The sequence below is a fragment of the Canis aureus genome, chromosome 38 (genome assembly GCF_053574225.1).
Source record: "Canis aureus isolate CA01 chromosome 38, VMU_Caureus_v.1.0, whole genome shotgun sequence".
In the NCBI taxonomy this organism is placed as follows: Eukaryota; Metazoa; Chordata; class Mammalia; order Carnivora; family Canidae; genus Canis; species Canis aureus.
In genome coordinates this window covers 329,243-440,786 of record NC_135648.1, presented here as the reverse complement: position 1 = coordinate 440,786, position 111,544 = coordinate 329,243, and the positions used below count along the sequence as shown (strand labels likewise).

The following is a 111,544-nucleotide window of genomic DNA, read 5'->3' as shown; positions in this document are numbered from 1 at the left end:
TTATCCAGATACATAACTTCAGAATTTTTCCAAAAAAAAATGAGTTTGGGCCCACAAAGTTTTTCCGCTTATGGTTTTTTATTTATTTATTTATTTATTTATTTATTTATTTATTTATTTATTTATTTTTAGGGTTTTTTTTTTTTTTTTTTGCTTGTGTTTTAAATGTCCCAGGCCGTCTAGGAACAGGGGTGCGCTCAAGGTGGGGAGCCCCCAGGGTCAAGACACCAGGCACAAGCCCCAGGGCTGTGCTGCACAAAGGCCAGGTGGAAGGGTCCAGCTTAGCAAAGGTGGACGTGTGTCCGCTGATAGACGTGAGGGGAAAGCCCCTCACCCCGTGAGCCAGAAGGAGGAAGATGTGGGACTCATTCCTGGATAATCCTGACTTTCCCAGGGAAATAGAAAAGACGGTCAGGTGCAGGGTGAAAAGCCAAGGGACTAAATGTAGAAGAGCCTTCTAGGGACGGTGCAGCAGGATCACAGAAGCCCTGGGGGAAGCCAGCCTGAATTGGAAACCGCAGCCGGAGGGCCCAGCCTCCCCGCGCAGCACCCCACGGCAGCGGCCGCACTGAGCCAACGGGGCAGGGGGCGCAGAAGCCGTGGGGAGACCGTCGGGGCAGGGAGCCTGAGGAGTGGACAGTCGCACGGGAGGGTCCCCGTGGCCTCCGCAGAACAGAGGCCCATCCCGGGAGGTGGCGCTTGGAAGCCGGGGCTGTGCACGCACAGCAAACGGTACATCCCTCAAAAGCCTGTGCCCCGTCACGCCTGCCCTGCTTGGTTTATCACCGGGTCGCCTCCTAACCCCAGCATGGCCTGGCAGGGAAGCTCTGGGAGGGGAAGCCACGGCCTCACCGCGAAGCCCATCGACTCTGTGCCAGACTTAAGAGCAAGGGTCAGGTGAGGGACAGCCTCGGAGAGCGCGCTAAGGCCTCCATATGGTCACAGACGCACCACGGGCATCCACCCGAGTCCAGTTAGGAAGCAGAAACCACAGCATGAGCAAAACAGACGGGGGTTAGTAGAATCGGTAAACGTGAGAAGACGGTAACTAAGATAAAAAGAAGACCCTTCGGAAAACTGCAGGGCAGGGGAAGAATGTGCAAGGAGGCACGGCTGGAAAGGTGACCCTGCCCCTCCAGGGCTAGAGCGCAGGCGTCGTCGGAGCAGGTGGAGGCCGAGAGGGCCACACGCGGCCTGCAGTCGGTGCGCACGCTGGAGCAGTTCTGCAGACACGGCAGGGGCACGAGCATAGGCCGGGCAAGGCCCTGCAGGTGGAGTGGGCTCCCGGACGGACCGACGGACAACGTGCCAGTGATCCTTGGGGGCGCCGGTGTCGTGCAGACAGGGCATGGGAAGGTTATGGCCCGGCTGAGGGCACAGGGCCGTGTCCAGGTGCTCTGGGCAGGTGGCAGGGCCCGGCAGGGTGGGCACCTGCGCACCCACTGTGCGCTCCCAGCCCGGGGGGGCGGAGGGGCCTGGCAAGGTGGGCACCCGTACACCCACTGAGTGCTCCAGGTGGGAGGATGGCCTGGCAGGGCGGGCATCCGTGTACCTACTGTGCGTTCCAGGTGAGAGGGGCCTGGCAGGGTGGGCACCCACTCTCAGACCCACTGCGCTGGCCGGGACCTGGGGCAGCCCCTCCCTCCCTCGGGCAGGGCCCCCCCACCCCCACCGATCTCAGAAGGGACTGGAACGTGCGGCCTGAGTGTGCACCGGCCACCGGGAGGGTCCACAGCCTCCACCGCGGGAGGAGGATGAGCCAACTGGGCGCCTGGGTCAGGTGGTATCAGGGACGGTAACAGGGCGAGGGGGGGTGGTCCTTGTTTTTGTTTAAAGATTTTATTTATTCACGAGAGACAGAGGCCGAGACGCAGGCAGACGGAGAAGCAGGCTCCATGCAGGGAGCCCGATGTGGGACTCGATCCCAGGGCCCCGGGGTCACGCCCTGGGCTGAAGGCAGGCGCCGGCCCACGGGGCCCCCAGGCGCCCCCAGGTCCCTGCTGTGAAGGCGTTACACACCACACGCTGGTCCGCATTTGCTCCCCACCCCCGGGAGGTCACCTGTCGTCTCCCGCCGGGTGCTGTGCCCAGATGCCAGGAAGGGGTGGCTTATACCCCGTTCTGCAGGCTGGGGGTCCAAGGCCGGGCGCCTGAGTCAGGATCCTGCTTCCACTTGACACAGGAGGACCCTGCGGCCAAGGCCCTTGCTGGTTCGCCTCCAGCCTCCCCTTCCAGGAAGCCCCCGCCCCCCCAACTAAGCCCAGGCCCGGGGCCCCACTAGCCGTCGGAGGAATCCGTGGCACCGCGTTCCCCAAAGCCAAGGCGCCGCGTCTGAATGTCAGAACCCCCCAAAGGCCTGTTCAGACACACGTTCCGGGGGCCCCGCTCCCGTCCCTCACTTAGTAGGGCCGAGACGGGGTCCCAGTCAGGAGAAGGCAGCTGGGAACCAGGGCCCTGGGAGCCGGGAGGTCCTCGCCCACATCCAAGGCTCCACCTGCGGGCCCAGCGTACAAAAGGCCGAATATCCTAATTCTCTCCAGCAAACACTCTCCAAAGTTTAGCCCCACTTCCCGGAGACACTCGAGGGTCCCCAACTGGGCGGGACCAGCGCAGCCGGCCCAAGCCGACTCCTTCAGGACTCCCTTCCTCCAATCTCAACAAAGTGGCCGTTTGGGAAAAACCGCCCCACCCAGAGTAACTTTGTTTTGTTCTGTTTTTTCCTAACCCGCTCCCATTTCCCCTTCGCAAATCAGTTACAGCAAATAAACCCTGAGACACCCCCGTTTCCCACAGCCTTTCTCTGAAAGAGGAACATGTCCCCCTTGTTAAAGCCGGATTCGCAGAAGCAGCTGTGCCCCCGAACTACCAACCTGTCATTCAGGACCAGCTCTTTTCCAAAAGAGACCCGAACTCTGAGCCCGCCCGCGGCCATCCGGGAGCCGCCCAGGGGAACGCGGCGCGGGGCACACGTCTTGGAAGAGCTCGAGTGCGCGTGTTAACGGGCTCGCGCGAGAACCTAGCCATCGGCTCCCCTGGAAAATGTAGGCTCTTCCTCTATTCATGCGCCCCTTCCTCTCCGACTTCCTGGGGCGCGAGCGCTTCCCAGATCGCGGCCGAGGGCGCCACCCGACACTGACGGCCGCACACGGCCTCGCGCGGCGTTCCCTGCGTGCCCCCGGACCTTTGCACGCCCTGGTTTACAGAACCCCTTGCGGCTTAGAAACTTGCAGTTTACTGAGAAAGAGCTTTGACCTTAGACTGTTAAAGGGCCGTGATGCAAGCTGCCCTGTGAGTGTCCTGTGTCCCCGAGGCAGCCTTTCTTCACCCTCAGCCGCTGCGCCCACGTCCTGGGCCCTTGGGGTCCTGAGTCCCACACGGGCAGGTGCGGCGAGCACAGTCACAAGATGTCTTGATAGGAGCTGAGAAGGTGTAGGGGGGAGAAGGCATTAAGGGGGGCGCAGGGGGCGAGGCAACGGGGAGAGGCTGAGGGAAGGGGGGTCAGGAAGGGGACACCTACCGGCGCGCCCTGCACCAGGCGGCTGAGCATCCAAGGCACCCGATCACCAGGAGGGACCCCAGCACGGCCACGGCGACCAGCCACGCGGAGGAGCGGCTCCTCCCTGCGTGGGGATCACAGGCTCTCACCCCAGGACCCCTTCCTATGCCCACAGGAGGGTGTCGAAGCACTTCTCACCGCCTCCCCCCAGGGAGCGCCCACTCTGTTCCTCTGCAATCCAGGGAGCCCGTCTCGTCTCCGGGCCTAGGGGCCAGGACCCCGCGCTGGAGCACAAGGCGGGACCCCGCGCAGAGGAAGGACCCCAGCGGCCAGGCCGACCTGGGTCAGCTCTTCCACTCCCCCCGCGGGACCAGGGCCAGCGGACCCGACCCAGCTCAGTGCCCGTCCCTTCAGCCCTAAACTCAGAAGAATGGCACCGGTTTCAAAGGAGCTGGGGACAAGGGGCCTCTAGGCGGGGCACAGTCAGGGAGCCCTCAACCCTGCCTCTCTGGGGGAGGGACCCCTCCTGGGATTCTTTATTTGACACCTACTTCTGGACCTGCAAATTGTTTGGTCTCTTTTTTCTTAAATATGGGACATTTATCTCAACCCCCCCCCCCTTTTTTTAAGATTTTATTTATTTGACAGAGAAAAAGAGAAAGAAAGAGAAAGAGATAGAGCGTGCACTAGCACAAGCCGGAGGGTGGGGGGCGGGCAGCAGAGGGAGAGGGAGAAGCAGGCTCCCCACCAAGCAGGAGCCCCACCCAGGGCTGGATCCTATGATCCCACGACCTGAGCTGAAGGCAGACGCTCCGCCGACTGAGCCCCCACCCATGGTGGACGGTGCCCCATCCCGACCCTTCTCCTGTGCAGACTTTGTTCCTCTAAGTGGCTGCCCTCCTGGCGGGGAGCGGGCTCATCTTGGAAACTCCTCTGTCCTGTGTGTCCAAACCCACCTGTGGCCCAGGCCCCTCTGGATGCTCGCAGACCCCCCTCCTCGTGCACAGTGGGGCCCCAGCCCCTCCTCACCCCAGTGGAGGACCATGTCCTGGCCCCCTAGACTGCTGTGCTTCACCCGGCAGGACAGGCCGGCTGCCTCCTGGGCTGCCACGTCCAGGGTCGCTCGGAGATACCACGTGCCGTCAGCATGGGGCAGGACGTCGCCTCGCCGGGTGCCCCGTTGCTCCTGCTCGCCCCGCATCCACGTCACCCGCACAGGCTTGGGGTGGAAGCCGGAGACGTGGCACACCAGCCGCAGCCGGCCAGGCCCGGGAGCGGGGCCCGCGGACAGCCAGGCCTCGGGTCGCTCTGTGTCCAACGAGGAAGCGGGGGATCTCAAGGTGGCGACCCGCTGGGGTGGAGGCCCTCCTGACTCTCCCTCACAGCCCCTCACAGATCCTCCGGGATCCCCTGCAGAGCCCTGTGAGGTGTACTGCTCTAACTGTTCCCCGGTCTCTTTGGGCAGAGACCCTGCTTGACCCCCACTGTCTACCTAATTCAGCTCCTGGGACCCCAGGGGTGCTGAGTGAGCCTCTGCAGGAGGAGTAAACAGCCTCAGGCCCCCACCCCACTCCCCGGTGACCCCAGAGTCTGGCCCCAGCGCCCATGCACCGGGGTGCAGGCAGGGGTGAGGGGCAGGCTCACCTTGCTTCTCCAGTTCCGACCTCCCTGCCTCCAGCAGGCCTCTGACAAACGGGGGGCAGGTGTCCCGGAGGAGCTCCCGCACCGTCCTCCTGGTCCCCTGGTCCTTGTTGAGCTCCTTGGTGGCCCTGTGCACCCAGCGCGGGGCCTGGGGCGCGGGCACCCAGTGAGACCCTTGGAAACTCAGGATCTCTTCCCCCTGGACGGCTGCGTGGAAGAAGTCCTCGGAGGTGTTCCCGGGGCGCACCTCGCAGCCGGCGGACACCTGGATCTCCAAGGGGTCTGCGAGCAGGCGGGGCGGGGACCAGGTCAGGGCGCGGGCGCGGGTGCGGGTCGGGGGCCCGGGGAGGGGGCGGCCGCCGGGGCCGGGGGCTCACAGCGCAGCTGCAGCATCTTCACGAGCTCCCGCACGTCCCGGGTGAAGCTGCGGCGGTACAGGCCCAGCTGCTCCTGCAGCGCGCGCCACCTCCCCGCGCCCCACGCGCCGCGCGCCCAGGGCCGGAGGCAGCGGACGGCGTCCGAGCCGTTGCTCCAGCCGAAGGCCTGCAGCTCCCCGAGCCAAGCCTGCCCGTCCGTGCGCGCCCAGCTGCCGTTGGCGAACACCGACACCTGCAGGCAGCGCAGCCGGGACGGGGACGGGGGCGGGGACGGGGGCGCGGACCGGGACGGGGGCGCGGGCGGGGACCCGGGCGCGGCGGGCGGATCGCCGGCGCCCAGCGGCAGCCACGCGGCCCACAGCAGCCACCAGCCGCGCGGGATCCGCACCTGCGCCGTGGCCCGTCGGGGGCCCCGGGACCCTGGGTCTCCGGCGCCCCCCGCGCGCGCCGCCCCGCGCGCCCCCAGGGCTCCCCCGACCCACGGGGCGACCCCCCCACCCAGCGGCGGCCGCGGAGCGCCCAGGGCACCGGCTGGGGAGCCCACCTCGCCGCCCTCCCCCGCACCCCCCGGCAGGATGCCGCTCTTAAAGCCGCTCCTCGGGCCGCGCCCCCCGCGACGCCCCTCCCCGTCCCCTCCTCCAATCTCCGTCCCCGGCCCATCCTCCCCCAGAGCCCCATCCCCGGCCCATCCGAGCCCACAAGCTCACATCTCTGGCCCCATCCGAGCCCACAAACTCCAAGGCCCCGCCCCTCCTCCCCCCAAGCTCCCATCCCCCATCCCCATCCTCCTCCCAAGCCCCCATCCCCCGTCCCCATCCTCCCCCCAAGCTCCCATCCCCTGCCCCATCCTCCCCCCAGCTCCCAGCACCCGCCCCATCCTCCCCCCAAGCTGCCATCCCCCACCAGTTCCCAGCACCTGCCCCCATCCTCTCCCCCAAGCTCCCATGCCCCTCCCCATCCTCCTCTGAAGCTGCCATGCCCCACCACATCCTCCCCCAAGCTCCCATCCCCCACCCCATCCTCCCCCCTCAAGCTCCCATCCTCCACCCCAAGCTCCCATCCTCCCCCCAAGCTCCCGTCCCCCGCCCCCATCCTCCCCCTCCAACATCTGAATCCCCCGCCCCTCCAATCTCCTTGCCCCCACCTCGCACCCCCCAATCTCATCAATATCCCCCTCAGTGTCCCCAGCCCCTCTTTCCCCCCCATCCAGGCTCCTGTTTCCCTCCTGCCCCCCTGCCCCTCCCGCTCACCCCCTGCCTCTCCACCTGCCCCGTCTGCTCCAGCCCCTCCTCCGGTCACCCTCCAGATGTGAGCCTCTGCCCGAAAGGCCAAAAGCCCATTACGACTGCACGGGGACAGCAGGGCCCCCACGGCTCCCAGTGGCCCTGAACAACCGGCCGGGGCTCCAGAGCGTCCACGCTAGTGAGGACAGGCCCCTCTGGCAGGTACAAACCTAGACGCCCCGACACCTCCCAGCCCCGCACTACTCTTACCTGAATCCTGGGCAACTCCTCCAGCCCCCGTCTTTGGAAGCATCTCGAGTGTGTCCTCCTCTACCTTTCCAGCGCCACCACCACCGCCCTAACCTGCGGCTGCATCTCCGGAAGTAGGTTTCTTAAGATAAAGACCACGGAGGTGGATGGGGCCTGGCCTGACCTCGGTGGCCCTGCTGTGTCCCTCCCATTGCTCCGTGCCTGGCCCAGCCACCAGGCTTTCAGTTCCTCCAACATGCAAAGCTTCTTCATGCCTGACCTCTTTGTAGAGTTTCCTCCGCTTGGAAAGCTCCAGGCCCGCTCCTCCTCTCACCCCCTTCTGATGCGTAGTTTCTCTTACTCAGACCTCAGCTCAAAGGTCACTTTCTCAAGGGGTCTTCCCGGATCTCCCTGAATGAGCAAAGGCAGACAGGAAGACCCTAAGGGGCCCCTCTCCGCTGCCAGCTGTGTCACTCCCCGCTCCCCGCGCACATCTGCTGGTAATTACAACAAGAAGAGGGCCAAGCTCTGTCTCTCTCCCAGCCCTCCCGGCCCCCGCGGAGCCTGCGGGGTGCAGGGACAGTCCTCCAGAGACAGGGCTGTGTCTGGGAGGCAGCCCTTACCCAGCCCGCCTCGGGGCGCTCAGTGCGGCCCCAGAACACTTTGAGACCACACGGACAAATTATTTTGAGGGCTTCTGGGAGGCCCAGCTGCTTAGGCACCTCCCTGCGGCTCGGGTCATGGTCTCAGGGTCCTGGGATCGAGTTCCGGCATCGGGCTCCCTCCTCGAAGGGGAACCCGCTTCTCCCTCTCCCTCTACTGCTCCCCCTGCTTGTGCTTTCTCTCTGTCAAATAGATAAATACAATCTTCCAAAAAATTATTTGTGCTGCACGGGGAGAGTGACTGAATTAAGCTGTGAAACTGACCAAATAGTGGCTGGAAGCCCAGAGAGGAGGCGGAAAAGTAAAAGGATCAAGGCTCTCCCAATCCCAGCGCGGTGCCTCACTTAGCGTCCTCCCAGCGTCCAGCCTCCTGTCAAACTTGAAGAATCTGTTTATAGTTTATCTGCATCCTCGAATTTTCTAGTGCTAACATCCTTTCTGACTCAAGAACTGTTTGTGATTTTTTTTTTTTTTTTATCAGAAACAAAAGCCAGGTAGCATGACCGTCAGAGATCGGGGTTATGGAGGAGATACACCAACGAATTTTCCAAAGGTCGCGTGAGGCGGATGCATTTAGCCACGACAGCTTCAGCCGCTTCCTTCTGGAGGAGACTCATGGAGTCACCGGAGGACCCTGGGGGGCAAGGCCAGGTCCCATCCCACAGGTTGGGGTCACAGAAGCAGGGCACGGGCGTCATCAGGAGAAGGGGCCAGAGTGCTCCCCCGGTGCTGGGAACCGGCTACCATCCGAGCCCCCAGATCAAGCCCACCCTCGCTTCTAGAGCATTTTTGGTTCCCCAAGAGCCGTCACATGGGCCACTTCGCGTGCCCCCCATAACAACTGCTGGAGAGAAGGGTCATCACCCCCAGGGGGCCAGGGAGCGGCCTGGCCACAGCAACGTGGGCCAGCACTCCGATTGAGGTCTGCTAACCCCTGGCCCAGGACTTCTTTTTCTCAGGGCTGCATTGGGGGGGGTGGGGGCGGCACGTCCTACTAGGAGATAGGATGATACCAGGTGACAGGATTCCTGTGGTTTCCTTCAGCCTCGAGGGTCCGTGACCCCAGGCCACCACGGCCGGGGCAGGGTGGAGGCCGCTCCGAGGATCACAAGGGTCTGACCAACAGTGGCCACAGACAGGACCAGCGCTGGAGGCCCGGCCGGGCACCTGGGTCTGCGGCTTGACTTCCACCCCGGCCTCCCGGTGAGGGGGGAGGAGGCCCCGGGACCACCCGGGGGGCTTCTCGCGCCCCCCGGGGCTCCTTCCCGCGCTGGGCCTGCCGCTGACCTGAGCCGACCCCGGCAGGCTCCACCCGAGTGTCGTGGGCGCTCTGACCCCCGAGAACTGGCGCCCGCGTGTCGCTCTCAGAAATCAAAGGGCTCCTTTCCGTTCTCACCTCCTGCCCTGGTCTGACTCGACACGGTGCCCAGTGGCCACTACACTGCCGGCCGCACCGCAGGTCCCGATGCATGTGTATCGGGCAAGAATGTCACTAAGCGCGTCTAGTCCGCGGCGTTCTGAGCCGTCTGAGTGGTGACTTACCCGTCCTGCTAAAGGCTCCAAAAGGTGTCTTGCCGGTTATGTCCCCTGCGGTCTTCAGCACCTACAACCGTCCCAGGCGCGCAAATATTTTTTTAAAGAGAACGAAGACGGGTGGTATTAACTCACCTTTCACTGCTGGGCTAAGTGGTGCGAGATTTCCGCGGGTTTCAGTGGGGACGCTGGGCCCCTAGCTCGGCTGCGTTCTTCCCAAGCATCACGTTCTTCCCACCAAACCTCGCACCTTCGCCCCTAAGACCCCCCGGCAGGCCCTGACTGTGCTGGCGACGGAGGTCAGGGGAGGGCCAGCGGATTTTCGGGATTTTCCCACCCAGGAGAGGAATGTGAGTCAGGGTGTGAGGGTCTGGGACCCTGGGGCCGAGACGGCGGGGCGGGAGGCAGAAGGGGAGCTGGGCACCGAGGTCCCCCGTCCCACTGCTCAGCCATCAGTACAGGTAGCGCCGCCAGCAGCAGCACGGGCGCAGCGGGAGCCGAGCCAGTGTGGACGCTGCCTGCGCACGCTCCTCACGTGCTCCAGGGGTGAGCCCTTGGTCCCCGCCCGAGGCGGTGGTGAAGCAGGGTCCCCGCATTCACAGCTGGGGTCACAGATCACAGACCGGATCTGCGCAGCCTTGGCCCATGGCTACCCCGCGGGTGCCGTGCACACCTGACGGCACCGCCAGCCCCGGTGCACACCCGTGCACACTAGTGTACACCTGTGCACGCCTGTGACGGCACCACCAGTCCCCGTGCACATCCGTGTACACCTGTGCACGCCTGATGGTACCGCCAGCCCCCGTGCACACCCATGCACACCAGTGCACACCCATCAGCACCACCAGCCCCAGTGCCCAGTACACACCGTGCACACCCGTGTGTGCCCGACGGTATCGCCAGCCCCGGTGCACACCCGTGCACGCCCGTGCATGCCCAACGGCACCGCCAGCCCTGGTGCACACCCATGTACACCCGTGCATGCTCGACGGCACCACCAGCCCCTGTGCACATCCATGTACTCCCGTGCATACCCGACAGCACTGCCAGCCCCCATGCACACCCAACGGCACCACAAGCCCCCATGCACACCCTTGCGCGCCCGATGGCACCGCCAGCCCCAGTGTGCACCCATGCACACCCTTGTGCGTCCTACAGCACTGCCAGCCCCGGTGCACACCTATACACACCGTGCGTGCCCTACAGCACCGCCAGCCCCCATGCACACCCATGCACACCAGTGCATACCCGTGCACACCCGATGGCACCGCCAGCCCTGGTGCACACCGTGCATACCCGTGTGTGCCCGACGGCACCGCTAGCCCCCGTTCACACCCATGCACACCCGACGGCACCACCAGCCCCAGTGCACACCCAGGCACACCGAGACCCGTGTTCACAGCAGCCATGTGTGCAAGGACCCCGCACTGCAGCCATCCAGCTTGGGAGCCCTCGCGCTTCCTTAGGTGGTGCTTTCAGGTATTTCTTCCGTTTCTGAGGCTCCCAGTTATTATATTTTCAGGGCTGCTTCTCCAGGGCCCCTGCGAGTCCGCCCTAGACGTCCCAGCACAAACCCGCTGCAGTTTCTTGCTCTCCCCCACGTCTCTTCAGCTCACAGTTATTCTTTCCTCCCTTTTCCCTCCCTTCCTGCACTTTTGGGTACTTTTCTGGGGACCACCTTCTACGTCACCAACTCAACTATCTCGGTTGTGCTACTGACTTATTCACTGACTTGCTAATACTGGAGACTGGTTCCTAAGTTCTTAAATTAGGTCCATCTGATTTTTGAGGAAATCCTCCTGTTTTCATCATACTGTTCTTCTTTTTGTGAGGGTTTCTCTTCCTTTTTTTTCCCCCATTTTAGCTGACTTTACATTTTTGGCATACTTGTTTTATTATCTTTTGCCTTATTTCGTTGCCTGCAGCTCTTGGGACGTGAATTTTCTTACTGTAACTGCTGACTCTTCCACGAACGTAACGTGCACTTGTTCTTAGGTCCTCCTCTCCGTCCGTACGCTTCCATTGAGGTTTTATAATTGTTTCCCTGTGAGCGTCCCATCTGACCTAGATTGCAGGGGAAATTCATGGAGAACTGTTTTGCATTTTGCTGCTGGCAAGGTCCTAGGAATGCCAGTGGTCCCCATCAGTTCTTATGTAATTCCTCAGTATGAGGCTCACTGTCCTGGTGGATGATATCAGGCCTCAAATCAGCGCATATCGCAGGCCTGGAGGGTAATTTCTCCAGCATGATTTATATATATATATATATATTTTTTTTTTTTTTAATTTTACGCAAAGCCCTAGTGAGCTTTCTCATCACTTCCTGGGGTCAATAGCAGGGTTTTCTTGGCCCCTTGTCATAGATTTTACACCTATTAGAGGAGCCAGCATCATGAAGGGGACCCGTCTCACAAATTTCTACCTTCCACGATCCCAAGCCACGTCTCCGGTCCCTGCCTGGGCAGAGCAAAGCCAGCTGCCAGCACGTAGGTGTAAGCAGGACCCGCGCGCCCGTGAACTGCTGCCGTCCCTCCCTCTTACTATGGTGGGTTCGGGGCTTCTCTTTCACACAGGCAGGTCTGGGCTTGACTGTGTGTTTATCATCTTCGGGTGAAACGTACAAGTCTGTGAACCCCGGGCTGGGGTGCGGCGGGTTGGGGGGGCAGCCCCTATTACCTAACTGTGTTTTGTTACCGGAGACTATTCACCACGGTGTTGGATACTGTTTGGTTGGTTGGAGAAGAGCATTTACAGGGACATCCTGTCCAAAAGGAGTCGTTCAAAACGGGGAAGAGTCTGAGATCATCAAAACAAAGAGCAATTTAGGGAGCTCGCCAGACCAGCCCGTGTCTGAAGATCCTTCCCGCGTCCTTCGTTCACCCGGCGGGCTGCTCTGGCAGGTGGCGTTAGGCCCCGGGTGCGAAAGTCACCGAAGGCACAATGTAGCTCGACACAAGAGTGGGACGACCTTAGAGCCGCTACGGGGACTCGGTAAAAGACGGTCTGATTTTGTGTGTGTGTGAGCTGGGCCCGGAGCGGTGCCCGTCCTGCACCTGCATGACCACGTGCCAGACACGCTGGAAAAGAAGTTACCGCAGGGGACGGGGGGGGGTCTTGTGATTCTAAGACTCCTTGTTTCGGTGATAAAGGTCTAATCTCACGGGCTCTTCCCTTCATGGTCTGCGGCTCAAGTGGCCTGGAAATCCACGCGTGTTAGCCACCGATGAAACGGAACAAAGGGGGATCCCTGGGCGGCTCGGCGGTTGAGCACCTGCCTTCCGCCCAGGGCGTGACCCCGGGGTCCCGGGATCGAGTCCCGCGTCGGGCTCCCTGCGTGGAGCCTGCTTCTCCCTCTGCCTGTGTCTCTGCCTCTCTCTGTATCCCTCATGAATAAATAAAATCTTAAAAAAAAAAAAAAGAAAAGAAAAGGAACAAAGTTCACAGGTTAACCGAAAAGAGGGAGGAAAACATGTCTTGAATGGCTGCTTTCTCACATCCTACAACTTTCCCTTCAAGGAGAGGACGGGACACCTCGCCCTTTGAACCTGGTCCAGAACTCCAGGACTCACAACTCACAGATGAGGAGCCTCTGAAACATTTTGCAAGAAACACACAGCTACACTTGCCAGGGGTGTTGTCTACACAGATCTCGCGGATCCGGGGGATTTTTCATCCCCCCCCAGGGCCTCTCGTGCATTCCCTTCCCCTCCTTCCAGCCTGCCCTGCATCCCCTCTCCGGCTCCTGCTCTCCTACATCCGCCCCCTGCTCCAGCCCTCGTCCCAGGTGGCATCTCAGGGGCTGCGTCTGCCCCGGGGGCACAGAAATGGAAGTTACTGACACAAAATGGGGTTCACACTGTGACCGCCGTGGCCCAGCTCGGGCCCCGACTTTTCGACCCTTCGGTGAATTTCCATTTCACCCACAGCCCACGCGCTCCATGAGGGACGGCATGTCAACCAAAGTTCACACCAGTGAGGGAAGGAGCTGAGGGAAGTGGGCCCTTCTGGCCGCCCAGGACGCAGGGAAGCTCGGCCACCTGCCCGGGGCTGCGCAGTCACCGCGTGAAGTACATGCCAGGCTTTTCCACTAGGAAATCACATAAGACACCGCGTTCATAATCTGAAAAATAGCAATCGCGCGCTAAAATGTCCATATTTGGGGTGCATCGGGCTGCGTGTATTACAGGGAGTCGCACCTGGCTCTTTTTACCTTTTTTTAACATGACTGCCGGGCGCTTTAAGTATGTACGTGGCTTCCGCTCTACCTTTAAGTAGACGGTGCTGTCCTAGCCTCATCCTAACTCTCATGGACAGCAACCCCGCTTGCGAGGCCACGCAGGTCCTGCCGGCAGGTGCCCCAGCTCCCCACGGAGGCCAGCGAGGCCCCGCGCAGCCTGGCAGCCCTGCTCTGGTCTCACTTGCACCTGCCGTTCTCTGAGCATCAGGCGAGGGAGGAAACACAAAAGATGCTACCTGTTTGCTATTACAGACCCTTTGTTTCTCTGCCATAGCTTGGATTTTTTTCACTTATAATTAAAAATATATTTTTTTTAATTTTTATTTATTTATGATAGTCACACAGAGAGAGAGAGAGAGAGAGGCAGAGACACAGGCAGAGGGAGAAGCAGGCTCCATGCACCGGGAGCCCGAAGTGGGACTCAATCCCGGATCTCCAGGATCGCGCCCTGGGCCAAAGGCAGGCGCCAAACCGCTGCGCCACCCAGGGATCCCCCAATTAAAAATATATTTTAAAAAAATATTAGGGATCCCTGGTGGCTCAGCGGTTTAGTGCCACCTTCGGCCCAGGGTGTGATCCTGGAGTCCCAGGATCGAGTCCCGCATCAGGCTCCCTATATGGAGCCTGCTTCTCCCTCTGCCTGTGTCTCTGCCTCTCTCTCTGTGTCTATTATAAATAAATAAATAAAATATTTAAAAAATATATTTTAAAAATAGTGACGTAGGGGCATCTGGGTAACTCATTCCATTAGGCGTCTGGCTTGCCCTCAGGTCACGATCTCGGGGTCCAGGGAGGGAGCCCCACGACAGGCGCCCTGCTCAGCGGCGAGTCGGCTTCCCCCTCCACCTCTGCCCCTCCCCTGCTCGTGCTCATGCTCCCTCTAACAAATAAATAAAATCTTTCAATAAATAAATAAAAATAGTTGTGATATATTAAGTTTCCATACGTGTGTATATAAGGCTATTGTATTGGAAGGGACATCTCTAAGACGTTCATGGCCTTTTTTCCGAATCAAGATTTCAACAGGCGACCTTTGTTTGGTTCCACAGCATAAGGGGTTTTCTGAAATGTGTACAAGACAGGTAACGAAAGGGAGGGTGGAAAACGTTAATTTATGACCCATCAGCCAGGCCTGATAAGGCACAGGAAGTAAAGTCTGTTTCCTGTGCTTATGAAGGGGAGGGAAAGCGGGTTTTCTGGGAGTTCTGCGAACCCCACCGACACGTCAAACAAGCCGCTGGCCAAGGCGGCAACAGGTAATCAGTACACGAGGAGGATGTCTGGGCGGGGGGGGGGGGGGCTGTCGTCTGTGCAGCAAGGCCCGGATGAGGCCACGGAGCCCAGAACATGGGTCCCTTCGTCTTGAAGCACCAGCCACCCGCCAGCCGCACACGTGAGCCGACCAAAGTCATGGGGCGCTTGGGAAACAGCAGCGGGGTCCCCGAAGAACCCGAAGATGCACGCGGTTTCCTGTCCAGCCCCAGATGTGCCTTCCTCGGCCGGGGAGGCGGGAGGCGGCAGCACTAGCCCTGCTCTCTGAGCAGCAGCCTCCCCCGCGTCCGCGCCCACGGCCCACCAGCCCTCCCCGCCACCCCACTCCCACCCCCAGCTGTCAGCCAAGAGGCTGGAAGGGAGAGCGTGAGTGATGGTTCCCTCGTCTGCTCCGTCACCTAAGGGACCCGGGACACGCGGCTCTCAACTGCACCCCAAGCGGGAGGGCCAAGGCCCCGCTCTGAAGAAGCCACCTTGCAGCAGCCGGGGAGCAAGTGCAGCGGGCTCCTGGGGCCTGCTGACATCCACCGTCAACAGACTCCCTCCCAACAACCCTTTTGGTCGGGAAAAGGAGGAAGTCACTCTCTTGACTTTCCAGGGCTTTCCACAAACACGCACCCAACCCGTGGTGCCCATCCCTGTCACGCCCCTGCACCTCCCATGGATAAATCAATCCATTTGCAGCGGGAAGAATCAGGTTAGACCCTGTAAGGCCTCTTTCAAGTAGAGCTCAGGCAGCACCACTTCCCCTTCCAAGCACACTGCTGTTCCCTCTTCTGCTTCTCCTTCCTCTGTACACTTTGTTTTCCCAACAGTGTGGTTCTCCAGCCCCCCGGGGTTATGAATCACCCGGGGAGGCACGATGTGCAGCCCCAGGAAACTCCCAGCAGGCGGGCAGCAGCAAGGCCTGCCCTCACTCACAGAGACAGGGAGGGTGACCTCGGCGCCCAGCTCATCCAACCCTGTCGTTTTTCCAGGGACAGTGAGGTGCATCGAGGGGAGCTGCTTCGTGGGAGAGACTCAAAGGCCCAGAGCAGTCTTCCAGACACGAGGGTGAGCAGGGAAAAGAACGGCTGACGACAGAGGCCGTGCAGGGAACAAGGTTTTGCAAGGGATCAGGTCTCGGGGGCGCCGGTCGCAGGGCCCTGCACCTGTCGGGGGGGACGCAGCAGCAGGTGAAGTGGCTTCCCAGGGCCTCCCCGTCGGGGACCGCGCCCGGAGTGCGGATGCGGGAGGCCATCCGACTCCCCAGCGCCAAACACGGTCACATGAAAACGCCGCTCCCACCCGGAGACGGTCACCGCTCCCACCCGGAGAAGGTCCCGCTTCCCTCCTCGCAAGGCCACGCGGGACCCGAGTGTTCTCGCCACGCTGCACTGCTCACGTTTCAGCGGCAGCAACAAGCCGGGAATGATCCCACTGCGGACACCCTAGCCCCGGTCACGGGGACTCCAGGGCTGCAGTCCTAACGTGCACGTTAACAGGACGGACCTAGGGCTGGGGGCAAACAGAACGAGACCCATACAGCATTTGTTGCATGGAAGGACGATGGTGAGAAGGAATCCAAGGGGCTTAGTGGGACCCGGCACAGGTGGGCTCGCTCCTTCAATGCGTATTCACTGAGCACCGACGACGTGCCGAGGGCACCCGGTGCCCAGGACACGGAGCAAGCTGGGGCCTCAAGCCCGGGGACGGGCCTGCGGGATGGAGGGGACCAGCGTCCGGGTGGATGCGGGGCGACCGGGTATGGACGCGAGTCTCGTTTCCTTCATCTGCTGCAGATAGGAGCCGGTGGTCAGGACGGGCGAGGCCTTGACGGCCCTGCATGAGCGGAAGGCGGGCCGGAGAACAAAGGGCGCCCGGGTCAGGTCGGGGCGCAGTCGGTTACCACCCAGCTCCGGGCTGCAGCTCACGTCAGCATCCCTTGGCGGCCGTGGGACCGGGCCCCGCGTGGGGCTCAAGGGGAGCCTACTGGAGATCCCACCCCCCCGCCCGTGCCTCTCCCTCCGCCTCTCCCCTGCCCGTGTGCGAGCTCGCTCGCTGCTCGCTGTCTCTAAAATAAGTACGTTAAAAAAAGAAAATACAACCGAGCGTTTTGTGAAAGTGGGGCTGACATGAGACGAGTGTGAGACATGCTCACCCGGCCCCTGGAGGAGCTCCGAGGGCTGGCAAGCGAGGGAGCCCTCCCGGCCTGCTGGCACCTCCCGCTCTCGCGGCCCGGCTGGAATGCACGGGAGCAGATACTCGCCGGCTGACTCGTCTCCCACCACGTCCTCTGGCCCTAACTGCGTCTTCACTCCCGCTGCCACCCCCTGACCCCCCGGGGACCCTAGCAGACACCCGCCGAGCAGCCGTAGGGGAGCGAGGGAGCCCCCGGCGCGCCCCTGCCTTTACCGTCCTCCCTGCGCCCCGTGGCCGCCGCGGTGAGGCCCAGGCCGCGGTCTCGGACCCGGATGCACAGGATGCGGGCAGGGAGGGAACGTGTGCAGGGAGAAGCAGACCGCGGGCCCTGAACACGGTGCCAGGCGCTGAGAATATGACGATGGGACAACCGGGGCCTGTACAGTGAGCAGACGACACCGACAATCAGTCGGTGGCCCACGGCCAACCCGCAGCGGAGCTGGGCCTCAGCCCTCCACCCGCCGGACGCGGGGCCAAGGACCTGCAGCCCCGCAGGTGAGAGAGGCTGGAAAGCACAGTAGCCTGCTGCGTCCTGACGGAAGGAGCGGCCCGGGAGGAAGCCTTGGAGGACGTGCTCCTCCCGCCGGATCTGCAGGAAGGCGAACACATTAGCACCGCATCCTCCTGATGCTCGCTTCCTAGTCTGGAAGACAGGCCTCCAGCAAGTGAACAAGTCCGTTCACGGCGAGATGATGCTAGAGGGAGATTAGGGAAGGCGCGGGACAGAGCGGCCAGGGAGGGCACCGGTCCAGGTACGGTTGCTGGAGAAGGCCTGAGGACAGTGTCTCAGGAAAGCCCTGAGCAAGGTCACCTGGGGGCAGAGGGGCGGTTAGGGTTAGGGTTAGGGTTAGGGTTAGGGGGGAGGGAGAGTATTCCAGGGAGGGCGTGCTTGGCGGGTTCTCACGACCACGACGATGGCGGTGAAGTCCGGGCAGCTGGAGCAGAGAGGCCTCAGGAGGAGCGGAGGAAGTCCCTGGGTGCGCAATCATATGGGGCTTGCAGAGGAATCACCGTGAGCATATTTAAGCGAATCAAAGGCGCAGTTTCACTTCTTTATGGTGAGAGCAAGGAATGCACATGTGGCTAGTATTAGTCAGACACCCCTGAGGGTAAATCCACCGCCCACAGGAATCGCAACGCATTCTCAAGCTAAATAATCACAATCATAAAATTATTTAGTCTTTGGGGATCCACGCTTGCCCCACCCCCGCCCGCTGCCTTCTTGTCTCCAGTAAGACAACTTAGGGCAGACCAGGGAAAAAAGGTTTCTCAACGGTTCAGGAAAATCTTTTGCGCGGGCAATGCTTCTGTGCCAGGCCAATCAGTGCACTAAGGCATGCTTTAAAAAAGAAAAAAAAAAAAAAAAGATTTTATTTATTTACTCATGAGAGACACAGAGAGAGGCAGAGACCCAGGCAGAGGGAGAAGCAGGCTCCACGCAGGGAGCCCGACGCGGGACTCGATCCCGGGACCCCGGGGTCACGCCCTGGGATGAAGGCAGATGCTCAACAGCTGAGCCCTGCAGGCGTCCCCTAAGGCGTGCTTAAAAAAAAAAAAATGCTGAGGCCTAGCTTCCCCATTTGTGCAGGGTTCAACTCAACAACGGGCTTCCCCTAAGGCTAACACCTCAAACCTCAGGTCCCTCCCATCGCCAGGTAAGAGTCGCTGGGGGCTGCGCGGCACCGCACCTGCCCCACCGGCGAGGGACCCAGCTCCGCGAGCTGAAGGGCTGCAGGTGGGCTGCAGGTGGGCTGCAGGTGGGCGCAGCCCTGGCCGAGGGTTCACGGCCCCGTCTCCCCTAGGACGAGGCCAGGCGTGGGGCGCCTTGGTTACTAAGCCCTCTGGGGCCACCGAAGCGACGCAACAGCAAGATACGGAGGACCGCGCAGCAGGGCGAGGCACCGGCGCCCCCCTGCACCCCGTGACCTCGCGCCCCCGCGCCCCCGCTGGGAGGGCCGCGTCCTCCCCTGCACGCACGCGCCCCCGCCCGCCAGGCCTGCTCCAGCGGTCCCCTCTCCCCCCGCGCGGTCCTGCCATCGGGCCGTCACGCCACGGCCACGCGGCTCCTGCACGCCGAGCTCTCCGGTGCAAAGCGCGCCTCTGCCCGCGGCGGCCGCACGGACTCCAAAGATTCGACTTCGGAACTACAACACCCGTCATGCCCCGCGCGCGGGACGAGCGGCCCAGCCCCTTCCGCCCCCGTTAGCCAATGAGCTTCACCGACGTCCTCTGCCCCGGAAAAGCCACCGGAAGAGAGGGCTCATTCTGTGCTGTGACCCGTTCAGATTGACCCTCGGGGATTCCAAAAGTGCGGCGCTGCACGCGAAACCAAGGTGCAGGTCCTCGGCCCAAGGACGGGGCCTTCGGCGGCGTCCGTGCCGCTAATGAAGCGTGGGCCGCTGGGGCGGACGGCCGGGGCCACGCAACTCCTTGTAGGCTCCCTTCCCACCTCTTCCGGGGCGGGTCCGGGACCTGAGGCACATGCGCAGTTCGCCTTCCCCGGCGGGGTCCGGGACCTGGGGCGCATGCGCACTGCTTCCCACCGGCCCTCGAGTCGAGAGCCCTGATGCACTGATGGTCTTCAGTGCTCTTCCAAGGACATAGTATTTTGGGTAATGCTTTTTTTTTTTTTTTTTTAAATTATTTTTTTCTTCGTGTGTAACGTCAGGATGCAACAATGGAATGCTATTTTTAAAAAGCCTAAGGCTGTTGAGCAGCCCTGGGGTCACTGGGCGCCCGAAGTCAGGTGGAGCCGGGAGGCCCTGGCACAGCCTGCCGTGTGGCGCGGGGCGGCTGGGGACCCAGGCCTGCGGCGCAGAGCCCCGGGCCCCGTGCACTCTGCGGGAGCGCTGCAGAAACCAGCAGGTGCACCGGGCAGGTGCGGAAGCCAGCAGGTGCACCGCGCAGGTGAGAAGCCAGCAGATGCACCTGGCAGGTGCTGGAAGCCAGCAGGTGCACCGCGCAGGTGAGAAGCCAGCAGGTGCACTTGGCAGGTGCTGGAAGCTAGCAGGTGCACCGAGCAGGTGGGAAGCCAGCAGGTGCACCGCGCAGGTGAGAAGCCAGCAGATGCACCTGGCAGGTGCTGGAAGCCAGCAGGTGCACCAGCAGGTGGGAAGCCAGCAGGTGCACCGCGCAGGTGAGAAGCCAGCAGGTGCACTTGGCAGGTGCTGGAAGCTAGCAGGTGCACCGGGCAGGTGCGGAAGCCAGCAGGTGCACCGCGCAGGTGAGAAGCCAGCAGATGCACCTGGCAGGTGCTGGAAGCCAGCAGGTGCACCAGCAGGTGGGAAGCCAGCAGGTGCACCGCGCAGGTGAGAAGCCAGCAGGTGCACCCGCAGGTGGGAAGCCAGCAGGTGCACCGGGCAGGTGCGGCGTCAGGTCCGGGAGCAGGTGCGGCAAGCAGGGCAGCGCCTTGGGGCCGCCTGGAGGAGGCAGCCCGGAAACACCGGGGGGCGACGCCAGGCCTTTCCTCCGCCGCAGATCCGCGCGGTTCTCCGCCCACGTTCCTTCCCGTCGGACCACCTTCCCATCCGCCCCATTCACAGATGACCATCACGTCTTGCTGGGGTGGTTTCCCCGCGTCTGGTGCCCCCCTCGCCCCGCAAGCCCTGTGGAATCCTTCTAAGATGCACGTGTGATCATTAAAGCAGGCCGTGGGTTCCCCTGACACGGCCCCTCCAGCCCCCCTGGCCTGGCCTTGGGCTGCAGCACAGCTCTCCCTCGTGCTCCAGTCCCCGCACACCAGGCTCCTCCCCGGGACCCCTCCCTACAGAAGCACCCTAATGAGCATCCTGGCGGGCGGCACCCTGCCCCCCCGGCATCCACCAGAGCCTCCAGCCACACTCCGTGCTCCCTGGGGGGCTCCGCCGCACCCTGCAGCTCTCTGCTTCCTTGGCTACCAGCAGTCCAGTCGAGTGAATCTGCTCCAAAACTTCAGCCTCACACCACGGTTGCACCGTCGAGCCCCTCCGCACCTGCCAGGCTTCCGCTGTGGGACTTGGTTGGGGGAACGGGTGCGACGTGTCCTCCGGAGGACTCCCGCTAATGTAAAGTACTCGCTGCGCTGGGAGCTGGAGGGGGCACTGGGGGAGCTGGGGCGGGAGGGCAAGGCGCTCCCTCGCCTGACTGGGCCTGTAACCGCAGTCATCCAGGTTCTCCGCCTCCCGGGGTACGGCTGACTGGCCCCTGACATCTGGAAGGCACCCAAACACTAGCTCTAATGGGCACGCGGTTAGTTTCCTGGAAGCCCTGGGGTCGCACGATCCCCGATGGGGACTCTGCTCCAGCTGTGCTGCTTCCTGCAGGCCCCAGGTCCTGCCCCTGGTGCTGCAACCAGGCTCCCCTGTTTTCTTGGGAGGAGAACCAGCCACATGGCTCAAGGCCTGCCGACCTCCGCGCTGCTCGCGTGACTCTCAGAAGCCTCAGAGACGCTTGTGCACCGGCAGGACCCCCTTCCCGCTAGCAGGCTGCCAGGGAAGGGAGCTCGCAGCTTCTGCTGTCGCTGCACTGCAGCCTCTGGGTGGGACGTTCCTCCCATTGGAGCCACCGTTGGCGGACCTGGAAGGGGTGAGGGAGCTTTCGTGTGTCTGGCTGGGGCCCTCCACGCCAGTGAGGACAGGATGAAGGGTGAACAGCCCCCCGGAGTGCGATGCCTGTGCTCAGACCCCAGGTAGAGTCCTCGGGCGCTGTCCCCTCCCTCCACACCCCCCACGGTGGAGCAGGTGTTCCACAGGCCCACGGAAAACTGCCGCTTGGCCTCCAGGGCCCCAGGATGAGACTGGGTGTGGTTCACACAACGCGGTTCCCGACACAAGACCCTCCCATATCTCCCGCCCTGAATCGTCCGCTCTCCCCTTTAGCACGGGGGCAGCATCAGGGGCAGCATTTTTGTCCGAAGAGCCAAGTTTCCAGGTGAACTAAAACACGAGCCTACCCGGGACATCACATTCTGCTGTTCATTCCGCAAATACATGGGAGCAACATGCATATGGTGGTTTTCAGGGAAACAACAGCACAGACGTTCCCGCTCTCAAGTCACCATCGGCCCCGGGGTGGGGGTGGGGCACACGTTGAGCCCCAAGGGCCCTGCTGGACTTCCGCATGCATGGCTTGGAGGTGCAGGTCAGGGTCCCAGGCTCAGCCTTAGGACGGGAGCGGAGCACACGGGGAGGCAGGAGTGGGGAGACGCAGGGCGGCGGGGGGTCAAGGAGGAGGAACTCCTGGGCTCCTTGCTGCGCAGTGGGGGCGGTGGACAGGCAGATGGCATGGGCTGGAGGGTGGGCTGGCGGTGCTGGCAGTGCCTGCGAGGGGGGTGATGTCTGGGTGCAGGCACTGGGCCACGGGGTGCGGGCGGCCCCCTGAACTAGGGGAGGGGATGAGACGACCAGAGGGGACCCCAGAAGACAAGAGCGGGGGTGGACTGGGAGGGAGCGGCCGGCAAACAGCAGGGCCCTGGGGGAGGGTGGGGAGGGCGCAGGGGTGGGGGCTGGGGGGGTTGCCTAGGGGGAAGAAGAGGGCAGGAGATGGGGGGACTGGGAGGGATAGGACAGGGGATGTAGGGGGGCCGGGCATCGTGGGCTCTGCAGGCCGAGGGTGCAGGGCTGCGGAAGCCGACCCGGCTCAGGTTGGTAAGCCCGGCTGTCAGGCCAACGGGAGACAAGGCCGCCTGCGGGTCGTGCGCCCCAAGGACGCAGGTCTGTTCTCCCGCAGGCCTGGAGGTCAGAGGCCGCCAGCCGGGCCCCTCGCGGAGGCTGCAGGCGGGAATCTGTCTCGTGGCCCTGAGTGGCCTCCAGAGGCGGCCTGGACTCCTGGGCCCGGCCTCCCCTCGTCTTCAGAGGCAGCCACATGTCCCTGTCACCACGGAGAGCATGAGGCTACGTGGCACCTCTTGGGGGGGGCGTCGCTCAGCCTGCGAGGGGGTCAGTCCGCTGGCGCCTACTGGGTACCCGGTGGATCATCACTAATAACGTCGATGTTTCTGTGCTGAGGAGATGAGGAGCCTTGGGAGAGACGTTGCAAACCCGAGAGAGACTCGGGAGCAAGGCCGCGGCCGCGGGGCAGCAGGCGGGGCGGTGCCCACAGCCCTGCAGAACCTCCCACGGCCCTGCAGTCCACTGTTTCCACCCTGCTCCTTCGGGTGCCCACGTGCAGAGGGACCGCGGGCCACTCGACTTCAGCTGGCGGCCTGGCCGCCTGTTCCCGAAATCTCACCTCCGACCTATCGTGTGTCCCCATAACTCCCCCCTCCTTGGCTCAGCCTCCTTTGCAGATCCATCTTGGATACAGCTTTGGGATGAAGCAGCAAATGAACTAGTGGAGGAGCAACTCTGGGGGATCCCTGGGTGGCTCAGCGGTTTAGTGTCTGCCTTTGGCCCAGGGTGTGACCCCGGGGTCCCGGGATCGAGTCCCACATCGGGCCCCCTGCATGGAGCCTGCTTCTCCCTCTGCCTGTGTCTCTGCCTCTCCCTCTGTGTCTTTCATGAATAAATAAATAAAATCTTAAAAAAAAAAAAAAAGAGCAACTCTGCAGGCAGGGGAGGGGGGCTTGTGGGTTTAGGGGGATGAGGACGGAGCCGCCCCCAGCCTGAGGCTTCTTGCCCAGCAGCCTGTGTCCGCGGGGTCAAGGGCACGGACTTCGAGGAACAGAAGCAGGTCCTGCAGGTCAGAGGGGTTCTTGGAGTGGGGGGGGCAGGGGCGCCACCAGCCCCGGGGAGGAGCGCGCACTGCCTGACCCGGGAGGTGCAGGCGGAGAAGAGCAGAGCCACGGTGCGAGGAGCCTTGGAATAAGAACAGCCCCACGGTGGATTTTTTTTTTTTTTTGTAAAGTCAAATGCCTGGTTGTAGGATTTCTGCACGACTTGGAGCAAACCAGTGCACCTCTGGAGCGGCGCTGCCTGCGGGGGTTAAGCCGGCCGGTCAGCCTTTGCCCGCAGCTGCGGTCCTGGGTGGTGGTCACTGGCTCTGGTCACCGGCTCGCAGACCGTCGATTCCTGAGCAGGGGCCCCGCGAGCTTGACCTCCTCTCTGTTCCACGTCGGAAAGTTCGGGGACTCTACAGAGACGGGAGGCCGGAGGGGGTGGCGGGCGGAGGACGTGCAGATGCGTGTGTGCATGTGTGCGTGTGCGTGTGTGTATGCACGGATGGCGGGAACTGGCTCTGCGGTGATGGAGCCCAAGCCTCCTGCTCTGCCACCTGCACCTGTGATTCAGCCCAGGCCCCAGGCCCGAGGCCGGCGGCACTGTCACGGGTGCAACAGGATGGCGGTCACAGCTCACGGGGGCCGCAGAGACGAGAGGCGCCGGCACAGCTCAGCTCTGCAGCGGGGAGACTGTGTGGGAAGATGGGCTTGGGGCGCAGCCACCGCGGGGCCTCTACGGAACACGGCCTCAGGCTGACCCCAGCGCATCCTCAGGGGCACGGGAAGCCCAGGCCTCCGACTGCTGGCGGGAGCTTCCGTGGGGTCACGGCCAGGGGCACGCGCGGGGCTGTTTCTGCTCCGGGCACCGGGATGGAGGGAAAGCTGAGCACAGGGAGGCCACGAGTGTTGGCTGCAGGGTCGCTGCTCCGAGACAGAGAGGAGCTCAGAAGTGCAGGACAAGTGTCCCCCCGTTCCAGGTCCTGCTGCCTCCCTGGGCGTCCAGCCACCCCCGCCCGGGGTCTGCTCCCTCCCTGGGCCTCCAAGCACCCCCGTGTTCCAGGTCCTGCTCCCTCCCTGGGCATCTGGGTACCGCCACCTGGTCCCCCAGAGATGCAGGCCCACTGGTGGTGAAGTCGACGTGTGCTGGGTGCGTCGGTTTTGTTTCCCCAGAGATGCCAGAGGGGCTTCACCATGACCCAGAGGGGAACGAGGAGCCACGCGGTCCTTTCAGACATCCTGAGTGCTTGGCCGTGTCCTGCAGGTTGGAAACCCGAGCAGGGAGCATGAAGGAGACCAGCAGGCCTGGGGGGCCATCGAAGGCCTTCGGTGCCCCTGGAGACGTGAGTTGGGGCAGCCGGTCAAACCACAGCCCTGGGGAGGCCGCGGACTAGGACCTGAGGAGCATGACAGGTAAGGGACGGGGAGGCCCAGCCTGCCGCGGAGCCGAGAGGAGCCCCAGGGGTCTGCAGCCGGGAAGCAGAGGACACACGGACGAGGATGCTGACGGGCCTGGGGCTCGGCTTGCGGGGGCGGAAGATCGGACCCGCACACTTTACACGGTGACTACACGGTGCGTGACTCCTTCCTCAGTGAAGACGCTAAAAAATAAAAGAGGACAGCGATGACGTGTCCTAGTGGACGCGGGGAGGAGGGGCCGGAGCGCTGAGCGTGTGTCCACGGTCACTGTCTCCGTCAGCTCCTCAGACAGGTGAGGGACGTGGGCAGGTGGTCGGCAAGGTCCCGTGCCCGTTTCCCGGGGCTGGAATCAAGTGCTGTGCCCCCTGCAGAGGCTCTGGGGCAGCGTCTCTCTGCCCATCCGGCATCTCCTCCTCCTCCTCCTCCTCCTCCTCCTCCTCCTCCTCCTCCTCCTCCTTCTCGGCGGCGTGTCCGTCTCTCCTGCAACTCGCGTCCTCCTGTGTCACGAGGGCGCCTGTGACTGTGTTTGGGACCCAGTAGGATAAGCAGGAGGGGCACCTCCCCTCCAGGTCCCTAAGTCCACCCGCCTTCTGCGTGACCGTAACACCCCCACGTCCCAGGGAACTGGCACAGACGTCCAGGGAGGTCATCCCGGGGTGGGGGAGCCACTCACAGACCCGGAGGAGAAGCAGCTCAAGGAAAGCTGCCCGGCCCTGTATCCTCTCTCCTCCCCGACTCTTATTTAAAATGACCTACATTTGTGTCCTGTTTTATGGTTGAAAGGTCCTTATGCCTCATAAGCTCCTTCCAGTCCCATAAAAACCAGTACGCGTTGCATTACTGCTTTAATTCCGTCCGTGAGGCATAGGTGGGGGCTCGGGGAGACGACGTGACCCTACGGAGGCCACAGGCGCCGCACACATGGAGGGCTGTGCTCCGACAGGAGTCCTCCCGCTGGCACCACCTGCCCACCTCTCGAGGTGGCTTCGGGAGTCCCGAGGCCCAGCGGGGGAGCTGCACCTGGAGCTCACGAACACCGCGCGTTTCATGTAAAACGAGCGTAAGATGACTCCAAGGTGGGGGGCGGACGGGCTGGGCACCTGGGAGCCAAGGATGCACATGGCGGTGGGTTCCCTGGGCCTTCATTTTGTCTCGTGCATCGTGGGTGGGGTGCTGGAGAAGCACTACGAGGGGCGTAGACCAAACAGTCTCAAGAAAAGCCTGCGGGGCTTTCTGTAGCCAAACCCTGGGGAAAGGGCAATCCCGGGAGACATCAAGGTCTTAGACCATGGTTGGCCTACTCGAGCCAAACGTGGTTCCACCCCCACCTGTGAGCAAAGACCAACTGGGCATCCCAGGGCCCCACTGTTGCCCAGCTGGAGTGAGGCGCCCCTCCCCATGCCCCACCCCGGGTGGGGGTCCCGGGCTTCTGCATTTGCCCAAAGGTAATGGGGTCCCCACTCAGAGGTAGCAAAGTGCCCTTCCCGGTCACCTGGGGGCCCTGAGGACCCTATCCACCCAGCCGTCAGGCGTCACCGGTCTCCCCGACCCTGCGCTGATGAGGTTAGGCAGAGAACTTGGACCTTCACCCCTGCCTGGCGTTGATGTCACAGGAGCCCCGCCAGAACAGGAGAGCTAAATAGGATCCGGAGTCTCGGAACACCCAGATGTCCCGCAAGCAGAGCCGTACGGCACAGCAAGAACCACAGGAAAAAGTCTGATTTAAAAAAAAAAAAAAAAAAGGATGCTAACAGCAAGACGGTGCAGAGACTGGACGTACCCAACAAGGACTCTAAAGAATCATAAAAATGCTCCAACAAGCAGCTATGAATAGTCTTGAAACAAAGAAGAAGCAGAAAATCTCAGAGAAGACGTCGATGACACAGAAGGAGAACCACCTGGAAACTTTGGAACCACCCAGTAGGATCACCAAAGTCAAAGATGGCCAGGATGGGTGCGGAGGGGCCGGGGAGAGCGTCTGCGGCCGTGAGGACGCCGCGTCCGGCTGAGCAAGGCCGAGGAGCGGTCGCTGGGCGGGCAGCGCAGGCCTCCTCCCACCCGCGCGCCCTCTGGGTCGTGCCCGACCCTCCAAGCCCAGAGCCCGGCGCTTCTGGACGCGAATTCCCACCTATTTAGAGGAAATACTTAACGAGGTCGCCCGGACAATGGAGGCGGAGCGGGGTGCAGCCCGCGGGAGGCCTGTTTTCCGCCCCGTCTCTCACTGGGAGGGTGTGGACACCCTGAGTCTTCACGGCCTAGGGCGATTCTGCGGCGCTTACGGGAACCTCCGCGGGTGACAAGCTGCTGTAGAAGTACACGCTCATGCTTGTTCTGACGCCCGCTGGCTGGTTTTGACTTGGTCCTGTGTTGCACACAGTCGGCCCTTGGGGTACGCGGGGTCTCTGCTATCTCTGCAGCTCCCTGGTGTGCGGGGTCTCTGCTATCTCTGCAGCTCCCGGGTGCACGGGGTCTCTGCTATCTCTGCAGCTCCCGGGTGCGCGGGGTCTCTGCTATCTCTGCAGCTCCCTGGTGTGCGGGGTCTCTGCTATCTCTGCAGCTCCCGGGTGCGCGGGGTCTCTGCTATCTCTGCAGCTCCCGGGTGCGCGGGGTCTCTGCTATCTCTGCAGCTCCCTGGTGCGCGGGGTCTCTGCTATCTCTGCAGCTCCCTGGTGCGCGGGGTCTCTGCTATCTCTGCAGCTCCCGGGTGCGCGGGGTCTCTGCTATCTCTGCAGCTCCCGGGTGCGCGGGGTCTCTGCTATCTCTGCAGCTCCCTGGTGCGCGGGGTCTCTGCTATCTCTGCAGCTCCCGGGTGCGCGGGGTCTCTGCTATCTCTGCAGCTCCCGGGTGCGCGGGGTCTCTGCTATCTCTGCAGCTCCCGGGTGCGCGGGGTCTCTGCTATCTCTGCAGCTCCCGGGTGCGCGGGGTCTCTGCTATCTCTGCAGCTCCCGGGTGCGCGGGGTCTCTGCTATCTCTGCAGCTCCCGGGTGCGCGGGGTCTCTGCTATCTCTGCAGCTCCCTGGTGCGCGGGGTCTCTGCTATCTCTGCAGCTCCCTGGTGCGCGGGGTCTCTGCTATCTCTGCAGCTCCCGGGTGCGCGGGGTCTCTGCTATCTCTGCAGCTCCCGGGTGCGCGGGGTCTCTGCTATCTCTGCAGCTCCCGGGTGCGCGGGGTCTCTGCTATCTCTGCAGCTTTCTGCAGGTCTACCGTTATGGCCAAATGAGAAGAAGAACAATAAAGGGGGTTCGGGGGCGCCCTCATGCGCAATCGGGGAGCCCTTCCCGACCTGGAGGCGGGGCGTGAGGGCTTGTGGACTAGAACCTTTGATTCAGACCCTTGCCTCCCACTCAGGTGACGTCACAGAGCCTCAGGCGCCCCGCCCACCACCTGGGGTGCATCCATCAAGCCACCCCGTGACGACATCCATCCCAGGGCGGCGGGCGCACGTGAGCACCAGGGCTGAGGACGCGGGGAGGGGCCGCCGGCCGTCTGGGGTGTAGCCGTCGGGGCAGTCTGCGTCCACACCCCTCGGCTCCCCATGTCTTCCTACAACTCCCAGCCTTCCTGTGGGACAAGGGCACCCTCGCCACCGCCATAGCCGACCCCGCCTACCTGGTGAAGGTCCTCTCCTTCTCTACGCTCTTGATGACACTCGTCGTTCTCCTCATCCTGGTCTGGAAAGTCACCAAAGACAAAGGCCCCGCGGTCAGAGCGCGGAACCTGCGGAAGGAGGGGACCTCGCTGGCATGAAGACGCAGGGGCCCTGCCGTGGGCGCCCCTGAGGGCCCGCCCGGAGGCTCAAGGGGTGGGGGGAGCCTGCGTCCCCGAGCCCCTGCCTCCCTCGCCCTCCGCCGCCGCGGCCTCCGGTGAGGCGGCGCGTCCCTTGGTCCCCTGTCCGGGCCGTTCCCGGGTCCTCTCTCTGTGGATCTCCCAGACGGAAGCCGTAAATGGCTCTGGGTTTCTGCGTGAACAGAGAAAAGGGGAGCACAGAGGGCCACACACGGATGTCGAGGCCCGGGTCCTGTGTCAGTGGGGCGGGCTTGCCTCGGGACGGGCGGGAGCCCCGGGGAACCCACGGCTCACGGCCCGGCTCCAGGAGCTCACCGCCCCGAGTCCTGGGCTGCAGGGTTGTCGGACTCCAGGAATGTCCTGTTCTAACCTAGTGACTCCGTCCTAAGCGGCGGTTCCCGAGCATCCAGCGAACTGACCCGCTTCGCAAGTGGCGTCCAAGTTCAAGGGCCCGTGCCCTGGAAATGCGCAGTCTCCCTCGGGCTTGGGTGGCCCCCAGGGGCATTTGACCATTTGCCCGGAAGGAATTAGCAGGGTTTTGGGGAAATGCCTCGGTGTCCAACCCCAGCGTTAAGCCTCCCCTTCCCCAAGAGCCCTTGCTGTTGCTTAGAACCCTGGGGCCGTGTCCCGGGTCTCTGACCGTCCGCTTCCCCTGGAATTGGGCTGCGAATCTGCATCTGGACCGTGGCTCGGCCACGCGGTCCCACCTTCACCCGTAGACTTTAAGGAGCCTGGTCACCTGGTGCTGATGACAGGCCCGGCTCAGCGCCAGACCCAAGGGGGGCCCACCCGGGCCAGCAGGGCTCCCAGCTGTCTGCTCCGCTGTCTCAGGAGATGTGGCTTGTTCCATGGTCCGTGAGCTTCGGCGGGGACGGAGCACGGTGGGCCGGCAAGGTGCCCGGAGACCTCAGGGCGGAGCAGGACGCGCCTGTCTCTCCTCTGCACGTGGGTCCCTTTCTCCGAGGCTGTTGGCATCGTCTCCCGCCGCTGCTGCACCCCGACTCCATCCAGCACGCCAGCTTGGGAGGCAGAGGGAAGGGTGGGGCCTTGCCCTGAGTGTGCACGGCTTCCACGCGTGGCTCAGGAGGAGGGCTCCGTGGGGGCCCGAGCGCGCCGCGGGGTCGGCCACAAGGTCCTCGGCACCCCGACCTTCGCCGACCCGTCTCCCGCCCTGCAGAGCCTGCGGTCAGCCGTCAGATGCTTGCAGAGCGCGTGCCATGGGCCAGGCTGAGTCCCGGGCGGCGGGGCTGCAAGGGGAAGGGGCCCCATCTCCCCAGCGCACTGAGACCCAGACGTCGGGGAGGCGTCACACGCGGGCATGCCTGGTTACAAACCCAGACACGCGCTCCGGCCTTACGGGGGGGGGGGGGGGGGGCGGCGTGTGGGGTGTGAGTGTGGAGCTGGCCATGGGCCGGGCGCCCAGGTGTGCACGGGAGGCTGCGCGGAGGCCGACCCTCCGGAGCAAGACCAGCACCGCGGGGCCGTCAGGGGTGGAGTTGGTTGTGTCCATGGAGAAGGACGGACAGGGCTTCTAGAGCAGAGAAGGACGCAGGAGGACGGAAACCCGAGGGCGGTGGAGGGGTGGGGGGTGCATCTCGCAAACCCTGGAGGGCAGGTGGCCCCAGCCGCTAAGGCCCTGCGGTCAGCAGCCAAGTGCGAGTGTGACAGGCCGCTCCCTGGGGCCCTCGGTCACCCCTGCGCCCCCCAAACGTCCCGGTTCACGCGCCGACCGGCCGGGCTGCACTGCAGGCCTAAGGCCACCCGATGGCAGCAAAGGGCCAGCAAACTGGGCCTGGGGGCCACAGGAGGTCGGGAGCCTCCCCCTCGGGCAGGACAGCTGGCCCCAGCCCCCCGCGGGGACGGCCACCTCTCCCCAGGAACGAGAGCCTCTCGGGATCTCCCGGCCCCGAGTTCATCCTTTTTAAAACACAGACAAGGAGCACGAATCACAGGCCAGCTCCGGGCAGCCGGTCGGTCCTGCCGCGGTCGGGAAGGCCGCTGACCCCGCGGCCGGGCAGCTGAGGCCGGAGCTCAGAGGGGCGCACAGCCCCGCGGGACCACCCCCCTCCGCGTCCCCGGCTCCCCCGGCCTCTGCACCTGCCAAGTGGTCTGAGGGCTGCCCGGGCCCCGTGTGCGCAGGGACCGTCCAGCTGTCAGAGGGTGACGGGGACCAGAGGGAGGAGGCGGGGAAGGGGCTCCACGGGTGGCTGAGGGCCGGCCTCGGGCCAGCGTGACTTTGGAGACAGGCCAAGGTCGAGTGCTGGTGGGGTGCTCCAGGGGCGGATCCATCAAGGAGGCCTTCCTGAGGCAGGGACATGTTGGGGTACCAGGCAGGATGTGGGGTGCAGGGAAGCATGTGACACGCACGATGGGCCAAGGAGCAGGGAGCCAGCCGAACAGTGCAGCCGGGCCGAGAAGAGAGGACCGGCGGTGGCACGGGCCTGGACGGCCGACGAGGGCTCCCACATCCAAGCAGGAGGAACAGGGCAGGCTCTCGACGACGGAGGGTGACAGCACCATCGAGGCGCAGGCGACAGGACTGGGAGAGGCTGGCTCACGCGCCCACTTCCCGGTCCTTCCGTGCATCTGTGACCTCGGGATTCCCGTTCCCTCCGCCTCCAGTGCCCTTTCCTAGACCTGTCCCTGCTCGCCACTGGCTGTGAGGACGGAGGGAGGCGGAATTCTGAGCTCCGTCTGAAAGCCTCACGGGGACCGACCTTGGACCACAGCCTGTCCCCGCACGACCCCCCCATCCTCATCTCTCCGTTGGGAGATGTGGCCGCTGCTGCCCCCAGGGCCGCGTAGACAGCGCGCTCCCCCTGTGGCCCGGCCTGGGACCCGGAGCTGCTGAGCTGGGGTGGGAGGAGTCAGGGCCCAAGGGTGCCCAGAGGGGTCACGTGGGGCGGGATGGGGGTGGGTGGGTGGGTGGGTGGGTGCTAGCTTCACCACGTCCCCCGGCTGCGCAGCCACCGGCACAGTGAAGCCGTGACCCTCAGAGCTGGGTCCTGGGGTTCTGGGGGCCCCCACAACCCTTCCCAGGGTGGAAGCTGCTTTGCTACAAATATCTCCGTGTTCTTTGCCTTTTCATTTTTAAAAATTTTTAGAGTCAAGCTCTGCACGCAGCGTGGGGCTGGCGCTCAGGACCCCGAGCCGGCGGCGCCTCCAGCTGAGCCGGGCCTGGGGCTGGGGTGGGCAGCTGCAGTCGGTGCGCTAAGTGGCTCGGCCCGGCAGCCGCTCAGGTCCTGCGGAGGGCGCCCGAGGTCCCTACTTGCAGGTGAGCGGGTGGGTCCCTAACAGGGTGGATGTGGGGACACCACCCAGCGCACCATGCTCCTCGGGGTCCTCCGGAGCTTCCGAGGGGGAGACCCCAAAGCCCCCGAGGCCGACTGAGGCTCCACGTCTGTCTCCTGACCTGCAAGCACACATTGGCCACCCCGCCCCACGGCAGGTGCAAGCGGGGGGGCAGGTGTCTGTGTGCTCCCAGCTCCGCTTCCTGGGCCCCCGCCGGCGGCCCCCCATCCCCCATGCCCTACCCCATCCCCCATCCCCACACCTCCCCACCCCTACCCCCCCCGTGGGCTGTCCTATAAGGGCCGGGTCCAGGTCTGCAGTAGGAGCGCCGCGGGCGGTGCGGCCGAGCTGCTGGGTGAGCAGCTACACACAGTCCCCATCCCGCCGGTCCGGCCGCCTCCATGCAGGGGGTGACAGCCCTCCTGGATTGGCCGCGGCGGTGAGGGCCCCACTGCCACCACCCCACGGCGGCATCCCGCCCAGGAGCCCGCGGCCACTCCCAGCGCAAAGAGCACTGGGCATCCCTGGAGCCAGGAGCTCGTCGGGTCCCCCGGGCCTGTCCCAGGAGCTGGCGCGGCCGACTGGGCGGCGGGTGGTGACCGAGGGACGCACCTCTGCGGGGCTCCCGGCAACTGCTGTCCTCCAGGTAGGGGGCTCTCCGTGTTGCCTCGCTGCCCCAGGACCTTTGCATCGCTGCTGCATCCACCCTCGGGGCACCTGTCTTCATTCTAACGGAAGCGGATCCTAGAAAAAGTCACAAGGGGGCTCCTGGCCCCAGGGGGTCACTCACTTTCTGCACAGATGAGCCTCAGTTTCCCTGGACAGCAAGCCCTTGTCTGTTCAGCCTGAAGGATTGGCCCCCGCTCCTTTGGGCCGGTGCCCCCAACCCTGCCGCCGCCACAGGGCCCTGGCCTAGCGAGCGGTGCAGGCGTGGAAGCTGGTAGAGCAGTGCAGGGCCTGGGCAACCGCACGGGGAGCCGCGGGGGGGCCACAGGGGGAGCCGCAGGGGGAACCTCATGGGGAACGGCCTGGGGACAGCCCGGGGACGGCCAGAGCCAGGCCCACATGCCCAGCCGCGGGTGGGGCGAGCTGGACGGTGCCTGATCCTCTCCAGGGAGGAGGCCAGAGCAAGGGGGCCATGGAGCAGCAGAACACCTGGACCAGCGTGGGCCTCCCAGGACGGGAGCCCTGCGTCTGCCGCCCCCTCGAGCCCCAGCCTCTTGGCTGCCCCGCCCCTAGAGACCCCGTGTGTCCCTGAAGCCCTCGTGGGTGGGCCCAGCAGGACGAAGGCCCGGGTTCCTTTAAGCCCTGTCTCCCGTCCCCGCGCCATCCACCAGGAATTCCTGTCCGTACAGACTTAAATGTCATCTCCTGCTGTTGATCTGTCTCCTGTCGTTTGGGGTCTTGGTCCCACTAGAAGGACCACGACGGGGACGGGGGTTCTTGCTTCCCGACCGTGAGGAGTCCGGGCGCTTCAGCAGCTGCCCAAAGGGTATGGACAGGTCTGGGATCCTGACCCAAATGGTCCCCGGGGTCCTCTGGGGCATCTGCGTCCAGCCAGGCTCCCGGCTCCGAGCCCCCTGTGTGCACAGGGACGCGGGGCGACACTCAAGGGTGAGGGGCCCCTTTCCTCGAGCGCCTACGTGTGCCAAGCCCCGCCCTCCGCGCTGCATCCCCCCGGGGGCTCGGGGAAGAGGAGCACACCGTGCACACGTTAAAACACGGAGACACAAAGGCTCACAGAAGAAGCAACCGCGCCCTGCTCCTCGGAGGCCTCACGCTCCCCCCAGGAGCCCCGTCCCGCCTCGGGCAGAGCTGGCCTCTGGCGGGACGTGACCAGCTGTGTCCTCAGCTGCACGCTGAGCGGGACGCCTGTCCCACGGGGCTCGCTCGGGACCAGGGGAGCACACGTGGGGAGAGCCAACGCCGCCCTGGGCCTGCTGGCCAGACCCTAAAATGTGGCGGCCCGCGCCGCGAAGGCCAGGGAGCCAGCGCCCGCGTGTGGGGCTGGGGCGGGAGGGACGCGGCCTCCGAAGGCCTCCATCCCACCCGCAGCTGCGGACGTCAGAGCCCCGCAGGAACGCTGTTTGCTTGCTCTCTGGGCATCGCGACCTCTGAGGGCCCAGTGGAGCTCCCGGCCCCGCCCCGGGTGGCCGGCCAGGACGCAGGCAGGTGGCGGCGGGGCCCTGGGGGGGCAGCCCCGGGGGCCCGGGCTCAGAGCGCGCACCCGTGTCTGTGGGTGAGTGTGATGCACCTTCCTGCGCGGCCAGGGCGGCTGCGGCTCTGCCAGGACACGGTGGCCGTCTCAGCCTTCTCCCACTGCCTGTGCTGGGCGGGGTGGTGGGATGGGGGGGCGGGGGGGGCCGGCTGGGGGCCCCGACCCACCCACGTGGGGCCCCGGCGGCGGCTCTCCTCCGGGTGGCGGATGGCGACAGTGGCTCCCATGCAGGCCCAGGCCTGGGTGCTCCGGGGGAGGCCGGGAGCCAGACCCCGAGCCTGGCGCCAGACTTGGGGTCTCTGCAGCACCCCAGGGCCCGGGGGCCCCAAAGGCGCCGGGATCGCGGCCGTCCTGGGCTCCCAGGCTCCTCCCCACGCTCCCTGCTCCCACTTCTTCGCCTCTTCCCTTCTCTTTCCCATTAAAACCTCTCCTAGTGCGTGACAGGATTTTTTTTTTAACATTTCCAGGAGAGATACGGCAGACGGTATATATAGCCTCCCAACCTCCTCCACTGTGTTTTTTTTTTTTTTTAATTAAAATGGTAGTGATTTCCACTGTAATCTTGAATTTATAATTATTTTATGTTGACCGGCACGGAAGCTAATGAAAATAAATCAAACCTATAAACATATTAAGCTTGTTTTTTGCTGTTTTTTTGTTCTGTTTTGCTTTGTTTTGTTTTTTAAGAGAAAACCATTCTGTGCTCCAGCCAAGGGAGGCTACGGGTCCATTTCCAACCCTCCGGGAGCTGAAGGGGAGCCACGCCTCCCTCACGGGCACGAGGAGCCAAGGCGGCCTCCCCGCAGCGCCTGGCTGCCGAGGACACGGGCCGCCCGGGTGTTTGTCCGCGGAGCGTGGGGGGCCCCGGCCGCAACCTGCTGTGCCCTGGATCCGCGGAGGAGAGCTGGATGGGGGGCAGGAGGGATCCCCGGGTTCCCGTGGGGGGCTTGGGACCCCCGGAACGGAAAGCAGCCTCATGGGTGGGCCCCGGGGAGGCATTGAGCCCCCCGGACACTGGAAGGGGCATCAGGCCACGTGGCCCGCAGGTGCTGACGGGCTGGATTCGGGGCCGCCCTTGACGGGGACCACAGAGTGACCCCAGGATGAGGTACCGCATCAGGTTAGCATCGCAGCAGGAGGTTGGGGGGCGGCTCCGGGGTGAAGGGTAAGGCCCCGAGGGAGCCTGGCCCGTGCCCGGTGTTGGCCCCACAGAGGCTCGGGCCTCGGCCTCCAGGTGCCAGCGTGCCGTGTGTGTCCTGGGTTTGCGGCAGATGAAGGGGGGGAAGATGCCGGCCCCCACCATCCCCCCCGGTGCCCGCACCCGGCGCTGGTCCCTGGCTTCGCGGGACGCCGGCGGGCACGGTTCTCGGGCGGCCGAGTCCTCCCGGGGGTGGGGGGGACCATCCGGGGCGCCCGCCGCCTGACCGCGCATGGGGCCGGGGGCCAGAGGCACAGGCATAAAACCAGGGTTAGTAACCTCGAGCCTGTCAACGGCCTTCAGGTGGTTGGGTGAGCGCGGCCCTGGGGGCTCCTGCGCTGACCGGCCCGGCGGGCGCGTGGGCGCGTCCTCTGCACTTCAGGGGGACGTCGGGCGGCTGCTGCTCGCCAGGACCAGCAAGGGAACGAGGAGCTTCCTTCTCCCGGGGGCGATGGCTCCACACCCATGCGGCCTGGAGCGCAGGCCCCAGGACACAGCCAGGGGAGCAGGGAGGCCGCCCGGCCCTGCGGGGTTTGGGGTGCTGGACGTGGGACCCACACCCGCCTCATTCCCCCGCTTCTATGGATGAGGAAACAGAGACGCAGGAGGTGCCAGTGACCCTTGTCACGCCAGCCGCCCAGTTGGAGCTCCGGGCAGGCCCCTGCACAGAACGTTCCAGGCCTCGGGGCAGCCGGGGAGCCGACTGTGTGGGGTGGGCTTGGCCGAGCCTGAGCCGCGGGAGCCGGGCCCTCCTGCTGCGGGGACAGGATGGCTCCCGGGCCTTTGGGAGGTGAAGGGCCGCTGTCCCCTCCGTCCCCTCCATCCCCTATGGGGAGACCCGAAGGCCTCGTGCTCACCGAGGGGGACCGGCCAGGGAATGCAGAGAGCCCCAGGGGTGAGGTGCAGAGCTGCCCCCCAGTGTTGTGCGGCGGGAAGCACGCCTCCCCCCTGCAGCCTGCCCCCCACCGTGTCCTCCCCACCGCCTCCCCCCACAGCCTCCCCGCCATGGCCTCCCGCTCACAGCCTCCTCCCCCCTGCCCTCCACCGGCCCGAGCCAGAGCAGCAGAGCCAGGGAACCGCAAGGCCACAGCAAGGGTTTGCAGGATCCGAGATATTTAACTCGGGAGAGACCCGCCTGGTGCCTCGGAGGAGACATGACATCACATCACAGCGATGAGTAACGTGGAGGGGGTGGGGGCGGGGGGCTCCCCGGCCGGCCTCGCCCGGGGATTACAGACACTGGGCGGAAACTGCAACTGCAAGGAGGCAGGTTCATGCTCCGTAGAAGCAAGAAACGTCCTCCCCTCGGTCCTGCCAAAACAATAGGAAAGCCTGGTTTTCGGAAAGTGCTGATAATAAATCAGCAATAGGGCACGTTCACATCTATTAGGTTGAACCACGTAGAATTGCTGATGCTCGACCATCTCTGACCTAGAAAAACAGCACTTGCGTGCATTTCCTCACCTCAGAGCAACCTCAGCCCTCTGCTGGCCTGCAGGCCCCCGAGCCCCGTCCCCGCCTCCCGCACCCCGGGGCACCCCCAGCGGGCTCCTCGCGGGGCCATGGACCCTCACACCTCTGTTTTGCTGCGGGAGCTTTGCCACTGCAGGTGCCCCTGCCTAGAACATTCTCTCCGCAAGCTGACCTGGGCTCTTCTCGTCCTGTACACCCCCTCGTCCCGCCCGCCCTGCCCCCCGCCCGCTCGCCCCGCGGTGTCACCCTCCACACGCTGTCCTCCATCGTCCCCGGGAGCGCCACGGGGGCAGGCGCCCTGTCACCCTTCGAACTCCCCGGGTTTGGAACAGTGCCCGCCCCCCGGTGAACGTCCAGTATGTATATTTGACAAGAATGAAGGACTGATGAGTGTCAACCAGCGACTCGGGGCCTGGAGGGGTCGCATGATGTTCCCAGCGGCTCCGAGCAGCTGCCTGGAGGGGCTGAGGGAAGCCCCGGGACTCAGATCCCCAAGCACAGACTCTCGAGAAGCCGCCCTGCTCTCGGAGACCAACAGTCTTGATGCAGACTGTCCCGAGGCTGGATAAACGCTCCTGCTCCGGGTGCAGAGGAGGCGGGGTCCCGCGGGGGCGGCCTCGACTCTCGTGGGTGCAGACCCCGGGGCCACCTCTGCTGGAGAAGGCTCTCCGGGGAGCAGAGTGCTGGTCACCTCCAGAAACCCACGACCAGGTACCGGGCCACGGGGTGGGCACGGCGCCGCCTGAGGGGCACTACTGACCAGGGCCTGTTATACAGGAACGAAAAACATGAAATGATCCTCACTTGGCAAATGCGTGCGGGATGTATTTGCCTGGCGACAAATGAGGGAGCAGTGCCAAGTAGAGAGGGGCATAGAGAGGACAGGGAATGGGACAGGGAGAGGGACGGGAGAGGGATGGGAAGAGGGACGGGAGAGGGATGGGAAGAGGGACGGGGAGAGGGACAGGACAGGGACACAGAGAGGGATGCGGATAGGGATGTGGAGCGGGACGGGGATAGGGACAGGGAGAGGGATGGGGAGAGGGACGGGGATAGGGACGCGGACAGGGACGGGGATAGGGACGGGAGAGGGACGGCGAGAGGGACAAGAGATCCGCTGGCTCCTGTGTAAGGAGGCACCTGGGAGCAGGTAGTCACCGTGTAAGGATGGGGGTGAGGAGACGCTCGGCCTCCGCCTCAGGTGCTGGGTGTGCAGACAGCTGGTCTCCCGGGTCAGACACGGGGGACACAGAGGCCACTGCCCACCATCGGCTCTCAATGGGGCCGTCAGGACACAACATGAACGGGGGAGGCGGGGCGGGCGGGCTCCACGAGTCGCACCCGAGGACATCGGCACCCATGGGCGAGCGCTCAGCAGGTGCTGGGGCTCGGGTGCCTCGTCGCCCTGCGCGTTCACAGCATTTTCCAAGGCTGCGCCCGGGCGCTGACCTGCGGGACCCTGCAGGCCTGAGGCACCTGGGGCGGCTGCCGACTGCTCCTGTGTCCCCAAGGAAAGGGGCCCCGGGGTGCACGCTCAGGACCCCCTTTCCCCGGGCAGGGCCCATCATCATGTGGTGACAGCACCCACCTGCCGGGCAGAGAGCGCCGGGCGTCAGAGAGCCACGGGTCACCTGTGATCACTGCGCCCTGACCCGCACCACGCGGGGCGGCCTCATCCTCCAGCCTGGGCGCTGGGTCGGTGGGACCCGCAACGTCCTTCCACGCGGCCAACGCACGTAGGTCAGTGCACGGCCCTTGGGGGGAGGACCTGGGTGCCCGGCATCCACGGGGCTGACCATCCCGTCCCCCCTGCAGCTGCCCACTGTCCCCTCCTGTCCATCCGTCCTCCACGCATGTGCCGGGGCCGAGGCCACCACACAGGGTCACCGGCCCGGGCCTCCGAGGAGGGTCGCAGGTGCATCAGGCCCGGGGGAGGGGCGGGCCTCCGGGGGAGTGGCCTTTACAGCGGCGGAGCTTGGTGGTCCCTGCCTGTCCGCAGGCTGGGGGCGGCAGGGCGCCGGGCATCCAGCCTGGACGGCACCTGCCCAACGGGCCTCCGCGATGCGCGCCTGTTTCTCCTCGTCTTTCCTTCCTCAGGCCGTTCCGCTCGCCTCTGGACCCCAAGCGCTGCAGCCCGCTTCCCCCCCCGCGGCCCCCGGCCTCTCATTCCCGCCCGCCGCCTCTCCCCACGGCCCCCATGGCGCCGGCCCTGCCTCAGCGGGGCCTCCGCGCGTCACCGCCAACCTGCTCCGAAACGGTTGCCTCACCTGTGCGTGCTGCTCAGCTGCGCCACCTCCGTCTGTGCGTCCGTGTCCCCGGCACGCGGAGTGGCCGCCGCGGGCCAGCGCTACTTTGCTTGGCTGTCCCACGCGTGATGCAGACCACAAGGCCTCGCGTGTCTCTGGTGATTTATGGCTTTCGAAAAGCGTCGTCTGAACACAGCCTTTTCTCCCGGTGCTCCTCAAACACGCTTGTGAAACGGTCAGAGCGAAATCCTTTCGGAGGCCACCGCACTCCGGGATTTCGGATTTGTCGGCGGGATGCCCGCGCCGCCCACGGCACCCGCTCCGTCCCCCGCTCGGGACGTCTGCACCTTAATAACTGGAAACGGTCCGGCTCCCCCGCCTCTTGGCTCCTTTGGGATCCGGACTCCAGGCCCCGTCACCCCCTTTCCTGCCCCAGGAGTGGAGGAGGCATCGGCCTTTCGAGCGCGGGGTTGTGGCGGCTGGAGCCTCCCGCCGTTGGCGCCCCGCACCCCCCACCCCCTGGCCTCAGGGCCCTGCGGCACTGCACCCCAAGTCAGCGCCTCGAGGGGACGCGAGCAGACCATCCCTGCAAGCGCAACCCCAAGGACCAAATCCCCCCGAGTGTGACCCCGTCACCCCCAGCCTTTAAGTAACCAGAACTGCCCACGCCTTAAAGGACACAAAACATGGTACTTTTTAAAACATTTATATTTATATATATAAAAAAATTAAATATATATAATATATAGTGTGTTTGAGACTAAAAATATAGTACATAATATTTAAAAAAAAGGAAAATGAAAACAGAGTAGGAAAAGGCGTGAGGGCACACAGACACACGTTGCTAAAAACCTACGATGGTCTGTCCTAACAAAAATAATATTCTTTTCTCTCTTCTCTTAATCGTCATCATGGATCCGTTTATTATTGGGGTTCGGGAGGACAAAATGCAGCCGGAGCCGGGAGTGGAGGCCGTGACCCCAGGCTGGTCGGGGCGGAGAGCGCAGCCCCCCTCCCGGCGAACGGGGCGCCCCCCCTCCCCCCCGGGTCCGGCCGCTACCAGGCGGCGCCCAGTGGGACTGCACGGCCGCTCGGCTGCTCCGTCCCCGGTGGGGGCGTTCCCAGGGGCGGGGGCACACCTGACCCCCAGACACAGGTAGAAGGCCGCAGGCCCACCACCCCAGCGAAGGCCAGGGGTTGCGGCGGGCGGGAGGCCAGGGGCAGGGGCAGGAGGCTGGCGGGAATGTGACAGTTCTACGCAATCAGAGCTACTAACATTATTATTATTATTACCGTTATTATTTTTCAGGGCAGGCTTGTACCAGAGCCGCCCATATGGCCTGTGACTGCTGCGCAGCAATGGTTTCTCCAGGGACGGGGCCTGGAGCCCCCTCACAGTGATGCTCGGCGGGCCTGACCCCGCCCCGCCCCCGCGCGCACCTGGCCGCGCACCTGGCCCCGCGCACCTGGCCAAGCACCTGGTCCCACGCACCTGGCCGCACACCTGGCCCAGCACCTGGTCCCGCGCACCTGGCCAAGCACCTGGCCCCATGCACCTGGCCGCACACCCGCGCACCTGGCCGCGCACCTGGCAGAGGGAGCCCAAGGCAGCACAGGGAGGCCAGGCGGACAGGTGCTGTGGGGGGAACCAGGGAGGGGGGAGCTAAGTCGAGCTTTGTAGCTTCTTCACAGAAACACGCCTGTCCCAGCGCTGTCCCCTGATGCGTGCGTGAGCGTCCCCGGCTCCCTGCCGGTTCCACACGCCGTGACTCCCTAACGGGAAGGGCCCGCAGAGGAACACCACGTGGACGGGGCAGCCGTGGGGAGCCAGGTCTGGGCCTGGACATGCAGGGGCAGGGGTCCCCACAGCCCGCCTGGCTCCATCCTGAGGAGCGCAGGGCCGCACAGAGCGGGGGGCACGGGGGCTCTGTCCCGGATGCCCCTCTCAATGCGTCGGGCAAGAGGGGCGCGGGGGGGCCCGCAGGCGGGTCAAGCTGACCTTCCCTCCCCAGGCAGGGCACCCCGCCCCTGCGGGCCCCTGCCTGAGCTCACCACCACCCTGGGGCTGGGCCCCCACCAGGGCAGCCCCTGCAGCTCCCCCAGAGTCGCACCTGCCTCTGGGACATTCGGAGTCTGTGTCACAACGCTCTACCCTCCTGGGTCTCTCGGCTGCACGGAGGGGGCAGCGCGCTCACCTCCCCGTGTGCTGGGGGCACCCCGGCTTCTCCGCGCCCAGCGAGGGCGGCTGCGGCCCTTCCCCTTGGTCCAGGCTGCCTGGAGCCGGGCACCAGGGGACGCAGCCCACGCCCGGGCCTGGCCACACACAGGAGTCGGGCGGGGGCCAGAGATCGCCCCACACCCACCTCACATGCGGCCCCCAGAACACCCTGCAGGCGCGTGTCCCCCACACGTCCAACCAGAGGCCCACAGCCAAAGCACCCTCCCAGAGGAGCCCCTCCGGCGCCCCCTGCCCCGCTGGCGTACTGCCCCCCGCTCCCCACCCTGGCGCTGGGCCTCCACCTCCCCAAACAAACAGCAAGACCAGGATGGCAGCCCTCCATCAGACCAGCATGCAAGAGGCGGGGGGCGGGGAGGGCCTGGGGCGCTGAGGTCCCCCAAGCCGTGCCCAGAGCAGGGAAGGGGCTCCGCTCACAGGCGTCTGGAAACCCACGGTCCCAAGCCGTCAGCCGAGGTGGCCAGTGGCTAGAGACCCCGGGTGCCTCCACATCATCGTTTCGGCCGAGTGGGCCCAGCACTGACACAGGAAGGGAGGAGTCACAATGCGGCCAAACCCCGAGTCCAAATGAACAGTTTCTGGGACGCTCGTGTTTAAAAAAGCCATCGTGGTGTTCAGAGGTGAGCGGGCCGGGCTGCGCGCGGCTTGTTTCTGCGACGACCGTCAGGCCAGGCAGGAATCCACCCGCACGGGAACCTGCACCCTTCCCAGGCCTGTCCCGGGCTCGCCCAGGGGGACGCTGAGGGAGGGCCAGCCCCGGGGGAGGGGCAGGCACAGCTGGAGCCCCTGTGGCTGCTGGTGGGGGGGGCATGCAGGGGTAGCCCACGGGCTGGGCATTAGCCGGTCCGTCCCTCCCAGGGCGGGTGAGGAATGTCACCCCGCAGACCCATCCGCAAGGTGGCGATGGCCCGTGGCTGATGAGCATGTAAGTCGTTAAAGCAAACAGGACTAATGAGTGGTGACCACGAGAGAGAGCACGCGGGTGCCGGGGAGCCCGGGCGGGGGCACAGTTCTCTTTGGTCAGAGGTGGTGGCTGGGAATGGCCGCGTGGAATGTGCGTGTGGGGACAGCATGGGCGTGACTGCCTGCAGTGCCCTCCCGCGCCACCTGCCCGGGGCGGCCCTCCCCTCCCCTCCAGGCCCCTCTCCCGCCGACACCTGACAGCGTGTCTGGGGCTGGCGATACCCGTCCCCTGTGGCCCCCCACACTGGGCCCTCCACCGAAGCTGGACACTCAAGGCACTGGAAGTGAAAGGAGGAATCTGATTGGTCCAAGAAACAAAATTAAAAAAAAAAAAAAAGACTCAACAACAAACCCAAAGCTGTCTCCGGACACTGCGGCCTGCGCCCCCCGAGTGGCGGCCTCCTGAGGGCCGGGCCCCTCCCCGAGCCTGTCACAGCCTCCGGACAGGTCTTACCACCTGAATGTTTAAAAATGGATTCAAAGTGCTTGGAAATTCAGAGTAAATGGACGGTGCTGGGAATCTAGCAGAGAACGGGTGTCCCCTTTCCCTCCCATCGGGGCTCTGCGCGGGGGGCGGGGGCGGGGACTCCCTACAGCTCTTTTATTTTGTCTCCCCGAATGAGGTTTTCATTGTTTTTTTGTTGTTGTTGTTGTTGTCTTTGAAACCTAGCCTGTGGCATCCCACCCCGATGCCACCCGCTGGCACAGGCCCCAGAGTTGAAGCCGGGATGCGGGCGTCAGGGCAGGAAGGGGCTCGGGCAGAGGGGTCCCGGGGGGCTGGCTGTCAGCACCCGGTGCCCCCCCCCCCCCGCCGCCCCCCATCTAACTGGCTGGCTCTGCACGGACGGGAAAGAAAGCAGCTACTGGAGAAATCTGGATCCTCTGCAGGCCGAGGCGCAGGTGTCCCCACGGGCGCGCGGGTGGCAGCGGGATGAGGGCTGGATGCGAGCTGGGGCGCGCCCGCTAACGCTGACCCGAGGTCCCCGCTGCAGCTGCAGCCCGGGAGGGGACTGCGAGGGCCGGGCCGGGCCACCGCGTTTCCACCCACCCGTGCGCGCGCCCCCTGCGCACCCGGGGCCCCGCGCGCCCCAGCACCTGGCTCCCCGGGGCCGCGCCGGCGCAGGGCGAGGGCACAGGTCGGAGGAGACACGTCCTCCCGAAGAAGAGGGAAGGGCAGGCCCGGGAGGCCGGGGCTTGCGGAGCACCATCCTCGGGACGGGGTGTTTCCGGGAGACCCGCTCCCCGAAGGCCGGGGCCGCCGGCCGGGGCGCGCGCCTACACGTGCGTCTGCATGCGCTGCTGGAAGCGCTGCCCGAAGTCCGAGTGCTGCGACGTGTAGGAGAAGCGCGTGGCCGTCGCGTACTTGCCGATGGGGTCGTAGGCCTCGAACGGGGTCCGCTCCAGCCCGGCCGGCGCCTGCGGGTAGCCCAGCCGGTAGCCCGGGAAGCCGGCGGCCGCGGGGAACGGGTGCGGGCCGAACTTGTCGTAGTTCTCGTAGGACAGCGCGCCCGCCCCGTCGGCGCCCGCGGCGTTAGGGGGCCCGGCGGCGGGGGGCTCCGGCCCGAAGTCGGACGCGGGGGCGCGGCTGTAGGAGCTGAGCTGCGCGTAGCCGCTCGAGTGCGACAGGCGGGAGGCGGGGCGGCCGTCGAAGCGCGCGGGCCCCGGGGCGCGGTAGTCGGCGTAGAGCACGGCCCGGGACGCAGGCCGGTCCTCGTGGGCGCGCACGTTGTAGTAGCCGTTGGTGGGGTCCTGCGGGCGAGGCGGGCGCGGTGGAGGCGCGGGAGCCGCGCACCTGCCCCCCGGGAGCCCGCGCCCGTCCCCAGGCGCCCCCACTGCGCGCACCTTCACGTCCCTGAGCCTGCGCTCCCTCCCCAGCCCCCCCATGCGCGAACCTCACCTGCCCAGGCCCCCCCAGACCCCCCCCTAATGGGCGCACCTCACCTCCCCGGGGAGACCGCGCCCCCTCCCCAGCCCCCCCACGGTGCACACCTTCACCTCCCCGGAGCCCGCGCCCCCTCCCCAGCCCCCCCACGGTGCACACCTTCACCTCCCCGGGAGCCCGCGCCCGTCCCCAGGCCCTCCCACCATGCACACCTTCACCTCCCCGGAGCCCGCGCCCCTCCCCAGGCCCTCCCCACCATGCACACCTTCACCTCCCCGGAGCCCGCGCCCCCTCCCCAGCCCCCCCACGGTGCACACCTTCACCTCCCCGGAGCCCGCGCCCCCTCCCCAGGCCCTCCCCACCATGCACACCTTCACCTCCCCGGGGAGCCCGCGCCCCCTCCCCAGCCCCCCCACGGTGCACACCTTCGCGTCCCTGAGCCCGCGCCCCCTCCCCAGCCCCCCCCATGCGCGAACCTCACCTGCCCAGGCCCCCCCAGACCCCCCCCTAATGGGCGCACCTCACCTCCCCGGGGAGACCGCGCCCCCTCCCCAGCCCCCCCACGGTGCACACCTTCACCTCCCCGGAGCCCGCGCCCCCTCCCCAGCCCCCCCACGGTGCACACCTTCACCTCCCCGGAGCCCGCGCCCCCTCCCCAGCCCCCCCACGGTGCACACCTTCGCGTCCCTGAGCCCGCGCCCCCTCCCCAGCCCCCCCCATGCGCGAACCTCACCTGCCCAGGCCCCCCCCCACCGCGTGTACCTCACCTCCCCGGGAGCCCATGCCCCCTCCCCAGGCGCCCCCAATGCGCGCACCTCACCTCCGGGGAGCCTGGGCCCCCTCCCTAAGTCCCCCCCCCACTGCGCGCACCTTCACGTCCCTGAGCCCGCGCCCCCTCCCCAGCCCCCCCATGCGCGAACCTCACCTGCCCAGGCCCCCCCAGACCCCCCCCTAATGGGCGCACCTCACCTCCCCGGGGAGACCGCGCCCCCTCCCCAGCCCCCCCACGGTGCACACCTTCACCACCCCGGGAGCCCGCGCCCCTCCCCAGGCCCTCCCCACCATGCACACCTTCACCTCCCCGGAGCCCGCGCCCCCTCCCCAGCCCCCCCACGGTGCACACCTTCACCTCCCCGGAGCCCGCGCCCCCTCCCCAGGCCCTCCCCACCATGCACACCTTCACCTCCCCGGAGCCCGCGCTCCCTCCCCAGCCCCCCCATGCGCGAACCTCACCTGCCCAGGCCCCCCCAGACCCCCCCCTAATGGGCGCACCTCACCTCCCTGGGGAGCCCGCGCCCCCTCCCCAGCCCCCCCACGGTGCACACCTTCACCACCCCGGGAGCCCGCGCCCCTCCCCAGGCCCTCCCCACCATGCACACCTTCACCTCCCTGGAGCCCGCGCCCCCTCCCCAGCCCCCCCACGGTGCACACCTTCACCTCCCCGGAGCCCGCGCCCCCTCCCCAGGCCCTCCCCACCATGCACACCTTCACCTCCCGGGAGCCCGCGCCCCTCCCCAGCCCCCGCAATGCGCGAACCTCACCTCCCCAGGCCCCCCCCCCCCCACCGCGTGTACCTCACCTCCCCGGGAGCCCATGCCCCCTCCCCAGGCGCCCCCAATGCGCGCACCTCACCTCCGGGGAGCCTGGGCCCCCTCCCTAAGTCCCCCCCCCACTGCTCGCACCTTCACCTCCCGGGAGTCCGCGCCCCCTCCCCACCGCCGCCCCCGCACCTTCATCTCGTACTCCTCCCGCGTGTCCATGGCGTCGCAGCGCAGGTCCTGCTTCAGGTCCACGTCATCCTTGAAGGACTGCAGAGCCGCAGAGGTAGAGGTCAGGGCTGGGGACTCGCCCTGTGCCGCCCGGCCCCACGCCCTGGGGCCCCTGGCTGCTGGGTGTGGGGGTGAGGTGGAGTCTGGGGTCGCGGGCAGACCGGGTGCTGCGGACGAGTGCAGCAGAGGCTCTGGGGCCCGTGGGGGCAGAGACCGGAGCTGGTGCCAGCTTTGTGGCTGACGCACAGTGTGACTCCGGGCATGTCGCTGCCCCTCCCTGGGACGGCCCCTGTCTGAGCTGCTGGGCAGCTGGACCAGAAAACTTCCAGGCGTTTCCAACTCTGACTGCGTGGGAAGGACGGGGCCAAGTGCGGCCTGTGGAGGGCGCGGCCTGCAGGTCCTCTGCTACTGGGAGACCAGCCAGGGGAGGATGTGTGCGCACATGCGTGTGTGCATGAGCGTCTGTGCAGCTGCGTGTACGTGTGGAGCACGTGTGAGCGCACATATGCGTGTGCATGGGACCAAGGCTGGCCCGGGAAGGGACGCGGGGGAGAAAGAGGTCAGTAGAGCAGAGGGGCGGGGGTCCCAAGAGCGGGAAGAGGGGAGTGGGCCGGGAGGCAGGGGCCCTCACCGAGTAGATGGCCTTCATGACCCGAGTGGCAGTGGACACGCTGGCAGTGTCATCCTCCCGGTCGGAATGCATCGTGAGCGGCTCGCGGTTCACGGTCTCCACCTTGATGTCCAGCTTCCGCAGGGTCACATCCTTGCGGCCTGGACAGGGAGGGGCAGCCTGGACGCTCCGCCAGCCTCTGCGGCTCACCCCGGGGCGCCTGGGCCTGCCCGCTGGGGGCGCAGGGTGGGCGGGGACCGTACTCACTGCCTTTGCGGCGGCGGTAGAGGAAAAACACCAGGGCGATGAAGAAGAAGGTGAGCAGGACGCCCGCGCCAATGGTGGCCCCCGCGATGACGCCCACGGGCAGCACTTCTGCAGAGGGAAGGGAGGGCTGGGGTGAGGACGGCGGCTCACGAGGACCCGCAGGCCGGGCCCCATGCACTCCACTGGCATCGGGGTCGGGGCCCTGCCCCACGCCTGCCCCTGGGCCTGCCGTCCTTCCCCACCCCGTGGCCCCACCGCTCGGGAGCGGGTTTCCCCAGCTAGGCCCCATGCGGGCCCCAGAGAGCTGCTCCCCACGAGGCCTGCCTGGGGAGAGGCCAGGGAGCAGGACCCCAGCTGCCTGCACCCCAGCCGCGGTCACCTCGCTCTTCCAGCTGGATGATGGCCGTGCCCGGCCCAAAGCTGTTCCAGGCCGTGCAGTTGTAGTGGGTCTGAAAGTCGGCCTCCATGACGTTGTTGATGGTGAGGGTGGACAGCACCCCGCTGCCCGAGTTGGTCCGCTCCACCGTGTAGCGCTCCAGGGTCCCCACCTCCAGGAAGTTCTCCTTCCATGCCCAGGCCTGAGGCGGGGGAGGGCAGGGGGTGATAAGGAAGGGCACCCTCAGGGCACCCTCGTCCTGCGTGTCCTGCGTGTCCTGCGTGCCCTGCGTGCGTCCAGCCTTGCAGCAAACCCAAGTCACAGCTGCTGCCTCCAACCGCAGCACGGGGTCCCCAGCCCAAGAGAAACTGGCTCCCGGCGTGCCGGGGAGTCGGAAGCGCTCAGACATGCCTGGGGACACTCCAGAACGCGGATGCCCGGGCCCTAACTCTGAAATATGAGCCTCCAGGGGAGGGGTCCGGGAGCCCCGTGTTCATAGCAATCCCGTGAAGGCAGGTACGGCCGGGCCAACGCACCGACGTCTGGCAGCCCCGATGTCTGGCCCCCGTGTGGCCCCCCGTCCTCGCCTGCAGCGTGACAGGCCCAGGCTCCGGGTCTGTGGTCTGAGAGGCTCACTGACCGCGGCGCAGTCCCAGCCTCCCCCTCGGCCAACCCAGGCGGAGGCCATCCAGGCTCCCCGCCCCACGCAGCGGCGGCACCTCCCCAGGGCCCCTCCAGTGCAGCCGAGGGGCGAGGGGCGGTGGCCGAGCGCTGGCTCCCTTCCAGGATCGATCCTCCTAACTCCGCGGAGAAGGCCCCAGGGAGCCGTGCGCCGCCACCCGCGCGGCCATGGTAATGAAGTGTCCCCGGGCAGCCGCGGAGTTAGCCCAACGGCCGTTAACTGTGATGAGGGCCTCGACGGCTAATGGTCATGGGAGGACTTAATGGCGCGTGGTGTGGGGACGAGGGGGTGGGGGGAGGCAGGAGGGGCAGGTGGCGGGCACCGGCCTCCCGCACCTGTTGCTGCACCTGCCCCGTGCACCCTCCGCCAGGGAGCCTGCCCCAGCAGCTGAGGACCCAACGGGGCTGGGGAGCGCTCATAGCGGCTCAGGGTCACGACCAGGGCCGGGGGCGGGGGGGGTGAGGGGACTCACGATGCGGTCGGGGGGCGGCGTGCTCCCGATGAAGCACTCCACCTTGCCGCCGTCGCCCCTGACGGCGTACTGCACCGCCTCGCTGGAGATGATGGGCGGCCCTGCAAGCAAGACGCAGTCAGGGCCGGGGCGGGGGACAGGGGGCGGGGGGCGGGCCGCCCCGTAGGCCGCTCACCATTCACGTAGAGGGGCACCTCCCTCTCGGCCACGCCGATCCGAGGCACGATGGCGCGGCAGGTGTAGGTGCCGGCATCGGCCTGGGTCACGGACTTCAACAGCAGCTGGTTGCTGTTACTCAGGACCTGGGCAGAGAGAGCAGCCTCGGGTGGGGAGCCAGGAGGCCTGGGCCCCTGGGTGCGAGGGGGGCCCCGCATTGGACGCAGTGGAGAGAAAGCAGGAAGGGCCACAAGTGAATTCCCCGAAGGGCAAAGGGCGCATCCCCCGACCCCAAACAGAGCCGCACCGACGCCCGCCGTCTCAGCGGCCTGGGCTGGTGGGGGCACAGCGGCCGGTGGCTCGGCGATTCCCTGAGGACGAGGCCTCCCTGACGCCCCTTCTAGGGCTTTCCCTGCCAAACAGGGTAGGCGGCTTCCCCCCGAAATCCCTCTCCCCGCGGCTCCGGCCTGCGCGGTCCGTGCTTCCCGCCGTCCGGAGTGGACTCATTCACCCCGTCCGCGGAAGCCCCTCCGCTGCCCCCCGCCACCACGGAACCGTCCAGCTGCGCTGCCGGGAGAAGCGGGTCTCGATGGCAAGCACCGGCCTCTGCGTCCCAGGGCCCTCGACACGCCCGGCTGCAGCCTGTCCCCACCGCACCCCGCCGTCCCACCTGCGACCGACTCCTTGCTCCGGGCGCCCGGGACGGGCAGCAAGCGTCTTACCATGTTTGAATCCTTTTTGGTCCAGGTGAGGGTGAGGGGGGGATTGCCCACCCAGACGCAGGTGAGCGTCACGTCGGAGCCGATGTCTGTGGTCGTGGGCTTGGGGTCCACGACGATCCGGGGGGCGACTGCGCAGAGAGGAGCCGGGCGAGAGTCTCAGCATCGTCGGGGGCCCACGGGCGCCGTCCTCTGTCCCTCTGCTGCCCCGGCCCCTGGCCCCACGGCGCCCACGGCCCCCCCGGAGCCTGCCGAGGCCCCCGCGGCCACTCACAGTGCACGTTCACCAAGGTGCTGACGTTGGTGCTGCCCACTTTGTTGTGGACCTCACAGGACACCGGCTCCGTGAAGAAGGAATAGTCCACGTTGGTCTCGTAGCGACTCTCGTGGGCGTCCTCGATCACGAACCCGCCCTTGGCCCACCTGGGGGGAGGGCAACGCAGCATGGGGCTCAGGGCTGGGCCTCCCCACCGCGCCCCCAGCCCCAGCCCACGCCCCGTGAGCTCCCGCCCAGCCACCCACCCCCGCCGTGCACCTGTAGCCCAGGATCTCGGGGTTGGCCGTGGCCTGGCACGTGAAGACGACACGCTCGCCCTCCTGCACCGTCTGTGGCTCGATGGACAGGGTCACCGTGGGAGGGTCTGCAAACAGGACGCGGAGGGTCTTTCCTTCTCTTCCCAACACACGGCCCGGGCGTCCCCACTGGGCGGAGAGCCGGGAACCGGAGCCTGTAGCGTTCCAGCTCCGGGGAAGCACCTTCCCCACGTGACCCCGCAGGGTCCCGGCAACACCTCGCCCCCGCACGTGGGTTAAGGAAACCACCACGAACATGCGCTCGCATTTTGCCCCCAAATCGCTTTTAGTTTGGAGTCTCAGGGAAGACCCTGCAGGCCTGGGTTTTAAGCCTCTTCGGGTTTACAGAATTGGAAACTGAGGCTCAGGGAGACTAGGTCACAGCCTGGGTCATGGGCTGGGCTGCACGCGGCGCCGGCCGGGTCCCGGGGCCCCCTGGGTGCTCCCCGCTCACGGTGCACGTCCAGCTCGATGGAGGTCTCCTTGCCAGTCGGGACGGCCTCGTTCACGCTGCGGCAGGTGAACACGCGCCCGATGTCCAGGTCTGTGGGGTTAATGAGCAGCTGGCTGACGGTGGTCTCTCTCTTGCCGTCCTTCAGCAGTTCCTGGGGACACGGGGGGGCACAGGGTCAGGCCACAGGCCGCCTAGGCTGCCATCGGGACGGCCGGGCCGTGAGCTTCAATGGGGGGGTGCAGCCCGCCCCCCCTCCCCCGGGCCCGGCTCTGCTCTGCTCCTTGCTCATCAGCGTCCAGAGAAACTGGGCAGAAAGCGCAGCGGGTTCCGTGCACCATCCTCCCGGACCCCGCAGAGTCCCGACTGCAAGGCTGCAAGGTGTCCGCGCCGGGCGGCTGACCGCGGCCCCGTACCCCGCCACCCCGGGGCCTACGCCGTGTGTCCGGCGGCCCCCGCGGCTCCTCCACGTGCAGCTGCCCCCTCTGCAAAGCCTTGGCGGCCACCCCGGCCCTCAGGACCACCGGGCGCGCGCGTCCGTCCGTCCTGCCTGGCTCTGGCCCGTGTGTCCCTCCTTGTGTGCAGGAAGGAGCGCCCACCTCCCGACACCCCTTGGGTGGAGGGGCCGAGGGCCTGGGGGGGCAGCGGGCCTCACCGTGCTGGCCACGGCGCCCTCCTGCTGCGTCCCGTCCCGGAACCAGATGATGGTGGCGGCCGGCTTGGCGTTGAAGGCTCGGCAGGTGAGGTTGTGCGGGGTGCCGGCCTGCAGCAGGAGCACGGGGCCGCCGTCGATCCTGGTGTCCTCGGGGGGGACTGCGGGGCGAGCAGAGCCAAGTCGGGGTGGGGCCGGCAGAGCCCCCGCCCGGTGCCGTCCCTGCCGCTGCAGCCAGCCCCTGGCGGCGGGGGGGCTCCCCTCACTCACAATCACTGTACCGCTCGCTCCTGGGGGCTTCGGCCCAGGCCACCAGCACGGACCCCTTGCGCCCCCCGCCCCCGTCCGTGCACAGCCCACACGGCGCACGGGGGGCTTGGCCTCAACCCGGGGAAGCCTGGGCCCTGGGCCCTGGGCGCCTAGCGCGGAGGAGCGCCCTCCTGCCTCCCACCCTGTGGGCCCCGTCCCAGGGCTGGCCCCAAGCCACCTGCAGGCCAGCACCCCGTGCACTCCCGGCCTCCCCCACCCCCCACCTGGCGACACAGCCATCCCCACCAGCGGGTGATTTCCTGCAGTGGAGGTGAGAGTGGGCCAGTGCCCTGCCAGACACCTGCGAGGCCACCGAGCACCCCCTCACGGTCTGGGCTCCCCAGCCTCCCCGCACTGGCTCACCTACACCTCTGCTGTCCCCCCCACCCCCATCCCGGGCTCCCCCAGCCTCCCTGCACTGGCTCACCTGCACCTCTGCTGTCCCCCCCACCCCCATCCCGGGCTCCCCCAGCCTCCCTGCACTGGCTCACCTGCACCTCTGCTGTCCCCCCCACCCCCATCCCGGGCTCCCCCAGCCTCCCCGCACTGGCTCACCTGCACCTCTGCTGCCCCCCCACCTCCATCCCCCAGCCTCCTTGCACTGGCTCTCACCTGCACCTCTTCTGTCCCCTGCCATCCCCCCCACCTGCTGCAGGGGCCACCCCGCCACAGCCACCTGTCAGCGGTTCCCAGGCGGGTGCTCTGAGCGCCTCACCTACCTTGTGTTGGGGGCACAAGGTGACTGTGCGGCCCCCACCCCGCCAGGGCTGCTGTCCCCGGCTCCCAGGCATTGCTGCCGTCCGGGCGCCTACCAACGGTGCACAGTAGGCCCCGGCTGACCGCAGGAGGGATTGGCTGGCTCAGATTTCCGATGCCAAGAAACAGGAGGCCCCCCTGCCCTATCCCCACAGGCCCCTGAAGCCTGGGATTACAAGCTCCTTGGAGATAGGGCCGCTCCTTGCCCTGAAAGCCCGGCTGCCGGGGCAGGCGACAGCCGATCCCCAGGGATCCCAGCCCACCCAACCAACGACGAGGGGCAGAACACACACAGGCAGGGCTTCAGGGATAATCCCCGGGTGCGCCCAGTGTTGGCCAGGCCGGGAGGGGCTCCGTGGGACACGCTTCGGGAGCCGGGAGGGCCCTGCAGGCCGGTGGGGGCGGGGCTCCCGGGTAGGAGCCCTGGAAGGGGCCCACCTGCGCCCACCTGCGCCCACCTGTGCCGAGCTGCACTCTGGCCCGCAGGGGCGGCTCTCCAAGCAGGCTGCCCTGGCCTCTAAGCCTGGCCCATCTCTGCACCTGTCAGGGGACCTGGGGAGGCCCTGGGGTCCGGGCACAGCCATGCCCAGCCTGGGGGCTCTGGGGAGGTGGCGGGGGGTGCTGGCCCGACCGTGTCCCACGTGCCCGCGCTGCCTGTGTGGCTCGCACGAGCCCGACTGTGCGCTGAGGCCCGGGTTCCTCCTCCCGGGAGCACCTGGTCCCAGGCCAGCGGGTGCACGCGCGGAGACGGCGTGGGGAGGCCGGAGTGGACACTGACCCCACGCGGGGTCCACCGGCCCGGTCCTGAGCCATCTGCCTCTCCGAGTCCGCACAAAGGAAAACGGGGCCACTGAAGCGCCTGCCCCGCCGCCAGCTAGAGGCACACGTGCACGGGGATGCCCGTTCGCAAACACGTTTTTATGATTTGTGACAAATGTGCGTGTCAACATGCACACGCGTCCGCGGCATCCGTTTTCCTGTTTGTAAAATTTTAAAAAATAACAGGAACCCTCCCCCAGGAGCGGTGCCGTGAGGTCAAACGGGAAGCACGGACGCGACGCGCAGGGCTGGTGCCCGCGGGGGCTGAGCGAGGTGCCCGAGGGCCGCGCATGGGTTCCGTCCAGCCTCTGTGGCTACACCACGGGCCCTGAGTGGGGTCACCAGGCCACCCGGGGACACCCCGGGGTCGTGACCTCTGCAGGGCCCAGCTCTCCGGACCCCGACACAGGACCACGTCCTGTGGCCCTCTCCCCGCCCCCGCCCACCCATCAGCCCATCCCCCTCCCACCCTTCCGGGGGCTCATCCCAGGTCACAGATTCCAGGCGACCGGAGGGAAGAGAGGGAGCGGGATGGAAAGGAACGGGGCAGCCGGAGGACTAAGGGGGCGTGGTGGGCAGAAGCAAGCCCTGCAGAGGCGGGGGCCAGGGGGCGTGTCGGGGCCGCCCCCCACTATGCCGCCGGCCGGGGTCCCCCCAGGAGGGACATCTGTTCAGGCAGCAGGACCCCAGCTCTCAGCCCCCGGCTCACCCCCAGGGGAATCTCAGGGCCGGGGAGGGGGTCAGGGGCCTGGGGACCCGGTGAGGGGGGCAAACAGCCCCGGGTCAGTTGCTCGGCTGGACTGGGGGGGCCCGGAGCAGCCCTGGGGCAGCAAGGCCGGGCCCCGGGGAGCCCCGTGTCCCGCGGGTGGAGCCCAGCCCAGCCGGCCGAGGCCGCCTCACGCACCCGCCCGGGGCCCAGGCGCCCGCCCCGCTCCCTCCTACTGGACGTGGCTCTGGGGGGTTTAGGGACGGCTGGGGGCTCCGGGGGCAGCGCGAGGCCAGGAGGAGGCCGGGGCGGGGGCAGGGCCGGCGGGGGCCAGGGCCTTACTCAGCACGGTGAGCTTGGCCCGCCGCGAGCGCAGGGCGGCCTCCGTGGCCTGGCACTCGTAGGACGCGTCGTCGGACAGCTCGGCGTCCGTGATCTCCAGGTTGTACTGGCCAGCGTCCGCGGAGCCCACGACCCGGTACCGTGGCCACGCTGCGGGGACACGGCAGGGAGGTGAGCCCCTCACTTCCTGTCCCCACTTCCCGTCCCGGCCTGCGACCCCGCCGCCCTGGACGAGGAGGAGGAGGAGGTCCCGGGGGGGTGCGGGCTCAACGCTCACAGGGGTTCCTCGGACACCGGGGTGAGCTGAGGCCCGGGGAGGAGAAGCGGCTGTCCCGCGCACCCCCCGTCCTACGCACCCCTGCCCACAGGACACAGGGCAAGGACCCTGCCCGGAGGGTGCCCGAGGGCAGCAGGCTCCTCCGGGGGACGGTGGCTGTGCTCCCCACCCCCGGGACCACGGCCTCCCCTCCGTCTGCCTGGAGCGCCTCCCTGGCGTCCGTCTGTCTGAAGCTCTTCTACCTACAGGTCTCTGGGTTTCCCTCCGGGCCTCAGGCTTCCTGCTGCCCTCTTTGCGCCTGGCGGCAGCCAGGAGCAACTGCAGCGCTTGGGGTGGGGGGCAGGGTGCAGGCTGGCGGGCACGCAGCGGGAGCACGGGGAGGGGCGCGTGGACGCTGGGCCGGCGGGAGCCCACTCACCTTTGAGGCCCTGGCCCATGCCCAGCGCCAGCCCGTCCTTGGTCCATTGCACGATGCCCGAGTAGTTGAGCAGCACGCAGGGGAGCACGGCCCGCTGGCCCGCCACCACCGTCTGGTCGGCCGGCTCCTGGCTGAAGCGGGTCTGGGTCCCTGGCAAGGCCAAACGGGCACCGGGTAAGGACACGCAGGGGGAGGGGGCTGCACCACGGGCCATCCTCCTAGGCCCCCCGCCCGCCCGGCCCCTCCCCTAGTCCTGCTCCCCGCCCTGGAACCCCTCCCCGATGGCCCCTGGGAACGTCCTGGGAGCGGAGGCGCTCGGCCATTGCAGACTGCGGTGCCTTGTTATGTAAAGGGTCGGGCCCAGGCAAGTCATGCCGTGTGGGGTACACACAGGACATCAGGGCCGAGGCGAGGGGGATGGGGGGATGCCGGGGCCCGGGCAAGGGGGACGGGTGGGGGGATACTGCGGCCAGGGCGAGGGGGACGGGATGAGGGGGACAGGGGGATGCCGAGGCCAGGGCGGGGGTGGGGGGACACGCTGGGGTCAGGGCAAGGGGGCTGGGGGGACACCGAGGCCAGCACAGGGGGGACAGGGTCAGAGTGCGGACATGAGCCTGAGCCTCGGTCCTCCCATCCGGGCCTGGGTCGTCTCACCCGCCCCCTGCTCCCGCCCCCGCCCCCACCCCTTTGCAGGTGCCAGCTGCGTCCTGGTACAGCACCGCTGGCCATCCCGCGGCACAGCTGGGCTCCGTACCCTGTGCCCACCAGGTGTATTGAGTGAGCCGCCGCCAGGCACACACACGAGCGACTCTGTGGGTCAGCAGAGGATGCACCCCGAGGACCCACCCCGAGGACCCATCCCGAGGATGCACCCTGAGGACCCACCTGAGGACGTGCCCCAAGGACGCACCCTGAAGACCCACCTGAGGATGCACCCCGAGGACCCACCCGAGGATGCACCTCAAAGACACCCTGAGGACACACCCCGAGAACACATCCCAAGGACCCCTCTGAGGCCGCGCTCCAAGGGCACACTCCGAGGGCCCACCCCGAGGACCCCCCCCGGGGACCCACCCCGAGAACCCCCCTCGAGGGCCCACCTGAGGGTGTCTGCGCAGTGTCAAGGGCGGCCCCCGAGCCCGCTTCTCTGCGCCTGCCCCGACTCCAGGGCGGGGGGGTGTCCACGTGCCCCCGCCCCGCCCCGCCCCGTGGGAGCCCAGCGTGTATGACTGTTCTGCTCCCCTCGGCGGAGCCCCACGGCTGCGGCGGGAGCGGAGCCGAGAGCTGCACAGTAATTGCCTTTAATTGCGGAGCCCAAGTGGAGCGAGGCCCGGGCTGCTGGCAGCTCCCCCAGGCGCTGCGGGAGGGGGTCAGGGGTCCCCAGCTCGTCCGCCTGTCACTGCCCATCACTGCCGAGAGCTCAGGGGGCTCCTCCCGCCTCTTCCCCGCACCCAACCCTCCGGGGGCCTCTCCACGCCACAGACCTCCCGCCGAGCCCCCCACACAGGCCCCAGGCCGAGTCCCCCTCCCTGCTGCCTCCTCCTCCAGCACCGTGTCTCCCCTTCTTTCCAAACCGGCCCCACGTCCCCTTCTTCCCGGAAGCCCTCCTGGATTGAGGTTCCCGAGGTCCTAGGCCATGCACAGCGGGTGCCCTCGGTCTGCACTTCCGTCCCAAATGGGAACAGGCTGCGCCCACGTCTCCGTCTCGGGGAGACCGCATCTGCGGGGGGGGACCTCCGCGTGCCAAGGTCAGCGCTGGCCGTCTCCGCCCTGAGTCTCCCTGGACAACTGACATCCAGCTTGCCTGCTTCACCAGCGGCCAGGCGGGGCAGCGTCTCCACCGCGGGGGCGGCGTCCACGGGCATCTCCGCAGACCCGCGCCCACCGGGCGCCCACGGCTGGGCCTCGGAGGTTGGGCAGGTGCCGAGATGGCAGGGGCGGCCGGTGCACAGCCTCGTGAGCACTCTCCGCATCGCCCCCCTTGTTACTCGGTTCCCTCACGCCGTGCACCCCTCTACTACGCCTGGAGCTGTGCCCCATGCCCGCGGTTCTCCTTCCCGGCTGAGCCCGCCCAGGGCCAGGGCTGGGCCTCATGCCCGGCTTCCCTGCGGGGCCCGGACCCCTGATCTCCAGGGGGAGTCCCCAGAAAGCACCAGGAAGCGGCTCTGTCCATGGGGAGCACGCAGCAGCCGCCCCTGCGGCGGGAAAGAGGGGAGGCCCTGGCGGGCAGAGGCGGGGGGAGCTCGCAGGGCAGGGCGGGCCGTGTGTGCCCGCTCACGCTCATGGCGGTGGTTAGGGCCCTGCAGGTGCGGGGTGGCCTGGGAGCCCCAGCACGGATGCCGGGGCCTGCACGTAAAACCTGCTCTTGGTTGAGGCCATTGGGTCGGAGGTCTCCCTGGGATTGGGCCAGGGCACACAGTCAGTCCTGAGAGGCTCCCCGGGGGGAGGCAACGCAGGGCCGAGCTGGGATAAGGAGGGGAGCCCGGACCGGGGACCCCACGCCACGATGGGATGGCTGAGGAAGAGCCTAGAAGGTGAGCCGTGAGGGTCACCTGCTGGGGCACCGCCGCGAGGGTAGATGAAGGAGGAGATCCTGGGGACACCCTCCGGGTCACAGAGGTGTGAGGAGCCGGTGCCGGTGGCCCAGCTGGCCTGGCGAGGACACAGCCACGGCTCCGAGGCCTCGGTGCCCCCAGGATGCGCGCCTCCCACCTGGGGCCCAGGCATGGCTCCCGCTCCAGGAGGGTCTCGGGGGGTCCCACCCCAGACCAGCAACACAGGCTGAGCCCGCACAGAGGCCGGGAGGGGGAGGGACACGAAGGGGACCCAAGGAGAAGCTGGAGGGTGGCAGGGAGCGGCCCGGGGAGAAAGGAGGAGTGCGGGGGGCCGGGGCGCTCTGTGCCTCCCACGGGAGCCAGGCTGGGTCACACTGCAGAAGCCCCGTCCCCAGCACCTGTCCCCGCGCAGCTCCCCGCCCCACTCCTCCCTGCACTGCTTGGCTCGGGTCGCGGCCCTTCTCGAGCCTGCCTGGGACTCAGGTCCTCGTGTGTGCGTCTGTGTCCCCCACCCCCGGAGCCCCTGGAGGACAGGGACGCTTCGATTTACCTCTGTCGCCCCTTCACTCCGGGCAGCGGCCCCTAGGGACGGTGACTCCCAATCATAAGGTCCAGCTACGCACCAAGCACGGGGCGGACGCGTCACACACGTGTCCACCATCACGATCGCTGCGCCGGCGGCTGTTCTGTCCACTTTATACAAACGGGAAACGAGGCTCCGGGGACGTAAGGTACGGACACTACCGAGTAGCAGCGACGAGCACGCACTTGGGGCGCTCAGCCCCGTGCCACCCCCAGGGACACCCAGTGTGCGGGGCTGGTCCCCACTTTACGCCTCGGACTCCAGCTCGGCTCTCCGGACTTGGGCCAGGGCGCCCCCCGCCCCGCGTCATCTCCCCTTCCGTTGGGCCCAGGGAGCACAGGGGTCAAAGCCCTGATTCTGATTCGGAACCAGAAGGGACGTCTCGCTCCATCCTGCAGGCCGCGGAGATGCCTGCAGACGCTGCGACACACGCCACGGGCTCCATGTGGACACACACGGGCTGCAACGCGACAGCCCACACGTTCCCGGGCGCCCCCTGGGGCACGCTGCCCCTCGCACGCCTGCGGCCCAGCCTCCTGTCCCCAGAGCGCTGCCTGCCAGGCCAGCCGGGGAGCAGGGGGACGGGGCCAGGCACACGAGGCTGCGGGAGGGGGCTGGCGGGGGCCAGGCCCTGTCTCCCCAGATTTATCAGCCACGCAGTAACCCACGCTCCGCACTCCAGCTTGCTGCTGGCTCAAAGAGAAGCCTGTGATTCGCCCCGACAGCTCTCAGATGGAACTAAATCTCTGCACACTCCACCCCTCCTCCCGCCACGCTGTCCCCCTCCCCGCCCTCACATGTCGGTGCCGCTGTCCTCCCAGCACCCCCTCCTCCTGCTCTACGACACAGCAGCCAGGGAGGGCCCCTCCGTCGGCCTCGCTCATCTCCCGGAGCAAAGGAGCAAAGGACTGCGATCTCCGGCTGGGCCCGGCCGAGGGGACGGTGGAGGACAAAGGGGGATTCGCACTTCGGGCAAAGGAGCAGAGAAGGCGGGGAGGGCGGAGGCAGGGCCGGAGGGGCTGAAGGTGGCGGGCACGCGGGGCCACGCGGGAGGGGGACACGCCGGGGCTCCGGCTGGGACAGAAGCTGTCGCGGGCGCGGGGGGCGCGGGGGTGGGGGGACGCGGCTCTGCTGACCTGGCGCGGCCCGAGTCCAGGCCAGAAACAGACAATGTGCCGTGGCCCCCGGAGGCTCTGCCAGGCTGAGAGCCGGGGTCAGGAGGCTGGCACAGGTGCCCTCGGGCGCGGCTGAGCAGACGCCAGGTGACGCGAGATCAGATGTGGCCCCAGACAAGCCTCCCACCGCCGCCCCAGCCTGCTGCGCCGGATCCATCTCGCAGCCCGAGGCGAGCAAGTGGCCCTGGGCACCCAGACTCGGCCCCCCCACCCCCCCTCCCCCCGCCCGAACCTGTCTGCCCTCCCTCCCTCCCTCCCTCCCTCCCTCCCCCGGAGCGGGATGGCCAAGCTGGGGAAGGCACAGCCCAGGGGGAGTCTTTCCAGGGACCAGATGGGATTTTACAAGTGGCCACACTCTGGCCTGGTTTCCCGTGTCTGAACAGGCCACAGGGCTGGCCGCGGGGCCGGCTGGTCCTCCCAGAGACCGCAGAGCAGTTCCCTGGTCTGCGCCATCGGGCCAGCCCCGGAGAAGCAGGGACAGGAACCTGAGAGAGGCTGGGCCTGGCCCCGGACCAGCGCCGGGAGGGCACACGGCAGCCGTGGGCGGCCCCGGCCCCTCCAGCTCTGGGACTTTGCTTCTCTGGGCCTCAGCCTCCTCAAGCCAGGACGGCGAGCCGCCGGGCCCCAGGGCCCTCTGGCTCTGCTGCTCTCAGATCCTGTGGCATCACCTGCTCCCCTGGGGCCTCCGCCAGACCTTGCTGACCGTCCAAGGACTCGGCCCCGTGCCCGTCCCTCTTGGACCGCGAGGAAGAGCTGGTGCACCTGCGGCCAGCCTGGCGCTTCCTCCCGGCCGGGTGGGGGGGCCCGTGGGTTTGGGACAAGACCCAGATGGTGACCCCGCACAGGGAAGGAAGGGCGGCCTCGGCTTCCCCTGCAGGGCGTTCCCCGTCCACTCTCCTGACATCCCCTCTGCTGGACTCACGGTGGGCAAGCGGAGGGCAGAGGGCCGGCCGCCCCGGTCCTCGGGGGACCTGCCAGCCTGGGCCCCTCGCGAGGACTTTGAGCTCCCGAGCTCTGAGAGACTGGCAGGTGCAGCTGGACGCACGCCCCCTCCCCCGTGCGCCTGTGGCCCGGCGGCCCCCTCTGTCCTGCCAGCCCGGGCGACACCTGGGCCAGACGCAAGCTGACAGCTCTATGCAAATATGCCCCTGGCAGGGGACCCGGAGAATGTTTGGTGGGAAGGACAAGGGCATGAGAGCCCAAGTGGAGCTGGCCGCAGCAGGTATGACAGCGGGAGCGGGGAGGGGGCCGCACGAGGTGACGGTTCTGCTGAAAACCTGAATTTCAATCTGGCTTCAGTGGGCAAGGGGAGGGCAGTGCGGGAGCAGAGGCAGGTGGCCGGCAAGGACTTCGCTGACGGGAGGGGGCGGGGAGGACGGCGGAGGCCAGGCCGGTCACACAGCCAGAGGCCGAGGAGACGGACGGAAGGCGGCACAGAACGGGGACCCCTGCTCCCCCGCGCCCCCCGGCCCTGCACCTGCTGTCCCCCAGCAGCCCCCAGCCGGCAGAGTGGGCGCAGACACGGGGGCGCAGCAGAAGCTGGGACAAGAAGAGAGCCACACCCAGCAGAGGGAATCGGGGCAGGCAGGGGGCAAAGGAGCCCAGGGGCCACTGTGGCGAGCAACAGGAGGGAACCAGACAGAAAACGGAAAGAAGAAAAGAAAATGAGAAAGAGAGTCCGAAGGTCAGAGGAGACAGGGCCTTGGTCACCATCCAACAGCTTTACTCCAAGAAACTGAGGGTCGGCAGAGGAGGCAGGTATCCGGTGGCCCCCGAGCCGACCTCCCAGCCAGAGACCCCGTCTGGGGGCACCCCCAGCCCTGCTCGTCCTGCACGGGACCCCCCTCGCCCCCCACGATGGGAGGGAGAGCGCGGGAGGTGAGGTGTGGACCAGAAGGCTGGGAAGGTGGACGGAGTGGGGGTGAGGAGGGAGCGGGGCCAGTGACGGGGCATCTGGCAGAGGACAGCGAGCAGCAGGGCCGAGGCCGAGGGCTGGGCGGCCGCCTCGCAAGGCCCTGAGCATCTAGGTCAACGGGAAGAAGTGAAATCCTTGAGAAAGGGAAGGGATTTCTGAGTGGATTAGCCAAGGAGGGGGAGAAGGAGACAACGAGGTGACTCCAGGGGCAGCTGGGGGCCAGGCCCGGGCTCCCCCACAGAGAAGGCCCCCGACCCCCCAACAAGGCTCAAGGCCCAGGGAGCGAGGCAGGCTGCTCCCCAGACCCTCTATGGCGGGCGGGCGGGCGGGCAGAAGGAGGGCTTTCCCCCACCCTGGAGCCGCGAGCCTCTCTCTCGCCAGGCAGGGGCTCTTTGGGACACCTGTCCCCTCCCGGGTTGAACGACCTTCACTGTATCCCTCACCCTTCACACCCCTTCCTCTCAAAATTAAAAAAAAAAGGAGAAAGCCCAGCAGATCCAGGTATGGGACTTTGTCTCCCTCGGGGCCGGGGCGGCCTCAGCACAGATGACCCCGCAGATCCCCCGACGCCGCGAGCCGGGCCAGGCAGGCCCCCAGGACGGCACAGGGTGCAGACAGGGTGCCCCACTCCCCAGCAGCGTCTGCGGGAAGGGCTGGCCAGGAGCCCCCAGGCCGGGTGACAGCAGTGACCGCAGCTCCCCAGGGAGCAGGCTTCCCTGTCTTGCAAGAACGTTCCCTGCAGTACGCTGCGAGCGCTCCCCACATCTGCAGGGGCTTGGATGAGGCCGATGATCACCTGCCAGCCACCTCCCGGGGGCCTGGCGCTTTCCGATTTTCCCCACGTGCTTCCCATGTTCCCCTCTTGCTTAGACACAGGCCTATCAGATAATCAATCCGTAACCGTTTGATCAGGGTGGCCGGACACGGTTTGCGGGACCAAGGCCGAGGGGCAGAAATTCTGCACAGAGTGTGGGGACAGAGAAAGGACGGGCCACACACAGTGGTCCAGGACTGAAGTCACACATGTCGGAAAACTTCTGTCCTGGTGACCGACGGCGAACCTCCGCGGGTCAGCGACAGGCTGAGTGTCCGATTGCATAGACTTAGACCATGGCTTCGTGTGTCGTACATGCTGTGTTTCACGGTGGCTCCTCGGCCGCAAGACGAGGCTGTAGACTGGGACGCCAGGCGGCCTCTTAGGCACCTTCCAAAGTGAGGCGCACAGACGTGCTGGGTGCACAGCAGGTGCCCCATAGACGCACGGCATTTGAGCCTCCGGATGACCGAGTGGACAGTGACTCGGCCGTCACTGCAGGTGGATCCCGACGTCCCCCGTCGTGCCATCGGTGACCCACCACCCTGCACCGCCTGGGCGGCCAGCCAGCACCCGGGCAGCGCCGCCGACGGCCGACCGGTTGGGGACGTGCCCTCCATCAGTGGAAACACGGCGCTGTCCACACGTCGGGCTGAGCCCGGGGCTGCGCGCTGGCGGCCCTGCGGCGCTCGGGACATACTCCACGGACACGCACCTGCTGGCTGGTCGGCCACGGAGCCCTGACGACGGGGCAGGGAGTGGGGGACACGGCCCCAAGGGAGCGGGAGCCCAGACGCCACCGACACGGGCCGAGACACCCGCGAGCAGCTGCAGGGCCAGGAACTGAGGCGCCCGGGAAACTCGGAACTCGGGTCGTGTGTCTTGAAAAATGAAACGCGGGATCCCTGGGTGGCGCAGCGGTTTAGCGCCTGCCTTTGGCCCAGGGCGCGATCCTGGAGACCCGGGATCGAATCCCACGTCGGGCTCCCGGTGCATGGAGCCTGCTTCTCCCTCTGCCTATGTCTCTGCCTCTCTCTCTCTCTCTCTCTATCATAAATAAATAAATAAATAAATCTTTAAAAAAGAAAAAAGAAAAAAAAAAGAAAAATGAAACGCTGTCCCCGTCTGGGCGTTCCTCTACCTTCCAGAGGCTTCTACGCCCTTGAGAAAGGCTGCACGCAGACAGGGCACGTCCTGACGGAGGAGACGGAAGTGGAAGCCGGGCTGCTCTGAGGTTCGGGGCTGCAGCGTGTCGCCCATCTGCTCAGCCGGGGCGGCGGTGGGTGTTTGGTGCGCGCGTCCGTGTGGGCGTCCGTGTGGGCGTGCGCGTGCATGTGTGGGCGTCCGTGTGGGCGTGCGCGTGCATGTGTGGGCGTCCGTGTGGGCGTGCGCGTGCATGTGTGGGCGTCCGTGTGGGCGTGCGCGTGCGTGTGTGCGCGTCCGTGTGGGCGTGCGCGTGCGTGTGTGGGCGTCCGTGTGGGCGTGCGCGTGCGTGTATGGGCGTCCGTGAGGGCGTGCGCGTGCATGTGTGGGCGTCCGTGTGGGCGTGTGCGTGCGTGTGTGCGCGTCCGTGTGGGCGTGCGCGTGCGTGTGTGGGCGTCCGTGTGGGCGTGCGCGTGCATGTGTGGGCGTCCGTGTGGGCGTGCGCGTGAGTGCGCGCGCGTCCGTGTGGGCGTGCGCGTGCGTGTGTGGGCGTCCGTGTGGGCGTGCGCGTGCATGTGTGGGCGTCCGTGCACATGCATGTGTGCGTCCATGTGCGCGCGTCTCTGAGGGCGTGCGCGTCCATGTCCGTGTGCACGTGTGCGCGTCCGTGTGAGGGCGTGTCCGTGCACGCGCGTGCATGTGTGCGTGCATGTCCATGTGCACGAGCCCGTGCATGTATGCGCGCCCGTGTGCGTGCGCGTCCGTGTGTTGGTGCGCGGGGGGGGGGGGGGGGGACACGTGTGTCCCTGTGTGCGCGCCGCGCCTCGGGAGCGCGTGTCCCTGCTCCCCTCCGCACGGGGGTTGAGGCGGAGGCGCCGCGGCGGCAGGTCGGTCCCGGGGCTCCCACTTACCCTCCACCCAAAAGGCTCCCCGCAGCGCCGCGTGGAGGCCCCGGGGCGCGACGCCGGTCAGTCCTGCGCACCCCGCGGCTCCGCCTAACTCGGGGCGTCCTGCCCGGGCGAGGGGCCCGGACCTGGGGCCGAGGGGCCGGCGGCGCGCAGGCTCCGTCGTGACCGGCGCGGGGGCTCGGGTGGCCGCGCGGCACCGCAGGGGCTCCCGCGGGTGGGCCTCCGCCGCTCACCCCGCCGTCCCCTCGCCTCCTCCGAACCCCCTCCTCCAGGCAGGCCTCCCACGGCACCACCCGGGCTGAGCCCCCCCCCCGGCTTCCCACACGTCCTGCCCACTAGTGTCTCCGCCGCAGGGAGGCGCGAGGGGTCTGGGGCCGCGCAGGAAGGACGCAGGTGCAGGCCGGGGGCCTCTCCTTTCCGGCCCCGTCCCCTCGGCCGCTGGGAGCCGGGTCTGTCTGTCCTTCCTCCCTCCACCCCCGCAGTCTCTGCAGTAACCTCCCGAGTCCCCACCCGGCAGCCGCGCCCCACGGGGATCTGACCGCCCGGGACGCCTCTCTCGGCGGATTCAGCCCCGCGATGTCCCCCTGGGTGACCCCCACCACCCCCACCCCGCGACGGGACAGGGCCGGCATCCGCCCCGGATATCAGAGCCCTTGAGGCTCGGCCTGCCCCCCGGGGTGGACGGGGCGGCGGGAGGAGGAGCTCGGGGAGCTGGGGCAGGGGGGCTCCGAGCGCCAGGGCGAGGCCCGGACGGGGTGGGGTGGGGACGGGCCTCAGCGCGGGTTCTCTGAGATGGAAGTGGCACCGGGCGCGCTGGCCTTGGCTCAGATCATCCTAGACCTTCCTTCCCGAGCCACCCCGACCTCCTCAACCTCCTGGGACCTCACGGGGCGCCCCGACCTCCCTGGGCATCCTGACCTCTCCGCACCTCACCAGGCACCCCGACCTCCCCAGTTGCCCTGAGCTCCCCACGCAGAGCAATGGCAGGAGGGATGACCTGCTGGGGGGCGCACTGCTTCACTCAGGAGCCAAACGACCAAGGGACACACAGGCCACCAGCTGTGCCCCTGCTCACGCAGTCCCGGACACCTCGTCCCCCTGGGAATGACTTTCCCTACCAACACCGCGGCTCCGGGCTGGGCGGCTGCACGCGGCAGGTGTCCACACTGCAGGGAATGCGCTCCAGTCCAGGCAGGAGGGCGGGATGGGGTGGAAGGTTCCCAGAGGGCAGCCAGCGGGGCAGGAGCAGGGCAGGCCCCACGGAGGGCGGGAGGGCGCGACCCGGGCCTGTCGTTCGCAGCCCCGACGCCTCCAAGGAGGTAGGAGGGTGCCCCACGCACGAGACGGGACAGAGGTGGGCGGGTAGGCAGGGGTGCAGGGGGGTGCGGGGGCTTCGGCTGCCCTGTAGTGACCCGGTCAGGGGGACACAGGAGGGCAAGGGGGGAGGTTCCAGAACTGGGCTGGGCGGGGCGTGGGGGCTGTGGAGGGCGACGCCACGATCATTACACGGAGTCCAGTAAAGTCCTGGGGGCGCCGGGTGGCAGAGGAGCGCAGGTAAGGCACGGGGGGTGTGAGGGGTGTGGGGGGAGCCTCACCCTGCCCCCCGCCCCCCCACAGCAGCACTGATTCCAACCGGAACCTCGTCCTGGCAGCCAGGCCACCCCATCCCGGCTAGAACCCACCCGAGGCGGCCAGCAGCTCAGGTTCCCTCGTGCCTGCCGCTCAGCAGGCGGGTATGGACACGCGAGCCCGGAAAGCCAACCTGACCCTCGTCCCAGCACCCGCATCGAGCGCCCGTGGCCCCAGGCCCGGCTCTGGCCGCCACCCGCCTCAATCCTGGGGGCCGCTGTCCCTAGCGCGGCCTCACTGACCTCACTCTGTCCCCCTGCTGAGTGGTGACCGCGCATCCAGGGACGCGGGGCCCCGGTCCTGGTGGGAACGTGGGCCCGAGTTCTCAGGCTGGGTGCGGGTGCTTACACGCCTCGAGGACGCTGCCCAGAGCTCGCTAGCTTTTTTAATAAAGATTTTATTTATTTGTTCATGAGAGACCCAGAGAGAGAAGCAGAAACACAGATAGAGAGAGAAGCAGGCTCCATGCGGGGAGCCTGACCAGGACTCGATCCCGGGACCCCGGGGTCACGCCCTGGGCCGAAGGTGAGCCCCCGGGGCCCCCACCCAGAGCTCTCTGCCCCAGGCAGAGGGCTGAACACTGCTGGACACGGCCGGGGCTCAGGACGAAAAGCCAGACGCTGAGGCCCCAGGATGAGCGAGGCCGACCCAGGAGGCACCCGCGTGGGCGGTGAGCATGGCGACGAGTGGGTGGGCGCCAGCGCAGAGCCACACACACGGGTGCCCGGCCCGACGCAGGAGGGAGGCCTTCGTGCGGCGCCCGCTCAGGCGCAGGCCCTGCAGTGGGGAGGGTGCCCTGGGGTGCTGAGCCGCGGGGACCCTGCGCTTCCCTCCCGCTCCGGGGCGTGGGGCCGAGGCGGGCCAGGAGCTGAGCCCTGCGTCCTGCTGCTGCCTCATGGGCCGCGGGCGGAGGAGCAGGTTGGAGCCCGCTCGGGCCGAGGGCTGTGGCATCGCCGTCCCTCCTCCTCCAGGCGATGAGCACCGGGTCCCAGAGGGCAGCCCCGGGGGGTCTCCAGGACCAAGCCGGGCCTGGACACAGACCCCGAGGACCCCCACGCCCACACCAGCGGCCCCGTTCGCCCCCGCGGGACCGGGACGGGTGGGACCGTGGCCTCGGGGCAGCTGCAGCCTCTGCGGGGCGGGGGGGGGGGGGGGGCACCGGAGGGGCGGTGGAGGGGCTGCCTCGGCCTGGCCAGGCGCCTCGGGCACTTCTCCGTGGCCACGGGCCTCGCAAGCCTGGGGGGACCGGGGAGGCAGCGACGGAATAATAATGAAGGATTTTTAATAACTCGTCAGCTCCGGTGTCAGCTGAACGGCGCCGCGCAGCCCGTTGGGAAAACTTCGCGAGGTATTGTCTTCCCAGGAAGGGAGACGGAGCGGAGGGCGGGGGGCCGAGAGCTTCCAGCGAGCACGAGGGAGCACCGAGCGAGCACCGAGCGAGCACCGGGCAGCGCAGGGGCAGGCGGGGCTGGGCCCAGGCCCTCGGGGCGCTTCCACTCCTGCCATGCGGCCACCCAGCACTGGGTGATGACAGCCCGTCGCGGAGCCCACCCAGGTCGCGCCCTCGCCCAGGAACCCACCCGCCACCCTTCCACGCCCCGTACTCGGAGGAGGACACTGGGGCCCAGGGGCGGCCGCGGGGAACCAGAAACCCACGTCTCCCCAAAATGAACACAGCTTTACCAAATCCGACTGTCACGCGTACTTTCCTATGGCTGCGCTGCTCGCACAGGGCGGTGCGCGGGGAGCGGGTCAGGATGGGGCCGTGGAGAGCGTGGGGTACACCCGCCTCCACTCGCACGTCTTCTCCCCCATCACTCTCGGTGGGCTTCCTGGAAGCGGCGGCCGTGCCCGTGGGCCGGGAGGTGGAGAGACCTGCCAAGCCTCGGGAGCGACAGGTGGAAAGGGCTCGGTGACGCGGATGGCGGAATGTTCTAGGAGACTGAGAAGCCCTGGCAGGTACCAAAGAGCGGGCAGGCCGACAGGTGCCGGTTCTTGGAGGTCAGGGACGTACGGGCCTGTGGCTCCAGGCACGCCGAGACCTGGCGGGGCGCCCCTCGGGGCAGGACCAGCACCCCTGAAGGGGCGGCCTGGGGGAGGGCAGGGCACGCGGGGCCACCCGAGCGGCGGGGCTCCAACACCGAGCCTCCCGTCACGGCTTCAGAAAGGGAAACCGAGGCAGCAGAGAGCAGCCCGTGCTCCCCGGGGACGTCCTGCAGCGGAGCCTGCCCCCGCCCCCACCCTGTCCCCACCTCACCTCCCGCCACTCGGCAGGATGGAAAGTGTCACCCAACTGTGACGCCTCATTAACACTTGGGAAGTCGTATTTCACAGCCTCCCCCGGCTCTCAGGTGGGGGGTTATCGTTAGAGCCGCAGGTGACGCAGCGACGCGTGACCGGGGCACGGGGGGGGGGTGGGGGGGTGGGGGCAGCCCTGACCCCCCGGGCGCCCTGGCCCAGCCCCACACCCCCAGGCCGCTGGTCAGTCCAGGAGCCAGGAGGAAGGACGGAGGGCGGAGGAGGCCGGCCCTCAGGAGGGACCGACGGCAGGAGGCCCAGGAGGGCCCTACACAGGGGCTCCCGGAGGGCAGGGTCAGAGCAGGCTGGGGAGCCCGTGTCCCGGGGGAACCGGGACAGCGCAGGGGCGGCAGGAGCCCACAGACACGCTGGGGCTGTGGCCCTCGCACCCACCTCCCCCCGGGCAGAGGCAGCTCCCAGGCCTGGAGCCTCCATCATGGCCCACCCGACCGGCCCCGCAGCCCCGCTGGGGCCTCCCTGCCACAGACCCTCCATACGGGAATCCTGGGGACTTGAAGACGGGGGAGGACGCGGGGCATCGGAGCCCAGGGCCATGTGGGCATGGCAGACTCAGGTAGGGACGGCGCGGGGACACCTGTGAGGACGCCAGCTGCGCCCTTCCCTCCCGCCCGGGCCCCAGGCCCCCTCATGAAGCGCTGGGGGATGACGCCCACGGGTGCCCCCTCCTCCCGAGAGGCCCCCGGGATGGGCAGGTAGGTTCTCGGAGGGCCCTCGGGGCTCCGGCGGCCTCTGGCGGGGCTTAGCTGGGCCAGGGCGCGGCCCTCAGCGCTCACACGCCGGGGGTCACCCCAAGTCACATAACGGTGATGAGGACACCTCGGCCGATGTCCACGGGCAAGTGGGTGGCCAGAAACCTGGTAACTTGTGCGGAGAGTTCCCCGCGGCGCCCGCCCCGCTCCCGCCCCCGTGGAATCCTGGAACAAGTCTGAGAGCCCAATAATTCAGTTGGAGTCTGTTCCACACTCGCAGCACGTCCGGGGGACCGGCCGTGTGCCAGCGTTTCCACCCAGTTCCAGACATGAGGGGTTCGCAAGGCACAGCCCTGTTCTCGGGGTGCCCATGATAAACCGCTTTCAGGAGAGATAAGGCTCCCGCCAGCCACCGGCGGTGTGCGTGGGGAGAAATGATTAATTCTGACACGGGGAAAACGAGGCGGGGACCCGGGCAGAGGCCGGGTGCAGGCAGGACAGCCTCGCAGCGGCACACAGGAGGCGACGAGAGCCCACGCAAAGCCCGCGGGGAGGGTGGGGTGCGTGGGAGGAGCGAGCCTTGGCTGGAGCTCCGGGTGCTCGTGGGACAACAGGGTTGTGGGACGACAGGGTTGTCGGGATTCAAGGTGACAATCCCCTTGAACGTGCAAGCCACACGCGCGTGGCAATTATTCGGCACCACGCTGTCTGCGGCTCCTCGGGCATAAGAGGGGAGTGGGTCGTGGCAGGTGGTGCCTCCATCCCCACCTCTCGCACCTTTACCCCAGCAGGCGTCAGTCCAGAGTCCCACCCACCTCGGGCCCCCCATGGAATCCGCACAGGGGGGCGGCCCGGCACACGCGAGCGCCACGTGGGGTCACGGGCACACTGATCACTGCGCAAGGGGTGCAAGGGGCGGCCGACAGGGAGGCCGTCTGGCCTGGGAAGGGGTGGGGGGACTGGCGACCAGGAAGGCCCCAGGGAGGGGTAGCGAGGAACTCTGCCAAGCGTGGGGCGGGGGGGGGTCCCCAAGCGGATGAGGGAGCCCATTGCCGGGGTGGAGAAGCTCCTCCAGGAAGCGTGGACGTGGGAGCAGGGGCTTGGGGGGACAGGGGCCTCTGCACGTGATCGTGGTGACACAGAGACCGCGGGCATAGGCCGCTCTGCGCACTGGGTGCCGGGGAGGCCTGGGGTTCGGGCACCAGCCCAGAGGAGCGAGGAGGACCGAGAGGGAGCACCTGCCAGCAGCTGCGGCTCGGCTGCGGAGAGGAGCTCCAAGGATGTAGCGCTGCCCCAGTGGGGAACGCACGGAGGACGCGGGGTCAGCAGGACCTGGAGCCTGGGAGGAGGCGGAGGCCCAGGGGTGGCCTTGTGCCCAGGCGCGGGGTCCACCCACTCACGGCGGGAGAAGTTGGGAATCCTGGAGGGGCGTGGGGTGGCCTGACCCCAGGTCATTGTGAGGAGTGGAGGTCATGGGGGGGCACGGGCGGGTGGACCCCAGACACTCTGCTCGTGCGACCGCAGCATGGAGGCCGGCGTCAGGGTGCGGCCCCCAGAGCCAAGGTGACCGGATGCCCCGAGCACGACAGGACTCGGGGGAGGCCCTCGCGGCCGTGGGCGGCTGTTGGCCGCGTTCAGTGGTGAGCGTGGAACGAGATGCACGCACAGTCGGGGCTGCTCGATGTGAGCCGTCGGAGTGTGACAACGGCCGCCGGTAGGTCGTGTGTGCTATGACCCTGCCCGTGATGGCCTGTGGCCCTGGACAACGGGCACTGGACACCCTGCTTCTGGGCACAGGGAGCAGCAGGAGCAGGCTCAGCGGCAGGAAGGTTGCAAAGGCACCGGGCGTGAGCGTGAACCAACCTCACAGCCCCACGGCCGCCCACCCGGCCAGACCCCCACACGGCCGCGGAAGACCAGGGGGCACTGAAGGCCAAGGAGGGACCCCACTCGGCAGGGCTGCGGGGCGAGGGCTTCCCGCGCTTGCGATGTTGGGAACCAGGCGGAGGTGAGACTCCGGAGAAGCGAGGCCAGGGCGCAGGGCCGGCCGACGGCCACCCGCGGTGCCACTGCGCTCCCAGGGCCTGCAGCCGGACGCCCGGAGGACACCCCGACATGACGGGGACCGAGGCCCGGTGAAGGGAGGTGAGCCCCCCCAGCCCCGGAGCCGGTGGCCAGCAGCGCCAGGGGCACAGCTGCGGTCTCCCCGGGGCCATCCCCGCAGAAGCACCCCTGCGCACTGAGCACCCCGCCGGCACCCGGGTCCGGCTGTAATCAGGAATGCTGTCTTTCTAGAAGCCCCCGAGCCCCTTCTCCGACACCCCTGCAGGACCCAGGCACCGGCGGTGGGTGCGCTGAGCTGAGACCCGGGACCCAGGAGTTCCTGGGTGGACGGTCCACACGTCTCTCCACGCACGTGTCCCCCCTGCACCCCCGCACAGTCCTCCACTCCAGACACCAACTCTCAGCTTGAAACCTCGAGAACCACCACGGGTCCCCCTGCAGCGCCTCGAGGCACGCTCACCAGCCTGCGCCCACGCGGGGACTCCAGCGCCAGCCCCCACCCAGGCGGGCAGTGGCCGCAGGCGCCCCGGCCCCTCCACCTGGTGTCCCGGCCCCGCCGCCCCTGCCCCGCGGCTTCACCCTGCACTCAAGTCGGGCACCTGCACAGCGGCCTCCGTGAACGCCCTGGGGTCACCCCGCGTGACCCCCTCCATGGTCCCGGTGAAGCTCAAGCCCGAAGGCCCGGCCGCCCTCCCTGCTGCTCCCCCGCGTGCCCCCACTCGCCGCACGGACGCCGTGGGGGATGCGTGGGACCCCTGACCCAGCCCCCAGAGCCCCACCGGTAACCCCACCGGTAACCGTGTCTCTCTTGTCCCTCACCCCAGAGATGTCTTGCTCAAGCCGGTCCGCACTTGCTAACGGCAGCTTGGCCTCTCCGCCGAGCGCCCTCTTCCGGGAAGCTTCCGCCATCCGGCCCCGCCCTGCCCCTTGGCCCCGTGCCACGCCCACCGCGGCCTCCCCTCTCCCCCCCCCCCCCCGCCCACCCCCGGCAGTGAGTGCTTCACACCCTCCTGGCCCAGTCCTAGGACCCGCCACCTGAGCGTCCCCGGGCGCCCGCGGGGCAGGACGGGCGTCTGTGCCGTGACAGGTGCGCAGCCGCGGGGAGCGCCCGTGCGGAGCTGCTGACTTGCGCCTCTCACGCTATTTTTATACGCGAGCGAAGCGGCGCGTGCCCCTCCCCCCGAAGGTGTCCGTCGCACCTCTCCGCGGCCCAGTTTGGACCCCGCGCCAGCCAGAGGTCACCGGGGGCAGGAAGCGCAGCTAGGCCTTCCCTCGTGGCTCAGCGCAGGGGCCGCTAGAACAATCTAGTCTTTGCGTCTCGCCCCGTCTCCCTGTAGGAGCGCGGCTGTCCAGGGCCGGCTCTGCTACGCGCCTGGGGCCGGGGCTCCACCGAGCCTCCGTGCTCACCTGTGATAAGGGGTGACACTAGTATCCCCCGCGCACGGTGAGCCCGAGTCAAGTGTCAGGCATCGTTCTGATTTATCTTGCCCTGCCCTTCCACCCTTATTTTTGCACATCTCTGGATTTGGGGACTGGATGGGTGTCATCAGCACCGAGGAGCCCAAGGGCCGGAGGGCTGGCACAGGATGCCCACTGCTCGGCCACCCCCGGCCCAGGACCGCCTGGAGGTAAGAGAAGGGAAGCCCGGGCCAGGGGAAGGGAGGGCAGGGAGGGCAGGGCGGGCAAGTCCTGGGCAGAGGGCAGGCAGCGGCGCTGGGGAGGCGCGTGGTCTGCGGCTCGTCCCACAGGAGACCCAAACCGGCCCAGAGCACGGCCCTGCACGGCCGCAGCACATGGGAGCAGCGTGGCCGCGCCCCCGGCAGCCCTGGGGAGGCTGTGCCCAAGGGATCGGGGACCTGGGGACGTGGCTCCGTGTCTGCAGTGTCTGCTCGGAGCCTCGGGGGGCCCAACAGGGCCGGCAAGGCGGTGCCGTGGGTGGGGGGGCATGAGGGTGAGACCTGCCCATGAGGGTTGTGAGGGTCGAGGACACAGCGCCTCCCAGCTCTCAGCCTGGGTGTCATGACGGCTGTCACCTGGGAGGCGCCCCTAAACGGAGGGAGCTCCGAGGACCTTGGAACCTCACTTATTTAAGCCAACCCAGGTCTCCGTGGTGGGAAGGTGGCCCCCGCGCGAGCCCTCGCAGTGGAATCGGGGCACCCCAGGCCCCGATCCCACCACCAGCCAGAGGAGCCGCGGGCCGAGGAGGGCTGTGCCAGGTGCGCGGGGACGTCAGCCCCCGGGGCCCCCAGCGAGTCAGCAGGCAGGTGCACGGGGCCCTCGCTTCGGGGTGCTGCTCCCCTCCTCCCTCTAGCTTCTCGCCGTGACCCCGGTTCGCTCTCTGGAGCCACACGAAGTGGACCTGACGCTTCTCCCGGTGACGGGCTCCAGGCGAGGGTGTGGCCAGGACCTGCCCCGAGTCCCTCTTCTCCGCTTTCTGGAACCGCCCCCGTGCTGTGGGCCCTGGCCCCCCGCCCGCCCCCCTGCACAGCAAAGCCCCCCCAGGGACTCACACTGCGGCTCCCGGTCACCCAGGGCCCCCCGGGTGGCGAAGCCCAACGCGGCTCCTTGCCTTCGCTGCCACCTGGCTCGATGGGTGAGCAGCGCCGGGTGCAGCTGCCCACGGCTCCCCCGCCTCCTCCGCAGGGTCCAGCCGGCCACCCCCTCGGGTCCCGGGCCTGCTCCGTTCCCTGCAGCGGGTCCACGGACTCAGCGTTTGCGCCCCTGGCCAGCTCGGACGTCTCCCTCACCCGTCGGCCCCACCCGCACGCGGCCTGTTTCGTGGCCGCACTGGGGTGTCCAAGGGCCATCCCACCTCGTCTCCGGAACAGACCCCCTGGCCCTCCTCCCCTAAAGGCGGTCCTCCTGGCACGGCCGCCTCTACTGGTGACATAGCAGCCAGGCAACCCTGCTGACCCAGGGAGCGGCCACACCTGTGCCCAGAGCGCACCATGGGCGTCCTCCTCGAGGTTCTGGTCGCCGCCGGCGAGTCCTGGGGCGGAGGCTGTACACCCTCGGGACCTCCCAGGTGACCGAGGGTCTGTGGGCTCTTGGAGCACAGCTCTGGGTGGATCCGCATGGTGCCGGCAGCTGGGGTCAGGGCCGCGGTCACCACGCCGACCCGCTGGCCCCGGGGACGGGACGGCCCGGGGGCTCCACCAGGGGCGGGCAGCTCCATCACAAAAGCCCCCTAGACGCTGCTGCTGCGGCTCAGGGGGTCCCAGTTGGTGACCCGCATCCCCTCCCGAGAAGCCGTCACTGAGGCACGTTGCCCAGGTGTGCAAGCTGCTCACAGACCCTGCGGGGCCGTGCTCACAAGTGGGGCTGGCCTGGGGACCCCCGGGCTCCTGGGGGCCGCACCGAGTTGGGCGATTGGCGTCAGGATTGCAGGGCGGAGGGTGCGGCCCTCACGGTCCGTGGGCGTGAGCACCGTGCACCCCCCCCACCCCCTGTTCTCTTGCTCACTTCACCGCGTTCATCCTGCATTTCCCTCGAACACAGCGGGAGCCTCCAACCTCAGGACCTTTGCATCTGCTCTTCCCTCTGCCCGGACCGCGCCCCTCGCCGCCCCCGTGCGTCGGCTCCCCCACCCAGACCTGGCCTCAAGCACCTCCCTCCAGCTGCCCCGTGTCCTGTCCTTGTCGGTGACGCGTGCCAACATCCACCCTACCTGCCAGCTTCCCTCCTAACCTGTTCACCGCCTCCCCCCCCCACCGCGTGCCTCCCCTCCCAGCAGGGGCCCTGCTGCAGACTCCTCCGCAGCCTTTGGACCATCGCCCGCACTCGGGAAGGCGGCGGCCCATCGGGGGCCCTGACTGTCTGCGTTCCTGGCCCAGGCCTCTGTCCCCTGAAAGGGAGCAGCCAGGCAGAAAGACAAAGGCCGCGTCTGACCGCGGGGTGGGGGCCAGGCGCAGGGGCAGCGTGGGGAGAGGGAAGGGGGCAGTACAGTGGCAGGGGTCCCGCGGTCCGCCCCGCGAGTCGCCAGGTGCCAGCCGGTGCCCGTGTGAGCCCCGAGGCTGTTTCCTCGGTGTCAGGCCCTTACGGGGATGCGCTGTGAGGAGCCCAGGCCCAGCCCCCCGACCCCGGGGGAGGCGAGGGTGTGACGGACCCTATGCACGGGGCGCATCGGAGCAGGGCTGGCACTCGAGGGCCTTGCACACCCCAGAGCCTTCCACCCCAAACCACGGGGTGTGCAAGGAGTGCAGGGAGGCTGGGTCACAGCGGGGTCACGGCGCCGCCCATGCGAGGCTGCTGCCATCTTCAAGAACTTTTGTCCCCCCCCAGCAACCCCAAGGACACGGGAAGTGGTCAGAGGACAGGCCACCTGCCTGTGCCCTAGACGTCACCTAAGCCCTCCCCTGCCCCGCCCCCTGGACGTGCCCCTCACCTGCACGCTCACCTGGAAACCCGGATAGTGACCATCCCTGACTCCAGCACACACTTGCTGGCTTGTCCTCTGGGAGAGGCCCTGGGCCGGGCTGTCCGGGCTGTCCTCCTGGGCTCTCATCCCCGAAGCTGCCTCCTCCCGCCCCCGCCCCCTCGTACCCTGACCCATCCCCCTCCCCCTGGCCCCCTGACCCCCTCCCCCTCGTTCCCTCCCTCCTCGTTCCCTCCCCCTGGCCCTGGCCGCACTGGGCAGTGCAGCAGGTTCCGTGAAGGCCCTGAACCCCCTTCTTCTCATCTCCTTCCCCAGAAAGAAGCTGTGGAGCAGAAAATGAGCTGCCCCCCGCAAACCCTTCCCCCGCAGGGCACCCAGGCCAGGCTGCCGTCCAATGTGAGGCCAGCGGCCCAGGCGCCAGCCCACGACCTGCTTGCTCGTAGCCCAGGGCCCCGAGAGTCCGTGAGACAGCGGGGTTGGGTGGGGAAGGGCAGCCCCCTCCTCCAGGCCGCCCGGCCCCGCAGCGGGCTCCCCCCGCCAGATGTCGGCCTGCTGTCACCCTGCTCGGGGCTGGACCACCGTTCCCGGCCCCTCGCACGGCCTGGACCCCCCATCTTTACATCAAGCTGACGGTCGGTGCCAAACCCAAAGCACCTTCTGCGTCTCCTGGGTTGTCCCCCACGTCCGTCTCCCGAACGATTCCGATAGCGGGTCTACCCGCTGCGCGGCCGCCCCCCTGGACCCCAGCGACTCTCCGGGGCATTCACCCGCCCACGTCACCCCAATTTATCCGTCTGCCCCCCACCCCCCCGTCTTGCTTCGCTCCTCGGTGCCGGCGCCTGGCACATAACAGCTGCTCAGGAAACTTGAAGGAAACCAACTGACGCCCGAGGCTCCGTGCACCCTGCGGTCTCCCCCGCCCCACACCCACTTGGTGGCTTCCGCGCCGCCCCCTGAAGCCGTCACCCCAACACACGGCAGCCCCTCCATCCTGTCCTGCTTACTGCCCCGCCTCTGGGGGCGCCGGGGCGCCTCCCCCTCCCCCCACCCCGCCCCCCCAACCCTGCACAGGGAGCCCTCCCTCTCCCCACAGGCCGGGCCCTTTCCTTACTAGGCCTCAGGGAAGGAAACGCCTGCTGGAAACGGCACTTGCACTTGCGGGGCTGCGCCCTGCATCCTCTCCCGGTCCCCCTGTGCTAGGAGACCAAGCTCTGCCCGCCTCCTCCGTGAAGCCCTCCAGGTGAACAGCCAGTCCCGTCCCGCCCTCCCAGGCGAGGGGGCGAGGGCCCCACATTTCCAGGGCCCGACTACGCGTCACCTCACTGCAGCGCTGGAGGGCAGACGCGCCCCTGCCGCTGACCACGGGCTCAAGGGGGTCACAAAGCTCGTCACCGAGTCGGGATTTGAACCCCCGTGTGTCCGACTCCGCAGGTGTGGCCTGTGTCCTCGGGGGGCCTCCGCCCTCCATCACGGGCCCCTGGCTCCGCCCCGTGGCATATGCACGCGTGCGTTTCCCCTGGGCTCCCCGAAGGTCCTGGATCCGTGCGGTTCATCGAGCAAACACAAGAGTGGCTGGGCGGCCGCGCGGGGGTGACCACACTCCCCAGGCAGGAGCCGTGGCGAGGAAGCGTCCGCAGGGGGCACCCCGGGGAGCCGCAGTGCCCTGCTCCGCGCAGGGATGCCCCCTGTGCATCCCCGGCCGCCTCTCTGGAGCCTTGCGGTGCGCGCACATCGGCAGCCCTCCCGGAGGTGGCATGGTTGCCAAAAAACAAAACACCAAACACATCCAAACAAACCAAAAAACATAACGACAACACCCACGGGTGATGGACGCAGCTCCCTGCAAAGAACAGGCAGACACGCCCCTTGCCTTCTGGGACCTCCCTGTGGGACCAACACGCCGCAGGTAGCAACACCAGGCCACCCGGTGACACGCCGGGAAACCGGAGACGGGTGCTCGGCCGGGCTGTGCTTCCCTCACAGGCCCAGGACACCAACGGGGGGAGGCGAGGGGCACCCCCACCCCCACCCCCACCCCCACCCCGTGCTTCAGAGCCATCTGCATGGCAGGAGGAAAAACCGGCTCCAGGGGCTGGTGTGGGGCCTGGGGGCAGGTTCTCCGATGTGGCCACTTGAGCGTCCCCGTCCTGGTGCTGGTCCCTGTCCTGGCCCCCATCCTTGTCTTGGTCCTGGCCCCCATCCTGGTCCTGGTCCCCGTCCTGGTCACCATCCTGGTGTCCCAGTCCCCATCCTGGTCCTCATCCTGGTCCCGATCCCCTTCCTGGTCCCCGTCCTGGTCCCCGTCCTGGTCCTGGTCCCCGTTCTGGTCCCCGTCCTGGTCCCGATCCCCTTCCTGGTCCCCGTCCTGGTCCCGGTCCCCGTCCTGGTCCCCGTCCTGGTCCTGGTCCCCATTCTGGTCCCCATCCTGGTCCCGATCCCCTTCCTGGTCCCCGTCCTGGTCCCCGTCCTGGTCCCCGTCCTAGTCCCGGCCCCCATCCTGGTCCCTGTCCTGGTCCCCGTCTTGGTCCCCATCCTGGTCTCGGTCCCTGTCCTGGTCCCTGTCCTGGTCCCGGGAAGAGGGTGGGCGGGAGGAGAGGGAGGGCAGGGGAGAGGGTGGGCAGGGGGGAGGCCGGCATCAGTGTGGAAGGGGACGGTGCAGACCCCGCCCTCGCGCCCCCTCACTCCCACCTGTAGCCCCCCAGGCCCCACCCCGGGCTCAGGCCTCACCAGCCACCCACCCCCCCCGGCCACCTGCTGACCCCTGGTCCCGGAAGCGCCTCCTGCAGACCCAGAGGCACACGGTGTGCAGAGTCCACCCGGGTCCCTGGGGCTTCCGTGTGGTGCCAGCTGCTCCCTCCGCTGACCTGGGCACCCCCCACCGAACCCAGGTGAGGACCCCAAACCAAGGCACCCAGAGTTTAAGAGAAGATGAACCTCGTGCTCCGTGTCTGCAGTGTTGGCCTCACAGTGCGCGGGGTGCTGGGGAGTTGGCCCTGCCCTCGGGGGCTCCCCCGCAGACCCGCCCAGCCTCCACCCTCCTCTGCACACCTCCAGGCGGCGCAAGCGGGCCGGTCAGGTCTCCCCGGCCCCGGGTCCCCCCACTGCCCGGTAGCTCACAGCGTCCTGCCGCCCTGCCTTCACCTGCCCGCGTCCCCAGACATCAGGCCGCGCCAGCCCCTCTGCCCTCAGGCGGGACCCCTCCAGCAGGACTCTGCCCACGAGGCCAGGCCCCGGACTGTCCCCAGGGCTGGGCCGGCCACCCGACACGCCAGTGGTCGCCGAGCACCTGCTGCAGCCCTGCCCAGGCTGAAGTCTACACGCGCTGCCTGCTCAGGCGACCGGCGGCCGCGGGAGGTGGGAGCGCTCACCTCGCAGCCCGGGCCCGGTCCCCGCGGAGAACCAGACAAGGCCGTCCTAACGGGACCCCACAAGTGTGTGCACGTACGTGTGCACATCCAGGTGTGTACCTGTGTGCGTCCATGTGTGTATGTGTGTGCATGTGACAGTGTGCACGCAGGCGTGTGTGCTCATGTGGGCATGTTTATGCGCATACGTGTGCAGTGTAGATGTGTGCTTGCACACGCCTGTGCTTGTGCATCCATGCATGTGTGTGCATGCATCTATGTGTGCACGTCTGTGTGTCCATGTGTGAGCATGTGGCAGTGTGCACATAGGTGTGTGTGTGCGCATAGGCATGTCCATGCATACATGTGTGCATGTGTGTACATGTGTGCGTCCCCACACGTCCATGCTTGTGCATCCATACGTGTGTGCGTGTGCGTGCATGGCACAGAAAGGGACAGAGAGCAGTGGGCGGCAGAGGCAGCAGCAGGACAAAGCTGCCATCCCAGAAGCCGAGCTGACCGAAGGGGACCTTCCTGCTTGTTCCTCCGTGTCAGGGTCACCGTCCCGCGCCCGCGCTCGCCCTCCCCTGCAGGGACCGAGGCACAGGGCGGCCTTGCTGTCGGGCTGGAGTTGAATCCGTCTGCGTAGCATCCCGTCCAGGACGACGTCTAATTAACACTCTTATTGGGGGCACAAACCCCCACAACCGTTGATGGGGGCCTCCCTGCAGGGCCCGCGTCCCGCCAGGCGCCTGCCGGCCCCAGCCTGCAGCTGCCTTACGGGACGTGTCCCCACAATGGGACGACCGCTCCCCCAGTCCAGGACAAGCAGACAGCGTGGAGGTCTGACCAGTGGGCCAGAGGCTCAATTCCGGGTGCAGGGCCCGCGAGGGGCGCCGGCTGGACAGCCCCCACCCCACGGGGCCGGCCCTGTGCCCCCGCGGGACCGCATTCCGAGTGCGAATCCACTTTCTGCCTCCCTCAGTCTCTGCAGGCTCAGGGAGGAAGAGGCCTTGGGCGTACGATTTCCCCGAGTGCACAATGATGTTGGGGACACAGCTCCGCGGGACGTGGGACACAAACCCCTCTGCTGGATACGGGTTTGCCCAAGTCACACGCCCAGACGCGCCGTGGCCAGGACGAGGGGCACGCAGCTCCCGACTCTGGAGCGCAGGGCTTCTCAGGGAGCGACGGCACCCGGCCCGGCCCCCCAGAGCCCAGGCCCCGCTCAGGACCTCGGGAGGGCCCCAGTGTCACCCATGGAGAAGCCACGGGGAATCCCACGCGCAGTTCCCCATGGCTGGGCTCCTCCTGACGCCTCGAGAGACCGTGGCCCCACACCTCAGGGCCCGCAGCGGGGGCCGCACCCCACCGCACCCTGCTTCCATGCGGGTGACCTCAGGGAGCCTCCAAGCTCCGGGGCTTCGGTGTCCCTTCCCGGAAGCCCGGGAGGCGGAGCGCTTCTGGGCGACAGCAGCGGGACAGACAGCTCCCGTCACCACCGCGGATTTGGAGTTTTGTACCACGTGCATCACGTGCTAAAAGTAGAAACTTAAAAATGTCACAGAAACACATGACGTCATCAGGTGACGGCACTGTGCACACAAGGCCGCTGCTTCCCTGCCCCCCTCCCCGCAGCCTCCCGGCCTCGCACGCGGCCCCCGCGACGGTCCCGTTGGCACTGCGCCGCCCACACGCCCACAGCTGGGCCTCGCGGGGCGACCCGACCCTCACGCCACGCTCGCCCCGGGCCACACGCCATTCTGTGCTTCAGCAGATGACCGTGAAGACGCAGGCCGGTCATCCTCCTCAGGGAGGGGACCCTTGGGGAAGGGGGGTGTTCAGGCAGGCCACGTGGGGCGGCGGGGGGACACGCTGCTGCCTGGACGGGGTCCCCGGCTCCACCCGGCTCCAGGCGGGAGGACAGCCCCCCCCACACGGCCAGTCTGTCCATCGTGCGATGGGGACACCAACACCCACTTCCCTTCGTGGGACTGCGGTGACAAGGGAACACACAGGTGGCAGGGAACGGAAAGTGCTCCAACCCTGCTGCTCAGGAAACCGAGAAAAGAGAAATAAAACACAACGGAGCCAACTCCTACATGTCCAAGCATCGGGGGTGCAGGGGGAGGTCACGGGGGCAGGCAGAGGTCACAGGGGTGCAGTGGGAGGTCACGGGGTGCAGCAAGAGATCACAGGGGTACAGTAAGGAGGTCACAGGTGTGCAGTGGGAGGTCACAGGGTGCAGCAGAAGGTCATGGGGGTGCAATAAGGTCATGGGAGTGCAATAAGGTCATGGGGGTGCAATGGGAGGTCACGGGGGTGCAGCAGAAGGTCATGGGGGTGCAATAAGGTCATAGGGGTGCAACAGGAGGTCACAGGGATGCAGGGGGAGGTCACAGGGTGCAGGGGAGGTCACGGGGGTGCAACGGGAGGTCACAGGGGTGCAGTGGGAGGTCACGGGGTGCAGCAAGAGATCACGGGAGTACAGTAAGGAGGTCACAGGTGTGTGGGGGAGGTCACAGGGTGCAGCAGGAGGTCATGGGGGTGCAATAAGGTCATGGGGGTGCAGCCGGAGGTCATGGGGGTGCAACAGGAGGTCACAGGGTGCAGGGGAGGTCACGGGGTACAACAGGAGGTCATGGGGTACAGCAGGCCACGGGGTGCAGTGGGAGGTCACAGGGTGTAGGGGAGGTCACGGGGTGCAGGGGAGGTCACAGTGCTCATGTGTCTGAAGTGGTCCCAGGCTGATGCTTCCAGGGCTGAGAGGCCCCTGCCCTAGGAGCTCCCGGGGACTCTCCCTGAGGGCCCAGGCCCAGCGCGCCCACGGAGGTGATCTGCCCACCGGGTGACAGTGGAGCCGAGCCTCCCCCACCCCCCAGCCCTGCCGGCCCATCAGCCCCATTTCAGAGAACGGCCTTGGGGCAAGGTCACTGGCAGTGCAGCCACCCAGCGCTCGGGCCCAGCGGCCCCATCAAGGCCTCGCCGGGAGGCGGTGGACAAGCTGCCTCACTTCTCTGCGCCTCAGACTCCGTTCTGTGACGGGGACCCACACCACAGGGCCCCCGCGAAGGCCACTCACGGCTCACGTGGAAACGCCAGAGCGGCCCTGGTGCCTGGCGCATGGCTGCAGCCCGTAGGCTGGGGTTACAACCAGCGGCGGCGGCCTCGGGACACGCTCTGGCCACATCCCCGGGGGCCTCCCTCGCCCGGATGCCCCGTTACACGGTCCCGGGCCGTGACAGGCCCCGCTGGGTGGTGGCAGCGCGCCCGGCCTCCACAGCACCGAGGGGCCGCCCGGGGTGTGTTGTACCAAACCCGCGGGGCCGGGGCAGGAGGACGCGGGGCTGCCCCAGATGCACTTCCCGAGCCTGTGACATCAGGAGGCGAAGCGTCACGGCGGCCTAGCCTGTGACACGGGGCGGGGGGAAAGGCCCCCGCAGGTGCTGGGAACCTGGGGACGGGGACCGCGGCTCCAGCTGCTGCCCCCCCACCTCTTCCTCCCGGGGCTCTAGGCTCTGCGGCTCCTCTAAGAGGCCAGCAGCGCCCAGCGCCCAGCGCCCAGCGGAGCCGCTGTCCCCCACCTCCCAGGCGCCCCGAGGCACGGCACCCGCCACCAGCGCCAGGGAGGCCGTGTCCCGCGGTCCCCACCTGCCATCCTGCCAGCTCGGCCCCACGCTGCCCTCCCGCCCCTCCCCTCCACTCCTGCTGCTCCCGGAGGGCCTTCCTCAGACCTCCTGCCCAGGAGGGAGGCACACGCGGCTCCTGGGGGGGGGAGTGGGGCGTCCCCTTCCCTGCTGCCCCTCGGGCCACAGCTGCCTTCACCGTCCACCATCGTCCCCTCCCTGGGCCCCAGGATCGGCTTCCTGAGGTGGCCCCATGCCCCTGCCGTTTCCTGACCTTCTCTGCCCCTCCCAGGCCATCCCTGGTCTCATCACTGCGGCTCTCCTTCCACCCCTCTACCCCCTAGCTGCCCTCTCCTGCCGTCCCCCCTGCTGGTTCTCCTCCTCCCCAGTCCCCTCCCCACAGGGGGCTCCACCAGGGAAAGGCGGTGGACCCTGCGGGTTCGTGCGCAGGCAGGAGGCCGGCACCTCGGGGAGCACACTGGCGCACCTCCCCATGTCCCGCCCCAGGAGCCCAGGTCCACGGCGGGTCCCAGAGACCCAGGGGCCCAGGAAACCCAGGGGTGGACGGGCCTGCGGGCCGGAATCGGGGCCCAGGAGCCAGGAGGCCCGCCCCACTCGGTGGGGCCTCCTGCCGGCCACTCCGGGGCCATCCACAGCAGAAGAAATCTGCGGCAGGAGCCTTCAGGTGCGGCCCCCTTGGCCTCTGAGGGACCGGGCGGCGCCTCTGCTTCCAGAACCGCAGCTGGCGGCTGGGCTGGGTTCTGAGGTCAGGGTGGAGCGGCCGCTGGGGGGACACTCCGATGCCCCCCAGCTATGTCCAGGCCCCCCTCCCCCCGCAGGCCGTGATGCCGTCTTGCACCCTGCACCCGAGGCCTCCCTGTACTCATCCTCCTGCTGCACAACCTCGGCCACTACACCTTCCCAGTGTGTGTGCAAAACCTCTGCCTCAGTTTACCCCCTCCTGCCACTCATTCCTGCCCCCGTTTCTCCCAGATGATGCCGCACACGGCCCGGGTGCCTCCCCTAGCACAATAACTCGGGTTTCCTTCCCATTTTTTATTTTTAATTTTTTTTTATTTTTAATTTATTTTATTTTATTTTATTTTATTTATTTATGATAGGCACACAGTGAGAGAGAGAGAGAGGCAGAGACACAGGCAGAGAGAGAAACAGGCCCCATGCACCGGGAGCCCAACGTGGGACTCGATCCAGGGTCTCCAGGATCGTGCCCTGGGCCAAAGGCAGGCACTAAACTGCTGCACCACCCAGGGATCCCCTCCTTCCCATTTTTTCAAACAGTGACATTGCACTTCCTCCAGGAAGCCTTCCTGGAATGATCCTGTCTTTCAGAAGGAGAGAAATTACGGAAGTGTAGCTTATGGAAGTGTAGCGCGAGTGCACCCAGCGCCAGGGCGCTTCAGCGTGTTGCCTGAGCAGCGGGAGTGTGACCCGACCTCCTCCCGGTGCTGCCCCCCCAGGGGGAGGGGATTTCCAGAACCACCGCTCAGACCCCACCCCCCAAGCAGCCTTCCCTACAGTCGAAATCTCCTGTCCGCAGTGGGGCTCCTAGGCTGCGCCCACGCCGGGGAGGGGCGGCCCAACTGCACTCCTGACTCGTCAGCGCCCTGGGCCTGGCACCCGGAAAAGCGGGCCGGAACCTCGGAGCCTCGGGGCGCAGGGAAACGTGGGCGCTCGGGCCCCTGGCTAAACCCACAGGGCCCTAGGCCTCCCCTCGCAGGCCCCGCCCCCGCGGGCTCCACTGGAACTTCTAGCCCTGCCCCCCCTCCTGCCGCGGCCTACCATCCTCAGCCCTCTTCACGGCTCTGGGACAAGCCCGTGGACAGGAGACACAAGGAGCCCCGTGGGCCCCACGCAGAAGTGCGGAAGGCCCCCCTGGACCCCATGTCACCTGGAGAGGTTGCTCCTGGGTCCTCCCGGCCCCCCCACCAAGTCCTAGGTCTCTTCTTGCTCACACAGCAGCGCCGGGTCCACACGGGTGGGCGTCCACGGAGCGCAGGGCAAGGTGGACTGGGCCGCGCACTCCAGCAGGTGCACAGCCCTGTTCGCACACAGGAATCCAGATGTGAGGGCCCCTGGCAGGGCTCAGTGGGTGAGCGTCTGCTTTCAGCCCAAGGCGTGACCCCGGGGTCCTGGGATCGAGTCCCGCATCAGGCTCCCTGCATGGAGCCTGCTCCTCCCTCCGCCTGGGTCTCTCTCTCTCTCTCTCTCTCTCTCTCTCTGTGTCTCTCATGAATAAATAAATAAAATCTTTAAAACAAAAGAAGAAAAAAACCCAGCTGCTGCGGCAGGAGCGGACCCAGGGGAGCAACGCTCGCCTCAGCCCTTGGACCTTCCCCTTCTCTCTGACGCGGCCGCTGTGAAATCTGTGCCCGCGTGGGGTTCACCCCTCGGCCGGGGGCCGGGTGGCGGGGGGCAGAGGCTGGGGGGCAAGTCCAACTTCTGAGCGTGGCGTGGCGGGGAGCCCGGGGGCATGTGCGGTCCCGCGACCCCGGGGCAGCCCCCAGGCTCTGGGTGCGCGCGGACCGGGGAAGCGAGCCCCAGGAGTGCAGGTGCCCCGTCCTGGGCTGAGGCAGCAGCAGCGCCAGGCCCCGCCCGAGCGGCCCCTCAAAGCCGGGCCTGAAGACGCCTCAGGGCGCTGAGCACGAGTCGGGGGCCGCGGAGGGGTGACTGCTCCCCGCGCTGTGCCCGCCTCGCGCCCACGAGCCCGCGGGGGTGCACAGGTCCCCGGGGGGCGCCTCCTCTGTCCCCGCACAGCGCGCCCCCCAGCCCTGCTCCAGACCCGCACCTGGAAGGACGTCCGCCGGCCAAGCGGCCTGGGGCTCTCCGCGCCCCGATGGCTTCCTCCCCTTGCGCTCCAGCTCCGGCGCCCGAGCCCCACCGCAGCCGCTCACACAGGCCTGAGGGAGCACACGCGCGGCGTGCCCCCGGCCCTGTGAGGGAACCCCTTCCTGCAGCCCACACAGCCCCAGGGCCTCCCGGGCCCCAGGGAAGGAGGAAGGCGAGAAACACCACGATTTCACCCCGAAACACAGACGGCCACGGCTGACACGGTCTGCCTTGACCCGCGCAGACCTCCTTGAGTTACGGGCCGGAGGGGAGGCCTGGGGAGGTGGAGCGACGGGCTCCGAGCCACACCGCTGGCACAGGAAGGACCCCGAGGTGAGGGCGATGCCTGACGCACCCTGGGCCCCCTAAACCCAGGAGTCACCCCTGCCCGTGGGGCAGGCGAGTTCTGTTAGGGGCAGGATCTGCTTCAGGTTCAGGACGGACGGGCCCTGGGCCCCCAGGAGAGGGGCCTGGTTACCAACCGGCCACCCGGGTCTCAGGAAGAAGTGAAGACCTTTCATGATCTGACCCCAGGAAAGTTCACCAAGTCCTGGAATGAAGTCCAGATACAGCGCTTCCGTCGGAGAGCTTTTGGGGTTTCGGCGGGGGTGCTTCCTGGAGGAAGCGCTGCGTCCATCCGGGTGCTCGGGCTCTGAGCAGAAGCCATGCCACAGCCCCCTCGAGCGCCGGAGCCCAGCGCCCTCCGGGGCAGCGCCACCCCAACCATGGTGAAGGCAGTCCCGTCGCCCCCCGTACCCCAGGAAGAGCAGCAGGTGTAGACAGTGCAGAAGTCATTGGCTTCGGAAAGCAGGAAAATGAGTTTTCAGCAGCACCTGACGGTGTCCCGCCGGTGTGTGCAGAGGCTGCGGCCGGGAGGCAGGCCCGGAGCCCTCCCTTCAGGGGACCTGCCCGGAGCTCGGTGGGGCGGTGGCTCTGCAAGCTCCGTGCATGTGTGTGCATGTGGCGTGTGCACGTGAGTGCGTGTGTGGAGTGTGTGTGCACGTACGCCCGCATCGCCCCCCTGTGCGGCAGGCCCCAGAGGGAAGGGAGAGCGCGTCCCCACCGCCCCAGGCGCCTGGTCCGCGGGGGAGGCGGCGGGCATGACCCACTGTGACCAAGACTGACGCAGGGGCCACGTTGAGGCTGAGGCTTCTGCTTGGAGAGCAAAGGGTGGTTTGCTGGGAGGACGCGGAGGACAGGCCTGAGAGGACTCCCTGCGCCCTCGGGGCAGACGCAGGTCCAGGAGGAAGGATGGGAAGAGGGCTCCCTGGGGACCCTGCACCCGGGCAAGGGAGAGCTGGGAGGTGAGGAAAGGCAGGGGCTGTTCAGGGGACTGAGAGGGGACACACGGTCTGGGCTGGCTTTCAGTCCCCTTAGAGCAGAGGAAACAGCAAACCCCAGGTCCCCAGACCCCCAGGCCCCCAGACCCCCAGGCCCTCGGCCCCCTGACGCCCCACTGATGGGCCCTGGTGGGGCTCTGGCTCAGGTCCTGCCCCCAGGCTCATTCCCGGGCGATCCCTGCCCCAGCCGGGCCGCCTGTCCCTGACCCCACAGAGGGGCCGCCTGTCCGTCGCCAGGTCCGTCGCCAGGACCCCCGCCCGGGCCTTCCTCTCCAGGCTCTGAGGCCTGGGGCCTCCCTTTCAGCCCCGCTCCCCTCCCCGGCGCTGCTTTAAAACTGCAGGGGAGGAGGATGGAGGGGAGCAGCCCTCTGCCCTTCCCCGCTCTGCCTCTGCGGTTGCGCTCGGCAATGATCCTACAGGCCTGGAATCCCAGGAATTTCCTGCCCCGCGCTCCCTGCGAGAGCTGAGACCCAGCAATTAGGCCCGGAGTTTCCACTCCTGCTGCCCCCGCCCCAGCCAGGCGCCGGGGCACAGCCCGCTCCCAGGGCCCCCCCACCCCGGCCGCGCCAAGGCCGCCCCTGGGCCACCCTGCCCTCACCCCGTGGTCAGCCGCCCCAGCCTGGGCCAGAACGGGCCACACCCTTTCCTCCGCCCCCTGGGATCCCGGAACCCTGCTGGGCACACGGGGCTCCCGCCTCGGGATCACTCAGTCCTTTTTCTCTCTCTTTTTTTTTTACTTTCTTTTCCTTTCCTCCAACCAGGCCCGGCCTCTGCTCCTTCCTCCTCCGGCCCGGCCTGTTTCTGTGCGCCCGCCCGCCCCAGCCCTGCCCAGTCTCCCTCCTCCCGCCCTCCCCCCTCGGCTCCTGGGCTCCCAGAGTCTCATTAGGTACTGACTCCTCCGATCCGCGCGTCCCGGCTCACCCTCCGCAGGCTGACAGTCAGGCCTGCTCCCCGGCAGCATGTCTGTGGCCGGGACCTTCCAGAAGCCAGGGTGGAAGGTCTGGGCTCCCACTTCTGGGGTTCAGGCAGAGACCCGGGGACCAGAATGGGGGAGGATGCTCCGAGTCACCCGAAGGAGCCCTTACATAACTCCCTTCTGCAGCAGCCAGAAGACCAGAAGCGAGTTTCTCTCCCTAATCACATTTTGTTGAGGCTCCTGGGAAGATCCGCCCTCGTCCCCCATCGCACGGGAGCCCACGCTGGGTGCTGGGTCCCGGGTGCCGGCTCGGGCCGCCTGGGAGTCAAGCACTTGCCGCAGATAGTCCTCCCGCCGCCCGGCCGCCCGGTGAGTGGGGGCTCCGTCCTGCTCCGTCCAGGGCCCCTTCCCGCCCTGCTAGACCCCCTTCCTGATGCCCGCGCCACCCCCTTCTCATTCTCCCTCACGGCAGCGGATGTTTCTGAATCCTCTCTGCCCCGCGACCCGGGAGGTTGGACCAGCTGCTTCCACGCGCCCCCTCGCCCACACCGCGCACTCCCTCCCTCCCCAGGCAGGCACCGCCCTCCGCCAGCCAGGCTACCCCGCCGCCGCCCTCACCCGGGCCTCCTCTCCTCCCAGGCCCTGAGTCCTGGTAATCGTGGGCTGGGCTGAAATGCAAACCCGGGCTTGGAGGCTTCCAGAAGCCTCGGGAGGAGGAGACTCCGGTGAAAATGTGGATGGGAACATGCGCTACCCGCTCCCTTCAGCTGTGAGTCTCCAGTACCCCCCTTCCCTCCCAACAAAGCTTTTCTGTCAGGTTTCTGACTCTGATGAAGACTTTTAGCCGCAGCCCTTCTCCCCGCCCCCCCCCCAATTCTGAAGGATCTTTTGTCTTCTGAGCGAAAGAACTGAGGGATTCGAAAGGCGGCCTTCTTTCTTTTCCCCCTTGTAAGTAATTGGGGAAGAATTTTTAAAAGAAAAAATCTGAAGGATAAAAGACAGGAAAAAACAATATGCAGCTATTTTCTTTCTCAAAAATTTATTTTAATGGAAAACAAGAGAAAGACCTTGAGGAAAAGACAGAAGAAGGCTGGGAGAAATGCAGAAGCAGGAGGGGGGCCGGAGGCATGTGACCCGGCACTTAGGAGGACCATCACTAGGAGCACTCGGAGGCTCATCGCAGGGAGCACGCGGGGCCCATCACTGGGAGCACTCGGGAGCCCGTCACTGGGAGCACTCGGGAGCCCGTCACTGGGAGCACTCGGGAGCCCGTCACTGGGAGGACTCGGGAGCCCGTCACTGGGAGGACTCGGGAGCCCGTCACTGGGAGCATTCGGGAGCCCGTCACTGGGAGGACTCGAGAGCCTGTCCTGGGAGGGCTCAGGAGCCCGTCACTGGGAGGACTCGAGAGCCCGTCACTGGTAGCACTCAGGAGCCCGTCACTGGGAGGACTCGGGAGCCCGTCACTGGGAGCACTCGGGAGCCCGTCACTGGGAGCACTCGGGAGCCCGTCACTGGGAGCACTCGAGAGCCCGTCACTGGGAGCACACGGGAGCCCGTCACTGGGAGGACTCGGGAGCCCGTCACTGGGAGGACTCGGGAGCCCGTCACTGGGAGCATTCGGGAGCCCGTCACTGGGAGGACTCGAGAGCCTGTCCTGGGAGGACTCAGGAGCCCGTCACTGGGAGGACTCGAGAGCCCGTCACTGGGAGGACTCGAGAGCCTGTCCTGGGAGGGCTCAGGAGCCCGTCACTGGGAGGACTCGAGAGCCCGTCACTGGGAGCACTCAGGAGCCCGTCACTGGTAGCACTCGGGAGCCCGTCACTGGGAGGACTCGGGAGCCCGTCACTGGGAGCACTCGGGAGCCCGTCACTGGGAGCACTCGAGAGCCCATCACTGGGAGCACTCGGGAGCCCGTCACTGGGAGGACTCGGGAGCCCGTCACTGGGAGGACTCGGGAGCCCGTCACTGGGAGCATTCGGGAGCCCGTCACTGGGAGGACTCGAGAGCCTGTCCTGGGAGGACTCAGGAGCCCGTCACTGGGAGGACTCGAGAGCCCGTCACTGGTAGCACTCGGGAGCCCGTCACTGGGAGGACTCGGGAGCCCGTCACTGGGAGCACTCGGGAGCCCGTCACTGGGAGCACTCGAGAGCCCGTCACTGGGAGCACTCAGGAGCCCGTCACTGGGAGGACTCGGGAGCCCGTAACTGGGAGCACTCGGGAGCCCATCACTGGGAGCACTCGGGGGAGCCCATCACTGGGAACACACGGGATCCTGTCATTGGGAGCACATGGGAGGCCATCACAGGGAGCATTTGGGGTCTCATCACTGGGAGCACTCGGGGGCCCATCACTGGGAACACATGGGATCCTGTCACTGGGAGCACATGGGAGGCCATAACAGGGAGCACTCGGGGACCCATCACTGGAAGGACTTGGGTGCCCATCACTAGGAGGACCCAGGACACCCGTCACTGGGAGGACTCGGGTGCCCATCAACAGGGCTGCATATCTACTGAACAGTTTCTCCCAATTAGAGAGAAAAGAAGGAACTGGAAGCCCCCGCCGAGGCCGTAGGAAGAGCGCTCCCCTCCGTGCAGCACCTGGCGGTGCCTGGCATTCAGTAAATGCTCAATAAGGGCAGGGATGAGCAAAGCAGGCTGTCACGGGCTACAGGTGCTGTTTTTCGTTTCCCCCGGGGACCAGATGAAAGGCTGGCTGGGGACGGAGAGACAAGAGGCACAGGGCTCAGGCCTGTCTCCCGGGGTGCAGGTGTGCGAGGCCCCCAGAGGTCACACGGTGCCGACCTCTTCTCGTCCTACCCGTGCCCTTCCCTGGGCCAATGAGAAGGCGGGTGTGATCATCACCACCTCGACCCGGCGCCCGTGTCCCAGCGTTCAAGGGAATTACTTGGCGGCAGTAGTGGGTGTTGCCCGCGGGGAGCCCCCCTCCCGCGCCCCCGGGGGTGGACTGCACCTGCACACTTCACCTGGGGCTCCCGCGGCTCTCCACAGCCCGCTCCACCGACGATACCAGGTGGCCTAGGACCGCGGCTCGCATCTTCGGAGCTGCTCACTGCCCGGCTGCCCGCCCGTGTGCAGGTTCTGTCCCGTCTCAACGGACCGGATTTACCCCGTGAAAGATTCGGGGCCACATACACAGCCGTTTAGTCCAGGATGCGCGTGGTACGTTTCGAGGAGAAAGTCGGCAGTGGGCAGTGGGCAGTGGGCGAGGCGGGGCCGGAAAGAGAAGCAAGACGGGAGCAACAACTCGAGCTCGGGTCCGGTTAGTCCGCTCGGTGCTCGCCAGGAGCTTCCGAGCAGCAAGTGCAACAAGGGCGAAGCCAAAAATCAGTGACGCAACGTATCGTAGCCGCGAAATAAAAACCAGCTGGCGGCTTGGGAAGAGCACGGCCACGGCACGTTCTCCGCGGATGCTCAGCAAGGACGCGTGGTGTGCTGAGCCACATCCACAACATCTCCGCCCCCCTGAGTTTCAAGGCTCAGGGGAAGCAATTCCTGGGGGGGCCCGGAGCCTGTCAGCCCCCGCCAGCCGCTCTCTGAGGCTCTGGCTCAGTCTGGGGATAAACCCAGAGTATCTGCAGGCGAGGACAGCAGGGGGGCGTCACGGCCGGAGGGAGAGCGCCCCATGGGAGGCTGGACTCCTGCCCCAGCACGGCCACTGCTCCCACGGCCACCGGTTCTTCCCGGGAGGCACCTGCAGGGAAGGAGCCAGAAGCCAAGACTGTGGGCCGCCAGCTATGCCGACGTCTGCGGCGGGGGGGCTGCTTGAGTGGAACCCCCAAAATACAAAAGTACTTGGGCATTTAAAATAAATCTCTATGGCATACACGGAAGCCCCAAATATCGTTTAGCTCCTGGCCATCCTGAGGCTGGGGAGAGGGGGTCCTGCTGGAGCCCCCCCCCCCCACCTGGAGCATCCAGGTGAGTGGCTCCAGCAAAGCTCGCAGCCACTGCTGGACCCTCACCCCCTCTGGACGGAGAGCCCAGGGACCCCATCTCACCCCCCACCCCACCCCCGAGGCAGCACAGAGGTCAGCCAGCCAGTGACCCCGCGTCCTGTACCCTGGAGATCACTCGGCAGGAGGCCGTCCACACCTGAGGTGCCCCACCGTCCCCGGGGTGCGGGGTCCAGAAGCTCTTCCGCGGGGGGGATCCTGATCCGACCAGAGCCCTGCCCGCTGACCCCGGCCTCCTCCTCAGGGCTGGGGGCTGGGCCTCTGGGCCTGAGCGGCCGGGCGCAGGGGAGGAGGTGGAGGCAGCGCTGGAGCTCAGGTGCCCCTGAGCCCCTGGGTGAACGAGGACCCGGCGTCCCTGTCCCCGGCGTCCACCCCCGACACAATGGCCAGGAGTCTGGAACCTGCAGCCTGTTACTTAATTATCTCTGAATGGTTTTTGTTCCTGGCTTTAAACATTTACCCCTGTTGGGTTTTCACGCCTTCACCAGGGCCTCTGTCTCCTTTTCTTTGCGGTTGCCATGGCAACGACTCCAGGCGTACAACTGCTCTCTGATTTTAAATAAAAAGTTGAGGTTTCTCCCTCTCTTCCCTCCCCCCCTCCCCCCTCGTTCTCTCTGGGATGGATGAGGTTTCGCTCTCATCCCGGCCCTCCCCTTCACCTTCCTCCCTGCCCTGCGCCCTCCATCCAGCTGCTTCCTTATCATCACCTCTTCTCTCATTTCCTCCTTCCACCTGCCTCTCCCCGGCCCTCCCCAGACCTTCAGGCTCCAGGCTGGCCCTAATCCCCAGGCTACGGGGGTGGGGCGGCGGGGGGGGGGGGGTGGACAGGGCACATCCGGGAGCCCCACGGGCTCCTGATCTCACCACCGGACCTCCAGGTCTGTGCCTCGGAAGTGGGGCGGGAGGGGTGTTGGGGGGAGGCGGCGGGAACGGGGTGCAGGCTCCGCTCAGGGCCCTGGGTCACCGGTGCTCACTGCTGACTGTCGGGGCGGGAGGCAATCAGCGGCTTTCAAACCTGAGAAGCCTCGGCAGGTGCAAGGCGAGGGGCAGTGGGGTACAGGGGCGCCCTGGGGGAGACCCTGCCGTCCTGCCGCCTGGCACCGCCTGCACCGCCAAGGCCGAGGGGTGGCAGGGCAGCCCCAGGCGGGCAGGCCGTGGCGTCGGGGACACCTGTCACTGGAGGCATCGCTCCGACACCCAGGGGTCCTCGGCCCTGAGGCCTTTGCGTGAACGCACCCTCACAACCCCCGGCGGGAGCGCAGGCGGGCTTGCTGGGACACAGCGCCGTGTGAGGTCACGGTCACCCCGACGGTCAGGGTCTGGGTCTCCTGACGATGAACCCAGAGCATCAGGACTCGATCTGACCGCGCGCTTCCAGCGGCCCAGGTCCCTGCCCGGTGGCCACGCAGGTGCCGGGACCCGGGTGTCCGCCCCACGGGGCATGCATGCGCCCCTGCGCAGAGGGAGCGCCCCGGGCAGGCCCGGCCGGGGAGCCTGCTGGTCCTGGGTCCCCCCAAGCTGCGAGGAGCCCACGGGGCCTGGGCGCCAGGTTGTCGGGCCGGAGAAACCCCAAACAGACACAGTAGGTGCCCACGGAGTGAAGCGGGCCTGTGACGCTCCGTCCCCAGCGTCCTGAGTTCGAGTCCTGGCTGCGCGCGGAGCTCATTTCACAAGACACTAGAAAAGTCAGAATCAGGGGCCTGAGCTGGGGGTGCTCAGAAAGAAGAGGCCGAGCACGGGGTTGGGGGACCCGGACCGGGGGGAAGAGGCTCAGGCAAGGCTCCCGGCGGCGACCTCCCAGGCCCACCCCGGCCCTCCAGAGCCCAGCGCCCCGGGGACCCCGCCTGAGCAGCGGCCCCAGCGTGCAGGGGGCAGGGGCCTGACCCCAGGCCTCTCCCAGAGCAGACCCTGACCCTGCCGGTCCCGAGCTCCCCACCCGCCCGGCGCCCGGACCGGACCCCTCGGCCTCCAGGGCCTCTGGGGCCCCTCCCAGGCTCAGCCCCTCTCTTCAAACTGGCTCCCAGAGGAGGAAAACAGGCCCCAAAGCTCCCCTGGGGGCCCTGACCCTCGCGGCCGCCGAGGAGGCCCAGGCATGACTTATGAAAGAGGTTGGGGTTTGTTGTTTGTTATTTTTGTTTTGTTTTTCACAAAACACAACCCAGGGCCTCGGGGAACTTGCAATCTGGTGGAAAACCGAAAGGTCAGTGCTTTAAGCGGAGTCTGTGAAATGAGATAAAGGGGAGGTAAGTCAGGAGGGGCCCCCGGAGGCATCGTCGGGCATGGGGGGGGCGCCCGCACGCGGCTCCCGTCTGCGCCCTGGTTTTCATTCCTCCCTCCCCCCCAGCCCAGCTCCAGTAGGGCTCGGAGATGATTAAAACCAAAAGAATTTTAAATGTCTGGAATTCACTTTTCACCGCTGATGCCATTTGCTTATTTTCCCTCCCTCTCCTCCCTGCTCGTAATTCCTCCTCCTGGGAGGGCTGTTTGCTTCCCTGCTCCGCTCGCCCGGACGGGGCGGGGGGTCCCAGCGCCCCAGGGCCCACCAGGCCAGGGAGCCTGCCCTGCGGGGAGCGGGAGGGAGGGCGGGGAGGGCGCGCGGCCTGGATCTGCCTGCCCCACGTTCCCAGAGCAAGAGAAGAAATAGCTTTCGGGGAAAGAAAGCTGCCAAATGTTTATGTTCCCACAAGACTCGGCAAAGTCTTTTCATAGACCCGAGCTGACGGTCAGGGCGACGCCGGAGCACGTCTCCCCAGGGAGAGATCTTACGTGGGCCCGGGTGCGCCCACAGCCCCGCTCAGGCCCCCACCCCGAGCACAGGGTCCCCCCGGGGCCGTGGACGTCAGGTGTGCCCCGAGCATATGGTCTACCCTGGACCGTGGACGCGGACTGCACCCTGAGCACAGGGTCCCCCCGGGATTGTGGACACCGCGCACCCCGAGCACCTGGTCCATCCAGGACCGTGGATGCCCAGTGCACCCCAAGCACCTGGTACCCCCAGGACCGTGGACGTCACGTGCGCCCCGAGGGCCTGGTCCGCCTGGGACCATGGACCTGCGCACCCTAAGCACCGGGTCTACCCGGGACCGTGGACACTGCGCACCCTGAGCGCCTGGTCCATCCAGGACTGTGGACACCCAGTGCACCCTGAGTGCGTGGTCCACCCGGGACCATGGACGCCACGCACCCCGAACACCTGGTCCGCCCGGACCGTGGACACCGAGTGCACCCCGAGCGCAGGGTCCCCCCAGGACCATGGATGCCGCGTGCACCCCGAACGTCTGTCTGGTCCATCCGGGACTGTGGACACGACGCACACGGCCCTGGGGGGGATCCGCTCCTGGTTTCCTGCGCCAAGTCCAGAGCACGCCCGACAACATGGAAACGTGCCCCCCCCCAGGCCGCCCCACCCGCGCCCCTTGCCGTCCTGGACGCCCCCGCTCCGGCCCTCTGGAGCCCGTACCTCCCCAACCCGAATCAGACACCCAGGGCCGGCCTCCTCCGGCAAGGGCAGTTCTCCTCGTGAACTCCCACAGGACGGTGGCCAGGAGCCAGGAACCGGCCGCCAGAGCCGCCAAAGTCTTGGAGACTTAACCTCCTCATTTTACGGTGAAATAAAACACAGGCCAGGTCACTGGGTCACAACCGGGGCTAAGCTGCACAGCCAGACTCCCGAGCCGGTGCTCTCTCGCATCGGCTCCTGGATACAGCCGTTCCTGTTGCGGTGCCTCCGCCCCGGAGGCTGGCTCAGAGGGGGGACAGAAGGGCTCGCGGCGGGCACAGTGGCCTCCTTGGGGGGCCTCACCCTGCAGAGGGAACTCAGGGGCTCAGGGGCTCGCGTGACAACCCCAAGGCCTCACAACTCTGGGGGAAGCGTGAGGAAAGCCTGAGGCCCGCGGTGAGGCCGGGGGCGGGAGCCTCGTGGACGCGGAGCCTCAGGTCCCTGGCACCCGGCGATGGTGGCCCGTGTCCCACGGGGTGGGGCCCTGCGCTGCCTGCCGGTCCCCGTGGGGTTAGGTGAAGCCCCAGGGGACGCCGCCGTCCCTTCCCTTCCAGCACAGACTTCTGGGGCCACGACCCGGGGTCCCGCCTGGATGGAGGCCCCCACCCGCGGGCCACTCGCCCGGCACACGCCGGAGGGACCTCACCTGCGACCACGTCGTGCTCCTCACTAGGCCCCTGTGCGGCCACAGGGGGGCGGGGGGCCGGGGGCGCACAGCTGGGGGGGGCCCCAGGGTGCAGGTGCAGGTGCAGCGGGTGGGTTCAGGGGCGCAGGTGGGCCTCCCCGGGCAGCACCTCCCTCGGCCCCCTCGGCTCCCACGGCTGCAGGGGGCACCCAGGCCGCCCGGGCCCCTTCTCTCCTCCCTGCGCCCCCTCCCACCTGCGCCCCCCCCTCGGTGTCTCTCCCTTCCCCCCTCCCCCGTGCTGCCGGCTTGGAGCAGGAGGTTATGAAAATGAGCTGCGTGCCCAGGAGACTGTAATTATCTGCTAAGTGTGAAAGCCAGAGTGATTAATTAAGAGATAATAAAAAGGAAAGGAGGGCGAGAGGGGGCCTTGCGGCTTTGCTTTGATGATAGAACCTGAGGTGAGCCCGGCAATTAGGGGAATCTTTATCGAGAGTTAGCCATAATCCACAAATTATCAGGCACCGAATGCTGCGGGAGCGGGCCCGGCTCAGGCCTGCCGAGGGACAGGCCTGCAGACGCGGAAGGGCCGCGGGGGACGCGGGAGACCGGGCCGAGGGGAGCACGGACACCGGGCGGCCGCAGGGAGCGGGTGCGAGCGCTGCGGGGTCACACCTGACGGGGCGACGCCACAGCTCCCGCGGCCCCCTCGCCTCACGTGGGCAGGCTCCTCCCTCAGGGTCCCTGCCCGGGACCGGCCTCGCCCCCGTCCCCCCCAGGGCCCCCGCCCCCACCAGGGCCCCATCCCCCCTACCAGGGCCCCATCTCCCCCTCCAGGGTCCCCATTCCCCCACCCAAGGCCCTCGTTCCCCCAACCAAGGCCCCATCTCCCCCTCCAGGGTCCCCATTCCCCCCCCCCCAGAGCTCCCATTCCCTCAACCAGGGCCCACATCTCCCGACCAGGGCCCCATCTCCCCCACCCAAGGCCCTCGTTCCCCCAACCAGGGCCCCCATCTCCCCAACCAGGGCCCCATCTCCCCCTCCAGGGTCCCCATTCCCCGCCCAAGGCTCCCATTCCCCCAACCAGAGCCCCCATCTCCCCCTCCAGGGCCCCTGTTCCCCCCCCAGGACTCCCATCCCCCTGACCAGGGCCTCTGTTTGCCCCCCAGCGTCCCCGACCCCACCCAGGGCCCCATCCCCCCCATCCCCCTGTCCCCCAAGTCATGTGTGCCCATGCCTGTCCAGGGCACCTTCCTAATGGACCCTGCAGACCCGAATCTCTGTCTCCTTCCAAGCAGATGTACAAGGGGTTCGAACCCACTGTCTAGACAACCCTCGCGTGCGGGGGAGGATGGCGGCCCCGCTGCCCCCCAGGGAAACCACGTCTGCTCCCTCAGGGTCAGGTCCAGAGCCACGGTCTGCACCATCTCATGGGGCCCAGGCTCCCAGGGGACCCCACTGGCAGACCCCACCCTCCTCTGCCCACACGGAGGCCCCCGGTCCCGCCCCCCGCATGGCTGGGCCGAGGACACCCCGATGACGCCTGCTGTGACGCTAGGATGGGGCCTGCTGGGGATCCGCCTCCTCCGCGCTGCCAGCCCGCAGCCCCAGCCGTCGGGGCCCACTACCCCGGCCCCGAGCAGCGGGAACGGGGTGCCCCGGGCTGTCGGCCAGTAGGAAGGATGCCAGGGCCCCCCCAGCGCCCGCGGCCCTCAAACGGGACCCGGGACAAGTCAGGGCCTGAGTGGGGACACCCGGAGAGCAGCCTCGGTGCTTCGCCGGAACCACCTGCCCTCGAGGGGACCCCCTGCGCTGGCTCGCGTGGGGCCTACGGGCACCCGCACCGGTGACCCCTGGGCTTGCTCTGCCACCGGGACCCCTGACTCCAAGGAGAAGAGGAACGTGCCGGCGGGGAGGGTCGTGAGTCATCCACACGGAGGCCCCCGTTTGTGCAGCTGGAGCCCCAACGAGACAGCTCCCCGCGGGGCCAGGAGGGGTTAGGGTGGGAGGCAGAGGGGAGCCTCCCACCCGGGACTCACGGGGCCTGAAGCAGGGCGGGTAAGGCACGTCCTTTCTCCTCCACAAAGGACACAGGCCGAGGTCTGCGTGGACTCGGTCGGGCCCGAAGAGTCATCCTGAGAGTCCAGGGACGCGCAGGTCCCTAAAGGGTCGTTTCCCCGCTAGCGTCCCTGACACAGCCCTCGGTTCCAGGCGAGGAGATCCACAGCCTCCCTGGAGCCCTGCAGGTCTGTGGGCAGGTATCCCCGTGTGCGCATGCACCTCGTCCTCTGAGGGCTCCTGCTTCCCCCCGTGGGTCACCCAGGGCGTCCCTCTGCAGCCTGAGGACCTCCTCCGAGGCCGGGCTCTGCAGCTCTGGAGCTGGCAGCTGCTGTCCTGGCGAGGCCCGGGGCAGAAGGGGTGGCGGGCACCAGGCTCAGGGAGGCTCTGCTGTCCGGCTAGGGAGGCCCACGGGGGGACCGGATACAAGGACTCCGTTCTCGGGTGCCCCTCGGCAGGGTGTGGCAGGCCCACGTCCCGGGGTGCCCGCCTCCGAGCCTCCCGTGTAGTCCAGGACCCGGGGCTGCGGTGGCGCCTCCACCTGCAGGAGACCGTCCAAATCAGAGGCGCCCTTCGTCGAGACCCTGCAGTGTCCCCTGAGACGCTGGGGTTTGGGACCCATGGCTGTGACATGCCGAGTTGGGACCTCCTGCAGAGGTGGGGTGCCGGGGTCACGCCTACCGGGGACAGTGCGGGGAGCGCTGCAGCTGCCGAAGCGGGGGCTCAGGGCTCCCAACCAGGGCGCTGCCCGGGGCGCTCGCCGGCCGCCTGGGCCTTCGCGGTCCCTGCCCGACGCCGCGGCACCCCGACGCCCGCCGTACTTGGACAATGACCTGCCGTGGGCCCCTCGCAGGGCAGTAGCAGCGAGGTGCCGGGGGCCGCTGTGCCGCGCACTGTCCCCGTGTCCGGGGCCAGGGAACTGAGGCTCCTGTCCAGCGGCTTGGTGGCAACGTCGCAGGTGGCCGTCCCCCAGATAGCCTGGCAAGGAGGCCCCGGGGTGCTCCAGGGCTTACCCGACGCCAGGCGCCGTCTCCGTGACCCGACCCTGGATGGAGACCAAAGGCAAGAGCACAAGCTAAATCCCCTCGGTGCAGGCCCCATGGGCCCCGCTCTCAATTTTCTGCATAAATGGAGAGCGGCCGCCGCGCAGATAATCCAGAAGTCATTTCAACTTGGCTTTGCAATGCATTAGATTTTCTTTTTTTTTTTGCAAAGTCAGATTTTCCCTTCTAATTATATTTGGCTCAAACTGACATTAAAATGAGTTTTCATTCCCACTTCACCCACTGCCTGCCGAGGGGGGACTTCCCAGATGGGAGTGGGGTGATAGGCGCAGCAGTGGGGGATCCGCGTGCCCAGGGCGGCTGCCGTGGGCGCGGGGAGCGGATGGCACCCGCTCGGGGCCCGGGACCGGAACCCGGGAGCCCTGCTGTCCAGACCGAAGGGCTTCTGGAGACCGAGGGCACCCGGGGGCGCAAACGTCAACTTCTCTCGGGGGCGTCGCCCGCCGACCCGGGGTTCCTGCTCCTTAGACGACGCCTCCTCCCCCGCAGGTCCCTCGGGCCCCGTCTGCCCATCTCAGCTCCTCTCCTCCTAATAACCTCCCAGTTAAGCGAATCGAATGGGAAGAAGCAGTTAAAAGCACCTCCTGGCTCGACGCTGCTGGGTAATGGGGCGAGCAGGGCCCCAGGCTGCTCCTGGGAGGATGGGTAGGAGGGGGAGAGCCTGGCTAAGCTGATTACAAGGACAAAGTTAATTTAGAGATGAGCTCCGGTGGGTGCAGCAGGGGCGGGAGGAGGAGGAGGACAAGGAGCTGAGATTTGGGCAAAGCGGGCTTTACGGAGCCCCAGCCTTTGTTCCTGGAAATCATAATCCTGGGGAGGGACCTCGGCCCGCTCCCTCGGATTCCGCGGCTCCTTCCATCCGGAGCAGGGGGCACAATCGGGGATTGTCCAGAGCAGGGACACGGACTGGGGGACTGGGGACGGGGATGGGGACGGCCGCATTCCAGCCCTCCAGCGCAGCCAGCCTCCATCTGCGGTCCCCTCCCCCGGCCGGGCTGCGGCCTCCCCGCCTCCCCTGGCGGCCGCCGGTCAGACCTCAGCATTTTTCACATTCCTCCCTCAGCTCCATCCCACAGCGTGTCACCCTGCTTGCCGGCGGGATGGGGTCCACCCTGCGCGGGCCCTCCCACCCGCCCCGGTGCCTAGGACAGGGCCCGGCCCGGCCGTTCAGCAGCACCTGCTTCGTGGGACCCAGGCTCGTGGTCGAGGCCGGAACCTTCCTCAGAGCTTTCCATCTGAAGGGCAGCTCGGGGCTCCGGAGGTGCACACAGTCTGAGCTCCCAGCCCCCAGGTGCACGCGTCTGTGGCCACCAGCCCTGGGTCACCTGCACTGGCCCTCAGACCCAACCAGATGGCTCCCCTAGACTCTGGGCAGCCCCCAGGAACCCCCAGGACCCCCAGACCCTCAGGGCCCCCAGGACCTCCAGACCCTCCAGGTCCCCCCAGATCTCCCCAGGTCCCCCCCAGGCCCCCACGCCCCCCAGGCCCTCCAGGACCTAGACCCCTCAGGCCCCCTAGGCCCCCCAGGCATCCCCAGGCCCCCCAGCTCCCCCAGGCCCTCCAGGCTCCTCTAGGCCCCCCCAGGCCCCCCAGACCCTCCAGGGCCCCCTAAGCACCCCCAGGTGCTCCCAGGCTCCCCCCAGCTCCCCCAGACCCCCCAGGCTCCCTCAAGGCCCCCCAGCTACCCCAGGTTCCCCCGGCCCCCAGACCTTCCAGGCCCTCCAGGCCCTCCAGGGCCTCCCCAGCTCCCCCAGGTCCTCCCCCAGCTCCCCCAGGTCCTTCTAGGCTTCCCCCAGCCCCCCCCCCGCTTCCCCAGCTCCTCCCCGGCTCCCAGCTCCCCCAGGCCCCCCCAGGACCCTCCAGGTCCCCCCAGGACCCTCCCAGCTCCCCCAGGCTCTGGGCTCTGGGCCCTGCCCTGCCCTGGGCTCCCCTCACGTACCTTTATCTTAAACCTGAGGGCTCCAGTCAGGCTCGTCCCCAGCCAGAGAACCCCTCCCCCCCCACCATGCAGGAGCGGGCGGCCGCCTGTGGGGCCCTGGTCCTCAGTCTCCTTGGCCGTCTAAGGGAAGGGCTGCAAATCTCACCTGGAGGGCAGCCTGGCGGGCGAGGCGCCTGGAGAAGGGGCGTCAGGGAGGAGTGAGGGGGGCTCACCCTGGACAATGGAAGCGGGACTCACACGCCCCGCAGTGCCCAGTCCCGCCTGGCTTTCCCCGACCTCCCGGGATCTGTCCCGGTCTGTCCCACATCACCTTGCCCCAGGCCCCAGCAGACCCCCCCGGCAAGTGACCTCCAGGGCCCCCCCCGCCCCCGCACTTTGCAGCCACACCTTGGCTCCGGAAGTTGGGCAATTCGGCGGCACTGGCCCTCCTGTCCGTCTTCCCGCCGTTCGCACATCCTGTCCATCCCTGGCCCTGGGCCTGCACGACGCCCTCCCTGGCCCCTGCAGCCCCCGGGGCGTGGGGTCACCCTGCGCAGTGATGCCAGGACCCGGGGCACGCACACCTGGGCTTCTGGGACGGGACAGGCCTCCGATATCGTGTCATTTTTTAAAATTCCTGCATAACGCCCATAAGGCTGTGTCAGACACAGTGACATACATTGGCTGGCTTGAAAAAATAAAATGACTTCTCCCCATTTTACGGAAGAGGAAAGGGGCCTCCTGAAGCCAGCGAATCAGGACAGGAGGCCCTGCGGGGCAGGGACGGGGCCTTAGGTCTGCGTCTGTCCACAGGAGGCGGTTCTGCCGATGAAGGGCCCGGTGCCCCCACCTGCCACACGCCTTCCCTGAGGCTGTGCCCCCTACGCTGCCGCCAGAGGCCAGAAGGGGCGGAGAGATAAGGAGTCCCCCAGAGTCCAGAAGGATCCGCATTCCCCTCCTGGCCTGGACAGCCTGAGCACAGAGCCCCTGACCCCCCAGGACCCCCCCAGGACCCCCCTAGGACCCCCAGGACCCCTCAGGCTCGGCTCCGCTGTCCCTTCTCTGTGGAGGGACGCCCCCCAGGAACGAGGGAAGCTGCCAGGGAGAGCTAGAGATTCCCAGGCCTGCATTCAAGACCCTTCATCCAGAGGAGGGCGGTTGGCTGCAAGGCCCATTTATTTCAATCCAATCCCAATTTTGTTAAATGGGCTCAAGGAGGGCAGGGAGGGAGGCGGCATCACCCCCGGGGACAGCAGAGGCTCCTAAGCGTTGCTGGAGAAGCCCAGTGTGGAGGGAGGGGGAGACCGGGAGCTCCGGGAGCCGAGGGGGCAGAGAGCAGGAGGGGAGACAACACGCCGCCCTGGAGCTCGAGCTGCCCTCGCCCCAGGTGCTCAGAGGACCTCGGCGGGGCCGGGCGCTGCGACCGGGGCAGGCGGGTGCGAGGGCTGGGGGCTGCAGCGGGGGGTCCCAGGACGGCGCCCTGGCCGGGAGCGGCGTGGATGGGTTGGCCGGGGCAGACCGGGGACCCTGTGTATGGGCGCATGTGGGCTGAGAGGTGGGTGGGTGACGGGGCACGGGCGGCGGGGTGAGCGTACAGACACGTGCCCGGGGGCACACGCTGCACAGAGGGCCTGTGCACGACGTCCTGAGGACACGCGCACTGGTCCCGACCGCCTCCCTCCCCAAAGTTGCGGCTCGGGCTGCAGCCCCAGCTCCTCCCCAGCTCCTCCGTGGCTTCCTGGCCTCGACCCCGACCATCTGCCTCTCTCCTCTGGCTCTTCCTCGTGCGGAGACAGAGCGAGGACAGACCTCCTGCCCCAGCACGTTGCCATGGGTCCGACGTCGGGCACTACGACTCACAAACACAAAGCGGGTCCTTCCTAAGAGCCAAGGACCTCCTCCCTCACTAGAAGTGCGCCCGCAGTCGCTCCTGGCTCCGGGGTCGGCCTTCCCGGGCCTCCTGTCTCAGGTCTGTCCCCTCCGCTGCCGCCCTTCCCCGGCCTGGGCCCCACTGCCCGGGAGGACAGCCTGGAGGCCCCGGGCAAGAGGCCAGGCTGGAGCTGGGGGTCAGGAAGGCTCTCAGCCCTGGACGCAGGGCGACGGATGTCCCCGCCGGGCGCAAGCAGCCCCCGGGTACCAGGGAGACAGAGGCATTGGCCCCCAGCCCCTCCCTGCAATCACCTCTGGCGGGGTCCGCGATCTCATCTCCCAGGCGGAGAAGCAGCACCGTCCTGCCCGCGTGGTAGGTGCTCGTGTCCCTCCCAGAGGAGGTGGCGTGGGCGGCGGTGCGGAACCTGTGGGGCATTCCGCAGCCACAGAGACCCGAGCGGAGGAAGAAGGGGGGCAGCAGGGGTCGGGGCAGGACGCACGGTTCCCACCCCACTAACGAGGCCACAGAGCGCCCACGCGGGGCCGGAAGGTGGCACGGCCGGGTGCCAGGGGTGCCGGGGAGGATGCGGCTTCTCCCCTCCGGGCTGCCCCAGCTCCCGGGGATGCTCGGCACTCGGAGGCACCTCCACCCATCGGGGGGCCCCGTACACACGCATGTGCATCATGGAGGCACCTGGACGCAGGCACACCCATTGCAGGGGCCCCGGGACACATGTACACCCATCATGGGGGCACCTGGACACACCTGAGCCCGTCATGGGGGTCCCCGGACGCACGCATGCCTGTCATGGAGGCACCTGGACACATGCACACCCATCACAGAGGCCCTGGGACGCACATACGCCCGTCGCGGGGGCGCCTGGACACACCTCCGTCTGTCATGGGGGCGCCTGGATGCATCTGTGCCCATCATGGAGGCACCTGGACACACGTATGCCCATCACGGGGGCACCTGGACGCATGTACGTCTGTCATGGGGGCACCTGGATGCATCTGTGCCCATCATGGAGGCACCTGGACACACGTATGCCCATCACGGGGGCACCTGGACGCATGTACGCCTGTCATGGGGGCTCCTGGATGCACCTGCGACCATCATGGAGGCACCCAGACCCATGCACGCCCACCGCAGGGGCGCCCAGACACAGGCCCATGGGGGGGCACCTGGACGCACCTGCGCCCGTCGTGGGGGTGCCTGGCTGAGTGAGGGCTTTGTAGCCACGCAAGGAGAATCTTAACATGGGACCCGGCACCCCAGGTACGGCCTTGAACAAGTTCATTGAACTCAGCTTTGGTTTCCTCATCTACAAACTGGGGAGGGAAGGACCCACTTCACGGGGTCATTAACAGGACTAAGGGACACGGTGAGAAGCACACGGTGGGAGTTCAGCATGCACTGATTCGGGTGCTGTGCTGTGCGCCCGCCCCCCAAGCTCTCGTCACCCATGCTTGGCCGCGGAGCACCTCAAAGCCCCCATGCACAGGCCGCCGCAGACCCCGCCTCGGTCCCGCCAGGAAGGCCTGCTCCGAGGTGACCGCCGGGTGCCCCCACAGGTGCTCCCACAGACGCGGCTGCAGCCAGGGAAGCTCCTTTCCAAAAGGCCACGCAAGAGCCCGGTCGCACCACCCGAGGAAACCCAACCCGTACTTGGACGGAATAAAGGATTTGCTTTTAAAACGCGAATGAGTTCCCCTTTACGGGATGCTCCCTCCCTCCCTTCCTCAACTGCCATTCCATGGCCCCCCGGAGAGATCTATCCCTGGGGGCACGTGGGGTCCCTGGGGGCAGAGGGGACACAGTGCAGGCTTTGAGGTCAGTGGGTTCCCACAACTACCAGCAAGACATGGACCCCGTCTGCACCTCAGTTCCCCATCCAGGAAAGGGGACCAGCATGGAGCCGACCTCGGGGCTTGTTGCGCGGATTAGACTAGAGGACGCGGGGGCGGGGGGGGGGGGGGGGGGGGGGGGGGGGAGGGTAGTAGCTGGTGCGAGGGCCTCGCAAGTGACCCGCACTAGTTCCAGCTCAGGAACGCAGCCACCTCCGGCTCGTGTCCCTCCTCGCTGCCTGCTGGGGCCCTGGAGCCTTCCCCCTGGAGGGAGGGCCAGCCTCTTCCACTCTGCTCTCCTGCCCGCCCCGGAGCTCCCGACACCTCCAGCCCACCTCCAGCCCTCCGAGGCTGCTCAGTTTCCCCTCCTGCCGCCCCCACCCCCGCCGAGGGGGCCCTGAGGTCGAGGACAAGAATGGAGAAGGCAGAGGAGCACAAGGAGGACCTGCGAGAAGGCAGTGGCCACCCGCCTGCCGCCCTCGAGGCCCAGCCGCAAACCCCGACAGCGACGCGCCTCAGCGGCAGGCGCTCGGCAGCACGTTCACAGCCGCCCCGACCCCATGGGGTGCGCCTTCCGTCCTCGGTGTCCTGGTGAGCAGAGGGAGGCCCGGAGAAGGCGCCAGCCGCGCTCAAGCTGACCCAACATGTGCACTGAGGGGCCGAGGGCCGAGGGGCCGAGTGGCCGTAACCACGGTGCGAGCAGCCTGGAGCCCGCCATGTGGTCACCACGTTAGCCGGCGCGGCCTTCCCACACTGCGGCGCTTGCATCCCGCCAACCAACCCATCAGGGAGTCACGGGCACTTCATTCGAGTGCGCGGCACTGGTGTCAGAGACTGGGGCGCGGGGGACAACTCAAGACCCGTCCCCAGGGCAGGACGGCCAGGGGAGCCTCCATCAGGACACGGGCTCTCCAGGCGACGGCTGAGCCGGGCCTGGTGACCACGTGCGGTGGGGACCAAGGCCCGGTGCCTCCCCGCCTGTCCCTCACACGCCCGCTTTAGCCCCGAGGGGAAGGCGGCGTCCCCCCAAGGTCAGAGGGGGACCCATGGCTCCCCGGCCTCCAGGCGGCCCAGGGGGCGTCTGCAGCCTGTGCGCAGGGGGAGGGCAGGGCGGACTCCCATGGAACCGGGGGTGCAGGAGGCTCTTGAGGCCTCCCCTGGCGCGTGGCGGGGGGGGGCCCTGGGGACCTCTGGGGGCTGGAGGGACGGATTCCTCTCCTCCCCCCCTCCATCCCCCGAGGCAGCTCCCGCCCCAGCCAGCCTGTCATCCCACATTGCTCTGATTAGCTATAATCTTTCTTTTTCAATTTCTCCTCCCAGAGACTGGGGAGCGAGAAAATCTCCCAGAAAATGAATAAATATTTCAATTTTCGGCGCAATCAGTCTGAGGAGCCGGCGCATGATGGAAACGGGGGGAAGGATAATGGGTTTCATTTAGATAAGATACAGAAAATTATTTAGTGAAAAATGAAGATTGATGAAGCCCATTGAAATTCTTTAAAACGCGAGTTTTATTTCTCTGCCTGGGCTGAATCTGTCCTCCCCCCTCCTCACGGCCCCCCCCCCCCAATTTCACTGCTGCCACCTTCTCCCCTCCCCGGCCTCCCCCAGCCCCTCCCCCTCATTCCTCTCCCACTACCCCAGTCCCCGACCTGGAACTCTTTCTCTCCAAGGATGGAGGCCAAGGAGCATCCCGCACCCCGTGGGGGTCCCAGTGCCCCCAGGTCCCGGCCCGGCCCTCCCCAGGCTCCCCAGGCCCTCCCAGGAACCTCAGCCCGGGACTTCCTCTTCCTTCCCGGCCTCGTCCCCCCTTCCTTTCCTTGGGCCCCCTCCCCCACCCAAACGCTGCACACCCCGACATCACATCGGTCTCGCTGTCTGTCCTGTGGGAGCCAGGGGGGCGCCAGGCCACCCCGACCCTCGCCGGTCCTGGAGGGCGGGAGGCACCAGCGCGCTCCCCTCCTTCACCGCCTCCTGCCCATCCAATCCACATGGCTCCCCTGCTTGCTAGCTGCAGCTTTTGTCGCTTGGAGCTCACTCTGCTCCAGACTGCTGACAGGCTGGGGCTGCGGGAAGGGAGCGGACACGGCCTGCCCCCGCCACACGCCGCGTGACCCCGCCGGGCTGCCCCCCACCCCTCGCAGCCGCCCGGCAAAGTCAGAACTTAGGTCCTCTTCCCAACTTTCTGCCAAGTGGCTGCTTGGCCTGCCAACCCCAGGGCCAGGCCGCCCTCCGGGCGCCGCCTCCCACCCGGCTCCCACTGGGGATGAGCGCCCTTCCCGTGTCTTAGCTTGTGCTGGGGGGGCCCGGGGGGCCCCGATGGGAAAGAAGGGTGCAGGCCAGCCCTCCACTGAGACAGCCGGCGGGCCCTGGGGGCTGCAGAGGGCCTGGCGACGAGAGGAGGGGTCCCGCAGCACCCCCATCCCTACACACACGGGCGGCCCGGTGCAGCCAGCACCCCAGGGTGTTGCTCGGCAGCCTGGCCTCCACCCACGGGGGGACCCCCGTCTCCACGATGCGGGCTGCACACCTCCCTAGGTGTCTGCTGTGTGGACGTCCCTTCAAGTTTCTTTGTTTGCTGGAGGGTTGGTGTCTGTGGAAGGGCTTTGGTGTGTGCGTGTCCTTGTGGACGCCCGCCCGCACACATGCCCGTGTCTGGGTGGGTTGGGGTGTGTTTGGGTGTGCGAGCGTGCAAGCCGCCGTGGGGGAGGAATCTGTGTGCCCGGTGCCGGTGTCTTTGTGTGGATGTGCCAGCTCGCTCGGGGGATGCCTGTGGGGAGGTCCGTCTCCCTAGGTGAGTGGCTGTCTCGGCCGGGGCCGGGGCCGCTCCTCCGTGTTGGTGTGTCAGCTCCATTTTTGGAAGGGGGCGGCCAGCTCGGCGGGGTTCACTCTTCTGGGAGTGAGACCCAGGGGAGGGGAACGTGCACCCCGAGCCTGGGCCCTCAGCTTCCCCAGCTCCCCCACGCCCAGCTCGGGGTCCGCTCGGGCCTCATCCCTCTCCACCGCTCCCTCACCTCCCGGCGGGAGCCTCTCCCCTGCCAGCTCCTAGTAAGCCCCACGGGCAGGCTCTCCCCCAGGAGGGACCCGCGCCCCCTCCAAGCGCCCCCCAGGTCCAGCCGCCCAGCTGCCTGGAAGTCGCTCCCAGCCGGTGCCTCCGCGGGCAGGGGTCCCACCGGGCCGGGCAGCCCTCCCGTGCTGCAGGGGGGCGGCCCAGGCAGGCCGGAGCCCCCCTCCCCGCGCCCCTCCCCCGGGCTGGCCTGGGGTCGGGATTCCCTCGGCATCTTCCCGGAGCAGGGTCCCCGCTCCCGGCGGCCCGACCCCAGATCCGAGCCCCCAGCGCCCTGGCCGCCCCGTCGCCGCCCCTTCACCCCCCATCACCCCACAGGACCGGCAGGGGCGGGGAGGCCGCGGGGGGCTCGGGGGGCGCTGCGCGCGGGTCCCGCCGCGGCCCGACCCCAGCGCGCGCCCGGGGACAAGTTGGGCGCATCCGCGGGAAAGTCGGGCCCGCGCGGGGGGGGGGGGGGGCGAGCCCGCGGGCGCCGGGAGCCGGGAGCCGGGAGCCGGGAGCCGGGGCGGCCTTACCTTGCGAGAAAGTGTCGGAGAGAGTGAGGATCCAGACGAGGAGGCTCAGCATGCTGCCCGCCGCCCGCGCGCAGGGGCCCGACTCGGCGGCCAGGCGCGGGGCGCGGGCGGGAGGAGGGCGCGGGCCGGAGCCCGCCCCCGGCCCTGCACACGCGCGTGCACACGCGCACACACGCTCGCACGCGCGCACCCGGCGCGCACAACTCACTTCCCGGCCGCGCCCCCCGGCCCCGCGCCCCCGCCCGGCCCCCGCGCCCCGCCGCCGCCTCCCGGCTCGCGCTCTCCGGGGCTCTTCCGCCCTCGGCGCCTCGGCCCTCCCCTCCCCGCCCCTCCCCGCCCCTCCTGACGTCTCCCGCCCGGCCCGCCCCCGGCCCTCCGGCCCCCGGCGCGCACGCACACCCCTCGCCCGGACGAGATGCGGCGGGCGCGGGACCGGGGCGCGGGGGCCGGGGGACGCGGGGGGACGCGGAGACCCGGGGGGCGCGGGGGACCGGGGGACCCGGGGGGGGGCGCAGGGGACGGGGGCGACGCGGAGGATGGGGGGCGCGGAGGACCCGGGGGGACGGGGGGGACCTGCGGGCGGGGATGGCGGGGATGGGGAGGCCGGCGGGGGGGGGGTCGGGCGGGCAGGTGGCGGATCTTGGAGTCAGAAACCACAAAAAGCCTGCTTTCTCCTGGTGAATCCCACACCCAGACTCTAACCCCGAGATCCCCGAAATCGGGAATTCTCGGTGCCCTCCCGGGGGTGGGGAGGGGGCGGTGCGCGCGGGTCCCCGCCTACGAAGCCCGGAGCTGGGACCGCAAGCGGCGCCCCGGGGCCGCGCCCCCGCCCCCTTCCCCGCCCCCTCCCCGCTCCCGGTGGGGCCCGGCCAGCTGTCGCAGCCCCCGCCGCGGGAAGGGCGCAGAGGCCTCCCGCCTTTGTTCATCCCGGGTGGTTCCGTCCAGGAGGAGAAAGTAGGGAACTCCGGGCTGGGGGGGGGGGGGCGGGATCTCGAAGCCGGACGAGCTTGCGACCCTCTGGGGTTGGGAGACCTGGGAACGGGGACGGGAGGGAGGCCCTGGGGGCGCCGCGGCCTTTCCTGGGGGTCCCTTTCCTCGGGGCCCAGCTGGGCGACCCGCCCCCTCCCAACCCCAACCAGATGCTTCTGCGCCCAGGGCTGGGGGGGTCCTAGGGGAGGAAGGGGGCGGAAATCAGACTCTGCGCAGCAACCGCACAACTTCGCGGGATTCTGGGTCTAGACAGGGCTGCGCTCGCTGCTTTCCACCACTCCTGGTCTCCTGGGTCCCTAACGCTACCCGCCAAGAATTCTGGATTTCGCCCCAAAAAGCAGGCGCACGGCGCTCCGGTGCCCTCTGCTGGCGCGAGGTGGCTCCTTTGGGGACCCTGAGGCCGGTGACCGGTCCTCGCGCACCTGGGGGGCGGATGCTGGGGGGACACCAGCTCGCGCCCGAGGCCCCACACACTGACCCCGGGGAGCCCGTCCCAGGTTCAGAGACACACGCGCCCCGCACAGCACACCTGGAAAGTCAGAGCCGGAGCCGCCGAGGCCGAGGAGGAGAACCAGCCACCCGGGCACCACCGAGCACGTTTCTCCCGTGCCTGCTTGTGCTGCACAATTCTAGGCCTTGGAGATACAACAGTGAGGGGGGGGGGGAATTTAAAAAAAGAAAAGGAAAAGTTCTTCTTCCGTAGTGTTCCATCCTGGAGGGGAGGAAGAGGCAGGTGTCACGTGCGGTCACTGCCGCTTTCCCCATGAATACGTACGAAATGTAAAGTATACCAGGTGGCAGTGAGCACAGCGAGGGACGCACAGGGGCAGGGGAGACCGCCCTGCTAGAGGGGCCCACGGGCGGTGACTCAGGTGAGGCTGAGGAGAGCAGGCCGGGCCATGAGGGGCAAGAGCACGCTCAGCTGAGAGCTCCTCAGCTGCCACCCTCCTGCTTCTGCTCAGGTGTGACCGTGATTCTCTGTGCGGGACGGACGGCGTTGTCCTGACTGATGTCCCTGCCACCTGGAAGCCCCAGCAGCAGGACAGCCAGCTGCCCTGCTGCCGGAGCAGTAGCCCCCCCACCCCCGGCTCCCGGAGCCTCCTTGCGCCTCTGTAACTGCACATCCTGGCCCCCTCCATCCTGGCCCGCTCTGTCCTGGCCCCCTCTGTCCCAGCCCCCTCCGTCCCAGCCCGCTCTGGCCCAGCCCCCTCCGTCCCAGCCCCCTCCATCCTGGCCTGCCCTGTCCCGGCCTGCCCCATCCCGGCCCCCTCTGTCCTGGCCCATCCTGTCCCGGCCCCCTCCATCCCGGCCCCCTCCGTCCCGGCCCCCTCCATCCCGGCCCCCTCCGTCCATCCTAGGACACCCTTCCACAGAATCCCCTCCCGTAAGCCACTGGGTGCCCAGATCAGGAGCCAAAGACCCGCCCCAGCCCGGGGCCCTCGACGCCAACCGGGAAGCAAAACCCCCTGAGAAGCTTTTTAAAAGCTCCAGGGCCTTGGCCTCACTCCAGAGGCTGATCGTCCGGGGTGTGGGGGGAGAGCCCCGAGGTGCTCGCCCTGCCCCGCGGCAGCACTGCTGATGGCCAGGCCCGCGCACCCCAGGCTGCGCTCTGCTCCCTCTGCTCCGGGCTCCTCTCTGTGGTGCAAACGTTGCCAAACGTGCCAAACGTTGATCCAGCGAATCAACTGGATTCGCTGAGCCTGCTGGAGCCTCCGCACCGGCTCTCGTCCCAGGGCGCAGTGTGGGGCTGCACCCCCAGGGTCAGGTGGGGGCCCCAGAGGCCGAGCCTGGGTCCTCTCCGCCGGACTAGACACCGCGGCCCAGGACACGCATCTGCCTCCTACCCCGTCCAACTTGGTGCCCCTCGGGGCAAGGGCTGTGTGCGTCCCTGCTGCGTCCCGAGGGCAAACGGGAGGAACGGGAGCTGCTCTTGCCACCCTCCAGAGGGGCAGCAGGACCGTCGAGGACAAAGCACGTGGGTTGGGACACCTGCCAGGGGATCATCACACAGGCAGTGTCCCTCATGTTCCACGTGACCCGGTGGTGTCTCCCGGACCCAGTTCCTCCCCGACCCGGTTTCTTCACCTGCAAACGAGGATGAGAGCCCTGTGGGGGGGCGTGAGGGCGACAGGGGTCAGCGGCTGTGCAGCTCTCAGCGCCCCGAGCCGGGCCTTGGAAGCCGCCTCCCACACACGGGTGGGCGCTTGGCCCGGCCGCCCAGACAGGCCTGCGCCTGCAGATGGAGGGAGGGGTCCCCGGGGACATGCCACCACCGAGGGAGAGAAGCCGCGTAAGGTTATATATGGAGTCACAGAAACATTAATAACTTTTTGAGAACAAAAGCAAAAAGAGCAAGAGGTCGGCGAGTGAGCAGAGGCGATTTATGGCCCTCGGCGGACGAAGCCACGCAGAGACACAGAAGTGGGTTCTCGGTCTGGAGGAGAGCAAACAACGGCAGAAGCCTTCTACAGATTGTCCCGTTTCCCCCGAGGGGGCGGGGGACGTGCCCCGCTGCCCGCGGGAGACAGACATGGACAGCGAGGCCTGCGGCCTGGAAAGCCCTCCCGACAGCGCGGCGCCCCGAGCCCGTCCTGCCTGCGCCCGGGCCGTGCCCTCTTTGGCCTCCTCCCGAGCTCCTCAGGCACCGGGGCTCCTCCCGGGTCCCCCTCGCCCCCAGTGGCTGCGTGGACCCGTCCAGATGGCGGCCTGGGGCTCGCCTGCAGCGACGCTGCCAGCCCAGACCCCGCAAGGGAGCGGCACGGCTGGTGGGGTCTGCGGTGTGCGGGGCAGGTGCCCCCCGAATCCTTCCACTCCTGCCTCAGATCCCAGCCCCGACGTGGGGACAGGTCCCTGTAGTAGAGGCAATGCAGGGTCGCGGCCTGAGCCCGCGGGGGGGGGGGGGGGTCCTGCTGAGCTCGCCCCTGCACCCAGAGCCGCCCAGAGCCCCTGACTCCACAAGGTGCTCACCTCCTGCGTCTGAAGGTGGGAACGGAGGCGGATCCCACGGAGAGGGCCGAGTCCCTCATGTTCCCTTTCTCCTGGTTGGGCTTCCTTGGTCCTCCTCCCAGGCCCGCGGCCTCCACACCCCGCACGGTCCAAGGGCTCCTGCCTCAGCCCCAACCCCGTCCCCAGACCTGCCTCCACCGTGGGGCCGCAGCGTGTGCTCCTGGCTCGGCGCCACTGGCGGGGCCCCAGGGCAGCCAGCGTCACCGCGTCACCGCCCAGGGTGCTCCGGCCTCTGGACGGGGGACAGGGTTTCAGGGTAGAGAGGAGTCAGGTCCATGCGGGGGGAGCTTGGAGTCAGG

At 67.4% G+C, this 111,544-nt stretch overlaps 3 protein-coding genes and 1 long non-coding RNA gene across 14 annotated transcripts; 2 read left to right on the top strand and 2 right to left on the bottom strand.

Annotated features, from left to right (window-relative positions):
* Positions 1-1,820: 1,820 nt before the first annotated feature.
* Positions 1,821-8,529, bottom strand: LOC144306999 (antigen-presenting glycoprotein CD1d-like). 3 transcript variants are annotated; one of them, XM_077886544.1, is made up of 6 exons: positions 7,267-8,529; positions 7,008-7,128; positions 5,141-5,419; positions 4,526-4,804; positions 3,518-3,620; positions 1,821-3,419 (listed from the first exon to the last, which is right to left on the bottom strand). In XM_077886544.1, the coding sequence occupies exons 2-6, from the start codon at positions 7,048-7,050 to the stop codon at positions 3,398-3,400; spliced, it is 726 nt and encodes a 241-aa protein (XP_077742670.1). In that variant the 5' UTR covers positions 7,051-7,128; positions 7,267-8,529; the 3' UTR covers positions 1,821-3,397. The 3 variants fall into 3 exon arrangements, with proteins under 3 accessions (XP_077742670.1, XP_077742669.1, XP_077742671.1); XM_077886543.1 differs by having other exon boundaries at positions 7,008-8,528; XM_077886545.1 differs by lacking the exons at positions 7,008-7,128; positions 7,267-8,529 and adding an exon at positions 5,515-5,666 and having other exon boundaries at positions 3,210-3,419.
* A 19,648-nt stretch (positions 8,530-28,177) lies between these two features.
* On the top strand, positions 28,178-29,319 carry SMIM42 (small integral membrane protein 42). Its single transcript, XM_077886655.1, has 2 exons — positions 28,178-28,217; positions 28,370-29,319. Exons 1-2 carry the CDS (start codon positions 28,178-28,180, stop codon positions 28,666-28,668), a joined length of 339 nt encoding a protein of 112 aa, XP_077742781.1. The 3' UTR covers positions 28,669-29,319.
* Positions 29,320-39,823: 10,504 nt separating this feature from the next.
* On the bottom strand, positions 39,824-107,436 carry KIRREL1 (kirre like nephrin family adhesion molecule 1). 7 transcript variants are annotated; one of them, XR_013374288.1, is made up of 16 exons: positions 107,250-107,436; positions 54,569-54,718; positions 53,874-54,023; positions 50,945-51,102; positions 50,293-50,443; positions 49,801-49,906; positions 49,540-49,688; positions 49,269-49,396; positions 48,566-48,740; positions 48,391-48,491; positions 47,240-47,438; positions 46,861-46,968; positions 46,615-46,754; positions 45,945-46,022; positions 40,650-44,081; positions 39,824-40,611 (listed from the first exon to the last, which is right to left on the bottom strand). XR_013374288.1 is itself a non-coding variant. In XM_077887238.1 (15 exons), the coding sequence occupies exons 1-15, from the start codon at positions 107,299-107,301 to the stop codon at positions 43,608-43,610; spliced, it is 2,319 nt and encodes a 772-aa protein (XP_077743364.1). In that variant the 5' UTR covers positions 107,302-107,436; the 3' UTR covers positions 39,824-43,607. The 7 variants fall into 7 exon arrangements, 2 of the variants coding, with proteins under 2 accessions (XP_077743364.1, XP_077743365.1); XR_013374289.1 differs by having other exon boundaries at positions 39,824-40,599; XR_013374291.1 differs by having other exon boundaries at positions 39,824-40,625; positions 40,710-44,081.
* Positions 86,787-87,822, top strand: LOC144306994 (uncharacterized). 3 transcript variants are annotated; one of them, XR_013373947.1, is made up of 2 exons: positions 86,787-87,179; positions 87,450-87,822. It is a non-coding gene; the product is annotated as an uncharacterized LOC144306994 (long non-coding RNA). The 3 variants fall into 3 exon arrangements; XR_013373949.1 differs by having other exon boundaries at positions 87,382-87,822; XR_013373948.1 differs by having other exon boundaries at positions 87,283-87,822.
* Positions 107,437-111,544: the final 4,108 nt, after the last annotated feature.

Bases quoted from the DNA above. Each gene is read 5' to 3' on its own strand.
- LOC144306999 (XM_077886544.1), bottom strand. From the start codon at position 7,050: ATGCTTCCAAAGACGGGGGCTGGAGGAGTTGCCCAGGATTCAG. The intron at 4,805-5,140 runs GTGAGCCTGCCC...CGTTGGACACAG, and splicing joins GTCGGAACTGGAGAAGCAAG to AGCGACCCGAGGCCTGGCTG. The intron at 3,420-3,517 runs GTAGGTGTCCCC...ACACCTTCTCAG, and splicing joins GCCTGGTGCAGGGCGCGCCG to CTCCTATCAAGACATCTTGT.
- KIRREL1 (XM_077887238.1), bottom strand. From the start codon at position 107,301: ATGCTGAGCCTCCTCGTCTGGATCCTCACTCTCTCCGACACTTTCTCG. The intron at 47,439-48,390 runs GTGAGTCCCCTC...CCCCCGCCTCAG, and splicing joins CGCCGCCCCCCGACCGCATC to GCCTGGGCATGGAAGGAGAA. The intron at 44,082-45,944 runs GTGCGGGGGCGG...CCTCGCCCGCAG, and splicing joins GGGAGGAGTACGAGATGAAG to GACCCCACCAACGGCTACTA.
- SMIM42 (XM_077886655.1), top strand. From the start codon at position 28,178: ATGCGCAATCGGGGAGCCCTTCCCGACCTGGAGGCGGGGC. The intron at 28,218-28,369 runs GTGAGGGCTTGT...GGCGCACGTGAG, and splicing joins TCCCGACCTGGAGGCGGGGC to CACCAGGGCTGAGGACGCGG.